At 39.4% G+C, this 144,179-nt stretch overlaps 1 protein-coding gene and 3 pseudogenes across 10 annotated transcripts; 3 read left to right on the top strand and 1 right to left on the bottom strand.

The window, feature by feature from the left end:
- Positions 1 to 17,050: 17,050 nt before the first annotated feature.
- LOC140628519 (polypeptide N-acetylgalactosaminyltransferase 12 pseudogene) lies at positions 17,051 to 17,828 on the top strand (annotated as a pseudogene).
- Positions 17,829 to 17,868: 40 nt separating this feature from the next.
- On the top strand, positions 17,869 to 21,430 carry LOC140628518 (pleckstrin homology domain-containing family A member 1-like; annotated as a pseudogene).
- Positions 21,431 to 56,508: 35,078 nt separating this feature from the next.
- Positions 56,509 to 57,281, bottom strand: LOC140627408 (small integral membrane protein 14 pseudogene; annotated as a pseudogene).
- Positions 57,282 to 64,378: 7,097 nt separating this feature from the next.
- On the top strand, positions 64,379 to 127,859 carry MAGED1 (MAGE family member D1). Of its 10 annotated transcripts, none has more exons than XM_072816726.1 (15): positions 64,388 to 64,448; positions 77,448 to 77,514; positions 89,147 to 89,234; positions 121,515 to 121,588; positions 122,339 to 123,055; positions 123,701 to 124,369; positions 124,494 to 124,557; positions 124,794 to 124,873; positions 125,046 to 125,137; positions 125,366 to 125,445; positions 125,539 to 125,581; positions 125,845 to 125,907; positions 126,697 to 126,811; positions 127,059 to 127,444; positions 127,650 to 127,859. In XM_072816726.1, the coding sequence occupies exons 3-14, from the start codon at positions 89,171 to 89,173 to the stop codon at positions 127,434 to 127,436; spliced, it is 2,439 nt and encodes an 812-aa protein (XP_072672827.1). In that variant the 5' UTR covers positions 64,388 to 64,448; positions 77,448 to 77,514; positions 89,147 to 89,170; the 3' UTR covers positions 127,437 to 127,444; positions 127,650 to 127,859. The 10 variants fall into 10 exon arrangements, with proteins under 10 accessions (XP_072672826.1, XP_072672824.1, XP_072672827.1 ...); XM_072816724.1 differs by having other exon boundaries at positions 89,147 to 89,261; XM_072816729.1 differs by lacking the exon at positions 77,448 to 77,514 and adding an exon at positions 110,872 to 110,914 and having other exon boundaries at positions 64,397 to 64,448.
- Positions 127,860 to 144,179: the final 16,320 nt, after the last annotated feature.

Below are 144,179 nucleotides of genomic sequence, written 5' to 3'. Positions count from 1 at the left end.
AACAGAAAATCTTAAAACTCTATTAAGGGCAGCAGAGTTGTACAACAGAAGCATGCTGGGCCCATAAAACTCTATTAAAAGCTCTTGAATAAAAAGGAATATACAAACCAAAGTTTCAGCATTGAAAAAAATGGTAATGGAAACCCTACATATTATGAGGGACATACTTAAACAGTTATAGAGGAAATTTAATATTTGTATCAATAAAATTTTAAAATGAAATTAATTAATTGAATTTTCAACTCCTGAAGTTAGGCAAAAAAACAAAGTAAACCAAAAGAAAACACAAGACTAGTTAATGTAATAAATAAATGGGTAGAAAACACAGATACACAAAATAAGAAATTAATAGAGGAAAAAACCATTAAGACAGAAAAATTTAAAAATAATAACAAAATAATTCTTTGCACAATAAATTGAAAACCTAAATGATAAGTATGATTTCCTAGGAAAAAATAATTTGTCAAAAATAACTCCAATTGAGATGGAGATCTTAAATAAACCAATTTCCATAGAAGAAATAAGGAGACTTATTAAAGAACTACCTCACAGAAATGCATCAGGTCTTAAAATTTTCACAAAAGAATTTTACTAAAATCTTAATCACCAAATAACCACAATGCTACATAAGTCATTAATCCTAATGCTACACAATATATTCTAAACATAGAAAAGTAATAGAAATTCAAATTATTTTTATGAAATGAAAATAGCATTGATACCAAAATCTGATACAGTACAGTAAGTTATAGAACAATTTCGATTATGAATATTGATGCAAATCTCTTATATGTAATCAGTAGACAGATTCTAACACCACATTGAAAAAATAATGTACCAAAGGGCCACCTGGGTGGCTGTTGGTTGGATGTCTGACTCTTGATTAGGACTCAGGTCATGATCTCAGGGTCGTCTGATCTAGCCCCAGGTGGGCTATGCGCTCAGTGGGGAGTCTGCTTTTCTCTCTCTCCCTCAGCCCCTCCCCCTGCTTGTGTGCTTTCCCTCTCAAATAAATACATTTTTTTAAAAAAGAAAAGAATATACTATTGAGCAAATGGGTTTTACTGTAGTCAACCAGGGTTATTCAAAATGTAGGAAATATGTTAATATAATTCACCTTATGATAGCCTAAGGAGAAAAATCATATAAAAATCTCAGAAATTCTGAAAAATAATCCAATACAATCCAACACTTATTCCAAAAAAGTCAAAACAAAACAAAATAAAATTTTTATTTATTTATTTAATTTATTTTTTAAGATTTTATTTATTCATGAGAGAGAGACAGAGACATAGGAAGAGAGAGAAGCAGGATCCATGCAGGGAGCCCGATGTGGGACTCCATCCCAGGTCTCCAGGATCACGCCCTGGGCCAAAGGCAGGCACCCAACCACTCAGCCACCCAGGGGTCCCCCAAAATAAAAATTTTAAAACTCAACAAAATAGGAAATTACAGGTACTTTCTATGTATAAATATATATACATATATATTATAGAGTATATATTTGTGTGTGTACCTAGAGATCTAGATCCACAAACACACACACAAAGGAAATGTCTATTTTATATCAATACTACGTAAATACTAAAATTCATCATGGGAAACAGAAGAGAACTTCCTGCCAACGTCAAGAACAAGGAAAAAGTTATGTTTTTTTTTTATTTACTCATGAGAGACACACACAGAGAGAGAGAGAGAGAGAGAGAGAGAGGCAGAGACACAGGCAGAGGGAGAAGCAGGCTCCATGCCGGGAGCCTGATGTGGGACTCGATCCTGGGTCTCTAGGATCAGGCCCTGGGCTAAAGGCGGCGCTAAACCGCTGAGCCACCGGGGCTGCCCAGTTATCATGTTTTTAAAAAATATTTCAGCTTTCACTATTCAAACTTGCAGTGGAGGTATTACCCAACACAATTTAGAACGAACTAAAAAAATTAAAATAGGAAAACCAATTATAGGCATATGAATTACAAAAGGAATTGAAACTCCAGATTATGATATTGGGACAAGTCAAAAAATGTAGTGATAAAATTACACAAATAATAAAAGATTTGGTAAATTTAGAGGGATATAAATTAATATACAAAAATCAATGACTTTTTATGCATATAAACAATAACCAGAAACAAAATATAATGGAAGACAAAAACCTCAATTATAATAGCAACAAAGAACATTCATAGGAATAAACTTGACAAGAAATGTGGAAAAGCCATATGAGGAAAAGTTTAGACTCCTGAAAGCTATAAAAAGTAGAAAAAATATATTTTGCTTTTGAATGGGAAGGCTCAACATCACTAAAATATAATTAGTGTCAAAATTTAATGCATTCTCAATATAAATATACCAAGAAGCTGTTGCTGTTTCCTAGAGAAAGACGAGTTTTTTCTAAAGTTTCTCTGGAGAAAAAAAATAAACAAGCAAGAATAGCTACAACACACAATGAACAAAAGTAACAATGAAGGGAGACTAAAAAAAAGACAAGCAAAGAGAAATTGAATGATCAACTGAGAGAAAATATTTTCCCCCAAATATATAAAAAGATAAAGAACTAATATTGCAAATAAATGTAATTTTTAAAGTCAAGTAAAAAAGACCATAATCCATTACAAAAATGACCCAAAAACCCAACCCAGACCAAATAGTTTAGAAAAAGAAATACAAATGGCCCTTAAATATATGAAAAGATGTCAAATCCACTGATAGTAACAGGAATGTAAATTAAAACTATTTTGAAAAACCATTTCTCACCTACCAGGTTGTCTGTTCTCTGTTCCTATCTGTTATGATTCATGCACAATTATCTCATGCATATATTATTTTGGGTTTATTATACATTGAATACCAAGCTGGTGCTAATCAAGCTACCTTTAGAAGATAAGGAGTAGAGCTTGGTAGATAGCAAATGCTCAATAAGCACTAGTTAATTTTATTTCAATTCATTAAAATCATGAATAATATATTAAATGAATGCTCCTCCATCACTTCAGAAAGCAATTGCTGTGTTTTATCCAGTATTTCACATTGCACAAATGATTTATATATGCACATACCTGCTTACAATACTAAAAATTACAGAAGCAATCATGTCCAATTATGGCCCCAAATTACTTATACAGTAGTGAATGTCATTGGAAAAATAATTCTGTTGACTCTTTTCTCACTCCATACTGACAAAGGAGATGGTGCTGGAGGCTGAGGAAAATCTGCCTTTGGTGTGTCATGTCTGAACAAGACTGGGTCAAGTGCATGGTTACCATGGCAACAACACAATCAGGATGCATCATCTCCCATAGCAACAGCATTGAGGGGGCCTAATGTCTGAGTAAAAGCTTTCTTTCCTCCTCAGGCCCGGTTTGAATCCACATCTATAGCTATACTCTGGGGTGCTAGTTACAAGAGATACAGAGAGGCCAAAAAGAGCCACAGAAGCAAGAGTTATAAGGCATTTCAGCAGCTTCATCCTTTTTCAGAAAAAAACTGCCCAATACTATTAGATTAAGGTAAAAGAGATTACTTTCAGTCATAGGTGAAACGCCTAACAGCCAAACATGGGAGTGGAAAAAGGCAAAATTTTAGGTTAAACAGAAAAAAAAAATTATCTCCAGTCTGAGGGAGCCCCCATTACCTAAAACTTCCAAAACACACTCAGAAGTTGTTTATCAAATTTTTCCAAAATTAAGGAAGGATAGAACTACAAAACAGAAGTTTACTGTAATATTCTTAATGTCAAATTTGCACACAAATTCCAAAATCTAGGATAAATGAACCCACACTCAATCATTTTCTATCAGTATCCAAATGCTACTAAAAAAATAGGTGAAGCAACCTCAACTAGAACAGAATTGCCGAATAGCCAACTGCTGGAGTAGCCCTCCCAGGAGGTAGTCAAATCTGGGGGTTAAAAGGAGAAAAAAGGATCCTTATATGCTAACACGATGGCCAACTGAATCCTGGCTATAATCCAGTGATTCATGTGTAAGTATTACTGCCGTCTCTAAGAGTACTGGGATAGGTTGAAGGTGTTGTCTAATTCCCCCACATTTAATCCAACACTTCTTATATGCAGCCTGTATTCAAGCAATTGTGGGTACCAAAAATTCACACAACCAGACGTTGTATGATTTATAATGTTCTAGCAATCTTCTGTGGAACTCATTTCACACAGACACAGGAGAGCAAGCTAGCTCTTAGCCCCATGTTAGAAATTGGAAAGTTGAAGTTTGAGGAAACGGAGGCTTGTCACCAAAGGGCCTTTGACGTGACCAAGGTCAAACACTCAGCCTTCAACATGCACAGCCATAACTGGAAAAGCCACTGGATGAAGAAGCAGAATAAAGACATTTGTTGATTTGCTGACAAACTACTTCCATAGGAGTGCTGGGACGGTAATAAGGAGGAGCTGTGTTAGGGAAAGAAGAAATCTGGGCTCTGCAGGGTTCTGGGAATTACAGCAATAGCAGATGATGGCACAGGTGAGCACGGAGAAAACAGTGTGAGTGAGGCTTAATGGCCATGTGAGGAAATGAATTTTGGAAGCCAAAAGATAATCAGATCCATGAGTTGAGGTCACTTGTCCCTGACCACGCCCCCGTCAAAGTAGAAATTTCCAATGAAGAAGAGTGAGTGATCAATTTTCTGATCCTAGGGTAGCACTACTCGAAAAACACCAAAGAGAGCAAAGGGGTCATGTCAGCCTCAAACATCTGCTGGAGGTGGCGGGCACAGTACTGTAATGTTATGACAAAACAATCAAGTATGCTATCAATACACCTCACTCAGTTGTTTGACATACTTTCAGCACACATTTACTAAGCACCTGCTGTGTGCTTGCCCCTGTGTAGGCAGATTCAGATGGAGTCTGCATCACTTAGGGACAAACTGAGTGTCAGCAAGAATAATAACTAAGATGGACCTAAACACATCAACATTGAGTCCATAGTGATTCTAAAGAAACAAAGACCTCATAGTCACCATTATTAAATGCTGGGACGTAAATTCATTATTTTGAAATTGGGTGAGCAGAGGCAAATAATGAAACAATCATCCCATGTTTGGCATATGAAGTGTAACGCTGGTTCCCAAAGAGTGGATGAGGGAAGTTGCTCATCAGAGAAGAATTCCATGTAATACATAAAGAAGAGAAGGGTACATAGAATTAAAATATCTCAATTTTAAGCCTCAAAGGGCGCCAGCGCCCCATGCTGGCATTATAAAAAGAGAGAGAGCCAACCAATCTGTGCCTCCCGAGAGAAACCTGCAACACTGCCTCTGCCTCACACTTGCCAAAATATGCAGACTAGATCAGAAGAAGGCTCTAGCTCTAAATCCCTGTCACAAATGGCAGGATTTCCTTCTTTCTGATGACTGAATTAACATCCCACTGCACATATGTCCTTCTTCTCAAGAAACAGAATCTTCCACAGAAGACACCTACATATGGCCCATCGAGTTCCGTGGGCAGAGCTGGGTCACATGGCCACCACCATTAGGTGTAGAGGAGGCTGGACGTACCATCACCCGGCAAAGGGGAATGGGATAGCCATGACTGCACTGGGATCGGGCAGGATGCATTTTTAAACAAAACCAGTTTTTCTTACAATAGGACATTGGTAGGAAAGACTGTTGGGCCAGAGATCAACAAATCCAGTGAGAAGGAGAGGCAGAGCTCCTAGGATCAAAAACACGCTCCATGGTAAGGATTGAATATGCACGGAAGGGGATAAATTCACGAAGATTAGCCACAAACTGTTTCCAGGCACTTTCATAACTGTCCTTTCATGTTCTGTCCTTCCAATAATCCTATGACACAGGTAACCAGCATCAATCTCCTTGTTATGCATGAGGGACCACAAACTCCTAGAGAAGAGGTGGAGTGGCTTGTTTGGGGTTCTGATTATTGCCTCTATGGCACATTACTTTCCCTCTATCCTGGATCATCGTTCGACCTCTGACTTACTACATTAACTAAGGGAAACATAAACAGGGGAAGGGACACACTTTTAATTCTGGCCACTTCTCTGATGATGGAAGATGGTGGCACAAATGGGGCTGACAGGGTGTCTCAGCACTGATCCTGCCTGTTTTGGGCTAAGTTGTGTGCCCTCCGAATTCCTATATTAAAACGTTTACCCCCAGGACCTCAGAATATGACTGTACTTGAAGATTGGGCTTTTGTTTTTGTTTTCTAAAGATTTTTATTTATTTATTCATGAGAGACACACAGAGAGAGAGGCAGAGACACAGGCAGAGGGAGAAGCAGGCTCCCCATAGGGAGCCCGATGCGGGACTCGATCCCGGGACATGGGACATGGGATCATGCCCTGAGCCGAAGGCAGACACTCAACCTCTGAGCCACCCAGGCATCCCAAAGATTGGGCTTTTGAATACGGGATTGGGTTAAAATGAAGCTGTTAGGGTGGCCCCTACTCCAATCTGACTGGCGTCCTTCTGAGAAGAGGAGATTAGGGCACACGCAAAAAAACAAAAAAAAAAACAAAAAAAAACAGCGGTGTGTGAACACAGAAGGACGACATGTGAAGAGGCATCTAAGAGGGTGTCCATGTGCAAGGCAAGGAGCGAGGCTTCAGGGGAACGTGAGCCATATGGGTACCTTGATCTTGGAACCTCCTAACTCTGGAACTGTGAGAAAATAAACTTATGTTCCTAAAGCCACCCAGCAGGTGACATTTTGTTGTGGCAGCTCTTGTAAACTAATACACTACCCCACACTATCCCTGCTGCCCATTCTGCACAGCCTGATCAAAGGTGATATGTGGGGTCATGTGAACTCAACCATGCACTGACACAGGAAGAGTTCGAGGCCTGCCACGCTACTAGGGAAACTGTCTTAGAGTCTTAGCAATCCTACCATACTCAGAGGTAGCTGCCACACTGGTCGTGTTGCCAGCACATCCCACCATAATTACAAAGAATGCATCTGATGTGCATTTGGTTCCACGTGCCTCTGTCATGACGTCAGAGGCCTGCCGGTGTCCTGCCGGAACATGAAAGAAAGTTCCTGGAAGGCCTTTCTCTTACACCCCACACTCCACTTCATGCCAATAATAGGTTGCCATTCACAAAAGCAAAGAATTGTTCTTTTTTTATGTCAGCTTTGCTCCCCCTACCGAGTTTTACCCCATGCCAGAGGGTTGTGACTCAGTTCTCCTCTGTCCTTAATGCCCATCCTTTCAGACTTGTGTTTCCTGAGATGAGGATCCTGCCAACCGAACACTATTCTCTAGTTAGGTAGATGCATGTGGCTCAATGCTATTTGTAGACTGACGAGTTCTTGTTGTGTGAGTCTGTTCTGAAGAGTACTGGGGAGAGGAAAATTCCCCTTATTTTTTTTAAAGATTTATTTATTTATTTATTATTCATGATAGACACACACACACACACACGGAGAGAGAGAGAGAGAGAGAGAGAGGCAGAGACACAGGAGGAGGGAGAAGCAGGCTCCATGCCGGGAGCCCGATGCGGGACTCCATCCCGGGACTCCAGGATCGTGCCCTGGGCCAAAGGCAGGCACCAAACCACTGAGCCACCCAGGGATCCCCAGAAATTCCCCTTATTAAAGCAACTCAGGACTTAGTCTTTGGATGTTTTAAAAATATTCCATTAAATTTCTACCAATGTTTTCATATGCCATGAGAAACTCGACTGAGACATCATAATCCTGCAGACTCACCTGTTGACATGTGACGTTTCCTCTTTTCTCTGAAAGCGTATTGTAGACTTACTCGACCCTTCCTAGAAAATCAAGGCACTGAAGGTAAGAAACATACCTGCTCATAGTAGATCCTTGTAGGCGAGTAAGAGCAAGGGCACAGGAGGATGCCTTACCATTATTAATTCTATTATTATCCTCTTGATGGTTCCATGCCTGCCTATTGGTTATAAAATCTGTCTTGCAATAGATGAAGCAAACCCCGTCAGATACCCAAATGAGAAAGGAGGAATAGTGTGGTGGCTGGGTGCTGTCTCTGTCAATTATATTGGGTGCATATCAGAAAAGAGTCACCTGGTGTGAGAGAGACAGTGAACAGGTTGTGTCCCAAACCCCGAACCTGGGAAAAAACAATGTTTGTTTGTTTGTTTGTTTGTTTTCTTTCCCATAGGAGATGGCTGAGTTCCTTTGATGAAGAGTTAGAAAAGAGCGTACAATTTCTCTGCTCTGATCTTGAAGTAATTCATCCACTAAGAAAAGAAACCTGACCATCAGATGTCTCAGAAACCAGTCTCGATAATTCCTTATTTCATCTTGAATAGAGAATGAGGGTTCTGTGATGAAAACCCCTTTTAGTTCTTTTCTGTCTCACAGAATTGAGAACATCTCACTCACTCACTTATTCCAACAATACATCTTTGACTGGCAGAGTTGTCAGGGAAGGGGACTCTTACTCGATCTTTGCCTAAACTCACCCCTAAATTATCGGAGGTGTGCCTGAAAAGGTGTGCAGTGACTTATGCACATGCCTACAGTGGGATACCAAAGGTCAGTTCCAAATCTTTCTTGCCAACCCAAAAGCAGATGGAAATCTTGTTATTTCTAACCTTTAAAGTGTCTTTAGGATACATGCTACAAGATGGTCAACCTTGAAAACATTATACTAGGTGAAATAACCCAGACACAAGCAGACACATATCTTAGGCTTTTTACACAGATTTGGAATGTGTAAAAGAGGCAAAATGATAGAAGTTGAAAGTAGGGTAGAGGATACCACGGACTAGGTGGGAAGAGTAGAGAGGGGGTTATTGATCAATGTGCACCCAGTGTCTGTTTCAGTAGTAACAAGTTTGACAAGAGTGGTGACAGTTGCACAAGACTGTGAACCTAACTAATGCCACTAAGTTGTACATTTAAAATGATGAAAGTGACCATTTCACACTCTACATATGTTTGTATAACAACAAAAAACTTTTATTTTTTTATTTTTTATTTTGTTAATAAAATAATTTTTATTGGTGTTCAATTTACCAACATACAGAATAACACCCAGTGCTCATCCCGTCAAGTGTCCCCCTCAGTGCCCGTCACACACTCACCCCCGCCCTCCTCCCCTTCCACCACCCCCAGTTCGTTTCCCAGAGTTAGGAGGCTTTATGTTCTGTCTCCCTCTCTGATATTTCCCACACATTTCTTCTCCCTTCCCCTATATTGCCTTTCACTATTATTTATATTCCCCAAATGAATGAGAACATACACTGTTTGTCCTTCTCCGATTGACTCACTTCACTCAGCATAATACCCTCCAGTTCCATCCACGTTGAAGCAAATGGCGGGTATTTGTTGTTTCTAATGGCTGAGTAATATTCCATTGTATACATAAACCACATCTTCTTTATCCATTCATCTTTCGATGGACACCGAGGCTCCTTCCACAGTTTGGCTATTGTGGCCATTGCTGCTAGAAACATCGGGGTGCAGGTGTCCCGGCGTTTCATTGCATCTGAATCTTTGGGGTAAATCCCCAACAGTGCAATTGCTGGGTCGTAGGGCAGGTCTATTTTTAACTCTTTGAGGAACCTCCACACAGTTTTCCAGAGTGGCTGCGCCAGTTCACATTCCCACCAACAGGGTAAGAGGGTTCCCTTTTCTCCGCATCCTCTCCAACATTTGTGGTTTCCTGCCTTGTTAATTTGCCCCACTCTCACCGGTGTGAGGTGGTATCCCATTGTGGTTTTGATTTGTATTCCCCTGATGGCAAGTGATGCAGAGCATTTTCTCATGTGCATGTTGGCCATGTCTACGTCTTCCTCTGTGAGATTTCTGTTCATGTCTTTTGCCCATTTCATGATTGGATTGTTTGTTTCTTTGCTGTTGAGTTGAATACGTTCTGTATAGATCTTGGAAACTAGCCCTTTATCTGATATGTCATTTGCAAATATCTTCTCCCATTCTGTCCGTTGTCTTTTAGTTTTGTTGACTGTATCCTTTGCTGTGCAAAAGCTTCTTATCTTGATGAAGTCCCAATAGTTCATTTTTGCTTCTGTTTCTTTTGCCTTCGTGGATGTATCTTGCAAGAAGTTACTGTGGCCAAGTTCAAAAAGGGTGTTGCCTGTGTTCTCCTCTAGGATTTTGATGGACTCTTGTCTCACACTTAGATCTTTCATCCATTTTGAGTTTATCTTTGTGTATGGTGAAAGAGAGTGGTCTGGTTTCATTCTTCTGCATGCGGATGTCCAATTTTCCCAGCACCATTTATTGAAGAGACTGTCTTTCTTCCAATGGATAGTCTTTCCTCCTTTATCGAATATTAGTTGGCCATAAAGTTCAGGGTCCACTTCTGGGTTCTCTATTCTGTTCCATTGATCTATGTGTCTGTTTTTGTGCCAGTACCACACCGTCTTGATGACCACAGCTTTGTAGTACAACCTGAAATCTGGCATTGTGATGCCCCCAGATATGGTTTTCTTTTTTAAAATTCCCCTGGCTATTCGGGGTCTTTTCTGATTCCACACAAATCTTAAAATAATTTGTTCTAACTCTCTGAAGAAAGTCCATGGTATTTTGATAGGGATTGCATTAAACATGTAAATTGCCCTGGGTAACATTGACATTTTCACAATATTAATTCTGCCAATCCATGAGCATGGAATATTTTTGCATCTCTTTGTGTCTTTCTCAATTTCTTTCAGAAGTGTTCTATAGTTTTTAGGGTATAGATCCTTTACTTCTTTGGTGAGGTTTATTCCTAGGTATCTTATGCTTTTGGGTGCAATTGTAAATGGGATTGACTCCTGAATTTCTCTTTCCTCAGTCTCATTGTTAGTGTATAGAAATGCCATTGATTTCTGGGCATTGATTTTGTATCCTGCCACGCTACCAAATTGCTGTATGAGTTCTATCAATCTTGGGGTGGAGGCTTTTGGGTTTTCTATGTAGAGTATCATGTCATCAGCAAAGAGGGAGAGTTTGACTTCTTCTTTGCCAATTTGAATGCCTTTAATGTCTTTTTGTTGTCTGATTGCTGAGGCTAGGACTTCCAATACTATGTTGAGTAGCAGTGGTGAGAGTGGACATCCCTGTCTTGTTCCTGATCTTAGGGGAAAGGCTCCCAGTGCTTCCCCATTGAGAATGATATTTGCTGTGGGCTTTTCGTAGATGGCTTTTAAGATGTCGAGGAAAGTTAACAAAAAACTTTTAGGGCTTTGGATCAGGAGGCAGAAGTGTCTCTTGAGGGCCAGAGGCAGCCCTCTAGAAGGGATACCTAAGTCTGTCTCTGGATAATGATTGCAGAGCCCAGACAGAGTGTCCAGTATCCAGCAAGGGCGCCATAGGTAAAAGCTGCTGCTTAAACCATCGCCTGTCCTTTTCCTTCTATGCACGAGTTGTGTCTCTGAGGTCCCACGGACAAACCTATGCACCTGTCGGCCTTCTGCTTGCCCTTTCCCTGAACTTTTCTCTCTCCTCTCCCTCCATTCTGCTGGTTCCGATATGCTGTTACACTCAACTGTAGAATTCGTAATGTCAGCAATTGTATTTTCTAGCTTTCCATTTTTCAGTGTATCCATTTGATTGATTTTGAAATTCTAGCGTTCCGATGAAATCTCAAGTTTGCAATCCATAGTCTTGAACATATTAATCATAATGATTTCACAGCCCGCATCTAATAAGTATGCCATTGGGGGTATTCTGGGGATGTTTTTCTCTTCCTCTTTCTCTTCATCTGGTTCTTGATATGTCTGGTGGTTTAATGAAGTGTCAGGCATTCTTTATGGAAAAGTTGATGCTTGTCCCTCCATAGAAGTTTCACCTTCTCCCTGGCAAGCATCCAGTGTAGAGGCAATGACATCAATCCAGACAGTGGCTGAGCTGACTCACAGGTGCTCAGGGCTTTATATGATTTAGACTACCTCAGGTATTCCCCCCTCCCAGATGGCAGCACTTGAGGGGTCCCAGGAACTGGGGTGTTCCTGAGGGCGCTGGTAAGTTCTGCACTCATCTTTTTTACTTCCCTAAACCCTGGGACTGCTGAGAAATCTGTTGAGACTTTTAACAGCTGTCTGCTCAGCTTCAGAGTCGCATGCCCTATGCAGCTTTGGTACAGACAAATGCCTCCAGGGAGAAAACCACCCAATGCAGGCATCACATCTGGCTGCCTTTCTTCTTCTTAAGGTCTTGACTTCTCAAATATTGACTGCTTTGTAAGTTGAACTCCAAGTTTTGTCTCCCTAGCCCCATGAGTTTTCTGAGGAGCTGCTGTCTTCTCTCACTTAGTGGCTGCTTTGTCTATAGAATGATGCCCTGTCACTCAGGGTAGTGCGGCCTTCAGGCCTTCTCCCCGAGGGAGAAAAGGAGCACAAGATTGTTGCATTCCCCTGCACAGCTTCCCTACTCTCCAGATTCCTGTACCCTGATGTGCTGGGCAGAGAAGACGTTCTCTGATGCCTTCAAGCAAGGTCTGGTTCCCCCTCTCCCTGCCTTTACCCAGATTTTGGTTTTTCTCTGTGAGGTAATAGGACTGCAACAAGCTCTTTCTTCAGGACCATAGGTGGAAGCGGAAATGATCCAAAGATGATTTTTAAGTTTATTTCCAGTCGTTTTTTAAAGTCTAAAATAAATATGCAAATCCAGCTCTAAACTACATTCCAAAAGGATATTAATATCAGAGGCTTGTCCCACCAGGTATCAGTAGAATGCTGGGGTTTGAAAGATACATTTTGGCAAAGCAAAACTACAAAATCATCAAGGAAAAAAGTGTGACCTAACAATTTTTTCTACAATCAATCTGTCATTGAAGTTTAAAAACAATAGGCAGAAGATTGTAAGCATGTGCTAGTGCTAATTCAGGGATGTTTATTCTAAGTTTATTCTCTGCCTTCAGGAATTTGGTATGGTATGAACTCAGTCAATAATAAAATAGAAAACCTGAGGCAAATTGGGGCTGTTATTGATAAGTAAATCTTCATAGAACTAACAAATCAAGTGAAATTGATGTGAATAAAACTAACATTTTTAAGGCAAACATGGAGGGATGGAAAGAGGGGGGAAGGATTTTCTGTTTCTTTGATCATAGCCAGGCATTAATAAAGAACGTCTAAAGGACAGGAGATTAGGAGCATTGCAGAGAATCCTACTTATAAAAATACCAAAAGAACTTTTGGTTTGTGGGGATGATAGAATAGACTCACTTCTTCCTGCTCCTACCCTCCAAATTAAAATGATTTCCTTGGAAATATTTCAACAAATCATTACAAAAAGGCTGTAACCGGTGGAAAGGAAAAGGTGGTCTAGCTAGGAACCTAAGGATTTGAATATCTACGCTGTGGTGGATTCCCTGACCTTTGTTTTTACCGCTGTCTAGTCTTGACTCAAGTTCCAGTGATGTGCAACAAAGAAATGCCAATTCTCATGGAAAAGCAGAGGAAGACAGTAGAAACAATTAAAGTACATAGACACACACACAAAAGCAGAGCCTGCTTTCAATGGGTGAACATCAGGAAAAATGGGAGCTCGACTGTGACATAAAGGAGAGATGGACACACAATAGAAGCACCAAGAGGAACTATCTACAGCATTTGCAAGAGCTAGTCCTCGCCTTGGGGGTGGGGCACGTCAACCCACTCTGCCCCCCAAAATGAAGGGGACAGCAGGATCCACCTTCCCAAAGCAGCACCTATAGCTGCTTCTCAGAGGCCTTATCCGTCCCCCTCCCCCCCACACACACACTTCTCAAGATTACTGCAGGTGTGCCTCAGCACCTGCACAGGGGACTCCAGTAGGCTCCATGTCTCCTAGGTGTCTATTCAATGGTGGAAGGTGATCCAAGGCCAGCATCTCCCTATACTCCAGTCAACAGAAAGTTTCCAACTAGTTATGGTGGCTCATGGCATTCTGCCCTGCTAAACAACACCAGGTCAGGCACTTGCAGTTCCTCCACTCATTGGCAGAAAGCAACTGGGTCTGGTATTTGCACCAGAGGTGAACTAGTTTGGGGGTGCCTCCACACTCCACCCAGCAGCAGATGACCTGGCAGATGCCTCCCTCCCCAGGGTATACTGGCAGATACAGAGTAGGAAAGCCAGTGGTACTGGGTGACTGAAAAACAGGCAAGGGGGAAATGCTCTACATCCCTTAGATCCTGAATCCCATATCCCCCTCTAATGACACCCTATGGCCCACGGAAGCATTTTCTGCTACCACGGGCATCTCTGGCAATCACCCATCAGAAAAGCAGGTGGACTCAGATCAGTGTGGTTCCGAATGCATTGCAAGAGCTCATGAAACTAAGTGACTATGGAATTACAGCCCACCAAAGTAGGCCAGAACAGACAGGCCAAACCTTAAAACAGGGCAACTTACTATGAAAGGATCAAGAGTCTTTTTGTGGCATATCCAATATGTGCAGGTCAATGATAAAAAAAATCATTCTCCCTGTGTAGAACCAGTGAAGTCAAGACTTAAATGAGAAAAGACAATCCCCGACAACCATAGAGATGAATCAGATGTGGGGACTAGTTTGCAACGATTTTAAAGTAGCCAATATAAAATTTCTTGAAGGAGTAATTATGGATTACTGTGAAATTAAAAAAAAAAAGATAGCAAACCTTTGCCAAGTCACAGAAATGTTATAAAATGTACCAAATGGGAATTAAATATTTAAAAAATAGAATAAGGAAAATAAAAAACTTGCTGGTTGGAATCCATTGTGGAATGTAGATATGACAGAAGATGAAATCAGTGAACTTGAGGACAGATCAACAGAACATAGTATTCAGGAAAACGGTACAACAAGCAAACAAACATGAACAGAGAGTTTGGGAGCTATGGGACTAAAGCTGAAGGGCCAACATTTGAATCATCTGAGTTCCAGAAAGAACAAACAGTCAAAGCAATATAGATCCAATTCAGATATGACATAGCAGCTGGAATGATCAGACAGGGAAGATAAGCAACTAAGATAAATATGTTAAGATTTCTAATGGGAAAAGTAGACAACATGCAATAATAGATAGGTAATGGAGGTAGATAGATGGAAACTGTAAAAGTGAACAAATAAGGAATGCCAGGATTCATACTACTGCAATAGCTGTGAAAAATGTCTTTGATGGGATCCTCAGTAGTTGTGACCTGCCCAAGTAAAGAATCCGTGACCTTGAAGAATGGCCAACAAGGACCTCCCAAAGTGAAACGCAAATAGAAAAAAAGATGAAAAAATGCAGAGTAGAAGAACATCCAATATCTGTGGAACAATTTCAAAATATATGACATACACATAATTCGAGTACCAGAAGTGGAAGCAAGAGAAAAAGAGAACAGGAAAAAAATTGAAAAATGATGACTGTGCAATTTCCAAATTACTGATAGGCACTGAATCAGATCCCCAGAAAGCTCACAGGACAGCAAGTTATTAAAACCAGAAAGGCTACCTCATGGACTATAAATTTGAATTAAAGAAAAGGCAAAGAAGGAATCTTGAAGAAAAGAAGACCAAGACACACACACACACACACACTCTCTCCCTCTCTCTCTCTCTCTCTCTCTCTCTCTCCCTCTCTGTCTCTCTCTCTCTCTCTCTCTCTCTCTCAAGAACAACAGGAACAACAACTAGGAAACTTCATTACCCCTAGAGGAACAAGAAAATTACAATGAAGTCCTGTGAGTGATCATGCAAGCAAGAAGAGAGTATAAGGGGACAGTTTAATGTGCCAAAAGAAAAATAATTCACCATCCTAGGATCATTATATATATAGTAAAATATATTCTGTAAAAACGGCAGAGTAAAGAAAAACTTTTTCTCTCAGACAGAAAAATAGAGGAAATTGTCACCATTTATACTGCAAAAAAAAAAAAATGGAAAAGATTTTATTCAGGAAGAAGAAAAATGGTAAAGGTAAAAAAATTGGATTTTAAAAAAATTTACATTAAAAAGGAAGTGCACCAGAGAAGAAACACAGAAAGGCAAATAAAGTTAATTTTTCATGTTCTTAATAGATTGAAAAGTAACTCGTTTAAATAATAAAATTTATTTTATTCTTGATAAATGGCAAAAAAAAAAAAAAGTTTAAATAATGAGACTTAAGCATAGCCGGTGAGTATTGCAAGGAGTAAGTGAAAAGAATGACAGTCATGTAAAAAAAGGGCAGAAGTATTGTTAAGTTACCTGCTCAGTTTGTCAATAGTGTCATCTGAAGCTGGCCTTACATTAGTTTGCAATGTATATGTAACCTCTAAGGGAAGTTCTAAAATGTTTTTAAACACCTATAATCTATACACTAAGAGGTGCAAAAAAACCTGGCTTTATATAAAACATGCTCAATTAAAACCAGAGAAGGCAGGAAAGTGAGCCTCTTGTAATGAATAGAAAACAGCTACAAACATGGTTGATATCGATGCAAGTATATCAGTATCCACTTTAAATAGGAATGGCGTATAGGGATCCCTGGGTGGCGCAGCGGTTTAGCGCCTGCCTTTGGCCCAGGGCGCGATCCTGGAGACGCGGGATCGAATCCCACGTCGGGCTCCCGGTGCATGGAGCCTGCTTCTCCCTCTGCCTGTGTCTCTGCCTCTCTCTCTCTCTCTGTGTGTGTGACTATCATAAATAAATAAAAATTAAAAAAAAAAAAAGGAATGGCGTATAAATAGCAATCCAAAGTCAGAGTGGATTTTAGAAATTCACCAGTGTATATTGTCTGCAAGCACCTATTTTTAAGAGAGTGATTCCGAGAGGCTAAATAAAGTAAAGGGATGAAGAAAGACATACCATGCTAACAGTAAGCTAAAGACCTGTGGAGTATTTCTATTAATTTCAAACTGTCAGGGGCATGAAACTCAACAGAAATGACAGAACTGTCACAACTGCGGAAGCCTAAGAAGGTATAAGTACTAAATAGGAGTTAGTATCCTGGATGGGATCTTGGAACTTGAAAAGGCCATTCGAGAAAAGCTGAGACAGTCTGAATAAAGTGTAGTCTTTGGTTAATGATAACACATCAATATCAGTTCATTAATGTTACAGTTGTGCCACATCAACATTAAATGATCGTAATAGGGAATGTGATTGTCGGGTATATGGGAACTGTCTTTACTCTCTTCATAGTAATTCTCTAAGCCTGAAACTGCTTTAAAAAGTAAGATTTCCTTTCAAGAAGCACATTGCTACCATGTTGCAGGAGTTGCAGTCATCTTGAGGCTGTCTGGACAGATGTTTTTAGACATAAAGTGTCAGTGTTTTACAAAGTATACTCAACCCTACTACCACAACAAGGCTGTGGCCAGCAGCAGCCGAATAACTCAAGTGTGGATGGATGAACTTAAAGAGCTTAACGACCATCACAACCCCCACACCCGCGTGGAACCCTTTGGGGATGTGACAGAGAGGAGGCAGCTCCATGCAAAGCTCCAGCGGAAGGATTTCAGGTGTTCTTGGAGAACGTGTACCCAGAATTGCACGTGCCTGATGACAGGCCTGCCTTCTTTGGGATGCTCTGGAACAGAGGACTGAAAGATTACTGCTTTGACTCTAACCCTCCCAGTGAAAACCAAATCGTGGGACGCCAGGTCCTTCTAACCTCTATCATGGAATAGGTCAGAACCAGTTTTTGAATACACGTCCCAGAATGAAATACACTGTGACACCCACCAGCCAGAGGTCTGCATAGCTGTGGACGCAGGAACGGATCTTCTCATCATGCATCTCTGCCAGGAAACTGCCACAGGGAATCAGAAGTTCATCTTGCAGGAGGATGGTTCTTTATTTCACATACAGTCCAATGAATTCGTTCAGGCTGAGAGGAAGGCATTCAGTGACAGTTTCATACCATCCTTATGGGACTGCACGGATTTGGAACATTAGAAATGGCTCTTCAGGGAACACATGTAATAAAGCGTCACTGTACCAACGAGCTCATGGAGGGAGCGGGATGCCCCTGGACTCTGTGTCCAACACAGACTTAGCTGAGTACAGTGAGAGACCTCACCCCAGTGAGAGAGCCCATCCTGGCTGCTCCACTTTTATAAGGAAGTCATTTTGCAGTCTGTGAAAGTGATGTTGGATTTGACAAGCTTTGTACGGATTTTGAAAACTTCAAAATTGCTCCCAAGTACTCTATTCTCAAAGGGTAATCATAAAATGTTAACTCTTGGAACTCCTGGATGGCTCAGCTGTTAAGCCTCTGCCTTTGGCCTGGGGCGTTATCCTAGAGTCCTGGGATCTAGTCCCACATCAGGCTCCCTGCACGGAGCCTGCTTCTCCCTCTGTCTATGTCCCTGCCTTTGTCTCTCTCTCTCTCTCTCTCTCTCCCTCCAATAAATAAATAAAATCTTTAAAATAAATAAATAAAATATTAACTCTTGCTTTTCAGAGAATTAAACCTTTAAGTATTTTTGTATTGTACAAAGAAGGTCAATCTGGTCCAGTATGCCATTCTTAGACATTGTGTTCTTGTTGATGCTGTGTTATGATGATCTATCCTTTGATGTAAGTGGAATGCTAATGTCCCTACTGTCATAACAGTATTTTATCCACTCGTTCCTTTGTGTTTGTCATTAATTGTTTTATATATTTGGCTGTTCCTATGTTGGGTGCGTAAATATTTACAGTTTTTACATCTTCTTTTTTGTCTCCTTTATTATGACATAGTAGCCTTCTTCATCCGTTTTTACAGTCTCTGGTTTGAAATTTAGTTTGTCTGATATAAGAATGGCTATTCCAGCTTTCTTTTGATATCCATTAATATGATAGATGTTTCCTCATCCCCTCACTTTCAATCTGCACGTGTCTTTAGATCTAAAATGCATCTCTTGTAGGCAGCATATAGATAGGTTTTGTTTTTTATCCATTCTGATATCCTATATCTTTTTATTAGAGCATTTAGTCCATTTTCTTTCAAAGTAATTATTAATAGATATGTATTTAGTGACATTTTATTACTGGTTCTGTTAAAGTTTCTAGTGATCTCTCTGATCCTTTCTTGTCTTTGTCACTTCTGATCTGTTCTTCCCACCCAGAGAGTCCCCTTTAATATTTCTTGCAGGGCTGCTTTAGCGGTCATGAACTCCTTTAGTTTTTGTTTGTCTGGAAACTCTATCTCTCCTTCTGTTCTTAATAATTGCCCTGCTGGATAGAGTGTTCTTGTCTGAAGATTTTTCCCATTCAGCACTTTAAATATATTTAAATATATTATGCCACTCTTTTCTGTCTTGCCAAGTTTCTGTGGAGAGATCTGAGGCTAACCTTATGGGTCTTCCTTTATAAGGTAAGTACTTCTTTTTATGTTGCTGGTTTTAAGATTTTTTTCTTTATCACTATTTTTGCAAATTTAATTACAATGTGTCTTGGTGTTGGCCTGTTTTTATTGATTTTTATAGGGGTTCCTGTGCTGCCTTGGTCTGGATATCAGTTTCCTTCAAGATTAGGGAAGTTTTCAGCTATTATTTCCTCAAATAAATTTTCTGCTCCCCTTTTCTCTTTTCTTCCTCATTTCACACTTCAGGGAATGTCTCTGGTGTGTGCAGTGTGTTCTCTATTGTTGTGTTGTGACTGTTCTATCCTTCATGCTAGTCATCTGAGGAGGCTGTCCTTGCCTATTGTAGACAGTGTTTGGTCCTTGGCCAGAGTGTGGTGACTTTTAACATGTGCTACGGGTCTACTTGTGAAATGAGACCTGCCACTATCTCCACCAGAATAGAGGCCCTGTAGAACTCTCTGTTTGGTGATGTGGTATGGGCAGTGGTTTGTGCTTGTCTTCTGGGGAGGAGACTCACCGTGCTGAGACTGAGGCATGCATGACTGAGAAGGGTAGTACTACCAGATCATAGGGTGGTAGGGCTTGATGTAATCAAGTTGGGCATCCAGTGTTGGTGTCTCCATGAATGCTACCTTTCAGGGATACACTGTGAGGGGAGCAAATAATCTCATTGTGTGCCTCAGACATTCTTCAGACTACTGTTTCCATGCTGTCTGATCCTGTGTAGTTTTCCTGCCTTCTCTCCGGGAGCAGCACTGTGCCCGCAGCCTCTATCCCAGCCAAACTCAATGACCTTTGAAATTCCAGGATTTAAGCCCTGCTGGTTTAAGAGCTCATGAAATTCAGCCCTTCTCATTCTCCAAGGCAATGACTTTGGGGAAATGTTCTCTTTGTGCCTTCTCTCATGTGCTTATTTCTCCCCTTCTTTCCCTTCTCCACTAGGGCTGCCTCCCCCTGTAGCACCCACAGTATATTTCTCTCCTAAATCAGATCTCCATACTTCCTACCTTCTTTGATGTGAACTCTTTTCTGTTTAGTTGTAGAGTTTTTTCTGTCAGTTTTCTGGTTGATTTCTGGGATATTTAGGATGATTTGATAGCTATCTAGTTGTGTTCATGTGATGAGGTAAACTTCTACTCTACCACCATCTTCCTGTGTCCAGAGAAGATTCTTTTGTATGGTACATGGGTAATCCACATAACCTATCTTCTGGATCATAATACATTGGAGCCATTAATCTTATCTACATTAGCAATGCAAGTAACTTAAGGCCAAAGGCTGAGTTCTTCTTTTGTCATGAGTGCAGGGATGCGGAAGTATTTCCTTACAAATTAATGATCAGCAAGATATAGTAGAATAAGTAAATGTGTTGAGCTAAGCTCTAAAACCTACAGTACCAAAGCAGTCAGATTCACAGTGTCACTCTGATAACCTAAGTTATGGGAAGAAGCAAGCATGTTAGAAAACTGGCATTGGTGGTATATCCATCATCACTCCAACTCATAAGAAGTAAATGAACGTGGTGAAAGTATTGACAAATAATTTGAAATTATCATGAAGCCATCTTCTTTACCCCCTAAACCTCTTTCAGATAGTGCAGTTATCAAATCTGGATATTGTGTTAAGCAATGGATGGTGATGAAGTAACTGGAAGAGAAGATATTTTTTCAATTGGATAAAAATACAATAGGCTACTTCACATCTGAACTGGAAAAGGAACTTCTCCAGATAATACCACTTAAAGAAGATCATGGAGTACAGGAGTGTAGACAGAGCAATGTAATGATAAGGGACATTCTCTTTGAAATTGTAACATTGTTTTGAACTTTCTATGTGCAGGCTGATAGCCCTGAAGCAATGCACAACTGGACTAAAGAAATCTGTGGAGTTTACTAAAAGAAACCAAGTCCCAGGACTTACTCAATACTTACAACTGATGATAGAAAGTTGAGTTAACCAAACTGCCTTTTACAATTACAGTATCTGACTTTGTCAACACTAATGCAAACTATTTCTCTATAGTCATCAGGGTGTGTAAGTATATTTTTAAATGATAAATTATGAAAAAAGGAACTTTACTAATTGAAAAAAATCACATTAAACTATCTTCTAAAAGTTAATTTACTGAATTGGCTCTAGAGTTCCAATTTCTATGTTTTATGTATTTAAAAAATTTTGACCACACCACTTGAAATGCATAATTGTTTTAAGAGTATGTGCAAATTCATACATGTGTATGCACTGGATAAACTCTACATTACCATAGATTACATAGAATTTTAAATCTCAGATGAAATTTAGTCACCTTATAGGAATCTATAGTGTTTTGTTAATTTGTACCACTTTGTTTTAAAAAAAAATTTGTACCACTTTGTTTTCAAAGTGACTAGTGTCATAAATAAACACAATATACTAGGAACTATATGGCAGCTCATTTGCAATGGTCACATTTAAGGATATATTTACATTTGACTTAGTTGGAAGCAAATTGAAATCAATATTTACTACTGGTAATTCTTTCACTACAGTTTTTTATTACAGTGAAATTCAGGGAAGAAAACTGAATTTGTCAGACTGCCAGACAAAATAAAAGGCTTGAAAAATGTTGAGTTCTGCTAATTAAAGAAATATAAAGAAACATGACCTTTTATTTTTCTTTTCTGCATTTTCATTTTTTGTCCCAAAATATGTGAGATAATTCCTACTGCTGATTAGGAAAATACACTGAAAAAAAAAGTTAAAACTAGTAGGCTCCCTTTTATTTTTTTTAAGATTTTATTTATTTATTCATGATAGAGAGGTGGGGGGGAAGGCAGGCTCCACGCAGGGAGCCCAACACAGGACTCGATCTTGCCTGGGACTCCAGGATCACACTCGGGGCCGAAGGCAGGTGCTAAACCACTGAGCCACCCAGGGATCCCTGGTAGGCTCCCTTTTAAACAAGTTAGTTGCGACCAGAATGCTGCATTCTAGTTTAGGCTGACTGAATCTTCAGGTGGCAAAGCTGCCAAATTTGGCTTTGGTGACAGAACTGGTTTCTGATTAGAAATGACTGTTGAGTGTCATTGCTTTAAACTCACTCCTAAAAATGCATTGCCTTGGATTGAGAAAGACAAATATGGGATGCGTGGATGGCTCAGCGGTTTAAGTGTCTGCCTTCAGCTCAGGGCGTGATCCTGGAGTCCTGGGATTGAGTCCCACATTGGGCTTTCTGCATGAGCCGGCTTCTCCCTCTGCCTATGTCTCTGCCTCTCTCTGTGTGTGTCTCTCATGAATAAATAAATAACATCTTAAAAAAAAGAGAAAGACAAGTACCATATGATTTCACTCATATGAGGAATCTAAAAAGGGCAAATGAGTAAAGAAACAAAAAGCAGAATCAGACTATAAATACAGAGAGCAAAGTAATGGTTGCCAGGGTAGAGAGGGGTGAGGGGAATGGGCAAAATGGGTGAAGGGGAGTGGAGGATAAATATTTCCACTTATTGAATGAATAAGTCATGGCAATAAGAGGCACAGCCTAAGGAATATAGTTAATGATATTGTAATGGCATTGTATGGTGAGACGGTAGCTACACTTGTGGTGAACATAGCATAATATATAAACTTTTCAAATCACTATGTTCTGCACCTGAAACTAATGTAATGGTATGTGTCAACTATACTCAAAAAACTTAAAAAGAAATGAATTTAAAATGCATTCTCTTAGGAAGGAACTTGTACATGTATGCTGCATGGCTCATGCTTCTGTGTTTTGTTGTTTTTTTAGAGAATAAAGTCTCACACTGAGCTACTAAAAAAATTGTGGAATCATAATAACGATTCAAAGAACACAAAACTGTAGCCTAAGTGTTGTTTAATTTATTAGGCTGGATGGTGGGTGCATGGACTACATTGTACAACTCTGTATATATTTTTTAAAATTAAATTTATTTTAATGAAGTTGAATGAAGGCTTCCTTTTCTGTTAGTATAAATATTCAAGCATCAGCATCTTTATTTCTGTTGCACAGTTCAGGTAACAAAGAAATTATTATGAGCAATGGGCTAGACATTGTGCTAGGTGCTTGGGGTACAAAAGTGAAGACAAACACAGTCCCAACCTTTTCTAACAATCTAGTGAAACAACTGAAATAGTTCACATTGACTGTATGCTTATGTAGTATTTATGAGTGATAGAAGTATTTTAAATGTATCTTATTTAATTTTCACAATAGTGCTATGAAGTAGGTATTAATTTTATACTGTTTCTGAGACTTACATAAATTAAAAAGCCCAAGATCACCCAGCTATTAAATAGCAGAGCTGGAATTTAAAAGGATGTCAGCCTGGTTCAGTATGATGTTAGTTAACCTCCCAAAACATATCATTTCCATATAAGCAAGGAATTCCCATATAATGTAGGAAGTGATACTACCTAGCAAGCTGCATAGATGCTGTGGGTGCCAGAGGACAGGCACTGTGCCCAAGCATCCAGGTATGATGTCAGGAGACACTGCTAAGGAGACATGTGATGAACAAAATATCCCTATACTTCCTTTAAAAGATCAAAACCTGGTGAGGTAGTTCTGACTTACAGATTTACAGCAATAATTTCAAAAAATACCAAGAATTCTCACAGAGAAGATCCTAAAGAAGGAGACTTCATGCCTGTTCAACACAGACTCAGGAATCTCAACAGTGTATCTTCAAGTGCCATGGCAGCAGTATGGAAAGTACAATGTCTTCATCTTGAGCCTAGCTGGACTTGCACCTGATTTTTTCTCCCTCCTCAAAACTGAAGAACTTTATTGAAAACAATGACTGATAGAAACTCCAGATTTTTGCTTTAAAGTCAACTGACAACATCTTTCAGATTTTCCTAGTACTGCACATTCTTGTCACTATTTAAAAAACTCTGAGTTCCGGGCAGCCCGGGTGACTCAGCGGTTTAGCGCCGCCTTCAGCCCAGGGTGTGATCCTGGAGACCAGGATCGGGATCAAGTCCCACGTCGGGCTCCCTGCATGGAGCCTGCTTCTCCCTTTGCCTGTGTCTCTGCCTCTGTGTGTGTGTGTGTGCGTTTGTGTATCTCATGAATAAATAAAAATAAAATAAAAACTCTGAGTTCCAAAATCAAATTAACAAAAACTTTGCTGGCAAAGATTCTGCTCAAATATCTAGCCCTCACGCTACTTATTTTTCTAGATTGCACATATGTACCTTTGTTTGTTACTATATTCCCTATGCTGTACATTATATCATTGTGTGTTATTTATTTTGTAACTGGAAAACTGTACCTTACCGCTTAATCCCCTTCACCTATTTCATCTATCCCTCCACCTCCTCCACTCCGGCATCCATTAGATTGTTTTCTGTAGCTATCTATGTTCCCTGTACTATGAACAAAGCTCATAAATAGTTGGTAAATTTGTTAGATTGTTAGTTTGTCTTGTATTTTAGATTCTTCATATAAGTGAAGTCATACAGTATTTGTCTTTCTCTGTCTGGTTTATTTCACTCAGCATAATACCCTCTAGGTCCATCCATGTTGTCACAAATAGGAAGATTTCATTCCTTTTTATGACTAATATTCCATTGTATGTATATATGATCTTTCTCATCCACCCATTTATCAGTGGACACTTAGGTGGCTCTCATATTTTAGCTATTGTAAATAATGTTGTAACGAACATAAGGGTACATATGTCTTTTCAAATTAATGTTTTCATTTTCTTTGGGTAAATACCTAGAAGTGGAATTGCTGGATCATAATGTAGTTCTACTTTAAATCTTTTGAGGAACCATCATACTGTTTTCCATAGTGACTGCACCAATTTACATTCCCACCAACACTATATGAAGGTTCTCTTTTCTCTGCATCCTCCTAAACACTCGTTATTTCTTGTCTTTTTTTTTTTTAAAGATTTTATTTATTTATTCATGATAGTTACACAGAGAGAGACAGAGAGGCAGAGACACAGGTAGAGGGAGAAGCAGGCTCCATGCAGGGAGCCCGACGTGGGATTCGATCCTGGGTCTCCAGGATCGTGCCTCAGGCCAAAGGCAGGCGCCAAACCGCTGCGCCACCCAGGGATCCCTTTCTTGTCTTTTTTATAATAGCCATGTTGACAGGTGTGAGGTAAAATATCAAACTGTTGTTTTGATTTGCATTTCCCTGATAGTGATGTTGAGTATCTCTTCATGTGCCTGTTGACCATCTGTATATTTTCTTCGGAAAAATATCTATTCAGGTCCTCTGTCCATTTTTTAACCAGTTTATTTTTGATACCGAGTTTTATGAGTTCTTTATAAATTTTGGATGTTAACCCCTTATCAGCTATATCATTTGCAAATATCCTTTCCCATTCAGTATGTTGCTTTGTTTTATTGCTGATTTTCTACACTGTGCAAAAGCTTTTTAGTTTGATATAGTTCCATTTGCTTATTTTTGCTCTTGTTGACCTTGCCCAGTGGTAAAAACGCAAGATGGTTTCTAGCCATTGAGAGATCATTGAAGCTGGGAAGTTGGCAGAGATGGTGCAGCACACACCATAGATGATATTGGTTCACAGTGAAGGTACAGTTCCACAGGGTTTGGAAGCTTCTGAAGAAGGTTTTCCAGAAAGTTCAGATATCATGGTTGAACATACCCCATCAGGTACACTACAGCACTACATCTTGTCAAAATTGGTCCATTTCTCAGTGCTAGTGGAGCCAGTGCTCCAGATGCAGGTGACACTGGATACCAAGCCCTCTGTATACATTTTTATGTATTTAACATGTTATAATATTTAAATTACTGATCATAAGAACTTATATAATTTAGTCATCTTTCTAAATTTATAAAGTCATTTTATAATGCCCTTAACATATGTTAAGTTCGCTTTAACAATTTTATTATGTATTATTCAGATATAAGGTGCTCTTACATAGCATACCATGATTTATCATGCATACTATATTTATATTCGTGTTTCCAAATTAGTATCTGAGGTAATTTAGCAATACATAGGTCTATATAAATGACAACAGTGAAATATTAAAAGAGTAGAATAGAATCCAAGAAATTTGAAACCCAAAACTATATTGGGCACAGACTGTAGAAAAATTAATAAGCAGAGGGGGAATGAGCTGTCAGTATGGAATCCAGAAAGTGGTGCATTAAGAAGAAAATTTGAACATTTAATGCCTTTTTGTAGGAGTGATGAATATGTTAAGGTCATTCACACAACCATGAAAATCATAACTCATAAGAGCTATGACTTACTGTGCACCAAGGAATCTTATCATTAGGATTTTATCCAGTGTAGATAGGAAAAGAACATGCAGACACAAAGATACAAATCATTGGTCTACTTGCAAACTAAAATTCTTATTAAAAATCACCTGTTGGAAAAAAAAATCACCTGTTGGTTTATGGTTCTGGTACAAGATAAATTCTTCCCACCAAGTACAACTAAAAACTTTACACATGATACATAAAAATGGATTTAAAAAGACCCTGGAAGGTGGAGAGAATGTCTTACGACTCTCCCCTCCAACTCAACAAAATAAAGCAACCCAGGTCTGACAATTTCCAAAGCCCAAACTATCAGTAGCAGACAACCCAGATAGGTTCATTTCTCCCTTGAATTGAAGTATTATCACCAATATCAATGAGCCAGGTGGCAATGGCCAGGAAGATCTATCAGGAGACCTGCAGATAAGCAGCCAGGGGAAGTGCTTTTCTTCCCTGCTAGGCTACCTTCCCTTGTCAGAGACAAGGGGCAAAAGTAGCTCCACCCAGGAAGCTTCTTCATCCCCAGGGTCTGAGACATCATCCATACTAAAAGTTTTAAAGCAACCATTATAAAAATACTTCAACAAACAATTTAGAATTCTCTTAAATGAAGAAAAATAGAAATCTTCAGTAAAAAATAATACAACTGAAATAAGAAAACTTTGCTTAAGTAGGCTCAATAGTAGAATGGAGAAGACAAAGCATAGAGTCAATGAACTGAGGATATATCCATAGCATTTATTCAATGTGGACATAGAAACAGAGTAGAAGCAAACAAAACAGAGCCTGAAGAACCTGTGACAAAATAACAACAACAACAAAATCTAACTGCATTCGGCTGTTTACAAGAAACTTCAAATTCAATGACATAGATTATAGTGAAAACTGGAAAAAAATATACAATGCAAGTACTAACAAAAGGAAATTTTTTGAGGAAAAGATCGATAACATTGATAAACCTTTTGCTAGAAGAGCAAAAATAGAATGAGAGAATACACAAATCATGATACCAAGAATGAAATTGGGGATCTCATTATAGATCCTACATAATTAAAAACATAACAGGGAATATTACAAACAACTTTATACTCATAAATTTGACAATTTTTTCTTTTTTTTTTAATTTGACTATTTAAAAGAAAAAGAAATATTCCTCAAAAATTACAACTTACCAAAACTCAACCAAGATAATATACATAATCTGATCATCTGATTAGTCCTATAACCATGAAAGATTTTGAATTGGTAATAAAAAAGTTCCAGAAAGAGGAATCTCTATGCCAAGATGGTTTCACTGGACAAGTCTATCAAACACTTAAAGAAAAATTAACACTAATTTACACAATCTCTTCTAGAAGATAAAAGGGAGGGGAACACTTCCTATAATCATTTTATGATTTAACTATTAATCCAATTCCAAAATAAGATAAAAGCAGTACAAAAAAAGAAAACTACAGAGCATTATTTCTCATGAGCATAAATGAAATAAAACAGTAAACTATCAAACTATTAAAACTAAAATCCAAAAATGCAAAAAAGAATTATTTTGACTTATTAATGTACATATGCCTATTCCCACTCTGCACAATGACTGGAACATACCCAATAATACTACAAATAATATTTACCGAAAAGGTAAATGCACCAATTAAAGACAAGCTACCACCATCCAACCACCTAAGCCCCAAATCAAAGGCTGTACAAAATGGTAAATGGCATACATTTTGGACTCAAATAAAATTGCATTCAAATTAAGGTTTGATATTTACCAAATGTGTGAACAGAAACAATTTTTTTAACTCCTCTGAGCTTCCAAAGAACTTTTTCTCACCATTTACTCTCTGACTGCTAAGTCAATGCCATATATTTTAGGGTTTCATGGGTTTTGTTTCTGTAACATTCCACTTCCAGTACCAGTAGCTATTTCAGTCAGGCTAAGCAAGATTAAGTTGTTGTAATAAAATACACCAAACTCTCAGTGATTTGACACTTATTTTTTGCTCACTGTACATGTTTTTCATGGATCAGCTGGGGTATTTTCTCTATATTATCCTTTCTTGGGAACATAGGGTAATGGAGGCTACAACCTCTGAATCTTCACCAGTTACAGCAGCAAGAAGAAGAAAGCATGGAGAAACATTCATCAATTCTTAACTGCTCCCAAAATAAGTGACACTTTTTACTTCCTTTTTAAAAAATATTTTATTTATTTATTTATTCATGAGAGACAGAGAGAGAGGCAGAGACATAGGCAGAGGGAGAAGCAGGCTCCTCACAGGGAGCCTGATGCGGGACTCAATTCTGGAACCCCGGGATCATGCCCTGAGCCAAAGACCAGTGTTCAACCGCTGAGCCACTCAGGTGTCCCTTTTACTTCCTTTTATATTTCATTTATCAGAGAAAGGAACATAGCTATGCCTAACTTCAAGAGAGCAAGGAAATGTGACACTTATCATTGCACAGCATTTCCCAGATTTAAAATTGGTAAGGAATAGTAATATTTACTGCATATTTAATTAAAATAAATATTAATAAGTATTTGCCTCACATGGCATATATGACCCATCGGCAAACCCTGTCAACTCTACCGTCAAAAATGTATCCTGAATATGTCCATTTCTCATCTCCTGCGATATAAACCTCTATCACAGATTGAGATTTTCAGAAAACAGATGCTGACGTGAAGTTGAGTGCAAAAATTATATTGCAGATTATAGTATATTTGTAAGTGTTCAAGCAACAGAACCAGAGATTGCTTAAAAGGAATTGGCTTACAGACACTGGCTGCCTAACTTGCTTATACCAAGCCCCATACTCCTGTGCTCTGTCCCAACTGCCCTTTTTGGCCACACTTACCTCAGTCCAGTGAGGCAGGCCCCTCCCCTCGAAGACGAGCACAAGGACTTGTCCACACCACATCCCTAAAGCCTAGAGTTTTAAACGTTAACAGGCTTGGCTGGGATAGAGCCTAGAGGGCACTGTGTTGCTCCTGGAGAAAAGGCAGGCAAACAACCTGAAGGCAGACAGTGTACAAGCAGTGATCTGAGAAACAATTGAGACACACAGGGGGAGAATATTCCATCTTCTAAGATTGCTTCCCTGAGAGGCAGCATTCATAGAGATGCCTCTCTGGAGACAAAAAGAGCTGTCTGGCATCATTTTCCTCTCCTGCCCTTTAGTATAAACACAGAGCCACCTGCAGTAAACAGCACAGCTCCAACACTGGCTGCCTAACTTGTTTACACCAAGTTCCACAACCTTGTGCTCTGACAGGACTGTCCTTTTCAGCCAAGCTTGCCTCAGTCTTAGAGAGGTGGGCCCCTGCCACAGAAGACCAGTATAAACTCCTGCACATACCATGTCTCTTCACCAGAGAATTCTGCAGGGCTTCAATTCTAGTGGAGGTAGTACCAGATTTCATTTAATAAGCATACCAGAGCACACCTAGTTAACAATCACCATCCTCTGGCCAAGGACCAAACATTGCCCACAGCAGGCAAGTAGAGGCTCTGCAGATAATGGCCCTGAAGGACAGAGCAGCCAAAACACAACAGCAGAGAGCATGCAGCATGCACTAGAGACACTCCCTGAGCAGCAGGTCCTGAACACACATGGCTTCTTCTTTATAAAGCCATTTCTTTCAAGAGCAGGATACACAAATGGCTTTTTTAAACATATTCAGAAAGGCAGGGACTTAGACAAAATACTAAAATGGAAGAATTCATCCCAAATGAAAGACCAAGATAAGACTAGGCCAAAGATCTAAGAGAAACAGACAAAAGTAAAATACCTGATGGAGAATTTAAAGGGAAAATCACTCAGCATAATACCCTCCAGTTCCATCCACGTCGAAGCAAATGGTGGGTATTTGTCATTTCTAATAGCTGAGTAATATAAAAAAATAAAAAATAAAGGGAAAATCATAAGGATACTCACTGGGCTTGAAAAAGAATGGAAGACATCAATGAGAACCTTACCACAGAGATAAATGAGTTAAAAAATTAGTCAGAAATGAAGAACATTATAACTGAGGTTGAAAACAGGCTTGATGTAATGAACAGCAGGCTGGAAGAAGCAGAGGAACAAGTAAGTGATATAGAAGACAAGACAATAAACCTGGACAAAAGAGAGAAAGAGGAATTATGGAACATAAGAATAGACATAATGAACTCAGTGACTCCATCAAACTTAATAACATTTGTATTAAGAAGTCCCAGAAGGAGAAGAGAGAAAAAGAGGGCAGAAAACTTATTTGAGGAAATAATAGCTGAAACTTCCTTAATCTTGAATGAAACTGATATCCAGACAAGGAGGCACAGAGAACCCCCATCAAAATCAATAAAAGCAGGCCAACATCAAGACACATTGTAATTAAATTTGCAAAAATAGTGATAAAGAAAAAAAATCTTAAAACCAGCAACATAAAAAGAAGTCCTTAACTTATAAGGGAAGACCCATAAGGTTAGCTTCAGATCTCTCCACAGAAACTTGGCAAGACAGAAAAGAGTGGCATAATATATTTGAAGTGCTGAATGGAAAAAATCTTCAGACAAGAACACTCTATCCAGCAGGGCTATCATTAAGAACAGAAGGATAGATAGAGTTTCCAGACAAACAAAAACTAAAGGAGTTCATGACCACTAAAGCAGCCCTGCAAGAAATATTAAAGGGGACTCTCTGGGTGGGAAGAACAGATCAGAAGTGACAAAGACAAGAAAGGATCAGAGAAATCACTAGAAACTTTAACAGAACCAGTAATAAAATGTCACTAAATACATATCTATTAATAATTACTTTGAAAGAAAATGGACTAAATGCTCTAATAAAAAGATATAGGATATCAGGATGGATAAAAAAAAAGACAAAACCTATCTATATGCTGCCTACAAGAGACTCATTTTAGATCTAAAGACTTGCAGATTGAAAGTAAGGGGATTGGGAAACACTTATCAAACAAATGGATGTCAAAAGAAAGCCAGAGTAGCAAAACTTTTTTCAGAAAAAGTAGACTTTAAAACAAAGCCTAACAGGAGATAAAGAAGGATATATATAATCATAAAGGGGACAATGCAACAAGAAGATAAAATAATTGTAAATATTTATGCATCCAACATGCAAATATATAAAACAATTAAATGCAAACATAAAGAAACTAATTGATAATAATACAATAATAGTAAGGGACTTTACACCCCACTTACATCAATTGACAGATTATCGTAACACAACATCAACAAGGAAACAATGGCTTTGAATGACACACTGGACCAGATTGACTTAGTTATATTCAGAACATTCCATCCTAAAGCAGCAGAACACACATTTTTTTTGAGTGCACATGAGATATTCTCCAGAATAGATCACATACTAGGTCATAGAATAAGTGTCAACAGATACAAAGAGATTGACATCACACCATTCACCATTTTGGACCATAACATTAAGAAACTAGAAATCAACCCAAAGAAAGATTTTGGAAAGACCACAAATACATGGAAGTTAAACAACATGCCACCAAACAATGAATAGACCAATGAGGAACTAAAGAAGAAATAAAAAATACATGGAAACAAATGAAATTAAAACACAATGGTCCAAAACCTTTGGGAGGCAGCAAAAGTGGTCCTAACAGGGAAGTATATAGAAATAGAGGCCTACCTGAAGAAGCAAGTAAAATCTCAACTAAACAACTTAAGCTTACATCTGAAGGAGCTAAAAAAAGAACAACAAAGCCTAAATCCAGCAGAAGGAAGGAAGTATTAAAGATCAAAGCAGAAATAAATGATATAGAAACTAAAAACCAATATAGCAGATCAATGAAACTAGGAGCTGAGTCTTTGAAAAAACTTAATAATATTGATAAACCTCTAGCTAGACTTATCAAAAAGAAAAGAGAAAGGACCCAAATAAATAAAATCACAAATGAGAGAGGAGAGATCACAATCAATATCACAGACATACAAAGAATTTTAACAGAATATTATGAAAAACTATATGCCAACAAATTGGGCCACCTGGAAGAAAGGAACAAATTCCTAGACACATGTAAACTACCAAATCTGAAGCAGGAAGAAAAGAAAACTTGAACAGACTGATAACCAGCAAATAAATTGAATAAGTTATGAAAATTTTCCAACCAACAAAGGTCCAGGGCCAGATGGCTTCACAGGCAAATTCTACCAAAAACTTAAGGAAGAGTTAATATCTCTTCTTATGAAACTATTCCAAAAAATAGAAGAGGAAGGAAAACTTCCAAATACGTTCTATGAGACCAGCATTACCCTGATACCAAAATCATATAAAAGCTCCACTAAAAAAAAAGAGAACCCTAGGCAAACATCTCTGATGAATATGGATGCAAAAATTCTCAATAAAATACTAGCAAATTGAATGCAACAACACATGACAAGAATCACACACCACAATCAAGTGGCATTTATTCCTGGGTTTCAAGGGTGTTTCAATATTTGCAAATCAATCAATGTGATATACCACAATAATAAAAGAAAAGATAAGAACTCTGATCCTCTGGGACACCTGGGTGGCTCAGTGGTTGAGCATCTGCCTTCGGCTCAGGGCGTGATCCCAGGATTGGGAATCAAGTCCCACATCGGACTCCCTGCGAGGAGCCTGCATCTCCCTCTGCCGGTGTCTCTGCCTCTCTTTCTGTATATCTCATGAATAAATAAATAAAACCTTAAAAAAAGAACTATATGATCCTCTCAATAGATGCAGAAAAATCATTTCACAAAGTGCAACATCTATTCATGATAAAAAAAAACCCTCAACAAAGTGTAGTTAGAGGGAACACACCTCAACATAATAAAGAATGTATCTAAAAAACCCACGGCAAATATCATATATGGAGAAAAACTGAGAACTTTTCCTCTATGGTCAGGAACATGACAGGGATGCCACTCTCACTACTATTATTTAACATAGTACTGGAAGTCCTAGCCAGAAAAGTAGACAAGAAAAAGAAATAAAAGCCATCCAAATTGGCAAGGAAGAAGTAAAATTGTCATGATTTGTAGATAATATGATATTCTATATGGAAAACCCTAAAGACCACCAAAAAAAAAACTGCTAGAACTGGTACATGAATTCAGTAAAGTTGCAGGGTACAAGATCAAGGTACAAAAATGTGTTGCATTTCTATACACCAATAATGAAGCAGTAGAAAGAGAAATCAAGGAGTCAACCTCATTTATAATTATACCCAAAACCATAAGATACCTATGAATAAACCTAATCTAAGAAGTGAAAGACCTGTATTCTGAGAACTATAAAACATAGATGAGAGACATTGAAGAGGACACAAAGAAATGGGAAGACATTCCATGCTCATGGATTGGAAAAACAAATATTGTTAAAATGTCTGTATTGCCTAAGGCAATCTACACATTCAATGAATTCCCTATCAAAATACCAGCAGTATTTTTCACAGAGCTAGAACAAAAATCCTAAAATTTGTACGGAACCACAGAAGACTCCAAATAGCCAAAGCAACTTTGAAGAAGAGAAGCAAAGCTGAAGTCATCAAAACAGTATGTGTTGGCACAAAAATAGACACTTTGATCAATAGGACAGAATAGAAAACCTAGAAATAAACCCACAACTATATGGTCAATTAATCTTCAACAAAGCAGGAAACATTGTTCAAAGGGAAAAGGGACGATCATGAAATGTCCCTTTCCACATGAAAGGGAAAAGGACGATCTCTTGAACAAATGATGTTTGGAAAACTGGACAGCACCATGCAAAAGAGTGAAAATGGACCACCTTCTTACACCATGCACAGAAATAAATTCAAAATGGACTGAGACCTAAATATGAGACCTGAAACCATGAAAATTTTAGAAAAGAACATAGGCAGTGACCTTTTGGCATTGGCTATAGCTACTTCTTTCTAGATATATCTCCTGAGGCACGGGAAACAAAAGCAAAAATAAACTATTGGGACTTTGTAAAAATAAAAAGCTTCTGCACAGTGAGAGAAATAACCAAGAAAACTCAAAGGTAACTTAGAGAATTGGTGAAGATACTTGCAATCCAATAAAGGATTTGTATCCAAAATATATAAGGAAATTATAAAACACAACTCCCAAAAACCAAATAATCCAATTAAAAAATGGGCAGAAAACATGAAGAGACATTTTTCCAAAGAAGACATATAGATGACCAACAGACACATGAAGAAATACTCATCACTGACCATCAGGGAAATACAAATAAAAACTATAATAAGATATCATCTCTGGGGATCCCTGGGTGGCTCAGCAGTTTGGCTCCTGCCTTTGGCCCAGGGCATGATCCTGGAGTCCCGGGATCAAGTCCCACGTCGGGCTCCCTGCACGGAGCCTGCTTCTCCCTCTGCCTGTGTCTCTCCCTCTCTCTGTGTGTGTGTTTCTCTCATGAATAAATAAATAAAATAAAAAAAGAGGTATCATTTCACACCTGTCAGAATGGCTAAAATCAACAACACAATAAACAACAGGTGTTGGTGAGGATGTGGAGAAAGGGGAACTCTCTTGCACTATTGGTGAGAATGCAAACTGGTGCCCCCACTGTGGAAAACAGTATGGAGATTTCTCAGAAAGTTAAAAATAGAAGTATCCCAAGATTCAGCAATTGCACTGCTGGGTAGTTAACCAATGAAAACAAAGATACTAATTCAAATGAATATATGCACTTCTATGTTCATAGCAGTATTACTTTTAATAGTCCAATTATGGAAACAGCCCAAGTGTCCACTGGATGGTGAATGGATACAGAACATGTGGTACATACCCACTATATTAGCCATAATAATGAATGAAATCTTACTATATGCAATGACATGAGTGGAGATAGAGTATTATGTTAAGTGAAATAAGTCAGAGAAAGACAAATACCATATGATCTCACTCATGTGCAGGATTGAAGAAACAAAAGAAATGAGCAAAAGCAAAAGAGAGAGAGAAAGAGAGAGAGAGAGAGAGAGAAGCAAACCAAGAGACAGACTCTTAACTATAGTGAACAAACTGATGGTTACCAGAGGGGAGGTGGGTCGGGGGTGGGTTAAAAAGATGATGGGGATTAAGGAGTGCACTTGTGATGAGCACAGGGTGTTGTATGGAACTGTTGAATTACTATATTGGACACCCAAAACAATTACACTGTATGTTAATTAACCAGAATTTTAATAAAAACTTAAAAAATAACTATCTTCTCTGGTATCCAGTGTGAAGTACCTTCAAAGAAGTTTCCCACTGTTTTCATTTTCCTCAAAGTCATAAAATCACAAATCCAACTGTGGCATTTCCCACAGGTATTCCTGAGCCTGAACATTACACTGAGTGCCCTTGGGTAAGTCACTTTCAACCCTGGCACCAGTTAACTACACCCTCAAAGTGTGAACATAAAGCATGATTCTATGGCACAGAGCAGAATCCACTTCTGACTCCGGGAATCCAGTGCTCACCAGCCCCTCGGCAGACTGGCATGTCAGGTGATGCCTTTCAATGAGAGATGAAATGATTACTCAGAGTCCAATATCTTGGAACAAAGAGAGGCCTGAAGGGGCTACACCATCAGGCACCATCAAGAAGTGCAGGTGCCGAGATGAAGCCCGGAGTTTAGGTTGGCTCTCAGTGTTATTATTGTAGAATGTAAAGTATGTGGAAACAAGGAAGGGAAAAAAACTCATGAAACCAATCATGTGAGGGGCAGCAGGAAACTGCGGAGGTGACTGAACTGTACAGGTCTCAGAGGAGCATTAACTAGGGGGCTGTGGGGGATGGGAGAACTGACCTCAGCAGAACTGGTTATCTATCCACCATCATTGCTGTTTTCAGCATGTACTGTTTTCAGTACAGACTGATGGCAGGAATAATTGGCTTTTGCTATATGCATAAAGCTGTTGCCATTTATGCATATATTTTTTTCTTATTGTTTCTTTCACCCACTGCGGTCTTGCTCTCCCACACCAGCAGATGCCTCACACCTTGCCAAGCTGCTCTTCAAACCATACTGCACTGCAATACTCCACCCATCTATGGCCTTCCACCCATGCAGCCCCCATGCCATTGTGGTTTGGTTTTCACAGGCATGAACTGTTGGCACTATACACGTATTCCTGCACTGTCTCAGCCTCCACATGGTTGGTTGGTGGTGGAGATTCCAGAGCCCACACTCCCAGTCCATGGAGACTCATGGTCCTGGAAATTTTGAGTACAGCATAACAATCATGGGTATTGATGTCAGGCCTAGGTTCTAGTCCAAGTTTTAACTGAACCAGACAAGTCATATAACCTCTTTGAGACTCTGTTTCCTCATCTGTAATACTGTGATAAGGATACCACCCATTGCACAAGGTAGTTGTGATACTTAAGTGAGATCATTTTGTTGATTAAGATACTTTATCACAATGCCTGGCACCCAGTAAATGTAGTTTCCATTGTCATTTTTGTGTCATCCCAAGCAGTCTAAGGGAAACAGAAATGAGTAAGCCATGGTTCTTGTTTCCAAGGAGCTTGTCAAAAAATAAGGATAAAGTATACATAGCTACTGTAAGAACTATAATAAAATAAATGTCATAAGGGTAGGGTTACCAAAATGCTGTGAGGTCCAACGAAAGATGAATGGATAAAGAAGATGTGGTTTATGTATACAATGGAATATTACTCAGCCATTAGAAATGACAAATACCCACCATTTGCTTCAACGTGGATGGAACTGGAGGGTATTATGCTGAGGGAAGTAAGTCAGTCGGAGAAGGACAAACATTATATGTTCTCATTCATTTGGGGAATATAAATAATAGTGAAAGGGAATATAAGGGAAGGGAGAAGAAATGTGTGGGAAATATCAGAAAGGGAGACAGAACGTAAAGACTGCTAACTCTGGGAAACGAACTAGGGGTGGTAGAAGGGGAGGAGGGCGGGGGGTGGGAGTGAATGGGTGACGGGCACTGGGGGTTATTCTGTATGTTAGTAAATTGAACACCAATAAAAAAAAAAAAGGAAAAAGGAATTTACAAGGGTTTTAGGAGCTCTGCTCCAGACACTGGAGGTTGAGACTAATATATGTTTGTTCTATTATGTTACAACTGTGGGATGCCTGGGTGGCTCAGTGGTTAAGCATCTGCCTTCTGCTCAGGTGTGATCCTGGAGTCCTGGGATCAAGTCCCATCTAGGGCTCCCTGCATGGAGCCTGCTTCTCCCTCTGCCTATGTCTCTGCCTCTCTCTGTGAATAAATAAATAAAATCTAAAAAAAAACAAATAAATTAATTTTTATTAATTTAAATACCATTGTAAGTAAAAGTTGAGAACTGAGATACTTCATTTCTTACAGAAAATTACTATAAATTAATTCTAGCTATAATGTTGAATTTTTGTGTAATTAGATAATTTAATACACTTGCATCTTGTTTTGTCTAGTCTCAATCCCATAGCTCTCAATCTTGGCAGCATAAATTACCTGGGGAGCTTTTATTATTTATTCGTTTGTTTATAAATTTAAATTCAATTAATTAACATATAGTGTATTATAAGTTTAGTGATTCATCAGTTGCAAGTAACACCAGTGCTCATCACCTCAAGTGCCCTGACCCGGGGAGCTCTTATATATATGAAAGACTAGGTATACCTGACTGGCTCAGTCAGTAGACTGTGCCACTCTTGATCTCAGGGTTATATATTCAAGCCCCTCGTTGGGTATAGAGATTACTTAGAAATATAAACCTTGAAAAAAGTTTAAGAAATATTGAAGACTATATCACGCTTCCAGAGATTCTAATTTGATTTGTCTGAGAGGCCCTGGGGTAATTGGATTTTTTCAGAAGTATGCAGGTGTTTCTCACTTGTAGACAAAGCAACTTTGGCATAGACCGAGATAGGAATGATTGCTTAGTAGGGCAAATTACCTATTGAATACAGAGGAAATGGATGATATGATTTGCTCAATGGATACTCAATTTTTCTTACTTCTCTAGTCCCAATCTAATCTCTTTTAGGGTGGTTTTTCAACTTCATCTCATATAAGTTGTCTACATTCACGTGCTCAATGATCACCAAACGTTCCTTCATTCATTCGTTTATTCATTCAATACTTTGTATGCTGCATTCAAATCTTGGGATTCAAAGAAAATAAGGCATAATTCCTTGGCTTTTACATGCCACAATCTAGTTAAGGGAGTGAACATGTTAACAAATCTTCCTTGTTATAATCCACTGTGTTCTAAGTGATTGTTCTTCATCATGCAGTCAGTTCTTGTTTTCCACACAATTTCTACCATCATCATGGGGCAACTTCAAGATTTCTTTAGATTGTCCATCAAATTTAGCTTCAAATCTCCTGCCCACAATTCAACAACCATTAATTCTATCCACTTCAAGCTCAAACTATGACTTTTACTATGAATCATACATTACAACTTAATATAATTTATCTCTCAACATTTACCAGTAATAATTTTCTTCAAAATTGATACCTTTCTATCTCTTTTACCCCTACTATTAGGTACTGTTAGCTTATGCCCCTTTCTTCTTGATGTCCTCCCAGGAATATCATACTTTAGGTGCCATACTCTATTTCAAGGACAAATTCAATTAATCAGTATTGATGCCTGAAGCAGTATATCAAAAATTTTAAGGCCATATCTCAGATCGAGTAGTAGTGTCTGCCAATAGATATAGGAAACGGGGTGTCAGCATACTTGCCCTCCTACCTTTAACATTGTATTCCCAGACATCAGCATTAACAAAATCACACATGTAACTATTAGATACAAAATTCTTTTTTTTTAAATAATAAATTTATTTTTTATTGGTGTTCAATTTGCAAACATACAGAATAACACCCAGTGCTCATCCCATCAAGTGCCCCCCTCAGTGCCTGTCGCCCATTCACGCCCACCCCCCGTCCTCCTCCCCTTCCACCACCCCTAGTTCGTTTCTCAGAGTTAGGAGTCTTTATGTTCTGTCTCCCTTTCTGATATTTCCCACACATTTCTTCTCCCTTCCCTTCTATTCCCTTTCACTATTATTTATATTCCCCAAATGAATGAGAACATATAATGTTTCTCCTTCTCCGATTGACTCACTTCACTCAGCATAATACCCTCCAGTTCCATCCACGTTGAAGCAAATGGCGGGTATTTGTTGTTTCTAATGGCTGAGTAATATTCCATTGTATACATAAACCACATCTTCTTTATCCATTCATCTTTTGATGGACACCGAGGCTCCTTCCACAGTTCGGCTATTGTGGACATTGCTGCTAGAAATATCGGGGTGCAGGTGTCCCGGCGTTTCATTGCATCTGAATCTTTGGGGTAAATCCCCAACAGTGCAATTGCTGGGTCGTAGGGCAGATCTATTTTTAACTCTTTGAGGAACCTCCACACAGTTTTCCAGAGTGGCTGCACCAGTTCACATTCCCACCAACAGGGTAAGAGGGTTCCCTTTTCTCCGCATCCTCTCCAACATTTGTGGTTTCCTGCCTTGTTAATTTTCCCCATTCTCACTGGCTTGAGGTGGTATCACATCGTGGTTTTGATTTGTATTTCCCTGATGGCAAGTGATGCAGAGCATTTTCCCATGTGCATGTTGGCCATGTCTAGGTCTTCCTCTGTGAGATTTCTCTTCATGTCTTTTGCCCATTTCATGATTGGATTGTTTGTTTCTTTGCTGTTGAGTTCAAGAAGTACTTTATAGATCTTGGAAACTTAGCCCTTTATCTGATACGTCATTTGCAAATATCTTCTCCCATTCTGTAGGTTGTCTTTTAGTTCTGTTGACTGTATCCTTTGCTGTACAAAAGCTTCTCATCTTGATGAAGTCCCAATAGTTCATTTTTGCTTTTGTTTCTTTTGCCTTCCTGGATGTATCTTGCAAGAAGTTACTCTGGCCGAGTTCAAAAAGGGTGTTGCCTGTGTTCTTCTCTAGGATTTTGATGGACTCTTGTCTCACACTAAGATCTTTCTTCCATTTTGAGTTTATCTTTGTGTATGGTGAAAGAGAGTGGTCTGGTTTCATTCTTCTGCATGTGGATGTCCAATTTTCCCAGCACCATTTATTGAAGAGACTGTCTTTCTTCCAGTGGATAGTCTTTCCTCCTTTATCGAATATTAGTTGCCCATAAAGTTCAGGGTCCACTTCTGGATTCTCTATTCTGTTCCACTGATCTATGTGTCTGTTTTTGTGCCAGTACCACACTGTCTTCATGACCACAGCTTTGTAGTACAACCTGAAATCTGGCATTGTGATGCCCCCAGATATGGTTTTCTTTTTTAAAATTCCCCTGGCTATTCGGGGTCTTTTCTGATTCCACACAAATCTTAAAATAATTTGTTCTAACTCTCTGAAGAAAGTCCATGGTATTTTGATAGGGATTGCATTAAACGTGTATATTGCCCTGGGTAACGTTGACATTTTCACAATATTAATTCTGCCAATCCATGAGCATGGAATATTTTTCCATCTCTTTGTGTCTTCCTCAATTTCTTTCAGAAGTGTTCTATAGTTTTGAGGGTATAGATCCTTTACCTCTTTGGTTAGGTTTATTCCTAGGTATCTTATGCTTTTGGGTGCAATTGTAAATGGGATTGGCTCCTTAATTTCTCTTTCTTCAGTCTCATTGTTAGTGTATAGAAATGCCACTGACTACTGGGCATTGATTTTGTATCCTGCCACGCTGCCAAATTGCTGTATGAGTTCTAGCAATCTTGGGGTGGAGACTTTTGGGTTTTCTATGTAGAGTATCATGTCATCGGCGAAGAGGGAGAGTTTGACTTCTTTGATAATTTGAATGCCTTTAATGTCTTTTTGTTGTCTGATTGCTGAGGCTAGGACTTCCAATACTATGTTGAATAGCAGTGGTGAGAGTGGACATCCCTGTCTTGTTCCTGATCTTAGGGGAAAGGCTCCCAGTGCTTCCCCATTGAGAATGATATTTGCTGTGGGCTTTAAGTAGATGGCTTTTAAGATGTCGAAGAATGTTCCCTCTATCCCTACGCTCTGAAGAGTTTTGATCAGGAATGGATGCTGTATTTTGTCAAATGCTTTCTCTGCATCTAATGAGAGGATCATATGGTTCTTGGTTTTTCTCTTGCTGATATGATGAATCACATTGATTGTTTTACGGGTGTTTAACCAGCCTTGTGTCCCGGGGATAAATCCTACTTGGTCATGGTGAATAATTTTCTTAATGTACTGTTGGATCCTATTGTTCAGTATCTTGTTGAGAATTTTTGCATCCATGTTCATCAGGGATATTGGTCTGTAATTCTCCATTTGGGTGGGGTCTTTGTCTGGTTTTGGAATTAAGGTGATGCTGGCCTCATAGAACGAATTTGGAAGTACTCCATCTCTTTCTATCTTTCCTAACAACTTTACGAGAATAGGTATGGTTTTTTCTTTAAACGTTTAATAGAATTCCCCTGGGAAGCCATCTGGCCCTAGACTCTTGTGTTTTGGGAGGTTTTTGATGACTGCTTCAATTTCCTCCCTGGTTATTGGCCTGTTCAGGTTTTCTATTTCTTCCTGTTCCAGTTTTGGTAGTTTGTGGCTTTCCAGGAATGCGTCCATTTCTTCTAGATTGCCTAATTTCTTGGCGTATAGCTGTTCATAATATGTTTTTAAAATCGTTTGTATTTCCTTGGTGTTGGTAGTGATCTCTCCTTTCTCATTCATGATTTTATTGATTTGAGTCTTCTCTCTCTTCTTTTTAATAAGGCTGGCTAATGGTTTATCTATCTTATTAATTCTTTCAAAGAACCAACTCCTGGTTCTGTTGATCTGTTCCACAGTTCTTCTGGTCTCGATTTCATTGAGTTGTGCTCGAATCTTTATTAACTCTCTTCTTCTCCTGGGTGTAGGATCTATTTGCTGTTTTTTCTCTAGCTCCTTTATGTGTAAGGTTAGCTTTTGTATTTGAGTTTTTTCCAGTTTTTGAATGGATGCTTGTATTGCGATGTATTTCCCCCTTAGCACTGCTTTTGCTGTGTCCCAAAGATTTTGAACGGTTGTATCTTCATTCTCATTAGTTTCCATGAATCTTTTTAATTCTTCCTTAATTTCCTGGTTGACCCTTTCATCTTTTAGCAGGATGGTCCTTAACCTCCACGTGTTTGAGGTCCTTCCAAACTTCTTGTTGTGATTTAGTTCTAATTTCAAGGCATTATGGTCTGAGAATATGCAGGGGACGATCCCAATCTTTTGGTATCGATTCAGACCCGATTTGTTGACCCAGTATGTGGTCTATTCTGGAGAAAGTTCCATGTGCCCTTGAGAAGAATGTGTATTCAGTTGAGTTTGGATGTAAAGTTCTGTAGATATCTGTGAAATCCATCTGGTCCAGTGTATCATTTAAAGTTCTCGTTTCTTTGGAGATGTTGTGCTTAGAAGACCTATCGAGGGTAGAAAGAGCTAGATTGAAGTCACCAAGTATAAGTGTATTATTATCTAAGTATTTCTTCACTTTGGTTAATAATTGATTGATATATTTGGCAGCTCCCACCTTCGGGGCATATATATTGAGGATTGTTAAGTCCTCTTGTTGGATAGATCCTTTAAGTATGAGATAGTGTCCCTCTTCATCTCTTACTACAGTCTTCGGGGTAAATTTTAGTTTATCTGATATAAGGATGGCTACCCCTGCTTTCTTTTGAGGACCATTCGAATGGTAAATGGTTCTCCAACCTTTTATTTTCAGGCTGTAGGTGTCCTTCTATCTAAAATGAGTCTCTTGTAGACAGCAAATAGATGGGTCCTGCTTTTTTATCCAGTCTGAAACCCTGCGCCTTTTGATGGGGTCATTAAGCCCTTTCACGTTCAGAGTTACTATTGAGAGATATGAGTTTAGTGTCATTATGATATGTATTCAGTCCTTGTTTTTGTGGATTGTTCCACTGAACTTCTTCTTAAAGGGGAATTTTATGAGTCACCCTTAAAATTTCTTGCAGAGCTGGTTTGGAGGTCACATATTCTTTCAGTTGCTGCCTGTCTTGGAAGCTCTTTATCTCTCCTTCCATTTTGAATGAGAGCCTTGCTGGATAAAGTATTCTTGGTTGCATGTTCTTCTCATTTAGGACCCTGAATACATCCTGCCAGCCCTTTCTGGCCTGCCTGGTCTCTGTGGAGAGGTCTGCTGTTACCCTAATACTCCTCCCCATAAAAGTCAGGGATTTCTTGTCTCTTGCTGCTTTCAGGATCTTCTCTTTATCTTTGGAATTTGCAAGCTTCACTATTAAATGTCGAGGTGTTGAACGGTTTTTATTGATTTTAGGGGGGGAGCTCTCTATTTCCTGGATCTGAATGCCTGTTTCCCTTCCCAGATTAGGAAAGTTTTCAGCTAGAATTTGTTCAAATACATATTCTGGCCCTCTGTCCCTTTCGGCACCCTCGGGAACCCCAATTAAACGTAAGTTTTTCTTCCTCAGGCTGTTGTTTATTTCCCTTAATCTATCTTCATGGTCTTTTAATTGTTTGTCTCTTTTTTTCCTCAGTTTCCCTCTTTGCTATCAACTTGTCTTCTATGTCACTCACTCGTTCTTCCACCTCGTTAACCCTCGTTGTTAGGACGTCTAGTTTGGATTGCATCTCATTCAATTGATTTTTAATTTCTGCCTGATTAGCTCTAAATTCTGCAGTCATGAAGTCTCTTGAGTCCTTTATGCTTTTTTCTAGAGCCACCAGTAGCTGTATAATAGTGCTTCTGAATTGGCTTTCTGACATTGAATTGTAATCCAGATTTTGTAACTGTGTGGGAGAGAGGACTGTTTCTGATTCTTTCTTTTGAGGTGAGGTTTTCCTTCTAGTCATTTTGCTCAGTGCAGAGTGGCCAAAAGCAAGTTGTATTGGGAAAAGGAGAAAAAGAGAGGAGAGAAAGAAGGAAAGAAAAGAGAAAGAGGGAAAAAAAAGGAAGAAAAAAACGAAAAAAAAGAAGAAAAAGAGAAAGAAAAAGAAAGAAAGGAAAAAAGGGGGGTGCGGGAAGGAAACAAATCAAAAAGCAAAACAAAACAAAACAAAACAACAACAAAAAAAATAAGAAAAAAAGAACCACGGGGGAGTATCTTCTGATTCTGTGTACTTTAAGTCCCTTGGCTTCCCCTGGAAATTGTCCGTCTAGCTGGTCTTCTGGGGGAGGGGCCTGTTGTGCTGATTTTCAGGTGTTAGCAGTTGGGGGAGCTGCTGTGCCCCTGCCTGGTGCAGGGCTCAATGGGGGTTTTTTACCCCGTGAGGCCCCAGGAGCAACAGCCCCAGTTGCGGGGCCACGTCTGGAGCCCTGGAGTCAGCTCCGGCAGTAGCTCCGGAGCTCTCCGTCTGCAAGGCCTGGAGGCTCCGGGGCGGGGCCGCTGATCTGCTCAGCTCGGGGCAGGAGCGTCCTTGCTGTTCTCGGCCCTCCAGGCCTCTGTCTGTCCCGGGGGAGGCCGGATCCTGGGCTGTGTCCGGGCGCCCTGTGCTCCAGGGCCTGCGCTGTTGGATTCGCGCTCCCGCCCGCAGTCCCCTCCGCGGAGCCCCCGCCCGAGCCCCTACGAGCTGCTCCGGGTCCCGCCGTGCGCGCTGCAGCCCTTAGGGAGCTCGGCGCACTCTCCTGGGCGCGCAGTTGCTCTGTTACTGTCCTAGGGAGCCCGAGGGCATCCCCGCCCTCCTGGGGTCCTGCTCCAACTCCCTGCGAGCCCCTTTCCGCCCGGGAAGGTTGGTGCAGCTCCTGCTTCTCCGGGACGGGGCTCTCCTGTCCTGGGGACACTCGCCCCGGCCTCAGCCTGGCTCCTCGCGGGGCCCCTCCCCCTTGGAGGCCTTTTGTTTCTTTATTTCTTTTTTCCCCGTCTTCCTACCTTGATAGAAGCGCGAACTCTTCTCACTGTAGCATTCCAGGTGTTCTCTCTTTAATTCTCAGGCCGAATTCGTAGATTTTCAGGATAATTTGAAGGTTTTCTAGGTAATTTGGTGGGGACAGGTGATTTGGAGACCCTACTCTTCCGGCATCTTGCCCCTCCTCCCCTTGTAAATTCCTAAGTGATAAAAAGCACCAGGAGCATCTTCTGTTACAATATTTGCTCTTTGACCCAGATTCCAGACCCAGGGCTCCTGAAACTTATGCAAAATCCCAAGTGATAAAAGGACTAGTGATGTGGGAAACAAAGGCAAAAATGTAGATTAAATTAAAATATCCTGGGATACCTGGGTGCCTCAGTGGTTGAGCATCAGCCTTCAGCTCAGGGCATGACCCCAGGATCCGGGATCAAGTCCCACATTGGGCACCTTGCAGGAGGCCTGCTTCTCCCTCTGCCTGTGTCTCTGCCTCTCTCTCTATCTCTCATGAATAAATAAATAAAATCTTTTTAAAAAAATCTCCTTACAGCTTGCAGACTTCTGAGAAACACCTGAAACATGCAGAGTGTGACGTTCCTCAAGGAACTCTTGGCTGCCTTTGTGACTTACTGTTTAAAAGGGACTTTATCCTGGCAACAGCTGGCCTCTCAAGGTCCTGATAGCCTTGCTTCCAGATTTCTGAGAGACTTGCACTATCCCCAATCCCCACTAATTAAAATGTATACACTCCTCACAATCCCAGTGTAGCTCTTTCTGTCCACAGGTCCTGTCTTATGTATAGGGAAGGAGTTAAGGTATAGGTAGGAGAGATAGGAGGCCCCTGACTCCCCTGACTAGGCTCTGAAACTATTCCTGGCAGATGTAGATGCTGTGACAGAGCTGAACAAGAGATAAGGGAACAAACTAAGATGGCACAAGAATCTCAAGGCCATGAGCTTCCTAGTCGGATATCAATAAAAGATTGCCACTAAAATCCCTCAGTGGGAACCCTTTGAGGACCCCTCTGATTTTGGAGAGCTTTTTTCTTTCCTTTCTGCTCTCATCTTCACTTAATAAACTTTCACTTCACTTCACCCTTTTGTATCCACAAGATTCATTCCTCAACTCTGTGAGACAAGAACCCTGCAATCCTGCAACACTAGAAGCATTTTTTGTTCCAGTGAGGTGACTCTAGGTGGGATCTTGGATGGTGATTGGTCACTAGAAAGTCCAAGCCAAGATTAGATGCTTGAAGTTTTCAGCCTTATCAACCCTATCCCCATCCTCCAGAAATGGGACAAGGGCTGGAAATGGAGTTAATAATTGACCATACCTATGTGAGGAAGTCTCCATAAAATCCCAATAGTGTGGAATTCAAAGAGCTTCTAGGTTGGTGAAAACATCCACATACCAAGAGAGTGATGTACCCCAAAAGCATGGAGCTAGAAGTTCTGGTGCTCAGAACTATCCTAGACCTCATCCTATGTATCTCTTCAACTGACTATTCCTTTGTATCTTTAATCATATCCTTTAATAAACTGGTAAAAATAAGTGTTTCCCTGAGTCCTGTGAGTCACTGTAACAAATTAATCAAATATAAAGAGGGAGTTATGGGAGGCTCAGATTGTAATCCATCAGTCAAAAGCACAGGTCTTGTGGGCCTGAGTTCTTAACCTGTGGACCTGATGCTATCATCAGGCAGATAGTGCCAGAACTGAATTGAACTGAGTTAAATCATAGGACACCCAGCTGGTGCAGCAGATTATTACTTGGTGGGGGAAAAACCCACACACATCTGGTGTCAGAAGTGTTGTGAGTGTGGCAATACTGTGAAAATAAAGGAGAAACACATGAGGAGGACTGGGTTTTACCCTAACACAGCAGTTCTATAAGGTTTTCCTCCGTGTATTTTGATGCTCTTTTATTAGGTACATAAACATAATTGTTATGTTCTCTTACCTAATTGACTAATTTATCTTTATTAAATATCCTTATTTTAATGTGGTAATAGTCTTTGCCCTAAAATCTACTTTGTCTTTTCCTTACACTAGAGTTAACATGATATTTTTTTTATCAAACATTTTATTTTTATTCTTTTTGTCTTTAAAAGAAAAATGATCTTCTTATAGGCAGCAGATAGTTATTTCATTTTTATCCAACCTGCCAATCTAAGACATTAAACTGGAATGTTCAGACCAGTTATGTTTCATCATTATTGATACAGTTTGGTTTTGAGTAAATACTTTTCTATCTTTTATTTGTCCTATTTGTTCCTTTTTCTCTCATTTTCTGCCTTCTTTTCCATTAGTCAAGTATTTTTCTGAATCCATTTTATCCCTGTTTTAAGCTTATTACCTATAATTTTTAATTTTTTTTTATTTTCATGGTCTGTCTTGGATTTATGGCATACATTTTTAACTTACTGTAGTCTACCTTCATGTCATATTATACCAGTTTGGGGATCCCTGGATGGCTCAGTGGTTTAGTGCCTCCCTTCGGCCCAGGGTATGATCCTGGAGTCCCGGAATCGAGTTCCACGTAGGGCTCCCTGCATGGAGCCTGCTTCCCTCTGCCTGTGTCTCTGCCTCTCTCTCTCTCTCTCTCTCTCTCTCTCTCTGTGTCTCTCATGAATAAATAAAATCTTTAAAAATATATTATACCAGCTTGTGTACAATCTATGATCCTTAAAATAGCTTACTCATTTTTGCCTCTTGACCTTTATTCCATTGTTGTATACATTTTACTTTTACATATGTTATAAAACTTACAATATATATTATTATTTAGTTTTCTTTTAAAAAGTTTTAAATAATAAAAACATTTTATTATCCACTTTATTACCATTTCTAGATGAAAAATACACTTTTGTGTGTCTTCTCCACTCTCAGTACTTTACTATAAATACTATTTCACTTCTAACACCAGATGTGTGTGGATATGTGTGTGTGTTGGGGGATATAACCCCATACCAAACAATTATGCACTAGTTGAGTTTCCTACAATTTAATTCCACAGGTTAAAGTGTCAGTCCCACAAAATTGCTCCCCACAACTTCAGACACCAATAGCAAGTCGAAGTTGTTTCCTTTGATTCTGACCTACTTGATAGGGGAACAGGATTAGGTGAGGACAAAGCACAAGCCTGAGGCAGCACATTGACAAATCCTTGAAACAGGCAGAGGGACATTCCTCTACAGATTCAACTGCCTTGATGTTAATAATCTTGCTAAGAGCAAATGGCAATCTTAGCCCGACCCCCAGGATCCTGTAAGTCTACTTTAACATATAAAAATTTCTTTAGGGGCAGCCCGGGTGGCTCAGTGCTTTAGTACTGCCTTCAGCCCAGGGAGTGATCCTAGAGACCTGGGATCCAGTCCCACCTCAGCCTCCCTGCATGGAGCCTGCTTCTCCCTCTGCCTATGTCTCTGCCTCTCTCTCTCTCTCTCTCTCTCTCTGTCTCTCTCATAAATAAGTAAGTAAGTAAATAAATAAATAAATAAATAAATAAATAAATAAGTAATTTTTAAAAAAAATTCCTTTAGAAATTTCCCTTTATCTCTAAACCACCAAGATACGTGCTGGCAATCATCCTCCAAGCACATGGCCCACTGATATACATCTGAAGGGCCTCATGACTCAGGTTATATTAGATGGTAATAAATGACCTTTTCCCAACAATGGCTAGCCCCGTCAAGGTTCTGGAAACCTTGCTTCCAAAATTCCTTAGAGAGTACGCCATCCTCAAACCCCTCCCAACTCCCAGGTATATAATCAGCCACCCCTCATAGGCCCAGGGCAGCAGCTCTTCCTGCCCATGGGTCCTGTCCCTGTGCTTAATAAAACCACCATTAGCACCAAAGACGTCTCAAGAATTCTTTCTTGGTCATCGGCTCTGGACCTGACCCCACCAAACTTCATCTATATTCCAAAACTTCATCATACTATGAATCAGAGTTTCATATTATCCCTCTTCAAGTTTGATTAATTTGCTAAAGCAGCTCTTATAAGGTAGAAAAATATTTACTTACTAGATTACTGATTTATTATAAAAGAATATAAATCAGGAACAGGCAGATGGAGGAGATACATTGGGCAGAGTTTCCATGCTCTCTTCGGGCACACAATTCTCCTTACATCTCCAAATATTCACTAACCTGGAAGTTCTCTGAACCCATTCATTTGAGTTTTTCATCGAGGCTTTATTACATAGGCATGATGGATTAAATCTTTGGCTATTAGTGATTGAACTCAATCTCCAGCCCCTCTCCCTTTCCTTCAGTTTGGGGCAGGGCAGGAGCAGGGGTGTGGGTGTAGATAGAACTAAAAATTCCAACCCCGTTATCAAGGTTGGTTCCCCTGGCAACCAGCCCGCATCCATAGAGGCTTTCCAAAAGTCGCTCATTAGCATAACCTCAGGTACGGTTGAAAGGGGTTTGTTATGAATAAAAAGAGACATCCACTTCACCTTTATGCTCTGAAGCTATTTCAGGAACTGAGGACAAAAGACCAAATACTATAACAAAAGATGTCCCTACAGCTCTTGAGAAATTACAAGGATTTTATGGGACGCCTGGGTGGCTCAGCAGTTAAGAGTCTGCCTTCAGCTCAGTGCGTGATCCTGGAGTCCCTGAATTGAGTCCCTGGATAGAGTCCCTGGATAAAGTCCCTGGATCAAGTCCCTGGATGGAGTCCCCGGATCGAGTCCCACATCAGGCTCCCTGAATGGAGCCTGCTTCTCCCTCTGCCTGTGTCTCTGCCTCTCTTTGTGTGTGTCTCTCATGAATAAATAAATAAAATATTTTTTAAAAAGGAAATTACAAGAATTTTATAAAACATGTGCCAGGAATAGTGAACAAAGACCAAATATGTATTTATTATAAGCAGCAATATCACACCATTTCTGGCCATCTTCATTCCTTTCTATAGGTGCATATTTTTATCTATCATTTTCCTTCTGCATAAAACACTTTCTTTAACATTTCTTATAGTAAAGGTCTGCCAGTGGTAAATTATTTCAGCTTTTTGTGGAGGCCGAGAAAAATTAAGGCCATCCCACCTAAAGTTTAGCATTAGCACAAGTACAGCCATCTTAGGCCCCTGTGAATAAGAGCTGAACCTTATGGGAAAAACTGCAGAATGTCCTCAATGTCCTCGGCAGGGAATCCCATATCAGAAAGACAACAGAGCTCAGAATTGCCCTCGGCAGAGAATCCCATATCAGAAAGACAACAGAGCCCACGCCCATGGTAGAAAGTCCCATATTAGAATGAGAACAGAGCTCAATGCCCTTGAAAGCCCCACATCAGAATGTAAACAGAACTTGGAGAAATTCTTCCACCCCTTCTGAAAATCCCCTAGACCAGCCTATAAAAAACCCAGCTGTAACCCACTTCGGGGTCCAAGTCCCTGCTTCGCTGTGTCCGGCACACTTGGATCCAAGCTCTAGCTTGCAAATAAACCCTCATGCGCTTGCATCGGTGTGGGCTCCTTGGTGGTTTCTCGTATTCACAATCTTGGGGACAACATTTTGTAAGTCTGAAAAAAGTCTTTATTTTACCTTCACTTTCGAAAGATATTCTTGTCAGATATGGAATTTTACCTTTACTTTTTTTTCTCTCAGTATGTTAAAAATGTTTCCTCACTGTATTGCATGCATTGTTTCCAAGGAGAAATAAGATGTCATCGTTATTTTTGTTACTCCAGACATAACATGCCTTTTATCTCTGGATGTTTTAAAGATTTTCTTTTTCACTGGTTTTAATAAATTTGGTCATAATATACACAGGATGTAGATTTCTTCATTTTTCTTGTGCTTGGAATTTATCTTCCTGGTTCTGTATGGTTCTGTATGTTTATAGTTTTCATCAATTTAGAAATTTTCAGCTGTTATTTCTTCAAATTTTCTCTATCTCCTTCCCCTCTCCTCTTTCAGACCCTCCAATTACCCGTCCATTTGTCACTTGGTAAATTGTCTCACAACTTACTGATCTCACTGATACTCTGTTCAGTTTGTAAGGATTCATTTTTTTCCTCTGTGTTTTATTTTGGACAGCTTATACTATCAACTACATTAATCTTTTTTTTTCTGCAGCCTAATCTGCCATTAATTCTATCCATCATATTTACATTGAACAAAGTTTAGTTTTCATCTCCATTATGTCTATTTGGGTCTTTTTATAAATATTCCATCTCTACTTAATTTTCTGAATAGATGGAATATAGCTATAATGTCTATTTAAATGTCTATGACTCCTAATTCTTTTTTAAAAAAGATTTTATTTATTTGAGAGGGAGACAGAGAAAGTGAGAGAGAGCACAAGAGCAAGGGGAGGGAGAAGCAGACTCTCCACTGAGCAGGAAAGCAAGGTAGGGCTCAGTCCCCGGATGCTAGGTTTAAGATCTGGGCAAAAGGCAGACACTTGACTGAGCCGCCCACTGCCCTTATGCTCCTAATTCTAACATCTTTATCAGCCTTGGATCAGTTTCAATTGTTTTAATTTTCTCTTCGATGTAATTTATATTTTTATGCATTCTTTTCATTCTTTGTGATGTTTAGTTGTATATTAGCCAGACATTGTAGATTTTACCTTGTTCAATGCTGAATACGTCTATATTCCTTTAAATATTCTTGACATAGTTCTGTGACATGTTAAGGTACCAGGACATACTTGGATCCTTTTGAGTCATGCTTTTTAAGTTTTGTTACAGGATTGGAACAGTGTTCAACCTAGGCCTAATTATTTCCCTACCAAAGCCACCCTTCCGCATACTTGATCCAGTGCCCAATGATTTTTGAGGTTTTTTAGTATGGCTGGTGGGAACAGGCATTGTTTCTGGTCCTGAATTCACCCCACAGTTAGCTCTAATTCTTTTGGATGATTCTCTACCTGGCCTGGAGGGTACTTTCCTCAAATGCGTGTTCTGATCAGTCCTTAGCTACATGCTGAAGGGGAATCTTTGTAGATATCTGGAGTTTTACCTCTATGCAGTTTCTTTTCTTTAGTACTCTTTCTTGAAAATTCTAGCCATCTAGATCTCTCTGGACACTTAGCTCTATCTTCTCAATGTAGGGAGTCCATCAATCTTTTTTCAATTCTCCCTCCTTGAACCATAGCCCAGAAAAATCTCTCACAGCAATAGACAGGGAAAATCTTTGAGCTCACCTCATTTGTCTCCAAACTTGAATCTCTGGATCTCCAGTATCTTGAAAACTGATGTATCGTATGATTTGAAACATTTACTTGTTGTCTCAGCTATGAGAGTATTTCTGATCTTTTTTACTCTATATTGCTCATAAGCAAAAGCGTCTATTCTTTTTTCTTAATATCTTCTAGATGTAGGTATTTTACAGACAGTAATATGCACTACTCATATATGTACAGCTCAATTATTTATATATCTGTGCAATCACCACGAAGATCAAGATATTAAACTTTTCAAGCACTTCTAGAAGGCTCCCTCATCCCCCACCATTGCTCTGTTTTATTGAAAACTACCTTGTTCAGGGACGCCTGGTGGCTCAGTGGTTGAGCGTCTGCCTTCAGCTCAGGGCGTGATCCTGGAGTCCTAGGATCAAGTCCCACATCAGGCTCCCTGCATGGAGCCTGCTTCTCCCTCTGCCTATGTTTCTGCTTCTCTCTCTGTCTCTCATGAACAAATGAATAAAATCTTAAAAAAAAAGAAAGAAAACTACCTTGCTCTTCATTTTGACCTTGAAGAAACTTACGCTACTGTCAGAATAAAGCCATATAATTTTATTGCTGCCACACTTCAACTATAAATCCCTGTCTTCTATAAGTAGTCTCATTTTATATATTCTGTATTTTTTTTGCAGTTGGCAATTTCAAAATACAGTAAACTTTTTGCTTTTTTTGTTGAGGTATAATTGACATATAACATTATATTAATTTCAGCTGTATAACATAGTGATTCAGTACACATATATATTGTGAAATGATCACCACAAGTCTAGTTAATATCTATCATTATACATAGTTATACAAAAGAATTTTTTTCTTGTGATGAGAACTTTTAAGGTTTACTCTCTTAGCAACTTTCAATGCAATGCAGTATAGTTAATATAACTATAGTCAACACGCTTATATTACACCCCAAAATATATTTATTTTATAATTGGAGGTTTATGTCTTTTGACCCCCTTCACCCATTTTGCTGACCCCCTACCCTCCGCCTTTGGCAACCAGGTGTTGTCTGTGTCTGAGCTTGGTTTTTGTTTTGTTTTAAATTCCACTGTAAGCAGGATCATATGGTACTTGTCTTACTCTGACTTATTTCACTTAGCATAATGCCCTCAAGGCCCATCCATGATGTTGCAAATAGCAAGATTTCCTTCTTTTTTGGATGAATAGTATTCCACTGTGGAGTGTGTGTGTGTATAACACATCTTCTTTATCCATTTTTCCACTGATAGACACTAAATTGCTTACATATATTGGCTATTGTAAATAGTGCTGCAATGAACATGGGGGTCCATAGATTCTTTTCAAATTAGTGATCTTATTTTCTTTGGATAAATATCCAGAAGTGGAATTCCTGGATCATATGGTAGTTCTATTTTTAATATTCAAATAAGCTTCATACTATTTTCCATAGTTGTGACACCAATTTACACTACCATTAGCAGTGCAAGAGTGTTTCCTTTTCTCCACATTCTTGCCAACAATTTTCCCCAAAATACTGGGCCTAAATGTACAGTAATGGTCATAATATACACAGGACAGTTTGACACTAAAACCAGTTTGACACTAAAACCCACCCCAATCTCACTGTTATCTGTTGTTTATCATTCACATAGTAGAATATTGGTAGATGGTAGCAAAAATGAGTGATGCTAATGGAATTATGATCATGATTTTAATCGGGAAAAATAATGACTTACTCTTTTTCATTTTTTGTCTATGCAATAAGTCAAAGTTTTTGTTTTTAAATGATATTCTTTTCTGAGTTTACGATTTTTTTTTTACCGTATCATTATTTTTAATGTCCAATGTTTATAATATGAAGGCCGGGGCTTTCTCCTCAACTCAAGTTTATAAATTTTCAATTGGCTTGTGAGGCCAATAGGGATACTTCTTCTTGTCTAATTTGGTTTCTGGGAAGACTTCATTCAGGTCCTCAATGGTCATCTGATCAAATGGAATTATGTTCTTCATCTTCTCCAGCTCTTTTTCATATTCTTCAATCCTGGCCTTTGAGAGGGACAAAAATTCAGCACAGCTTTTCACATCTTCTTTTTCCTCAGCATCCACCTGAACAGTGTATTTATCCTCTGGCACAGGAAACTTCAGGGCATTAAACTTCTTCTCAAAGTCATCTACCAAGCCAGCCTTTGCCACATTGGCCTTGTAGTAAGCCCAGTCAATAGCAGGTGGTTTCTCAGGAAGAGTAGCCAACCTGGAGGTAAGCATCTCATTCCAGGATTTCAGGGAGTTGGCAATGGCCTTCTGGTTTCGGGGTATGATCTCCCCAAAAGCTACCCAGTCAATGGTTTTTAGAGCAAGTTTTCGCCCAGCCATCTTGAGATCCTTCACCAACCCCGGCAGCCCACGGTCCACAGCCGAGTTTACAGATTTTTTTGTCTGCCAATTACCAATATTTCATGTTTCCCATACCTCAGCAACCAATAAATAAAATAATACTTTAAAAGGAACATTTCTTTTTTAAAAAAACAGTACAATGATATAGAGAAGTTTATTAATTCATACAAGTAATTTCTCAGATCGATACAGTGAAAGGCTAGACTGATCTGGGGGGGGAAATCCTTACATGATAGCAAAATATCTTCTAGTCTCCATAAACCATCTGTAATCACTTGCTAAGAAAAAAATTCCATAACCACATAGGTCATGCAGACTTGTTTTTATGCCATGTGTATTTGTTTTCTTTCAAAGTGAGCAAAACAATGTAACCTTTTACTTTTTATACATTTCAAAATCTTACTTTTATTAATGGAGCTCCCCACCCCAATTCATCTTATTAATTTTTTTTAAGATTTTATTTATTTGTTCATGGGAGACAAAGAGACAGAGAGAGGCAGAGACACAGGCAGAGGGAGAAGCAGGCCCCATGCAGGGGGCCTCACGTGGGACTCCATCTTGGGTCTCCAGGATCATACCCTGGGCTGAAGGCAGTGCTAAACCGCTGAGCCACCAGGGCTGCCCAATCCATCTTATTACTAAATAAGAATGAGATAAGGGGTGAGAAAAAGATCCTTGATTGTTTTTTCATTTTCTTCCTTTTCCCTCAGAGTAAACCAAGAATTCATCAAATATTTTCTAAAGTCAGAAGGATAACAAAAGACTCGATTTTTTCTTCACAGAAAAAAAAATAGACTAAATAAGTAAATAGCATTCAAATCTCAGTAACGAAATAGGCCCCCAATACAGCTTTAAGATAGTTCCATTTAACAGGGAAGTGTTAGAATGGAAAAGAAGGTTCCTGAGAGGCACTCATTTAACAAATAAATTATAGCTTAAATTATTACTGTATAGAATATACCTGGCAAAGGCAGAAAGAATGAACTTTTTTCCTCCTTTCGTGAACTTTGTGAGCTATGATGGGCTGTAAATCATCCACCATATTTAAGTCATGTTTATTTAAAGTTCTCCTAATATTAGACATTTTTGTGGGAATAAAAAACTTAGTAAACAACTATTTCTTTCCCCCTCCTTTTCTAGCCACATAAGCCAGCTGTAGTGGATGACACAGATTTGTAAAATATTCCAAAGGCTGCCACCGTGGAGGCTGAGAAAAATTAAGGCCATCCCACCTAAAGTTTAGCATTAGCACAAGTACAGCCATCTTAGGCCCCTGTGAATAAGAGCTGAACCTTATGGGAAAAACTGCAGAATGTCCCCAATGTCCTCGGCAGGGAATCCCATATCAGAAAGACAACAGAGCCCACGTCCATGGTGGAAAGTCCCATATTAGAATGGGAACAGAGCTCAATGCCCTTGAAGGTCCCATATCAGAATGTAAACAGAATTTGAGAAATTTTTCCACCCCTTCTGAAAATCCCCTAGACCAGCCTATAAAAAACCCAGCTGTAACCCACTTCGGGGTCCAAGTCCTTGCTCTGCTGTGTCGGGTATACTTGGACCCAAGCTCTAGCTTGCAAATAAACCCTCATGCGCTTGCATCAGTGTGGGCTCCTTGGTGGTTTCTCGGATTCGCAATCTTGGGCACAACAGCCACAGTCCCAAGAACTAGAAAAAACGCCACCCACTAAAAAGCATCAAGGTAAATGTAAATACAGTGTGGTTCTAATTTTTTTCATACAATCTCAGACAACCCCAAGTAACTTTATAAATATCTTATGAAAAAAAGCAATTTTAAAACCCATCAAAACTATTTAAAATATTTAAGGGCAGAGATCTCAAATTTCCTTCAATCAGGCCAGAAATCATCACCAAAAATTATGATCACAGTTACAAATAGAATGGGTAGAATGTTTAAGTTTAGGATAACCAAAAAAGCCCATGTAACTTTTTAAATATAATTATTTACTCAAATATACTGTAAAAAGGAATGGTGACAACTCAGGAAGCAAAAATAAGCTTGCAAGTGAAATTTCTAGAAGCTCATGGAAACAATACCATCCCATATTGCAGATGCCAAAGGAAAAACAGTCAAATGGGATTAAGAGTACTCTGGTCATCTTCGTTTATTTGGTCGTGCAAGGTGTTAACTATTTTCACTGCCTGTATCACAGTTAGTCCACAGGAGGGGCTGTTGGATCTTGTCCATTATGAGGACTGGTTGGCTTGCCAGTTAGGTTGGATCCTCTTAAATTAGGAGGTCTCAGTAGAAACAAGATCACTGCAATAACCATCCAGGTCATCAAGATCATGGTAATACTGATGCCATTATCACCAGAGGGCCCTGGTAATTCCTGAAGACATGCTGTCTGTGCAGTAGGACTGAGACTGCCTCAAGAAATTGATCAGCCTTCTCATTGCATGCTGCTCATGAGAGCAAACACATTCACGAGGATCGAATCCACCTTCTGCCATGATTGCCCAGCTTGATTTAACTTGACTGTTTAAATCTGCCCAGACAACAACCGATGGGTCGGGGAAGATGGGGGCTGGGACCAAGGCTCCGCAGAAAGACCGCCTGAAGGTTCCGGAACTGGCTGCTCGGGCGCCCGAAGCCGCTGCTGCTCCTGGCCGCTGGCTTCCTCCCCTCCTCTGTTTTCGGAATATTTCTTTAATTCTGTTCTCACTTAGTCTTCAGAAACTTCAGTTCTTGCCAAATTCTACCTAAATGGCTTTGAATAAACCTAGGGAGGTTTAATATGCCTCCAGGTTTCCTCACCTTGATCATTATCAAAATTATCTCAGATTCCATCCTCAGGGAATTGTTATGGTTCCTTTTATTTTTGCATCCTGCTTTTATTACCATAATCTTTCTCAAAAACTCAATCTTGGGCAGCCCGGGTGGCTCAGCATTTTAGCGCCGCCTTCAGCACCTGGGATCAAGTCCCACGTTGGGCTCCCTGCACGGAGCCTGCTTCTCTCTCTGCCTGTGTCTCTGCCTCTGTGTGTGCGTGTGTGTCTCTCATGAATAAATATAATATTTTTTTAAAAACCCTCAATCTTTGGGTCCCTGAGACAGGGCTGGTTGACGGTCTGAATAACTGACAAGGTTATATTTATAATTCCTCTCTTCGTGGCTTTGATATACATTTTCCTGATGGCTAATGATGTTGAGTATCTTTTCATGTACTCACTCGCCATTTGAGGAATGTCCATTTCTATCTATCGCCCATATTTTAAGTTGAGTTATTTGTCTTTGTTTTTGAGTTGTACAAATTCTTTATATATAATATATACAAGTCCTTTATCAGATATATGATTGACAAACATTTTCTCCCATTTTGAGGGTTTTCGCTTTCTTGATGGTATCCACTGAAGCATGAAAGATTTTAATTTTGTAAGTCCAAGTTCACCTATTAGTTTTTTATTTTGTTATTTGGACATTTGTATCCTATCTAAAAGGACTTTGTCTAACTAGTAGTCAGAAAGATTTACTTCTATATTTTCTTCTTAGATTTGCATAGCTTCAGCACTTATATTTAGTCCTATGATCCACGTTTTGCTAATTTGTGTATATAGTATGAGGTAGGGTTGAGGAAGCTTCATTCTATTCCTAGTTTGATGTTTTGTTTATTTATTTATTTATTTATTTATTTATTTATTTATTTAATTTATTTATTTTCATGAAAAGGTGTTGGATTTTGTAAAATGCTTTTTCTGTTTGTCCAAATGATTATTTGGGTTTTGTCCTTTATTTTATTGATATGATATCATCTTACTTTAATAGATTTTCAGATGTTATACCAACTTTGCATTTCTAGAATATATTCCACTTGATCATGAAGTATAATTCTTTAATTCTATAATTCTTGTCAGTGAGTTTGGTTTGACAGTATTTAAAAAAATTTTTTTTTATTCATGAAAGACACACAGAGAGGCAGAGACATAGGCAGAGGGAGAAGCAGACTTCCTGCAGGGAGCCCAATGTAGGACTCAAGGCAGACACTCAACCACTGAGCCACCCAGGCGTCCTGATTTGTTAGCATTTTATTGAGGATTTTGGCATAAATGCTTGTGGTTTTCTTTTCTGCTCATGCTTTTGTCTACTTTTATTTGTAGGAAAATACCAGCCTTACAGAATTTGGAAAATGTTTCTCTTCTATTTTCTGTAACAATTTGTAAAGAATTTGTATTGATTATAATTAGTTATTTAAAAGAATTTGGATATGGGCTTTTTCTTGTGAGAAGTTTTTTAAATTACAAATTCAATCTCTAGTTGTTATAGGTCTACTCTGATTTTCTACTTCTTGAATTTGTTTCAGTAGTTTGTTTCTTTCTAGGAATATGTCCATTTCACCTAGGTTATCTAATTTATTGGCAAACAGTTATTCATAGTATTCTCTTACATTCTTTCTCTTTCTTTAATGTCAGTAGTAACAACTGCTGTCTCATTACTTCTTTTAGTAATTTGAGTCTTCTCTTTTTTTTCTTGTTCTGTTTAGCTAAAGATTTATGAATTTGTTAGTCTTTTCAGAGAAACATTTTTTGTTTATTTTGTTGATTTTCAATTTATTGAAGCTTATTTTATGGCCTAACATATTGTTTATCCTGGGTAAGGTTCCATGTGTACTTGAGAAGAATATGTATTCTACCTTGTTAAAGGGGAGTTTATTATTAAGTCTCGTTTCTTTATATTGTTGTTCAAGTCTTCTGTTTCCTTGTTGATCTTCTGCTTTGTTGTCCTATACATTCCTGAAAGTGGAGCGTTAAAGTTTCCAACTATTGTTGAATTCTCCTTAACATTCTTCAATTCTATGACTTTGTTTCTCTTCTTTGGGGCTCCAGTTTTAGGTGCATATGCATCTGTGTTTGTATTTTTAATATCTTACAGATGGATATACTCTGTTATCATTATAAAATGTTTTTATTTACTTGTAATAAATTTTTCTGTTTTCAAGTCTATTTTTTTCTAATATTATAGCCATTCCTGCTTTACTTAATGCTGAAAAATAGAATGTTTTCCCTTTAATTTCTGGAACAAAGCAAAAAGATTCTTCTCATCACTCCTAGTCAACATCGTAGCGGAAGTCCAAAATGGTACAACTACTCATGAAGAAACAACATAATACTAATTGGAAAGGGGAAAACATTTTGCAGTTTCTTAAAAAGTTAAGTTAAAACAACTTAAAAAGTTAAGAAACAACATAATACTAATTGGAAAGGGAAAAACATTTTGCAGTTTCTTAAAAAGTTAAACTTCCACGTACCGTAACCATTCATGACCAATCCTACTCCTAGGTATTTCTTTCGAGATATTAAAACTATATTCATACAAAAAACTGCATATGAATATTATAGTCTTTTAATTCATCATCTCCAGAAGTGAAAACTACCCAAATGTTTCAATTGGTGAATGGATAAAAAATTTGTGATAATCTATACAATGAAGTACTATTCAAAAATAAAAAAACTAATGAACAAATGATACATATAACAACTTGGATGAATCTCAAAGGTGTTATCCTAAGCAAAAAAAGCCTGTCTCAATAGGTTACTTGTTCTATGCTTCCATGTATGACATTTTAGAAAAGCAGAAACTAGATTGAAAGAAAACAGGAGGGCAGCCCTGGTGGCCCAGCGGTTTAGCACCGCCTTCAGCCCGGGGTGTGATCCTGGAGACCCGGGATTGAGTCCCACATCGGGCTCCCTGCATGGCGTCTGCTTCTCCCTCTGCCTGTGTCTCTGCCTCTCTCTCTCTCTCTCTCTCTGTGTGTGTCTGTCATGAATAAATAAATAAATAAAGTCTTTAAAAAAATTTTTTTTTAAGAAGAAAGAGAACAGGAGTCTTTGTTAGGATTTGTGGGTAAGGAAGACTGTGTGACTAAAACAGGATATCATAGAGACTTTGGGGGGTTATGGGATTGTTATGTATCCTGATTGTGGTGTGGTAACATGAATCTATGCATGTGTTAATGTTCATGGTACTGTTCATACCAAAAAAGTAATCTATTATGTGTAATTTTAAGAAAAGACAGATCTCTTTATATGTAACAAGGTGAAACACATGCCTGCATATATAGTTAAGTAAAAAAAAATATTGATGCAAAATGGTTTGTATTATATGCTATTGTTTGGCAAAAATGTTAAAAAATATGTGTGTGTTTACTTTATGTATAAAATATCTTTGAAAGAATAACTAAGAAACTCACCAGATGACTAGGGGCCAGGTATAAGGTAGAAAGTTTTTACTGCATATGATTTTGTGTCAGTTTTGGGTACCTGTTTAAAATTATTCTTTTTAAAAAAGATTATTTATTTATTTACATGAGAGAGAGAGAGCAGAGTAAGTGGAAGAGAACATGAGTAGGGGGAGAGTAGAGGAAGAGGGAGAAGTAGGCTTCCTGCTGAGCAGGGGCTTGATCCCTGGACCCTGGATCATGAACTGAGCTGAAAGCCAGATGCTTATCTGACTGAGCCACCCAGGCACCTCTAAAATTATTCTTTATATCTTTATTATAATATATGATATATAGAAAATAATGCATGTGGTTATAATGGGCACCCAGAGGCAAGAACTACAGCTTTATAAATTCGTATTTATTATGTTATTTTGCTTATTGCTTGTCTTCCTCACTAAAATGTAAGTTTCAAATGTGTGAGGATTTTTTTCCACTCCTTTAATTAAACATGTATCTGTATTGCCTTGAACAGTGACAAGCACACAGTAGTTGACTAACAAATGTTTGTCGAGTGAATAAAATAAAGTGATAAGAACAAGGTACATGGTGGAAGCAGAAAAGAGGAACAGTTGTCTGGTTTTGATTAAGGAGTGGAAGGAAGAGTCAGCAAGGCTTAATGATAGAGATAAAATATGAGCTGATCTATGAAAGGTGATACTAGATAGCAGGGTGTGAAAGCATGTAGATTTGAGGTCTCAGTGCGCTTTCCAAATTGTAAGCACTTGTATGAGACTTTGACTTAGGGTGGGAAAAGGAAAAGCTGAGTAGTTAGAGAGGAGCCTGGAGAGAGAGAGAGACAAAGTTAGACTACCAAGGTTTTTGTATACCATGCTAAGGAGTTGGGATTTGGGGAGAAACATGGAGGGTTTGAACTAAGTGATCCTGATGACTGAGAGAAATGGATGAAATCTGTAACTATTCATATATCATCCTTTCAGTGAGTTTTTCCATAATAGCATTCGTCTCCTCTTCCCCTGTGTACATTGCTATCCTACTTACTTGCTTTGTTTCTTCATAATACTTGTCACCTTCTGGTATGTTTTTTCTTAAATATTTTATTATCCGACACAAAAATGTAGTTCCTGTGAGGGCAGAAATTTTTATCCATTTTGGTCATGGCTCTATCCTCAGAGCCTGGTGCATATTAACTGTTCGATAAATATTTGTTGCATGGATTTGTCAAAATTTTGAATGTGGAGGAAGTCGAGGAAAAATTATCAGATTTCGATGCCTCTGGATTTCTGATAATCCACTGGCTAACTTTTCCACCTCAATTCCCAAATACAATTAATTATTAATAGCATAAGCCCCTAATTTTCTGTATTTATTCTTTGATTACACCAATATCCTCTGAATCAACCTCTCTGCCTCCAGATTGCACCAGTACAACCCATTTTCTGTATTCTGGTTTTAAATATTACTAAATACTTTCTTGCTTAAAATTTTTCTTTGGCTTTCTGTTTTCCTCATAATTAAGCTCAAACTCCATGATCCTTCCTTCTCTGGCCTCTTCTAACATTCAGATTCATGACCCATTACTACTCCTTTCACAGTATACTTCAAGTCCACTGCCATTCTTCCCTTTCATTCGTCCATTCAATAATCTATTCAACATTAAACAAATCTTTATTGAGCACTCTCTAGTAGATAAGGTGTATTTTAGGTTTTTAGTATTCACCAATCAATGGGATAGTCATAGTTCCTACAAGGTCTCCTTTACCTATTATTTTGTCGCATTATAGCGTTGCTACTTGTTTATGTATTCATTTCCCCCACTGTTTGGAGGGTCTTGAAATCCAGGACTGAGTCTTATTCTTCTTTATATGGGCAATATCAGGAACGGAACCTTACGCTGAGTGGTTGTTCAGAATCTGCTGTTTGAATGACAAAATATGAGTTAAAATGTTGAAATGAACTATAAAAATACCATCAAAAGTAAGAACCTGGTGCTGGCCCCTGTCATTTCCCTGATCACATTTTGGTTATTTATTCATCTGACAAACATCAATAATCACCTATTTTATGCCAGGCTCTTATGTGTTTAAAATGTCACGTTTAGCTCCTAAGCTGTGGGTTCCTACTGCAATGCCCATGAGTGTAGCGCAGTATTTGGGACATGGTAGATGCTCACTGTATAGTAGTAGATTGACTGAAAATAACCACAAAAAAGGAAAACAGGTACAGATTTTGGACCCAGTGTTTTCTGGAGGTAGTGGCAATAGGTGATTCAATATTGAACTTTTAACCAGAGTAAGGATTATTCTTATTATTGAAAATTTTGGGAATCCCTGGGTGGCTCAGCGGTTTAGCACCTGCCTTCAGCCCAGGGCATGACCCTGGGGACCCCGGATCGAGTCCCACGTCGAGCTTCCTGCATGGAGCTTGCTTCTCCCTCTGCCTGTGTCTCTCATAATAAATAAATAAATAAATAAAATCTTAAAAAAAGAAAATTTTGTCAGTTGTCATTTTCTTGGGGGGGGGTATATACATATACAAGAATGCTTTCTAGATGAATTTACCTTTATTTGTTAATTTGAGTATAGCATGTAACTCTTTGGATACTATTCCGAGACAAAAATGATTCAGATCTAAGATTTTTTAAAATCTCGAAATCGAAGTATGCCACTTATAAAAATGAACTTTTTACTCAACATGGTATGTTAGAAAATGGTAAACCAGTATGGCAAATACATAACTGTTGGCATCCAAGAGTCAAGGCACTAAGGGTTAGGAAGGTATTTTAAGGGCTAAATCAATAAGGCGAGGTGACAAATTTGGATATGTGGGGTTTGGCTGAAATAATGCAGTTCTTCGGATGACTAGAGTTAAAATTTCTTTTTTTTAAAGATTTTAGGGCAGCCCCGGTGGCTCGGCGGTTTAGCGCCGCCTTCAGCCCGGGGTGTGATCCTGGAGACCTGGGATCGAGTCCCACATGGGGCTCCCTGCGTGGAGCCTGCTTCTCCCTCTGCCTGTGTCTCTGCCTGCCTCTCTCTGTGTGTCTCTCATGAATAAATAAATAAAATCTTTAAAAAAATAAAGATTTTATTTATCCATAAGAGACACAGAAAGAGAGAGGCAGAGGGAGAGGGAGCCCGATATGGGACTCAATCCCGGGACTCCAGGATCACGCCCCGGGCCAAAGGCAGGCTCTAAACCGCTGAACTACCCAGGCGACCCTAGAGCTTTAATTAGTAAAAAGTTACTGTCTCTGAGCCGGTTCACATCACTAACCAGCTTCTGATACGCTGAAAGCCAGAGCAATAAAGTATTGTAAAAGCTTGCTAGAGAGGCACAGGAAGTTGCCTGTAAAGGGGGCGTGGCGTCGGAAAATAAGTTTCCGCCAAACGAAGGAAAATAGCGCTTCCGGTTACGCCATCGTTGTGTCGGGGCTTTCTTCACTGAGGTGAGTGGAAAGAAAGAGGCTCATAATTTTCACAAGTGAGTCTCCAAACCCTCCCGGGAAGCTTTCCTCCTTGCTTCAACATGGGGTGGAAAGATTTCATCCCCAGAGCACATTGTGTGAAGGATGTTTCTGACGCTTATGGTTCCGGTCGCCTGTCTACCTATTCTGAAGATGGCAGGCTGTCCTCCCTCTCTATTTTTGTCCTTTTATCCCTGGTCATTCTTCACCTCTCCTCGTTACCCCAGATCCTCTTCCTGATATTTCTGAGCCTGGGCCATTTCCTCTACCACAGATTTTTTTCCTACCTCTTAACTTCCACCTTCTTCCCCGGCCCCTTTTAGCCTCAAAACTTTTGCAACCCCCTTCTCCCGTTAGGAATCTACGCCCTTCCTTTTTCTTCAGCTCCAGTACTTTACTTTCCACCCCCCCCCGCCCCTCCTGCCCGCCTCTTTCAGAGTCCTTTGAATTAAAAACTTGCCAAAACCAGGTGTGACTTCAGTTTCAAGGTCAACTCTTTTATTTCCTTAAAATAAGCAGTGGCAGAAATTTTAGTCCTAAGACACAGGAGCTTGTTCAGATTATTATATTATTGCTGAGTTTATTTTTACTCTTAACCAAAATGATACATCAGAAACTGCACTGATTTTAACCCTCCTGACATAAAAAAAAAAAAAAAATTGGCACAGAACTCAATCCCCACTTTTTAGAGGAGCAGTCATAGGGGTTTTGCCTGTAAAACTTGTGTCAATTCTTGATGGTCGAAGCTTTCCCATCTCCTTTAGAACTTGTCATAGGACAGAAATGGTTGACGGATATGACATCCAATCACAAATTTATTTTTTCATATGAGTTATGCCTATTCAAATCTTTTTCTGGTCTTTGGTGGCAACATTGAACAGCAAGCTGACAGATTTTCAAAGTTTTCCTGGGAACTTCGCAAGTATTCTCTATTTCGTGCAAGGTGAAATATATTTTTCTGTTCCATTCATCATGTTTACTTTGTCTCGTGAGAACGTTAGTTAATCACAATTTATTATTCAATTTTTTACCCAAGAGAGGGGATATGATCATTAAACTTAAAATGAGTGTCAGGATTATTCAGGCTCTAAAGAGGAATTTATTCACCAAGAATTCCCTTGAACAAGCAATTTATTCCTTTCCTCCTGTAACTAGTGTGTTATACTTGCCAAAATAAGACGTAAATCTTTTTCTGGGCTAGGTGTAATTTTCAGTTCGTTTAGAAAAAAGTCAGGCTCGACTTCATGATACTAAAACACTTAAAAACTTTTTTGAAGGGTATTGCTGATGTCTCTGTATTCTCTAGTCAAGTTATAGTAACACAGCATTTAAATATCCCACGGCTTCAACCCAGTGTGCAACCATCATTTATTCATCTAAGAATTTTTTTATTGAATAACTTTATGTGTCAGACAGTGTTAAGCACTGAGGATACAACAGTGGAAAATAAAAAGCTTATTAAACTTTAGTTGAGAGACAGTAAATGAATATATAGTAAATATGAGTAAGTTGTAATGGAGAGGAGATGTAGTATTTTAAATAGGGATGGTGAGGAAGGCTTCCCTGGTAAGGCAACATTTGAGCAGAAACCTAAAGGAAGTGAGGGCACGAACTATGTACAGCTATTAATGGGAAAAACAGGATATATCTTATGTTGGTGTCTCTGTATTTGTTCACTCTGCTTCCACACCCCCCTTGCCCATTGTCACTTTTTTGCATGGCTTTAATGTAGCACTCTACATACTGAAATAACCTAATCCAGGCACATACATTTCCCATATTCTTTTGTTTTTTAATCTTGGCGAGCTTCTTGCTATCAATTAGGTATGTTGTTAGTTACCAGCCCTCTAGGAAGACATGTCTTTACATACATTTAGGTATGTTGTTAGTTACATACCTAATACGTCTAGAAGACGTATCTTTACATCCATCCTCACGTCTTCTTCAATCTTTTATCCGCAGTGCATTGTGTGCTATCCTACAGCATATTTGCTTACCTCTCTCACTGCTCTTATCACTGTGTGCTCATGATATGTTGCCCATAAATGTTTGGTATGTTAAATTGGAGGAATTGAGTACTTGTCTGTCTGTACAGGCAATCTTTTAAATATAGTTGGCCCTGGGATGCCTGGGTGACTAGGTAGTTGAGCATCTGCCTTTGGCTCAGGTCGTGATCCTTGGGTTTTGGGATTGAGTCCCGCATCAGGCTTCCTACAGGGAGCCTGCTTAACCTATGTGGTGGTATTGTTTGATCTTTCATTTGTATTCACAATTTATTTGTAATTGATTTCTTTGTATGTTTTCAGTATGAGTTATTGGTATGCGTAAAGGCCCCCCTTTTGTACATTTTTTGAAATGGACATTCAAGGGTGCCTGAGTGGCTCAGTCGGTTAAATGTCTGCCTTTGGCTCATTTCATGATCCCAGGGTCCTGGGATCAAGCCCTGTATTCGACTCTTTATTCAGCGGAGAGTCTACTTCTGCCTCTCCCTCTGTGCCCCCACTTCACCTCATGCTCCCACTCTTTAAAAAAGCAGATATTTAATCAACCTAATATCACTATTGAAAAGATAGCTATTTCCCTCCTATAGAGTCATGTTTTTCATAAATCAAATGACTAAGTTATTTATGTGGGTTTATTTCTTCTGAATTTTGTTCTGTTTGGTTAATTTTTCTATCCTTATATAAGTACCACTGTTATAATGGATGTCCTTTTATAATATATATCATATGTATATAGTCATTTAGTCTTACAGTTTTGTTCTTTTTTTTTCAATAATGCCTAGTGATTCTTGGTCTTTTGAATTTTCATATGCATTTTTAAAAAATATTTTATTTATTTACTCATGAGAGACAGAGAGAGGGAGAGGCAGAGACAGAGGCAGAGGGAGAAGCAGGCCCCGTGCAGGAAGCCGGATGTGGGACTTGATCCTGGGTCTCCTGGATCATGCCCTGAGCCAAATCAGACGCTCAACTGCTGAGCCACCCAGGCGTCCCTCATATGCATTTTAGACTCAGCTCATCAATTTCCACAAAAATTCTTCTTGACATTTTGATTGAAATACCACTTAATACATCCATTTGAGAAACATACATCATGGCACTTTACCCTTAAATATCTCAGTGTTTATCTCCTAATATTAGGGACATTTTATAGATAATTTAATTACCATTATGTCACCAATAAAAATTAAGAATAATTTCCTAATATCATCTAATACCTATACATTTTCTTTTTTTAATTAAAAGTTTTTTTAAAGATTTTATTTATGACAGAGAGACAGAGCATGAGTGGGGATAGAGGGAGAGGGAGAAGCAGACTCCTTGCTGAGCAGGGAGCCCAATGTGGGGTTCCATCCTAGGACCTGGGATCATGACCTGAGCCGAAGGCAGACGCTGAACCGACTGAACCACCCAGGTGCCCCACTTAATCCGTTTTCAAATTTCTTTCTTTTTCCCAATGTGCCTTTCATAGCTGATATTTCTGTTTTAAAAAAGACAAGTGGTGCTTACTAAGGTTCTATTTATCATCAGGCAATGTATAACATTTTATTTAATTAAAACAAAAAAAAGAATTATGATGTACAAATTCTTCCATTTAATAGGAAAGGAAAGGAATCAAATTGGTTAAGAAACTTGTTCAATTACAAAGCTTCAAAAGCTGGGACGCCTGGGTGGCTTAGTGGTTGAGTGTCTATTTTCGGCTCAGGGCATGTCCCGCATCGGGCTCCCTGCGAGGAACCTGCTTCTCCCTCTGCCTATGTCTCTGCCTCTCTCTGTGTGTCTCTCATGAATAAATAAATAAAATATTTTTTAAAAAGCCTCAAAAGCTCTTCACATTCAAATGCATAGTTCTATAATATCCCATGCTCTTATCACTGTATATCATATACAAAAGAATAAAGGTAAAAATCAAATAATAAAGAGGTAGGGAGAGGAAGAAATCCTGCTGAGGGACCTGTTATTTATAAAATGCAAAATATAAGTCTTAAAGCTGGTATTTAAAACCATCACCCATAAGGTATATTTATATTTTTTGAGATGTTTTTGTTGTCCTTTTCTCTATTTGTTCAACTTGTGCATATTTATATATTTAGTACTTTTCAATCCATTGCAGTCATCATTTCTTCTGTTGATCAAACTATCCAGTTTGGAAGAAGCTAGTTGGAACCCTTGACGTTGGCTCCTTTTTTCATTTATTACTAAAATTTTCAAATACATTTAAAGTTAGTAAAATAGACAAACATGTATCCATTCCACAGCTTCAACAATTAATACCATTTGTACAAATTCCTTTGATCTTTTCTCCTCACCCACTTTTTTCCCTGGGGTATTTTAAAGCAATCCCAAACATTATGTCATTACACAGGTAAATAACTCACTATACATCTCTAACTCTTAAATGCATTATACTAAGTAACCACAGGGCCATTATACTTAATAGGATTAACAGTAATTCCTTATATTATCTAATACCCAGGCTATATTCAAATTTCCATGATTGTCTCAAAGATGTCTTTTTAGGGGCACCTGGGTGGCTCAGTTGGTTAAGCATCCGACTTTTGATTTTGGCTCAGGTCATAATCTCAGGGTCATGATATCAAGCCCTGCATTGGGCTCAGGATTCTTTTTCCCTTGCCCTCTGCCCTTCCCCCCGCTTGTGCATGCACACACTCTCAAATAAATAAATCTTTTAAAAATCTATTATTTTTTTTAAAGATTTTATTCGTGAGAGACACAGAGAGAGGGGCAGGCTCCATGCAGGGAGCCTGATGTGGGACTCGATCCCGAGACCCCAGGATCTTGCCCTGGGCTGAAGGCAGGTGTTCAACTGCTGAGCCACCCAGGTGTCCCATTAAAAAGATATTAATAAAAATGTCATTTTATATTTGCTTTGTTTTGTTTTTTAAAGATTATTTATTTATTCAGGAGAGACAGAGAGGTGGAGACATAGGCAGAGGGAGAAGCAGGCTCCATGTAGGGAGCTTGATGTGGGACTTGATCCCAGGATCATGGGATCATGACTTGAGCCAAAGGCAGATTATGCTTTGTTAAATCTGTATCTAAACAAGGGCCACTGTTTATTACCACTGGATATTTTTCTTTTAAGTCTTTTCCTAACCATCTGTAGTCACCCCCCCATTTTAAAGACCACTGGTTTATTAGAGAAACTAAGTCACTTATCCTATCAACAAATGGATTTAGATGATTGCTTCCTTGAGGTGGTATTCAGTTTTTCCACTGCATGTTTCTGTTCACTGGCATTTAGAACTAGAGGATTTATTAGATTCAGTTTCAATGATTTTTTAAGGGAAGAAATCATTTCAGGTAGTGATATGCACTTTCTATGGCATTTCATCATATCTGGTTTAACTTTTTAACTGGTTCTGGGGTTGATTTTTGTTTTCAGGTTTTGTCAGCCTGATCTCTCCATTGTAGCACCTCCTCTCAACCTTTCTCCTATTGATTTTAGCCATTGAAGATAATTGTCTAAATTCACTATTTCAGTAGTAGTTGAAAAAGAGTGGTCTAATTTTATCAATCCTTCTGCATTTATTAGCTGAAATTATTTTGTAAAAAATACCTTTTCTTTATTAGCTTTTTTTTTGTCCCAAAATATTTTAGTAAAAGTCAGGATAAATGTTTTTTTTCATCTATCAGAGTAATGGGTTGGTTTCCTAGAGACTTTCGTTGTTTTCTTCAGTATCCTTGGGAATTCATGGATTTTTATGTATTTTATTGTATATATCTACTGTGATTTATTTTTGATGCCCAGACTGTGTCATCTTAGAAATTAGGAGACTTTTCTGTTTGGCTCCTGTATCCTTTACATGATTTCATTAGATCTTGGCCTCCTTGGTTTCTTTTTTTTTTAATTTAAATTTTAGTTAGTTAATCTGCAGTGCAGTATTGGTTTCTAGAGTAGAATTCAGTGGTTCATCACTTATATGCAGTGCTCATCACAAGTGCTCTCTTTAATACCCATCGCCCAGGGGCACCTGGGTGGCTCAGTCGGTTAAGCATCTGCCTTTCGGCTCCGGTTGTGATCTTGGGGTGCTGGGATCGAGCCCTACATCGGGCTCCCCACTCAGCAAGGAGTCTGTTTCTCCTTCTCTCTCTCCCTGTCCTCACCATTTGTGCTCTTTCTCATGCTCTCTCTCTGTTAAATAAATAAGTAAAATCTTTAAAAAAAAACCCCACCCATCTAGCCTTTTCTTGCTTTCTGACACAAGATATTTTAGGCTCATTAATAATGAGTACATTTTCTGCGCCAGTCCTGGAATCAGCCATTTTGCAAGGAGGCATATATTCCTTCAGTAGTGATTGGTACTAAGAAAGCAAGATGTGAGTGCTCAGGGGATTATTCCTATTTTCAGTCACACTATGTGACCTTCTGTTTTGCCCTTTTCCTCACCTTTTTGAATACAAGTGAATGACTCCAGCAGCATTCCATTGAAAATTAGCTAAGTGTGGCTTTCATTTGTTTATGTAGTCATTCATTCAGTGAAAATTTATAGACCACACTACCTTGTATCTGGTCTCATGCTGGATACAGGCGATGTAAAGGTAAACCTGACTGGTTTCCTGTTCTTGATGAAGATTCATTATAGTGGGGGTATGAGTAAATGAACAGACAGTGTCTAAAGAGTATGATGAGTACTATGGTGGGTATCGGCAAGTGAGGGCAAATGATAGGCCGTGAGGAGGCCCAGAAGGAGCATTTGCAAATGATTTGGAAGGGAAGATAATGTTTGATATTGGATAAATAGAGGAAATATGAAGGTAGAAGAGCTATGAGGTGTGTTCTAGTCAGATGAACCTAGAAGAAGTGGGGGTGGGAATCTAGATATATTTAAAGAAAGGCACTTGTGTTGTTGGTTTTAACTGGAACATAAGTTTTATGTAGAGGAAGAGAAATGAAACTGAGATATAGATAAGGGCCAGGATATTGAGAGCCCCTAAAGTCAGGTCAGAAAAGTAGGATTTCACTCTGAAACCTATGAGGAAGAAATAATGGAATTGTCCTAAGTGGATGAGATATACAGTTCTCTTTGGGATGTACTGATGATGTGCGGGGTGGGCAGATGGGAGTGGGACAGTAGGAGACTCATGAGGAGGATAGAGGTGTAGCGGTCCAGGAGAGAGACAATGTCATGTTACACTGCACCTTATATTTGTGTGTGGTATATGGGAGAGTTGTGTGTGTGTAGTAGTACATCTGTTATAATCTAGTGTAATACATAATATATACATACACAAACATAGAGTACAGTGTAGCATGACATTTTATATATAATATATGTGATAAATATTACAGGTATATAAGATCTGTGCATACACATGGACATAGTGTTGCATGTCTATAATTCTATATGTGCATATATATCCTGGGGCCATCTCATTGCAACAGGTCTAAAATAGAGAATATTTCAGTGAAGAAACATTGCCCAAGGACAGGACAGCTGAAGAGTGGAAAAGGGCTAACAAATACTCCCTCCTTGACCAAATGGGAGTCATGCTCCTTGGAGCCCTCATTTCAACTAGATCTTATCTTTGGGCATGGTCTTTGACCTGCCTAGTCCAGTTTTAGAAAGAATCCTGCTGAATCAATTTAATGCGACTTTCCCCTACCCCTGATATATGTGATCATCCTGGTCTGCCTTCAACAAGAATTCTAAGTCTGTTTAGCAAGATTTCCCTGTTCTTAATGTTTCCTCTTAATTTTCTACCCATTGAGCCCCCCTCCCTGCATTCCCATCCAGATCTACTGCTTAGCTATAGATTCCCAGGTGTCTTTACCCTATTCAGATTGCAGTCCATTTTCTCTTCCCTATTGCAATAGTCTTGACACTATCACAATAGTCCTTTTAATCTTATCATTTTAACAAGTGTCAGGATAATTTTTTCTTTAACAGGCCCCACCAGAACTTTTGCTGATTGTGTTTCCTCCTTCAAAGCTCCACCAATTGGCACTGAGGCCCAGTTGTGTATCCTTAAGTAATCTGAGAATTCCTCTTCCTCTTCTTCATGGGATTCAAGAGTATGAGGAGGAATGAGATGATTGCTCAGCATTCCCCAGAGGTTGGACTGTAGCCTTAACAGTTATCTCTGGGAGAGTGGAATGATAATCAAAGATACTGAATCTCCTTTTATGAGTTTCTGTGTGTCAGGCACGGTTGTATACTAATGAACATGTATTGTGTTTGTCTTTTAAGACTACTATCTTAAACTTTTTAAAATATAAAATGTGAAATTTCTGTACATAATTAGATAGGATGTAGACTGAGAGGGTTCTATTTAATCTAATAGATTTAGGGGAAACCAGGGCAGCGAGTATGTATGGATCAGTGTTAGTGAAGGCTCATGTGCTGAGGACTAATATAATTGGTGAAAGTGTTGATGAAATGAGTGTAGACTTTGATGTCAAAGATCTTATCTGAAAAGTAGAATAGATAATAGGTGGTACATGTATATTTTTAAGATGAGAGATTTGAAAATGTTTAGGTGTTCTGCAGGGGAGGAACTGATAAAAACAGTTTAAATAATAGGAGCGAAAGGGGATAACTAGTGAAACAAAATGTAGAAAAGATTTGTAGAGACATATGAAGTACAGGCCATGAACAAGAGAAGGGGCATTACTTTTGACATTGGAGTTAAGGAGAGTCAGAAAGGGATGTTTTTAAGGTTTTGGAGAAGCAAGAAATAGGGGGAGTTTCTTGGTGCCCCTTTATTCTCTGTGAATAAGGTAGTAAGGGCATTTTGGAGTGTGAGAGGGGATGGCCAGGGGCCAGAGCAAAGAGGAGGAAGCTTGCAACTTTCTTTAGAGAATGAAAGAAGATTTATAGGCAGTATTGAACACCTATCTAGGTTGGAAATAAAATGTTTTTAGTTTTGTCTTTTTATCCAGGTATGTTAAGCTGCCTAGAAGTAGGAGCAAAGAAGGCAAACATTGGGTTTGATTTTAGACTGAATGGGGTGGTGATGATTGTGGGTGGTAGAAGGTTTGAGGGGCGAATAAGTTGTTGAGGTTACTGATGAGATTTGTTCAGGTTATAGGCCATGGGATCTAGTCTCGTCAGGGAAGAGTATATTCTCAGAAAGATTATTCTGTGGATCCAGAGAAAGAGAAGCTGTGTGAATATGTGCATGGGCGTGGGAGAAGTTACATAGAAATTTCAAAGCTCAAAGAGTAGAAGTAATAAGGTGATATGGCAGACAAGAAATTGTGGTCAGAGTAGGTTATTGGAACTTAGGATTTCAGAGGAAAAGTAGTTCTGGATGATGAGTAAGTTGAAGTAGAGGAGGTCAAGGAGCTGTGAAGCTGGGGTGATGGACAAGTTAGCTATGGGATCATCAAAGATATTTCAGAAGATAAAAGGTGATAAAAAGAGTAGAGAGGAAGACAAGGAAGATGCTATATTTTGTGGAGGGAGTGAGTATAGCTCTGAGATAGATGGCATGAAAATCAAAGGAGCAGAGATTTTCTTTTTTTTTTTTTTTTTTTGAGGCAGCCAGTTTATTCACATCTTCATTTAAGTTCTTCAAGTCTCTCAAATGTAAAAGGCAAAGTCCCTGCACTCTCACCTAAGATACAAATTAAGGTGATATTCAAAATATTTATCGGCTAGTACAAAGTGGACACCAGGTCCTCGTGCTCTTACCCCGGCCTCCCCTTCAGCCTGTGCTTGGTTGCTTTCACGTAACCACTTTGTGCTTCAACAACGTAGATTCCATCTTACTTTGGCCCCTGAAAGATTCAGAGCTTCAGAGCTCATCTTATGTCCCAACTTTAGTAACAATATGGCCTACCAAAGCATGCATTTCAAAGCACAAACGTTCTTTGTAATCATGCTACTTCTGCCCATTTGTCCTTAGCCAAAATAGTAGTCCTAAATTATACGTATGCATACATTTCTATTTTGTATATCTACATATTTTATGATATATGCATGATATAAATATGCTTAGGATATAAACGTAGAGAGTGGTGCGTGTGTATGATGTTAAGTGTCCCAGAGAGGAGCAGAGATTTTCATAGCAGAAAGAAGAAGTAGGGAATGGAAGCAGCAGTGGCTAGCATGAGTTGTTGCCCTTAACCAGCTTAGCAGTATATTCCTTGGCCTTGGCTTTGTTTGTTTCAGTTCTGTCTTTGTCTCTGTCTTTGCCTTTTGGCGGTGCATAACCAGGATTAGGGCCAAGAAAGAACTGGTGGTAAAATCTTGAATGTAAGAGCTAAGATAGCATTCTATATTGATCTCTATTCTTGGAGAGACTTGAACAACTGCCTTTAGCAACTTTAAGGTAAATGGTATGGCTGGTAGGACCCTGGCTTGCCCAGGTGTGTGTTTCCAAAAATCCTATTGCAAATGGATATGATAGCCAGTCCCTGCAGCTTTTATAGAAGTAGATGCTTTTTTTTATAATAATATTAATCACCTCAGAAAGGTTGAGAACACATGCTTTAAGGAACTTCCATAGGAAGGCCCTGGATTATTCCTTTTTTTAAAAAAAAAATTTTAAATGTGCAATGTAACAAAAATACAGAAAGTTGCATAAAATGTAAATGTACACTAAAGTGAATAATTATAAAGTAAGGACCCATAAAAGAACCTTCCAGAACCAAAAAACAGAACATTGGAAGTTATTCAGAAGCCTCCATTTGTAATCCTCTCTCTCTCTCCCAGAGGTAACCATATTTCCTGACTTGACTTTGTCTATGTGTATAGACACATGTGTACATATACACCTATTTATACATTTTACTGTTTGTAGACACTTGGTTTGCCTCCCATTTTTGCTGGTAAGAACATTCTTGTACACATCTGTTGCATCTGTGCATGAGTTTCTCTAGGATACATTTATGGCAAAGGGATTATGTGGTAATAGTATGTGCATCCTTTCAACTTTATTAGACAATGGAAAAATTGATCTTCACAAGAATTGTACCAGTTTTGACTATGAAATGTATGTGGATTTATACCTTGTTTTTTTTCCTCCCCCACAGTTTTGAGGCCAGAAAACTATGGCTTGGAGATGATCAGGGTCAGCCAGGACCTGTAATTGGCTGTGGATATGGGGGACTTGGTTACTATTTCACATTTCTCCTGGAACAGTTACATTTAGCTGCTTCAGGGGTATTCTACAGGAGAACCTTGGTTTGGTTTTATCTTTTCCAGAATCTTAAGGCCCAAGAATTGGGCACCACAATTGAATGTGGTTGCCCAGCTTCTGAGGCCATTTGAGAATGAGGGAGGCTGCTTTATTATTCTGTGATACACATAGTTGATTTTAGCAATTATTTTTTTATTTTATTTTATTTTATTTTTTAAATTTTTTTAAATTTATTTTTTATTGGTGTTCAATTTACCAACATACAGAATAACCCCCAGTGCCCGTCACCCATTCACTCCCACCCCCCACCCTTCTCCCCTTCTACCACCCCTAGTTCGTTTCCCAGAGTTAGGAGTCTTTATGTTCTGTCTCCCTTTCTGATATTTCCCACACATTTCTTCTCCCTTCCCTTATATTCCCTTTCACTATTATTTATATTCCCCAAATGAATGAGAACATACAATGTTTGTCCTTCTCCAATTGATTAGCCAAGGGTTCTGTAGGGGGGCTTTGAGCCCGTTGTCTCTTCTTCAGACTCAAGGGTCAAGAATCAGAACCAGGAAGTTAATAACCAGCATCTGTGGATGGCAGAGTATAAAGACTAGTGTAGTGGCTTAGATGACCCTGTGTCTTTGGAGGGTCCTTGAACAACTGTCTTTAGCCCACTCTCTCCTTATTCTTTTCTTTCCCAGAATCTGTCCTTTAGGGAGCCCTTGCATAGGGCCAGGAGGGCCCTGGCTTTTTTCTTTCCTTGCCAGAGTTCAAGGTTTTATAGAAGTAAATTGTAGTGATTAAAAATTAGGAGTTTATTAACTTTCAGAAAGTTGACAAAATGTTCTATATGAAGATGTGAAATATCATACATATATATTATTGATTTTTAATTTAATTTAATTTTTTGAAAGATTTTATTTATTAATTCATGAGAGACACACACAGAGAGAGAGGCAGAGACACAGGCAGACGGAGAAGCAGGCACCACACAGGGAGCCCGACGCCGGACTCCAGGATCACTCCCAGGGCCAAAGGCAGCGCCAAACCACTGAGCCACCGGGGCTGCCCTTGATTTTTAATTTTAAAACAGATAATGGAATAATAATTCCAAATTTTAATTACAATTAGTATTTAATGTACCTTTTGGACCTGACTATATTTTTTAGATATTTCACAAATATGAATGCATTAGCATATTTACACTTAGGAGATGCTTATTTCATGTTTTAGTTCATTATTTCTTTACTTTTTACTACTGTTACTACTTTTGCTTTCTCTATACATGTTGAGAATTTGAATTTTCAAGATAAATCATTGAAAACAGTGGCATGTTGTAGCTCTTCACTTGATTTCCTTTCATCCTTTGGCTGCTACTTGTGTAAAGTTGTTTTAATGCCTTGACTACAACCTCTCACATATTTGCAAGGCAAAGATATTCTAGAAAACATGTCATCTTTCTTTATTATCAGTTGGACACTAAACTAACCCTGTTATCTTTTACATGTTGTGCTTTGCTTTATATTACATGCAAACCCAGCTGAGGATGCCCATCTCACAGACACTGCTTGAATAGTGTGTTATTCATAGGTTTGGCATACCAGGGTACTGGGGTTTACTAGTTGGGAATGTTGGAACCGAGTGGGGGTGGGGAGAATCAGCATGCTTATGAGAAAACTATCTCATCTATGGCAAGGTGAAGGGTCGTTCTAAAAATACTGAAGGGTTTAGGTAAGCTTATTTTTTAAGGAGGGGGGATTCTAGAGGCCACTAAGGAAGGATTTCAAATGGGAAGGAGCACAGTGAACTGATAGTTTGAAGGGGAAATGGGCATAGCTTACTACTTTTCACTCCCTCTATTTATCTTCTTGGTTTTCAGGAAAATGTTTTCCCCAGGGCCCTGAAAGACAAGAAGTATGAGTGAACAAAAGGGGAAGTCATAGAAGGTGAGAAGGGAAATATACATAGTCTAAGAATATCGGAAGTGCTGGGATACTACTGGGAAAGATAGAGTGGAAGCCTTAGAAAAGTTAGATATACCATTAACTATCAATCAATTAAGTAAGCAAATATATAGTGATCTAGACTCTGCTGGATAATGAGGACATAGCTAAATTAGATGTATTTTCTACTGAGTCTGGTGGATGAGATAGACACAGACAATTGCAACAGGGAGTGCTATGATGGAAGGGAGACTGTACTGTCAGTAGAAACATGGAAGAGGGTCCTCCAACCCATTCTAGAACTCAGTGAAGGCCTCCTGGAAGGCATCAGGTTGAGAACTTAATTTTGCATAGAAGTAGCCATTAATCTGGCAGATAAGAATCCCTGAGTGTGGGGCCTAGCGAGCTACTGGTCATTAGACCATGTAGCTACCTGAGTATGCCATATAGCTTTTGAGTTTGGAAAGTACCTGAAGAAATGGGAAGTTCAGAAGCCATTCTGGTTTAGTAGAGCTAGGGAACAGGAGTCAAGCAGAAGTGAATAGTTTCAAAATGGTTACAATGATTGATTGATTGATTGTATATATTTTTATTGGAGTTCAATTTGCCAACATATAGCATAACACCCAGTGCTCATCTCGTCAATTGTCCCCCTTAGTGCCCATCACCCGTCACCCCAACCCCACGCCCACCTCCCTTTCGATTACCCCTTGTTCGTTTCCCAGAGGTAGGTATCTCTTGTGTTCTGTCACCCTCATTGATATTTCCCACTCATTTTTTCTCCTTTCCCCTTTACTCCCTTTCACTATTTTTTATATTCCCCAAATGAATGAGACCATAAATGTTTGTCCTTCTCCAATTGACTTACTTCATTCAGCATAATACCCTCCAGTTCCATCCACTTTGAAGCAAATGGGGGGTATTTGTTGTTTCTAATGGCTGAGTAATACTCCATTCTATATATAGACCACATCTTTATCCATTCATCATTCAGTGGACATCAAGGCTCCTTCCACAGTTAGGCTATTGTGGACATGGCTGCTATGAACATCGGGGTGCAGGTGTCCCAGCGTTTCACTGGATCTGTATCTTTGGGGTAAATCCCCAGCAGTGCAATTGCTGGGTCATAGAGCAGATCTATTTTTAACACTTTGAGGAACCTCCACGCAGTTTTCCAGAGTGGCTGCAGCGGTTCACATTCCCACCAACAGTGCAGGAGGGTTTCCCTTTCTCCACATCCTCTCCAACATTTGTGGTTTCCTGCCTTGTTAATTTCCCCCATCCTCACTAGTGTGAGGTGGTATCTCATTGTGGTTTTGATTTGTATCTCCCTGATGGCCAGTGATGTGTAGCATTTTCTCATGTGTTTGTTGGCCATGTCTATGTCTTCCTCTGTGAAATTTCTGTTCATGTCTTCTGCCCATTTCATGATTGGATTGTTTGTTTCTTTGCTGTTGAGTTTAATAAGTTCTTTATAGATCTTGGAAACTAGCCCTTTATCTGATAGGTCATTTGCAAATATCTTATCCCATTCTGTAGGTTGTCTTTTAGTTCTGTTGACAGTTTCTTTTGCTGTGCGGAAGCTTTTTATCTCGAAGAAGTTCCAATATTTCATTTTTGCTTTTGTTTCCCTTGCCTTCATGGATGTATTTTGCAAGAAGTTGCTGTGGCCAAGTTCAAAAAGGGTGTTGCCTTTGTTTTCCTCTACAATTTTGATGGATTCTTGTCTCACATTTAGATCTTTCATCCATTTTGAGTTACCTTTGTGTATGGTGTAAGACAGTGGTCTAGTTTCATTCTTCTGCACGTGGCTGTCGAATTTTCCCAGCACCATTTATTGAAAAGACTGTCCTTAATCCAGTGGATATTTTTTCCTGCTTTGTTGAATATTAGTTGACCATAGATTTCAGGGCCCATTTGTGGGTTCTCTATTCCATTCAGATGATCTGTGTGTCTGTTTTTGTGCCAGTGCTACACTGTCTTGATGATCGGAGCTTTGTAGTCCAACTTAAAATCTGGCATTGTGGTGGCCCCGGCTCTGGTTTTCTTTTTTAATATATCCCTGGCTATTCGGGGTCTTTTCTGATTGCACACAAATCTTAAGATGATTTGTTCCAACTCTCTAGAAGAAAGTCCATGGTATTTTGATAGGGATTGCTTTGAATGTGTAAATTGCCCTGGGAGCATTGACATTTTCACAATATTAATTCTTCCAATCCATGAGTATGGAATATTTTTCCATCTCTTTGTATCTTCCTCAATTTTTTCAGAAGTGTTCTGTAGTTTTTAGGGTATAGATCCTTTCCCTCTTTGGTTAGGTTTATTCCTAGGTATCTTATGCTTTTGGGTGCAATTGTAAATGGGATTGATTCCTTAATTTCTCTTTCTTCAGTCTCATTGCTAGTGTACAGAAATGCCACTGATTTCTGGGCATTGATTTTGTATCCTGCCGCACTGCCGAATTGCTGTATGAGTTCTAGCAATCTTGGGGTGGAGTCTTTTGGGTTTTCTATGTACAGTATCATGTCATCTGCGAAGAGGGAGAGTTTGACTTCTTCTTTGCCAATTTGAATGCCTTTTATTTCTTTTTGTTGCCTGATTAGTGAGGCAGGACTTCCAGTACTATGTTGAATAGCAGTGGTGAGAGTGGACATCCCTGTCTTGTTCCTGATCTTAGGGGAAAGGCTCCCAGTGTTTCCACATTGAGAATGATATTTGCTGTGGGTTTTCATAGATAGCTTTTAAGATGCTAAGGAATGTTGCCTCTATCCCTACACTCTGAAGAGTTTTGATCAGGAATGGATGCTGTATTTTGCCAAATGCTTTCTCTGCATCCATTGAGAGGATCTTATGGTTCTTGTTTTTTCTCTTGCTGATATGATCTATCACATTGATTGGCTTTAGGAATGTTGAACCAGCCTTGCATCCGGGGATAATTCCCAGTTGGTCAGGGTGAATAATTTTCTTAATGTTGGCTATTGGCTAGGATCTTTTTGAGAATGTTAGCATCTGTGTTCATCAGGGATATTGGTCTATAATTCTTTTTTGGTGGGGTCTTTGGTTTTGGAATTAAGGTGATGCTGGCCTCATCGATCGAGTTTGAAGGTATTCCATCACTTTCTATCTTTCCCAACAGCTTTAGTAGAATAGGTATTGTTTCTTCTTTAAATGTTTGATAGAATTCCCCTGGGAAGCCATCTGGCCCTGGAGTTTTGTGTCTTGGGAGTTTTTTGATGACTGCTTTAATTTCCTCCCTGGTTATTAGCCTGTTTAGGTTTTCTATTTCTTTCTGTTCCAGTTTTGGTAGTTTGTAGTTTTCCAGAAATGCGTCCATTTCTTCTAGGTTGCCTAATTTATTGGCGTATAGCTGCTCATAATAAGTTTTTAAAATCATTTGTATTTCCTTGGTATTGGTGGTGATCTCTCCTTTTTCATTTGTGATTTTATTAATTTGAGTCTTTTCTCTTGTGTTTTTAATAAGGCTGGCTAATGGTTTATCTATCTTATGAATTCTTTCAAAGAACCAACTCTGATTTTGTTGATCTGTTCTACAGTTCTTCTGGTCTCTGTTTAATTGATTTCTGCTTGAATCTTTATTATCTCTCTTCTGCTTGGTATAGGTTTTATTTGCTGTTCTTTTTCCAGTTCCTTTAGGTGTAAGGTTAGCTTGTGTATTTGAGTTTTTTTCCAGTTTTTTGAGGGAGGCTTGTATTGCAATGTTCCCTCTGTTATTTCTGATGTTCCCTAGTTCCGTCTCAGGACTGCTTTTGCTGTATCCCAAAGATTTTGATTGGTTGTATCTTCATTCTCATTAGTTTCCAATCTAATCTCATTAGTTTCCAAAGAATCTTTTTAATTCTTCCTTAATTTCCTGGTTGACCCTTTCATCTTTTAGCAGGATGCTCTTTAACCTCCACGTGTTTGGGTTTCTTCCAAATTTCTTCTTGTGATTTAGTTCAAGTTTCAAAGCATTATGGTCTGAAAATATGCAGGGGACAATTCCAGTCTTTTGGTATGAGTTGAGAACCTGATTTGTGACCCAGTATGTGGTCTATTCTGGAGAAAGTTCCATGTGCACCTGAGAAGAATATGTATTCAGTTGCTTTTGGATGTAAAGTTCTGTAAATATCTGTGAAATCCATCTGGTCCAGTGTATCATTTAAAGCTCTTGTTTTTTTGGAGATGTTGTCCTTAGAAGATCTGTCGATTGTAAAAAGCGGTGTGTTCAAGTCTCCCAGTATCAGTGTATTATTATCTAAGTATGTCTTTACTTTGTTTATTAATTGATTGATATACTGCAGCTCCCACATTCGGGGCATAAATGTTCATGACTGTTAGGTCCTCTTGTTGCAAAGATTCTTTAAGTATGATATAGTGTCCCTCTTCATCTCTTGACTACAGTCTTTGGATAAACTTTAATTTATCTGATATATGAATGGCTACCCCTGCTTTCTTTTGAGGACCATTTGAATGGTAAATGGTTCTCCCACCTTTCATTTTCAGGCTGTAGGTGTCCTTAGGTCTAAAATGAGTCTCTTGTAGACAGCAAATAGATTAGTTTTTCTTTTTTATCCAGTCTGAAACCCTCCGCCTTTTGATGGGATCATTAAGCCCATTGATGTTCAGAGTCACTATGGAAAGATATGAATTTAGTGTGATCATAATACCTATTCAGTCCCTGTTTTTTGTGGATTGTTTCCTTGGACTTCCTCTTTCTTTTAGAGTCCCCCTTAATATTTCTTGCAGAGCTCCTTGGTGGTCACAGATTCTTTCAGTTTCTGCCTATCTTGGAAGCTCTTTATCTCTCCTTCTAATCTGAATGAGAGCCTTGCTGGATAAAGTATTCTTGGCTGCAGGTTCTTCTCCTTTAGGACTCTGAATATATCCTGCCAGCCTTATCTGGCCTGCCAGATCTCTGTGGAGAGGTCTGCTATTAACTAATACTTCTCCCCATAAAGGTTAGGGATCTCTTGTCTCTTGCTGCTTTAAGGATCTTCTCTTTATCTTTGGGATTTGCAAGTTTCACTATTAAATGTTGAGGTGTGAGTGGTTTTCATTGATTTTTTTTGGGGGCGTGGGAATCTCTCTACCTCCTGGATCTGAATGCCGGTTTCACTTCCCAAGTTAGGGAAGTTCTCAGCTATGATTTGTTCAAATACAGTTTCTGGTCCTCTGTCCCTTTCGGCGCCCTCAAGAACCCCAATTAAAGGAAGATTTTTCCTTCTGAGGCTGTCGTATCCTCCAGTTCCATCCACTTCGAAGCTAATGGTGGGTATTTGTCGTTTCTAATGGCTGAGTAATATTCCATTGTATACATAAACCACATCTTCTTTTTCCATTCATCTTTCGATGGATGCTGAGGCTCCTCCCACACTTTGGCTATTGTGGACATTGCCGCTATAAACATCGGGGTGCAGGTGTCCTGGCGTTTCACTGCATCTGTATCTTTGGGGTAAATCCCCAACAGTGCAATTGCTGGGTGGTAGGGCAGTTCTATTTTTAACTCTGAAGAACCTCCACACAGTTTTCCAGAGTGGCTGCACCAGTTCACATTCCCACCAACAGTGCAGGAGGGTTTCCCTTTCTCCACATCCTCTCCAACATTTGTGGTTTCCTGCCTTGTTAATTTCCCCCATCCTCACTAGTGTGAGGTGGTATCTCATTGTGGTTTGGATTTGTATTTCCCTGATGGCAAGTGATGCGGAGCATTTTCTCATGTGCGTGTTGGCCATGTCTATGTCTTCCTCTGTGAGATTTCTCTTCATGTCTTTTGCCCATTTCAGGTTGGATTGTTTGTATCTTTTCTGTTGAGTTTAATAAGTTCTTTATAGATAATGGATACTAGGCCTTTATCTGATACGTCATTTGCAAATATCTTCTCCCATTCTGTAGGTTGTCTTTGAGTTTTGTTCACTGTTTCTTTTGCTGTGCAAAAGCTTCTTATCTTGATGAAATCCCAATAGTTTATTTTTACTTTTGTTTCTCTGGCCTTTATGGATGTATCTTGCAAGAAGTTACTGTGGCCAAGTTCTAAAAGGGTGTTGCTTGTGTTCTTCTCTAGGATTTTGATGGAATCTTGTCTCACATTTAGATCTTTCATCCATTTTGAGTTTATCTTTGTTTATGGTGTAAGAGAATGGTCTAGTTTCATTCTTGTGCATGTGGGTGTGCAATTTTCCCAACACCATTTATTGAAGAGACTGGTTTTTTTCCAGTGGATAGTCTTTCCTGCTTTGTCGAATATGAGTTGACCATAAAGTTGAGGGTCCACTTCTGGATTCTCTCTTCTGTTCCATTAATCTATGTGTCTATTTTTGTGCCAGTACCACACTGTCTTGATGACCACATCTTTGTAGTACAACCTGAAAATGAAATAAAAGGCATTCAAATTGGAAAAGAAGAAGTCAAACTCTCCCTCTTTGCAGATGACATGATAATGTACATAGAAAACCCAAAAGACTCCACCCCAAGATTGCTAGAACTCATACAGCAATTCAGCAGTGTGGCAAGATACAAAATCAATGCCCAGAAATCAGTACACTAGCAATGAGACTGAAGAAAGCGAAATTAAGGAGTCAGTCCCATTGACAATAGCACCCACATGCCTAAGATACCTAGGAATAATCCTAACCAAAGAGTGAAAGGATCTATACCCTAAAAACTACGGAACACTTCTGCAAGAAATTGAGGAAGACACAAAGAGATGGAAAAATATTCCACGATCCTGGATTGGAAGAATTAATATTGTGCAAATGTCAATGCTACCCAGGGCAATTTACACATTTAATACTATCCCTATCAAAATACCATGGACTTTCTTCAGAAAGTTGGAACAAATTATCTTAAGATTTGTGTGGAATCTGAAAAGCCCCTGAATAGCCAGGGTAATATTAAAAAAGAAAACCACAGCTGGGGGCATTACAATGCCAGATTTCAGGTTGTACTACAAAGCTGTGGTCATCAAGACAGTGTGGTACTGGCACAAAAACAGACACATAGATCAATGGAACAGAATAGAGAATCCAGAATTGGACCCTCAACTTTATGGTCAGCTCATATTCGACAAAGCAGGACAGACTATCCACTGGAAAAAAGACCATCTCTTCAATAAATGGTGCTGGGAAAATTGGACATCCACATGCAGAAGAATGAAACTAGACCATTCTCTTACACCATACACAAAGATCAACTCAAAATGGATGAAAGATCTAAATGTGAGACAATATTCCTTTTATCTCGTTAAGCCTCGTCGTTATGACCTCCAGTTTGGATTGCATCTCATTTAATTGATTTTTATTTTCGGCCTGATTAGTTCTAAATTCTGCAGTCATGAAGTCTCTTGAATCCTTTATGCTTTTTTCTAGAGCCACTAGTAGCTTTATAATTGTGCTTCTGAATTGGCTTTCAGACATTGAATTGTAATCCAAATTTTGTAACTCTGTGGTAGAGAGTACTGTTTCTGATTCTTTCTTTTGTGGTGAGTTTTTCCTTTGCTCAGTGCAGAATGGCTAAAAATAAGTTGTACTGGAAAAAGGAGAAAAAGAGAGAAAAATAGGAGTGTAGGGGAACAAAGAGAAAACAAAAAACGAGGGTATCCTCTGATTCTATATACTGTAAATCCCTCGACTTCCCCTGGAACTTTCTAGTGCTGCTTGGTCAATAACTTGCTTTTCCCCTTCTTCCAGGTGGTCTTCTGGGGGAGGGGCCTGCTTTGCTGATTTGAGGTTGTGCACCTGGGGGAGCTGCCCAGCCCCCTGCCAGGTGTATGGCTCAGTGGGAGCTGTTTATCTTGTGAGGCCCCTGCTCCCTGGTGGCCCTGCTCAGTTCCAGGCACTAGGTGACACCAGGAGGAACAACAGTGGCGGTGGCCAGCTTTCCAGTTCTGGAGTCAGCTTCCACAGGAACTACCGCAGCTCCCAGTCTATGGGTTCCTGGATGCTCCAGGGTGAGGGTGCTGATCTGCACAGCTCGGGGCCACCCAGAGGCAGGAGCTTCCTTGCTGCCCTACATCCTCCCGGCCTCCGCTGAGTGCCGGATATTGGGCTGTGTCCCCCAGCGCCCTCGGCTCTGGGGCCTGCACTGCTGGAATCCCGTTCCCGGGGCCACATGGAGCCGCTGCCTGAGTTGCTCCCAGGCTCGCCAGGCGTGAATTCCAGCCCTTTCGGGAGCTTGCCCCGTGGTGTGTGGTGCACTCTCCTCCGGGGAACAGTTCCTCTGTTAGTGCTCCTGGTAGCATGATGGTATCCCTGCCCCTCCTGGGATCCTGCCCGAGTTCCCCGGGAGCGCCTTTCCATCTGGGAAGATTTGTACAGTTTCAGCTTCTCCCGGACTGGCCTTTCCTGTCCTGGGGGCATTCGCCATCCCGCCCTAGCTCGGCTCCTGACGAGGGATCCTCCCCCCTAGGATGCTTTTCTATTTCATTTTTTCCTCGTCTTCCTACCTTGATAGAAGCACGAACTCTTCTCACTGTAGAATTCCAGCTGTTCTCTCTGTAAATCTCAGGCCGAATTCATAGGTTTTCAGGATGATTTGAAAGTTATCTAGGTAAGTTGGTGGGGACAGGTGACTTGGGGACCCTATTCTTCTGCCATCTTGCCCTGCCTCCCTCTCTGTATAAGTTTTATAGTTTTCTTTTCACAATTAGTTTCTAGTTGGAATTTATTTTTGTGTATTGTATGATGTAGAGAATTTATTATTTTTTTCTCAATGATATATCATTGGTTCCGGGACTATTTACTGCATAGTCTCTTCTTTCACCACAGATTTATAATGCTGTGCCTATCATATACCAAGTTGTAATAGATGTATATGTCTGCCCTTAGACTTTCTTTCTGTTCTATTGGTCTATTTTACTGTATCTATACTAATACTATATTGTTAATTACAATAGCTTTGTAATGCATGTTAATATTTGGTAGGGAAAGGCCTCTTATTCCTCTTCCTCAAAAGTACATTTTTTACCCTTCACTTTTCCATACAGATTTTAAGGTAAGCTTAATATGATCTATATGAAACATTGAGATTTTGACTTGAACTTCTTCGTATTTATTGGTTTATAGATTCTGTTACATCTTTTCAACAATGCAAGTGGTTCATCCCTCCTTTTGTCTAGATATCTTTAATACCTTTGAAAAAATGTTTTATAGTTTTCTCCATAAGGGTGTCATGCATATTCTTTTAGAGGTATTTCTATGACCTGTAAGTTTTTGTTGCTGTCATGAGTATTTTTAAATTACATTTTTTAACTGATTGTGACTGGTGTATGGGAGTGTTTGATTCTGGTGCACTGTTTTTAGATCCATTCACTTTGCTTACCTGCTTCTCTAGGTCCAATTGTTGTTTATAGGTTTTGTTGAATTTTTATATAAACTTTATATAAAACATACTTAGAAGTATGTAAATCTTAACTATACAGCTCACTGAATTATCACAAAGTGTTTTGGGCTTGTTAGTGTAATTTGTGAATAATTGTAATTTTTCCGCTTTCAGCCCTATGCCTCCAAATATTGATATCATTTTGTATAAAATAAAATAGAATTTCTTTTCTAAAGCAATTTCACTGAAGTGTTTCCGAGGCTTTGTGCTCTAAATAGTGGTGTTTGATATGTAAATACTTTTGAAGTTATCAAAGAAAGGAAATTATCTTTATTTGGAAATTCCAACAGTATTTAATAAAAGAGCCTTGATCACTTCTGCAAAGTCCCATTTGCTGTGTAAAGTCACATATTCACAGGATCAGGACATCTTGGGAAGGTTATTATTCTGTCTAGTATACCAGGTTAATGAGTTAATAAACAAGATATCTAGTTAGAATTACACATTCCTTTTGTAGGTTATTTTCATAGTTTGTCAATTTCTAAAGTTGTGGGAGTCCTTACAAAATGTCTTTCTTTAAATAGTACTTCTAAGGAAAGATTTGTATTAACAAAGAATAGAACTAGTTGGTAAGTTATTATTGATAAGTCTCCGTATTGTAAAAGAGAACTAGATTGACATTCTTGTTAAAATGTTTCAATTTAACATCTTTTAAATTTAGATTATTTGAAATAAGTGTGAAGTACTATGGTTTCTATCCCTCCACAGCTGGAGGGAAGAGAGTACAGAACCTTTATGTCTCTGTAAGTTTCCTTTTTGTTGATTGTGAAGATTTGTATTTGTAAAGTTAGGCTCTGGATTCCATAAGTTAATTTTAAATAAAAGGGAATCTGGAGCCTAATTTTGCTTGTAGAAATGGAGAAAGGGCTGAAAAGAATTTTATTATCAATGAAACACTATATTTTGTGCCTTGTATAAGATTCAGTGTGATCACTTCACAAGGCCCTGACGCCTGTTAAGTGAAAGAGAGAAGTTTGAGCAGTTCAGAGTTTTAAAGAATCCTCTCTCTGTACTTTCCACCTTTTTGTCTCTTTGTACTGTACTCTAATAATTTTTTTTACAAATTATTAATCTCTTGATTAATGCAATCTCTTGGGTTTTTCATGTGAGATGCTATATTTTTCTTCCAAAAGTTTGATTAGGTTTGTGATATATTATGTATTATGGTTTCCTGATGCTTGGAAATATCTTCAAGTTTGTTTACTTCTTTATCTGTAGTAAAGTTGTTGTCTTACAGTTTGTTATTTGCTAACCCCAGTGTTACGTCTTTTCTTTTATCAGCTGATCCTGCTGTTTTGCCTCTTTATCTAATTCGTCTCAAGGATCCCCAGGGCTAGTCATGTAATTTAGCCTGAACTGCAAAATGACCTGCTTGCATTCATTCAACCCCCTGAGAGGGTAGCCTTTTGGCATCCCTACTTATTGTAGGGAGAGTCTCCTATTAGTTTTCCTACTCTGTGTAGATCTGACTTTAATCTGTCTCTTTTGCCTACAAAACAACCAAAATGAAAGTTAAAATTTTATTGGGAATGGATAGATATCCTCAGGGCAGAAATTGCCTCCCTGCATACCTGTTTCTCTACTCTAGATTCCCCTTTTCTCCTGCTGTGCCCTGTTGTTTCCATATTTTAATTGCCCTCTATTTTTACTGTTTTTAAGTAGATGTTGTTTCTCTTTTGTCAAAAATTTGTTTTGTTTTCAGCATGAGGGTTTGTCCAAAAAGCCTTGTGGGCAATTACCAGAAATATGAAAATTTCCTGTAACTCTTTCCTACATTTTCTTTGAGATTAAGTTTAGGCTCAGAACTTTTCGTTACCTTGTAGGTTTTCTTTACTTTATGGATGAAACATCCAGGGCTCAGAAAAATAAAGATACTTGCCCAAGATCATATAGCAAGTAAGTAGTAATACCGGTTTTGAGCCCAGCTCTGTCCAGCCCTGAAGCCTGTGTGCATAACCAGTTCAGTGCACAGCATCCTTTAGATTCCATTGTTTTTTGTGCCTGGAATATGGGACATGTAGGAGAGTAAATGTCATATTGTTTTCTCCTATCAGGTTTTTCTCCCTCAAAGTCAGCACTCTCTCTTGTTCCTGGGGCACCATGCATTTCTATGCCTCTTTCAGAAGATCCATGCCTGTTTACGAGACATCCTATTAAATAACAGACCCTCTTCTACCACCTACACTGTACCTTTCAGAACTGAATTTAGGGGCAGTTTCCCAGCTTTAACTACAAAGTTTTATGTTCTTTTTAACTGCAGGATTTTCCACCTCGAAAGACCAAAATGCATTCCCAGCTCAATTTGGAAAGATCTAAGGACAAAGGGATCGAGGAAGAAATTCTCTTAGGTGAGCAAAGAAGGGAGAATGAAACAGGTAGGAGCTTGAGAACTTGTTTTGTTAGTGTTAGGATGGTTTTGGATTTTGGTTGGTGAATGCCCATGGCACCTTGACTTGGTGGAAAACACAGGAGCTTTGGAGCTGGACATACTTGAATTGACACTCGGTTCCCTTACTTACTCACTCTAAAATATTCGGTAAGCCAGTTCTCTTTTCTGACATCAGTTTCTTCAGCTAGACGATTTGAATAATACCTATTTCTCAAGGTTTCCATCTGAAATATAATTAATATATTTTGGTGAAGTGTTGTGTTTGGTACATGCTTACTAAGTATTTGTAGTATTATTATCATTATTGTTACAACTATAGGGGCAGAAAAATGTTCCTTTTTTTTCTAGGTGTATTTAATTTTCTGTTTGCATTTCTTTTTTGTGAATGGTTTACTCATGTTCTTTGCCCATTTCTGTATGTGGGTCTATCATTTAGTTGATAAAATTTTGACTAGGAATAGTGTCTACTTCAAAGAGGGAAATTTCAGAAAAAAATCAAAATTCTAAAGAATGTTATGGATCTAGAATCCAAGGCTGCTTCATCATAATCTCTACTGTAGAGAAGACTTGGCATGTGATGACAAAGGCTGAAGGAAAGCTTGGCAGAGAAGTATCTAATATACTCCTTTTTCTGTGGAAATCTGCTGTGGGCACAATACCGCCACTTAGAAAAAATAATCCTACCGAAGAAGACTGTAAGTACCTTGACTGAGGAAAGACTGAGCTAGATGTTTTTATATGAGGAAAACCTGTAGGAGAAAAAGCAGAGAGGTATGGTTTATTTATTTATTTTAAAATTTTTATTTAAATTCAATTAATCAACTAATCAACATAGAGTATATTATTAGTTTCAGAGGTAGAGTTCAATGATTCATCAGTCTTGTATACCCAGTGCTCAATACATCATGCCCTCCTTAATGTCCATCACCCAGAGATGGGGTAACTGGGTAGGTAACAGAGGTATAGTTTATAGGACTAAAACTCTGCAAAGGTTTTAGAATTTGTGAGATGCTGGAAAATTTCCAATGGGTAGAAGCGCTACATGTATGATTAATGTCTAAAAGCCTTTTGTCGATGTTGAAGGCTGATGCCTCAGAGTACTCATAGTAGAGAGAAACCCTATGAAGGTAATAAATATAGAAATTTCTTGTCATGATGCCCAGCTTATATGACATCTGAGAATCCCCACCTGAGAATTTATTAATTCATATGGCTATGAAAACAAGGGAAGGCCTTCAGGCAGAATTTAATTCTCTTTTCAACACCAGAGATTTTATAGGGTAGGAAAACTTTCCCAGTGTGAGAGAAATTACAGTGAGTAATCAAGCTTTTCCAACATACGAAAATGCACAGTGGAGAAACTCTATGAATGTGTTGACTATGGGAAAGACTTCAGGACAAACTCATACTTTTTTTTTAATGTAAGAGAGTTCATAGAGAAGAACTCTATGTTTGCAATGCTTGTGGGAAGACTTGCAGATCCCGCTCAGACCTTACTCAGTATGAAAGAATTGGTAGTGCAAAGAAACCTTATGGTGTGTAATGAGTGTGGGAAAGGGATTTTGGTGATATCAGTCCTTATAGAACATCAAAAAATGTATAATGGAGATGGAAGGAGGAGATCCTTGTTTAGCATCTGTAAATTCATAGTGGAGGGAAACTGTACCCATAATAATAAGCCTTCATTTAGAGGCTAAGTCTTAACTATCATCAAATGATTCATAGAGGCAGGATCTTCTATGTATGTAAAAAATGTGAATCTGCTTTCAGTAGGATTTAGTCTTATTTGACGTCAGTGGGTCCATAGTGGAAAAGAATCTTTCAGATGCAGTGAATGTGGAAAAGCCTTCCATTTGAAGTATAATCTTACTCAGCATTAGACAGTACAGGCATCTTACTAACGTAATGCTATGGAAAGGTCTTTGTGAGAAAATCAGATTGTAGTAAAAATGAAAATAAAGATTCATAATAAAAGTTGATTAAAATACATTTTTCCCATATAATTATACACCTACCATGTGCCAAGCAGTATAAGAACTTTATGTAGTCTGTTTAATCATTTAACTGTTGCAACAATCATGTAATATAGGAACTCTCATCCTTGTTTTACATGTGAAGAAACTAATGAAATGAGATGGAAGAATTTTCCCAAGGTCACATAGCTATCACTGGAAGAGCCAGGATTTGAATGCTACATCATTTAATTGTTATGGTTTTATAATGACAATGTGTAAATATTCAGAGATGTGTTAGCCTTTATTTGTCACTAAGAAATGCATTCCAGAAATTGGAATTCACTCGTCAGTGCAATGAGTTTTGGAAGCCTTATGTCAATTTTGGGATCTGGTAGATACTCCCAGAAACTCCACATCGGGCTTCATAAAATGAAGTAAGGGTTATAAAGAGTTAATCCTGTAACTCTCTTTGAATGGGGATTACCTCTGGAAAGATTTCATTAATAGCAAAATTCTGTTCTCAAATGTCCATCCTAACCACTTCTCATGGCTTAGACAATTTGGTGTACTATAGAGAACACAGACTTGGGGATTAGCTTGGACAGCTTCATCATCAGGAAATAAGGGAGAGCAGCAGTCCAATTCTGAGTAGAAATGGAAGACAGATGTGCTGGGAGCTTTAGGAACAGAGCCAGGTCATTTTAGGAATTATAACTAGACAAGCCAAAATAAACAGAATCTAGCCCATAAGATGTAGAGAAACTAGATTATATACTATGATTTTCCTCCTTGGATGGGTATAGATACAGGTTGCTTGTCTGTCACCCAGTATTCAGAGGAACTGCTACTTGAAATTGCACAGGAATATTAATTGTTCTAGCAGTGAAAGATCAGTGTGACTTCCAGAAACCCAAAGTATAAGAAATAATAATAAATTGATTTTTATACCCTCTCATTCTAAGGAGGCAACATGGTATAGCAGAAAGTATCTGGGTTCTAGAACTGGATATACCTAGATTTATTTCCCAGCTTAACCACCTTCTAGCTATGTGACTTAATTACATTAACAAATCTCTCTGAGCTTCACATTGTTCATTTTTAGGTCAGAATATTAATACCATGCCCAGTTGTGAATATTCGAAGGATTATAAGGGATATAAAGTGTCTAGTATAATGCCCGCCACGTAGTACGCACTTAATGAATGTTTGTTATTATTTTTGTTGCCAGGGCCTCAAGCCTCTATAATACAGAATTCTTCCACCCTTGTGGTTTTACAGCTGTGTTGAGATATTGATCCCTTTAGACCATGGGGCTTCTGCTAACTCATATGGTACCTTTGTGTAAATTGGAAAATGGTACCTCTTTATCAAAATACTTTATTACTACTTGTTAGAAAAATGTCATAATCAATATAAGTATCTATGATGTAATGTGAATGATATTCTACAGAATCACATGATGCACAGTTTGTGCCACCTGCATTTGGTAGGCTAAATAATGGACCTCCAAAAATGCCCTTTTTTTTGAGAGAGAGTGAGAGAGCATGCACAAGTGATGGGGAAGAAGAGGGGCCGAGAGAAAGGGGGAGAGTGAATCCCAAGCAGGCTTCACACCCAGCACATAGCCTGATGCGGGGGCTCGATCTCACGACCCTGAGATCATGACCTGAGCCAAAATCAGGAGTTGGATGCTTAAGTGACTGAGTCACCTGGGAGCCCCACAAAATGTTTGCCTCTTAATCCCCAGAACCTGAATGTAAACTTGATATGTTACCTGAAATGGTCGAAGGGACTTTGCAGGTATGATTAAGATTTTGAGATGGCAGAGATTATTCTGGACTGTTAAGGTGGGCCCAATGTAGTCACAAGGGTCCTTATAGGAAAGAAGATCAGAGTTCTAGATAGATGATGCAATGAGGACAGAAGCAGAGGTCAGAGAGGAAAGAAGATGTTAAGCTGCTGGCTTTCATGATTAAGAACCAAGAAGTGTAGGCACTTGCTAAAAACTAGAAAAAGCAAGGAAATGGATTCTTCCTTAGAGCTACCAGAAGGAATGTAGCCTTGCGAACCCATTGTAGATTTGTGACTGCCAGAATTGTAAGAAAATAAACTTATACTGCTTTAAGACACTAAGTTTGTGATAGTTTGTTGTGGCAGTAAGAAATGAATTCCCTGCACAGGCGGCCCAGTTTGCCTGGAGTCTCCAGGCCAGTTACTTGTGGTCATGAACAGTCTTATACCTCCATGAGCTGTACATAAATCATCATTTTATTTATGCGTTAATGGATTTTGGTATTTGGGAAAAATGCTCCAAAAGATTGTTTTTCCTTTGAGAAAGAGGTTTTTAGTCTCCATTGTACTTTTCCAGGGGGTCTAGATATAGAAGGAATGAATAAGATAAATTGATCCATTGTTTCTCTAAGTATGATAGGCCTGTTACCTGGTTTCTCAGGTGTAGTACTTTGCTTGTTATCAGATTTTTGATCCTCAGAGATGAATATTTTTCTGAATGAATTGATAAAGCTGGAGTATAAATCAGAACAACAGTATATGGGGTTTTGTCTTTGATGACAAGATGTCTCTTCAGTGGGTGATGTTGGATGCACATGGACAGAACTTACCTCTCAACACCCAATTTTTGCTACAACATTCCTTTGTTATATGGGCCATTGCTGTATTCATACTGTTGCAAAGATGGTTTAGGAGATACTCTGCCTAATCCCATATTAATTTGCTTAGACGAACTCTGATAATTATTGAGGCACATCATTGTGGTGCCCTGCACTCCAAGAAGAGAATTGTATATCTCATGCCAATTCCAACTGATTGAAGTAGATTTTCATGGTATGCTGTCTTGAGAATGACTCTGAGGTCCAGGGCACTATATTGGGGTTGATTACTGATGTCTGCCATGGATGTGAGATTGGTGTCAGACTGGCCTCATATATTACATCCTCATGATGACTCTTACTTATTCAGAAACATTTGTTAAGCATCTTCTCTGTGCCAAGCACTGTGATAGATGCTTTGAGTAGAGATGTTAATAATATCCTTCTGCTCCCAGAGGAGCTGATATTAGTAGAAGAGACAGGTAAACAAATATACACAGTAGAATATTACACATGTTTGATAAAAAATACATATGGAATACATTAGAGACATAAAGGAGGAAATAGTTAATTCCAGTGGGTGGGAGAGGGTTCCAGAAAGAAATTAATGCTTAAGTATTGAAAGGTATGTAGATGCTATCAGTGTTAACTGCTGGGGCTGAGGAATAGAAGAGTTAGTCCAAGCAGTGGTGGTATGAGCAGAGATTTATATGAAATATCTCTGTTTATAGTATGTTTATGGTCCCTTTAAGAAGCTAAGTGTAGTTGGAACATAGAGAATGAGAGAGGATGTAATGAAAAGGAGACAGTGGGTTAGATCAGGGAGAACCTTGAATGCTATACTAAGAACAGTGGAGAGATATTTGGAAATTTTAATCAATAGATTAACAGAATCAGATTTGTATTTTAGAACTATCCAGTGGATGAGAATAAAATGGGTAAACTGGAAAAGATAGAACTGGGTATAGGAAGACTAATTCAGAGGCTATTACAGAAGAGAAGAGATGTTGAAGCCTGAGTTAAAGCAATGGGAATGAAATGAGAATACAAATGTGAGAAACTATGATCACTGGGATGCCTGGGTGGCTCAGTGGATGAGTCTGCCTTCAGCTCAGGGCATGGTCCTGGGGTCCTGGGATCGAGTCCCGCATCGGGTTCCCCATGGGCTGCATACTTCTCCCTCTGCCTATGTCTCTGCCTCTCTTTCTGTATCGCTCATGAATAAATAAAATCTTAAAAAAAAAAAGAACTCAGTCACTGACTGGATATGGGAGCGGGGCAATGGAGAAGAAGGAATCTAGGATGATCTTCCATTTTCTTTCTGCCTTAGGTGGTTGAGAAGACATAAAAGCCATACTATGAGGGCTGCCTGGGTGGCTGAATTGATTAAGCATCTGCCTTTGGCTCAGGTCCATGATCCTAGGGTCCTGGGATTGAGCCCCACATCTGGCTCCCTGCTCTCAGCTTCTCCCTCCCTCTCTGCCCCCCTCCCCTTGCTTGTGTGCACATGCTCTCTCTTGCTCAAATAAGTAAAATCTTAAAAAAAAAAAAAAGTAGGGAACCCTGGGTGGCGCAGTGGGTTTAGCGCCTGCCTTTGGCCCAGGGCGCGATCCTGGAGACCCGGGATCGAATCCCACGTTGGGCTCCCGGTGCATGGAGCCTGCTTCTTCCTCTGCCTATGTCTCTGCCTCTCTCTCTCTGTGACTATCATAAATAATAAATAAATAAAAAAATAAAGTTTTAAAAAAAAAAAAGTGCCATTCCATGAGCTGGAGAATTTAGAACGAGGAACAGATTTGAGTTGGGGGGCTAGAAATGATGAGTTTCAATTTTGAGCATGCAAAATCTCAGGTACCTTCAGAGTGTCCAAGAGGAATTATCCAGTAGGCAGGCAGGAATTTATTCTGCTGCCATGAAGTAAGATTATGGATAGATTTGGAAGTCATCAGGGATAGAGGTGGTGGTTTTAAGGTATGAATGAGATTTCTCCAGGGGAGTGTGTGGAGTGAGGGAGAAAAAGGCAGGGCCAGAGAGCATAGCAGAATCCCAGAAACACAGGCATTGTAATGGAGGGAGGGCAAAGCAAGCTGAAAAAGAGCTGCAGGGAAGGTAGGAGGGGAACCAGAGGAACTTGTGCATTCAAGTTGTGCCCTCTTGTGGTGGTCTGAGTTTCTTTCCCAGAATAAATCTCTTTCCTGTGTTCAGTCTCCCGTCTCTCCTGTCCCTAACTGATTTGGACCTATAATTCTCAGCCCCACTCTTCATGTAAGACTGGGACTACTGGGTCCTTTGGCAGTTACTTCTCAAGTGTAAAACTCCTCTTTGCACAATTTAAGAGCGATTTGGAACATCCCCACCCCTCAAAGAGTTGTAAAAGAATTAAGAAGCAAACATTGGAGGCCCTTCAGTTTCTCTCTTTATATCTTCCCCACCTCTTTTGATCTGTACTGTTGGCCACATTAATTTCAGTAAATCCCAGTTCTCATCACATCCCTTTCCTTTATAATTAAATGGCTCCCTTTACAACGAAAATATATTTTTGTTTTTATTATATGTATAATAGTATAATATATATTCTGTATTAATGTAAGACCTATATATGGCTTAAAAACCAAATAGTAACAAAAATAGTAGTATTTACCTTCATCTTTTCCCACTCACCAGGCTTAAATACCCGAAGTAGCCAGCTTTGAAATCTATTGGCTATTTGTTTTGGTTTTTATCTCAGTTCATGCTAAACAATATGGCTATACCAGCATAGCTTGGAGGTGCTGCAGGTTCAGTTCCAGACATAGAATAAAATGAGTAAAATATTTATGGTTTCTCAATGCATGTAAAAGTTATGTTTATACTATACTGTAGTCCATTAGGTATTCAATAACATTAGGTCTACAAAAACAATTTACAGACCTTAATTGGAAAATACTTTATGGCTAAAAAATGCTGACCATCCTATCATCTCAGCTTTTGGTGAGTTGTAATCAGTGATCACAGATCACCATAGTAAATATAATAATACTAAAAAAAACTTGAAATCTTGCAAGAATTACCAAAACGTTGCACAGAGACACAAAGTGAGCAAATCCTGTTGGAAAATTGGTACCAATTGACTTGCTTGATGCAGAGTTGCCACAAATCTTCAGTTTGTAAAAAAAAAAAAAAAAAAAAAAAATGCAACTATCCATGAAGCTCAATAAAATGAAGTGCAATTAAAATATGCCTATATAATGGGATGAGTACTGGGTGTTGTATGTTAGCAAATTGAACACCAATAAAAAATAAATTTATAAAAAATGCCTATAATATTTCTTGCATTATTTCAGATATTAACTGTTGATTGCCTGTTATAGTAGACGAAGATTAAACTCTTTTTCTCTTCCACTTTTCTTCTCCACCTCTTTAACATCGTTGTAGCATATATTTTGGTTAATGATAATGTTTATGTCATAATTGTGCAAACACTGTACACTAAAGATACAAGTGATTAATTGTGATTACATTTCTCTTGTATACATTTTTGTCATTTCTAGAGTTAATAATTGCTTTTCATCTTCATATTTTTAATATATTCCTATCTTTTCCATCAGATCTATCATGTCTTTTTTATTTCAACACAAGTCAGATTATCCAAACAAATTTTTTTCTGGAAATCCCCTTTCTAGGGCCTTCTGTTCTGCTTCAGTCTGGACTATTTCCATTCCTGATTCCTGGAAGCTTTTAGAATTTCCATTTTATAACTGATATTTAGAAATTTCATGATCATATGTAGATATTGCATCTATTGTGCTGGACACTTGGTAGACCCCTTCAGTTTGTATGTTCTTGTACTTAGGCTCTAGAAATTTTTATTATTTATTTTTATAATTTGTGAGCTCCATAAAGACAGTGATTTTTATTTGTCTTATTTCTGTGTCCCCAGTGCCTGAATAATAATAATAATTCCTGATATATGATAGGCACTTATTTGTTGAACGAATTGCTATTTACATTTAAAATAATATAAATAAAGTGACGCCAGTAAACCCACTAGCCAGGACAAGTAATAGAACATTAGTAGTACCTTAGTGTCCACCCTCCCCACGTGTCCTTTTCTGGTCTCAGTCCTGTCTACTTCCACCTAGAGATAGCAGTAGTCTATGTATTAATAATCACCTTGGTCTTCTCCTTCTTTTTTTTTAAAGATTTTATTTATTTATTCATGAGAATACACAGAGAGGAGAGAGAGAGAGGCAGAGACACAGGCAGAGGCAGAAGCAGGCTCCATGCAGGGAGCCTGATGGGGGACTTGATCTCGGGTCTTCAGGATCGCGCCCCGGGCCGAAGGTGGCGCTAAACCGCTGAGCCACCCGGGGTGCCCTCACCTTGGTCTTCTTACAGTTTTATCACCTATATGTATTACTGGGTGATACTATATACAGCATGTTATTTAGTTTAAAAAAAATTGAAAAGCAAGTGGAAATCTAGTTGAATGAGGAATGGGTACTATTGCCCTTGTTAAGGTCTTCCAGGAAAACAGGTTCTGGGTCAGACTGACTTCACCTTCCCTGAGAATTTAATAAAGCCATTTCTGGGAAAATTAGTGAATGATATCATGAAGTTTGGTGTTACTGATGAGAATCCTGTGTGTGTGTAGTGTACTTTTTCCAATTTAGGCAATTTTTCCTTTCTATCTGTAAGCTTATAGGATGTTTTCTTTATTTTTTGAGTTCAGGAATTTGATCAGGGTATGCCTAAAGTGTGTCTTAGAATGTAAGCTCCATGAAAGCAGGGATTTTTTTTTTGTCTCTTTTGCTCACTGATATATCTCAAGTGTCTAGAAGAGTGCCAGACACATAATAGATCCTTATTAAATGTATTGATAAGATGACTGTATGAAGTATAAATTAATAAATGGATGGGTGAATGGATAAATAAATCAATCTTGTCTGGAACTCTGAGGGCCCTTTCTATAGCTGAGAGAAATTTTCTTCTGTCATTTATTTAATATGGCCTTTCTTCTCCATGTCTCTTTTCTCCTTTATATCTACCCACCCATAGTCACCTGGTAGGTCCCTAAGTATCTTGTCCCTCACTGACTCTATTACTTTATAATAATAGTAATTCTTATTATTATTTCAGTGCTTTGATATAAATCTTGCATTTCATTTTCTAGTCCAGTAACTCAGAGCTCATTAGTGACCCATCATTTTCATTTTATTATTTAATTGGAATGTTTTAAAGCTTTGAGTTTCCAGAAAATTTTTGATATGTGTGTGCTGTACTTGACTTTTCTTAGGTGTTGTTATTACTTTTTAGTCAGGTTTTCACATATCTTATCCAACAGTTTTTATTTCATTTTGTTGAGACATACTTTTGTTTATATGTTTGTTTTTATGAATGATCACTTTTTAAGCCCTGATGTAAATAGGAAAAGGTGTATTTGGGTCAGTACCTCTAGAACACCAACTATGTGTGAGTATGAAAAGTGTTCCTTTGCAAAAGAGGTCACATATGAATTCTAATCCTTACTCTGCTGTATTTCTAGAGAACAGTTGGCATTTCTTCACAACACTGATTGTCCCAGGGTAGAACTGAAAATTCCAATATTTGGGCCTAGTAACCTTGGACACAAATTGTACTCTGAAATGGTGTTCTTTCATGGACAGCAGACAAACACAGTATTTAAATTTGTATGCAAAGGTTCAAAAACTAGCATGAAGCTAACTAGCAAAAAGAATGAAAACTAAAATGACTGTTAGATCTAAATTTTCAGAGAATTTGTTGTTAACAAGCACATCCTATGAGACTAAATTCTAGTTTTGTATTAAAAGGTTTCTTACTTTTTAAGAAATGATTCTTATTGATCTTTCTTTAAAAAAAAAGATTTTATTTATTTATTTGAGAGACGGTGAGCAAAAACACAGAGGGAGAGGGAGAAGCAGACTCCCTCTGAGCAGAAAGCCTGATGCCAAGGCTCAATTCCAAGACCCCGAGATCGTGACCTGAGCCAAAGGCAGACGCTCAACCCATTGAGCCACCCAGGTGCCCCTTGTTTTTTTTTTTTTTTTTTTTTTTTTTAGGATTTATTTATTTTGAGAAGAGAACAAGGCTTCCATACATCTGGATGAATGGCTAAGCCCCTTTCTGATACTCCATATAAGGTTTGCCACCCCATCCCATGACAGAGCTCTTTGGTTTTGCCCTCCTAGGACTTAACAGTATGGCCAGGGAAGATAGATCTGGTTGGTGCCTGCTCCCCACCATTCTGATTAAGTAGTACCTACTGTACAATGGTAACTCTACTCCTTCAGATTTTGGACTCCCCAAGCCAGAGGAACTGAGAGTCTAGGGATGGTGGACATTCACTTTTCTTGTTTAGACCTAATCTTAGTTGTTGCCAAATGTTTGTCTTAAGTGCTAATCAAAAACAGACTTCACTTAGAGACTTCTCTGTGTTAAAACATGGATAAAGCCAATAAAGAATTTCCATGATTTCAGTGGTGTGGGAATTGTAAGCAACCAACCAATAAATAACACTTGTCTTCCCTGCCTAGGTTCAGAACCAAGGAATCAGAAAGATGGAGATCAAAATATCTTCATTAATAATAAGGATGGTTGGAGAAGGTGGTTTTGGTGTGAACTTCCTCATGCTGGGCCCCAGAATTAGGTAGACGTATCTAGGCAGTTACACACAATGCTGAAAGCCAAGAGACTCCAGGCCAAAAGTAGGCCCCTATTGCATGGCAAAGAGATAGTCAGAATGCATGTTTTCTATAAGCATACAGACCCCTGGGAGAAAAGCAGAGAGCAAGGGCGTGAGCCAAGCACACTCAGGTATGTCTCTCAAACATACTAGTCTTATAACTCATTCATCCTCCAGTGGGCAGAAAAGCAGGAGTGCTAGTCTACTTGAAGTTCTTCTGCATGGAAACATGAGAAGTAAAGATTAAGTGTTCCCTCTAACATCTCAGTGATATATTCAGTATTGCCATTTGCTTGAAGCTCTCTGTCTCTTCAGGACCAAAAATATCACAATTTTGCTGTAGTGAAACAAGCTATTAGGATATTTTAGGAAGACTTAAGTATAGTGCAAATAGCTTAACTGCATAGATCATAATTAAAGACACATTAGTGAAATGTTTAAAAACCTCATCTAAATACTGTAACAAAACATGAAGAAATGCTTCTTGAAGGCAAATATATCAAAAGGAATCCATTCACAACTATTTACCAAGTGGGAACATTAAATATTGTACCTTTTGAGTGTGATATGTACCTCTACTTACTAGAGCTTTGAAATGAGGCTTTGGGTGAGAAGTTTCTCTGTATTATCTGGGTTCATGTAGTATCCGCATGTAGGGAAAGTGTGTACATATAGGTAGGGAGAAGAAAAGGAAGGGAGAAAAGGAAATGGGACTTCAGGGGATGGGCACCATGTGTAAAATTGTGGATGATTTGGGCCATGTGTTTGCAGAGATGGGGAGAGTATTGAGTGACAGTGGGATAGTGGGAGTGATATGGGCAAGCAAGATATATGTGATAATCATGACATTGGGATCAATGTGAATGATGGGGGAGAATGGTCTGAAATCACTGAAAATGAAGGGGGGCAATGTGAATGATAGTGACAGGACAACATCAGAATGTATGTGATAATGGTAGTTAAGGACGGGAAGTATGTCATACTGTGGAAGATGAGAACTGTGCGTGTGCATGTGTATGGTTGTGTGAGAGAGTAAGAAAGGAGAGAGTAGTGTTAAAGGACACAATGAGAAAGTGGGATTGTTGTGTGTAAAAATGTGGAGGGATATTTCAAGTGGTCATAGGAGGACGTAAATGGTGTAATGGGGAAAGTTTAAGTAATGATAGAAGATAGATTCATAGTGGAAGTGATAGGGTTAGTGTTTGTATATGTGTCATGCTGGGGGAAATGAGAAGTATATTTACTTTCGGGAGCAGACAGATGCAGTGAGTATGTGTGATAAGGGGGAATGGAAAAGTTTTATGATAATTTGGAGTGTGGATATCATGAATGCCTGAGGGGGGTTGTTGAATGAAGCATATGGGAAAATGCAGAGTATCAGGTGTCAGTGAGGAACAGGAAAATTATGTATGTGATAATAGAGGCGATGTAGGTATTGGTTGTGAGTGTATATAATAGGGAGATGGCATTAGCATGTGAGAAAGTTTTGGAAGATGATGAAGGTTTTATAGTGGGGTTGTGAACTATGTGATTGTGAATGTGTTAGACACTGATAGTCTAGGGATTGAGTGATTATAGGTGTGACGGGGTGGCAGTGGTATGTGTTGATTAGAACTAGTTGTATTTGACAGTGAGTCATGGTACTGTATGGACATTGTGTGTATAATAGTACAGGATAGAACAATGTATGTGCAGAAATGGGAGTAATAGAGTAGTGTGCATGCTAGTGGGATAGTTTGGAGAATTGGGACAGTGTGTAGAGATCATAAGTCATAAATCATAGACATTGTAAGTCATAGAGGGAATCATCTGTGAATGAGATAGTCTGTTAAAGACTGTGTACATGCAGGAGAAATTTTTCATGTTAACAAATCTGAAAATGAGTTGTTTAACATGATTAGGGAGTGTCTTTATCTTATCTAAAATCCAACGGATTGAGGTCCAGGACCTCCATGATTTTATCAATGTCTCAGGCCCCTCACATACACATACTTTTTTGATTCATGATCTTTAGCATGTGGTTCCCATCTTTCAGGTGCCTCGTGGTTGCAGGATGCCTTATACAACTTTATCCATCATGTCTGTCTCAGGTAGGAAGGTAGGGAAGAGGAGAGAACAAAATACCTTGTCAGTAGAAGTAGTCTCCTTTTTACAGAGCTTTCCCCAAGATCTTACCCAACAATTTCCACTTACATCCATTGAACAGAACTGACACATATGGCTACCACTGTCTGCAAGGGGGTCAGGGAAATGTAAGTTTACAGCTGAGAACGTTGTCACCTATAATAAAAGTTGAGGTTTATTTAATAAGAAAGAAGGGATGCTAGGTAGGATATAGCCAGGAAAGAGTGGTTGCAGATATGAGAGAGAGGGTATAATTAAAAGATCAAAATCCCAGAGGTAACAGATATAGGTAGGATTCAGCGTACAGGGGTACTATAAGACTGGCATAGTTCAAGATGCTGGAGATACCAGGGCAAACAAAAATAAACATGTTTTCTCTGCCCTCATGGAGCTACTGTCTTCTAATTTAAGACAGACGATCACAGACCCAAATATTTGTGAGATTGACATTGTAATAAGTGTTATAGTTTAAAGAGAGTTTGACCTACTCTGGAAGGCCAACGAAGGAGGAAGTGACAATTGAACTGAGACCAGAAGGTAGGTAGGTTCAGAATTTATATATATATTTTATTGGAGTTCGATTTGCCAACATGTAACACCCAGTGCTCATCCCGTCAAGTGCCCCCCTCAGTGCCTGTCACCCAGTCACCCCATCCCCCCTTCCACTTCCCCTTCCACTACCCCTTGTTCATTTCCCAGAGTTAGAAGTCTCTCATGTAGATTCAGAATTGATTGGTTGAAGGATGGATGGATGGTTGGGATGGGGGAAGAGTATTCCCAGAAGAGGAAATGGCATGAACAAAAAGCACTTAATGTGCTGTTTATTTTTGTATTTTAATTTTATTTCATTTAGAATATTTGCTGTTATGTCTTAAGTTCACTAATTTATTTACTAGTTAATTCCATCCAGTAAATTCATTTCAAATATTATGATTTTTATTACTAGACATGATTTGTACCTTACTAATAATGTCTCATTTCTCTACTTAATATGACAATTCTTCTAGGTTTTTGCACATAAGGAACACAGTTATAGTAACTTTTTAGGGAGAGCGACAGAAAGCACTTGTAGGGAGTAGAGGGAGGGGCAGGGGGAGAGAAAGATTAATTTAAGCAGGCCAGTGTGGTAGAGCCTGAGGCAAGGCTCAGTCTCACCACCCTGAGATTATGACCTGAACTGCTGAAATCAAGAGTGGATTCTTAACTGACTGAGCCATCCAGGCACCCCAGTTATAGTAACTTTTTAAATGAGCTTGTCTGCGAAATATAACACATATGAAAGTTGTGGGTCAGTTTGGATTGATCGATTTTTACCCCCTCACATTTTTCTGCTGCCTTGCATGCCTGGTTATTACTATTATTATCATTTTTGAATGCCAGGCATTACGAACTTTACCTTTTGAACTTTACATTTTGGTGAAATTTTGGTAAATTTTTTGCCTTTTGGTGCTAGATATCTTTGTATTATTATACATCTTCTTGACACTTACTATGAGATGCAGTTATTTGGAAGCAATTAAATCTTTTTTGAGTTTTGCTTTTAAGATTTTAGGCAGGACCACAGCAATGTTTTCCATAAAACTAATTATCCCAGACTACTGAGGCAAGTCCCATCTGAATAGCCCATGCCTCATGAATTAAAGAGTTTTTCTGCTGTGGATGGTAGGAACAGGCGGGAAGAGGCATGATCCCCCAGACCTGTTTGAGCTTTTGACACTTGTTCCCTCTAATCTTTTCAAGTGGTTCTTTCTCCAGCTTTGGGTAATTTACTTTTATGCATTAACTGATCAGTATTCTGCCAAATACTTTATGGCATCTTTCAAAATTTTTCAAAATTCTGCTTAAGTGCAGTTCTCTGCTTCTTGGTATTCTGTTCTCCGACCTCTAGCTGCTTTGGTCTTTCTGATGTCATCTGTCACCTCAACGAAGGAAAACCTCTGGGCTCTGACTGCATTCTCCTTCATTGCACTATGAGCTGGAAACATCCAAATTGTTAAAGCTCACCTCATTCCCCTGCCCCCTCCCAATCTCTCAGGGATCACGGTTTTTTACTGCCTAGTGTCTAATGTCTTAGAAACAATGATTTCATGTGTTTGTCCTTTTTTGTAGTGTTTTTCTTTTTTTCAGATTGGAGGGTAAATCCAGTCCCTGGCTTCCCTCTTAAGAAGCTATATAGTGGAGACTTGTTAGATAATCCTTTCCTTTTTAGTTTTCCTTTTTTCTCTTCCTTTTTTCTCCTTCTCCTCTCTTCTCCTTTGAGCTTGTTGGTTTCCTTAGTACTGCCAAGTATCAGATAATAAGTGACAGTTGTACTTCTAAAATTTTTGTTATCAAGATGAGAAGGAAGAGTCTGAACAAAATGAGAAACATATTCAACATCAGGGGTTTGAAGATTTTTGGATCACAGGGGACATGACCACATATATCAAGGGTAAATCTTTATACTTGAGTATAAAGTTAAAGAGACAGATTAACGTCCCTTCAAAGGATAGATGTTTAAGGCTTGGGATAGATACAGGATTGGCTCCCAACCAGGGAGCTTCCAAGACTATAGTAAATGTTGGAATAATCGTGCTCTAATCTCAGACACTGTCCTACATGAGGATGAACCCATACATAGGATAGGCAGCCTATGGTGTGGGTCACAGGATCTTAACTTTACCCAATTTCAGAGATTACAGGTCACCAAGAAGGTTATGATGGTGAGAAAACACATCTAAAGAGCATTAAAGAGCCTTTAGCCAGGCTTCTGATTTTGTTAACATCAGAAAATTCATCAGTAGAGATAAACCCTATAAATGTAATGATCATGGATCTTTCAGCCAGAGTTCAAATGTTAATTTGGTATAGTTGAATACAGAGTGAAGAGAAGCCATAGGAATGCAGTCTATGTTGAAAAGCCTTTAGGAGTGAGTCAAACTTGAGTAACCATCAGAAATTTCAATCTGGAGAGAAACTATTAAATATCCAAAATGTGTTAAAATACTTCCCTCTATTCTTATCCTATGCAGGCTTCCCCAAACTCTATAAGTGATTCTTTGGATCTCTCCTCTCATGGCCTTGACAAAGGAGGGAGACCACTCCTTATAAGACAAGGACTTATAACACTGTGAATTCTCTCATTTTTCCTGGTCTCTTAAGCACATTTGGTCAGAGAAGGGATAAAATATGTATCAGTAGGGTGACTAGTCTGCTATTCTGACTAAGTCTTGTAAGAATGTGTTGTTCAGAACTCCTTGGTGGCTCCCTTTAGGATAGGGAGATACTTGGTGTCTTTTTTTTTTTTTAAGCTATGTGGCTTTAACTAAAATTTTGAGGCAATATTAAAAGTCGCATTCAATATTCTGCTAAATTTGTATTGTGTTTTCTTCATGCTATAAAAGAAGTTTCTGTCATTGTTTAAACATCAGAATAATTTAGATATTTTGATTTCCAGCTAAGAACAAAGTTTCATAGGTAAATTACTGAGAAAGCATAGATTATTTTAGGCATAAGTATGCATTTCTGAATTACTTTCCATAAAAATGAATATTTACTTGGGTTTTGAATGGGTAAGGACACCCCTAGTGTTTTTCTAAAAAATGGAGGAAATGACAGTGGAAAAGAAAGTAATAGTTTGCAGGTTATCCTAGATCAAGAATTCACGAGCAAGATTGATTGCTATTATTTCTTTTCTTTTCTTTTCTTTTTAAGGTTTTATTTATTTATTTATTTATTTATATTTATTTATTTATTTATTTATTCAAGCCACAAACCAAAAAAAATGTATTTGCAATGAATATGATAGACATAAAGTTAATATCCTTAATGTTTAAAAAACTCTCACAGAAGTAGAAATGACTAAAAAACACTGAAAGTGTGTTCCCCTTCATTAATCACAAAATGAATACAATTTAAATCAATTAAATATTTTGTTTAACCAGACTAATATTTTTAAAGCAAATACTTAATATGATCAAGGGTACATGAGAACTCTTCTATATTACTAGTGTTGTAAAAACTTTCTGGAAAGCATTTTGGTATTGAATAACAGCCTTAAAATGGTTCATACCCCCTTGACCTAGTAATTCTATTTCTAATAATATATCATAAGGAAGTAATTGGAGATATGCACAGAGCTTTGTGGGGAAAAATCACCACAATGATAATCTGATGAACAAAAATAAATGGAAACTACACCTTTGTTAATTAGTTGAGTAGATAAATTTATATAATGGGATATTATATAATTATAAAGAAGTTTGCAAAGGCTTTTTAATATCTTGGAAAATGTTTTATCAGAATAATTATTATATAACATTATGTTCTAAAAATTTCAGATGCAGTGTATGTATCATTGTGCATGTGGGGGTGTATGTGCAATGTTGGAGTTGGTATGGACCATCTTTTCAGTGTTTTTCAGATGATTCTTGTGTCATTAAATGAAATCAGAAAATGCCTTAAGCTCAAGTATGTGATGACTTAAGTCCAGGTCTATATCCGTTATAGTTGTTAATGCTTCATGATTCTCAAATTAGGTGGTTTATAAGTTTTATATTGATGCTAAACATTGAGGACACCTGTGGAGCTAAATCATATCCCAGGTATCTAAGAACATTTACATTCAGATATACCTGTGAATTTTCCAGTGCAAATGACAGGTCTCCAAGTCATAAGATACCAAAAGCCCATGTGGTACAATTATCTGATGAGATATCAAACAAACACCCTCAAACTGCATAGAGGTTCTACTTGCAGGCTTCCTCCTCTTGTTTCTTCTGATAACCTTCTCCCTAAATGAAATGTTAATTGCTGTGGTGATGGGAGTGAGGAATCAATTGGAAGGGAATAAGAAATTGTTCAATGTGAAGGAAGATGTAACCTATTTAAGTTTATGCCAAGATCATTTGATATAATCTTGGGAGGTCACTTTGCCTTCTCTTATGGTGCAAATTGGCATCACAAACTCAATAAAAATATCTCAAAATTGTGCAGGTCTAACTGGACTAAGTTTTGTTCATATTTGACTGAAATCCAGTAGTCCTTGAAAACAGGTAATAAATGTGTTTTTTCTCATCATTGTTTCCCCAGGACTTACACAATGCATAGCATTTAGTAGGCATACTTTAAAATTTCTTTTAAAATACTTGCACATATATAAATCAAGTTAACTTCTACCCAAAAACACAGAAGAAGGATTTAAGAATTCTGTAGTGCGCATTTTGAGGCAACATAATGTTTTTATTAAATTTTTTAAGTTTTTAAATTCCAGTATAGTTAACATACAGTATAATATTAGTTTCAGGTGTACAATACAGTGATTCAGCAATTTCTAAAGTTTTTTATGATTTATGTATTCATGAGAGACACACAGAGAGGCAGAGACATAGGCAGAGGGAGAAGCAGGCTCCCTATGGACATCCTAATGTGGTACTTGATCCTAGGACCCTGGGATCACTACCTGAGCCAAAGGCAGATGCTCAACCACTGAGCCACCCAGATGCCCCTGATTCAGCAATTCTATACACAACTCAGTGCTCATCATGATTAAGTGTCACCTTTAATCCTTGTCACCTATTTCACACACACACCCACTTCCCCTCTGGTAGCCATCAATTGCTTTCTGTAGTCTGTTTCTTGGTTTCTCTCTCTCTTTCTCTTTTTCCTTTACTTGTTGGTTTTGTTTCTTAAATTGCACATATGAATGGATTCATATTGTATTGTCTTCCTCTGACTTATTTTGCTTAGCATTATACCCTCTAGCTCCATTCGTTCTTTGTTATGGCTTAATATTCCACTGTATATATACATCACATCTTTATCCATTCATCTGTCAGTGGATTGCTTGGGCTGCTTCCATAATTTGGCTATTGTAAATAGTGCTGCAATAAGCGTATATCCCTTTAAATTAGTGTTTTTATATTTTTTGGGTAGATACCCAGTAGGAAGCACCATAATGTTTTATGTTTGGGTCTCAATGTATAGAACCTATGTAGAAATTTCAAGAAGGACCCATTATTTTGCATGATTATTCTATCATTAACTCCTCTATGATTTTGGTTTTAGTATTTCTTCATGCATATCTGTTAAATTATGATTTGTGTATTATTTATATTATGCCGCGAACTTTTTCATCTAAAATGTTTTGCCTTAAAGTACTATGTCTGATATTAATACATCATTTGTTTATTGTATGCCATAATTTATTCCATTCTTTTATTTTTGATATATGTTTATGTTTGAAATGTTTCTCTTATGTGTTGCATGCAATAATGGAGAAATGTATCGCATAAATTTCCTTTGATTAAAGCACGCCAAATTATCTATAATTGCAGTTTTCTAAAAAATATTTTATTTATTCATGAGAGACACAGAGAGAGGGACAGAGACATAGGCAGAGGGAGAGGCAGGCTCCCTGCGAGGAGCCCAATGCAGGACTCGATCCCAGGACTCTGGGATCACGCCCTGAGTTGAAGGCAGATGCTCTACTGCTGAGCCACCCAGGCTCCCCTATCATTGCAGTTTTGATTTCCTCTTTGAAGGAAAGCTTCATTTGTCCCCTCTCCAATGCTCCTGTTTTTATGTAATTACAAGTTTCTGCTATATATTGTTTTCCTTCTGCTCCAAGAAAATCTTTTAACATTTCTTGTAGGATAGATCTAAAGGTGATGAATTCCTTGTTTTTGTTTGTCTGAGAAAGTATTTCTCTTCCACTTTTAAAGGATACTTTGCTAGATATAGAAATGTAGGTCAGTGGGTTTTTTTCTTTAATGTTTTAAATATTTCACTCCACTCTCTTCTTGCTTGCATGGTTTCTGATGAGAAGCTTTTAGTTCTTAACCATGTTCCATTATAAATGAGAAACTTTTTTCATCTAGCTTCTTTCAAGATTTTCTCTTTTTTTAAAAAAATATTTTATTTATTCATGAGAGACACAGAGGCAGAGACGAAGGCAGAGGGAGAAGCAGGTTCCCTGTGGGGAGCCTGATGTGGGACTCGATCCCAGGACCCCGGGATCATGACCTGAGCCAAAGGCAGACGCTCAAGCACTGAGCCGCCCAGGTGCCCCTCAAGATTTTTTCTTTGTCTTTGGTCTTATGCATTAATTCTCTTTGAGTATTAATGTGCCTCAGTGTAAATCTTTTAATATTTACCTGTTTGATGTTCTTTGAGCTTCCTGGATCTGTACTTTGTTGTCTTTGTTAATTCTGGAAAATTCTTAGCCACTATTATTTGCAATATTTCTTCCACTTCATTCTTCTCCCTCTGTGTTCCAGTTATGCATATGCTGCATATTTTGAAATTTTCCCACAGTTCTTAAATGTTCCTTTTTAAAAAATTATTTTTCCTGTTTACCTTTCAGTTTAGAAAGTCTCTCTTAATCTACCTTCCAGCTTTCTTCAGCTATGTCTAGTCTACTAATGAGTCACCAAAGGCATTCTTCATTTGTTAGGATTTTTTTCTAGCATTTCCTTTTGATTCTTAGAATTTCCATCACTCTGCTTATTTTACCCATATCTATTCTTGCGTGTTGTTTGCTTTTCTCATTAGGTCCTTTAACATATTAATTACAGTGTGTTGAATTCCCCATCTGATAAGTCCAACACTCTGTCATATTTGAGTTTTATGTTTCCTTTGTCTCTTCAGACTTTTTCTTCTTGCTTTTTGGTGTGCCTTCTAATTTTTTGTTGAAAGCTGGACATGATATACTAGGTAATAGATAGATTGGTCTCTAGTGTGAAGATTTATGTTAATATTGTTAGGACTGGGCTTTGTTTAAAGTTTCCATTAGCATTAGGTGCCAAAGGCTCCATATTCTTTCAGCATCCTTGATTTTGTTTCCTCTCTTGACTTTAGGCTTCCTTAAGTCTTCTTCCTTAGAGAGTCTTTGTTTTGAAGTTCATTCAGCTGTAACCCACTGTTAATATACTGGAGCCCCTGTTGGTGTGGTGGTATGGTATGGGAGAAAAGAGAGTGTTTTGTAAGATTCCAATTAAATCTCAGAGTTTTAGTGGGCCTGTGACCTTTACAGATATTTCTTCTTGTGTAGTCCCCCTCTCTGTGACCCTGTCTTAGACGAGATAGGAAAACTAGAGGGGTTTGGAATGAGAAGGATGTCCTTCTTCCATGGCTCGGGAACAAGGCCCTGGTAATCTTTTCTCCTAGAAATTAGGCCTTTGTTATGGAGAAGGCTCTGGGCATATTTCATAAAGATATTCACAAAGATTCTTCCCCTCTTCCTGCCAGGACTACAAGGGTGTCTTTTTTGGACCTGCACTGTGAGAACCTGGTGAGATTCCTGGAAGTAAAGCCCATGAAAGTGTGCCTCCCCCCAAGACTACCACTCCCAGGAGTTTCTCACTTTCACTCTAGTCCACACTCAGCCTCCAGCATCTTGTCAAAATTATCAGTTAAGTGTTCCTACAAGTTTATAGCTCTAGTGGCTTCTGTTTCAGGTAAGTATATCTCATTTGTGATTCTGGATTTGCCTGTTCCTCAAGACTTCAGGATGGTGGTTTATTTTAAAACTTCATTTCTCTGTCGAGTCCAAGAAAAGTCATTGATTTTTATTTGTTTAGCCTTTTGTTGTTTTTAGCACTTCTTTTCAAGGCTGTGCCTCCAGCTTCACATTGATTGTGTTAAGAAGAAAAGCAGACAGGAAGCAAAGAGTCAGTAGCTATTGTGGGTTCCTGAAAACTGAAAAAACCTAGGCCCTGTATTTCAGGGATAGGAAGAAACCCCAAGGTAGGTTTGTGAGCTCCTCTAGCAATGTGGCTTCTAGCTTCACTTCCTGGGTAAGACCAGCTCCTTGTTGATGAAGACTACAAAATAGATAGAAATGGTTGTATGGTGTCCGTAGGGATTTTGAGCTTTGGGTTTCCTCACATAGTTTCTCTCAGCTCAGGATGTCATGGGAATATAAGGATATGTTAGGCAAAGTCAGCCGCACAGAGTTGAACAGGCCCCATCGCAATAGATATGATAGGAGAAGCAGAATGTTTCTCATGTATAAGAGTGGTATATGACACCCTCAGAGAGACCCCAAGAGGGTTTTGTAGTAAAGAATGAGGCTCAACTCAACAGCTACCTGCTTAAATAGACACTGGTAAACCAGCTATCTATCACATGAATGTCAGAATGGATATAGGAGACTCCACGGAACCCATTCTGATGGTTTAACACTAAGGTCTCATAAATTAGATACAACCCCAAAGAAAGGGATGAGGAGAACTCCATACTGCTGGAGATTGAGTTTCAACCACTCAAAAGATTGGGAAACTGGCACAGAATTTATAAATTGAGTTGCAGAGAAAAAGAAAACTTATTATTTCCTGCATACCTGAAATGTCAGATAACATCCATACCTGATGAACAACCAGCAGCAGAAAGTATGTGGTAAATGATGAGTATTGCAAACAAATTTATCTATTCAAAATGTGGGGCACATGGCTCTTACTAGTTGAAAACCACAGTGGTCTTACCTTAAGAGTGACATAATGTGAGAAATGACCTTGGGCACTTTGGTGGGTACCAAATATAAAGGGAACTGGGTATTTAAGGAGAAAAAAGAGGAACTTCTTATAGTGGACATTCTCTCTGCAGAATGAAATCTGCCATTTGTGAGGTGTGACTCCACATCATTTCTTCTTGTCCCCGTCCCTCTTACTTCAAACACACTCTTTTCTCCCGTATTACTTCCTTTGCTCCCTTCTTCCCCATTTTCTTCCTTCTCCTTTTTTTATTTTCCTTTCTTTTCCATCTACTTATTAATCTCTCTCCTTCTGTCTCCCTTCATACTCTTCTACATCTTTTCTTCCTTCTGCATTCTGGTTCCTTATTCTCTTTCTTACTGCTTTTTCTGTTTCAACTTAATATCTATTCTTTCTCCACTCTTATTTTTCCTTATCTTAATTATTCCATTTATTTACAAGTATTTTCATTCATCCTTTCTTTGATCCTTGTTTTCTTCTTTTTTCTTTCCTTCTTCCATCTATTCCTCTTCTGCCTCATTCTTCAAATTTTCTTTCTCCATTTCCCTCTTTATTCATGCTCCCTTCTAACAATAGGATGATAGAATAGACGGTAGTTAAGGTGTACTTAAAATAGTAGAATCAACAGGAATAGGTGGTGGATTAGATTTGTGACTAAGACAGAGGAAGCATTATGAATAAGTAAAATAAGAAGAGAAACTACTATATATAAAAAAATATATAAAAAATAAAAAGAAGAGAAACTACTAAATATGATTTTTAAAACTACTTGTAAAAAAGCAACAAACATTCTAAATTGGGGAAATGGTAAAGTCATTTCAGGAAAAAGAAAAGTATGTTACTTACTGAAATTATTACCCCAAATTGTTCTTGATGTTTTAGCAAATCATCTAAGACAACAAGATAAGTGCTGTATATATTGTAAAATAAGAGATCAAATTATTTTTCTTATAGTATGATTGTACATTAGAAATGCCAGTTAGTTGTACTTTTTCTTTTTAAAGCATCAGAATTGAGGACTTCTGCTTCCAGCAGGAAGGGCAAATGGTGTAGATGTACTTTTTCCTATTGATCCTTGGGGATTATATATAAACCAAACATGAGAAGACCTTGAAAGTTAGAGATAAGATGGCATACCCTCTAGGGAATTTGGATCCCAAAGAATGACATGGTGGTGAGTTCCCTGGGATTTCTTTTGGCCTCATATATCCCAAACCAGATGCTGGGGAAGCTTGCAAACTAGAAACACGTAAGGACATAGATCAAAAAATAAAAAGCCCCAACATCTTTATATACCTAAAAGACAAAGATAGAATAGCAAGACAGAAAAAAATTTTTAGACAGTAACTTCCCTACTTTAGCTAAATGCCAGAGGGGAGACTCTGGCCCTACACTTACCAACAAAAGCCAACGAGAGACTGTATACTTCCATTCTTGCCCTACACTTACAACAAAAGCCAACGAGAGACTGTATACTTCCACTCTTGCCCATGAGGTCTTTAGTCTCCTGACAGAGTGTCAGGGTAGGGCAAATGGGGAGTGGGAATAGCCCAATCTCCACAATGTCAGAAACCATGTGGGGACCCTGGATCTCCATCCCTAAAGATGATAATGAGATGCATCTTTCCCTAACCAATGAAGTCATGTTAAAAGAAGCTAGTGGAGAATTGAGATTTTTATCACCACCCAGCACTAAAAATGATACACATTTACCATGTAATGAGGTACCCAGGTCCCTCCCAGTGAGGCTGATATCAGTAAAACCTTAATATGAAGCTGGAACTCTCACTTAGCCATCAATAAAAAGGAGATCTTCTCTCTCAGGTGTCAGTGGAGGCTGAGTGGGAATGTGGACTTACCCACATGTGATAAAACAGAAGATTTAAATAAGATTCAGATCCTCCTACTATGCAGAATATCTAGGATTCATTTGAAAATGACTTGTTATATCAAGAACTATGATAATTACGACTAGAATGAGAAAAGACAGTCAACACACATCAACACCAAGATGACACAGATATTAGAATCATCTAATAAGGATTTTTAAATAGCCATCATAAACATGTTTCTTTTTTCAAAAAGATTTTATTTATTCATGAGAGACAGAGAGAGAGAGAGAGAGAGAGGCAGAGACAGAGACATAGGCAGAGGGAGAAGCAGGCTCCATGCAGGGAGCCCAATGAGGGACTCAGTCCGGTACTCCAGGATCACACCCTGAGCTGATGGCAGATGCCCAACTGCTGAGCCACCCAGACGTCCCTCATAAACATGTTTCAGTGAGCAGTTGTGAGCATTCTTAGAACAAATGGAAAAAGAGAAAGTCTAAACAAAGAAACAGAACATCTTCCAAAGAAATAGAAAGTATAAAGACAAGTCAAAAAGAAACTTAAGAACTGAAAAATCTAATAAATGAACTTTAAGAAAAACCTCAATAGATGACTTCAACAGTAGAATAATATGACAGAATGAATCTGTGAACTCTAAGATGGAATAGAAATTATTCCATCAGACCAAGAGAAAAGAATAAAGTGAAAAACAAAAACAGCCTCAAGCCCATGTTGGACTATTACAAAAAATTTAACATACTTGTCATAGTCACAGAAGAAGAAAGAAGGGCTAGAAAGTAGCTGAAAATTCCCCAAATTTGGAAAAAAGCATAATCCTATAGACTTAAGAAGCTGAGTGAACTCCAGAAAGGATACAGCCAAATAAATTTACACCCAAGGCGCATCATTTTCAAACTTCTGAAAGCTAAAGACAAATTAAAAATATTGAAAGCCACCAGAGAGAGAAATGATACCTTACTTGTAAGAACACCAAGTCAATGACAACAGACATCTCATTAGAAACCATGAAGGCCCGGGGGCACCTGGGTGGCTCAGTGGTTTTTTATATATATAGATATCTCAAAACATAAATAAAATAGACTTTGTCGTAATCCATTTGGGTTGCTATAATAGAATACCACAGACTAGGTATAAACAACAAATTTATTCATCACAGTTCTGGAGACCGAGAAACCTAAGATCAAGGCACCAGCATGGTTGCATTTGGTGAGGGTCTTTTCATAGCTGGCCTTTTCTCACTATGTCCTCACATGGTGGAAGGGATTAAAAGTATCTCTGGAGCCTCTAAAGCACTAATCCCTTTCATGAGAACTCTATTTTCACAACCTAAGCACTTCCCAAAGGCCCACCTCCTAATACTATCATCTATGGTGAGGTTTGGATTTCAACATGAATTTTGGAGGGGTACAAATAGAATAGCCCAATTCTACAAAAAAGTTTAGCTCATCGGAAGGCAAGAAATAGAGAAATGAAAAAGAGAAAGAAGAAGAAAAATGAATTAGAAAATGGGCAAAAGACAAACAGTTTACCAAAGAGGATATATGGATGACTATAAATAAGTACATGTTAAAAATCTTCAACATCATTAGACATTAGGGAAATGGAAATTAGAACCACAATTAGTTATTAGTTCACATTTATGAGAGTGGCTAAAAAAATGCAACAGATGCTGGCAAGGATTTGGAGAAAATGGATCACTCACACGTTGCTGATGAGAATGAAAAATGATACAACCACTCTGGGAAAGTTTGGCAGTTTCTTATAAAACTAACATGTACTTACTGTAATACCCAGCAGTTGCACTGTTGAGCATTTGTCCCAGAGAAATGAGAACTTCTGTTCACAGAAAAAAAAATTGTAGACAAATGTTTATAGCAGCTTTATTCATAATAGCCCAAAATTAGAAACTACTCAGATATGATTCAGTGGGTGAATTGTTAAACCGACTGTGCCACATCTATATCATGGAATAGTACTCAGCAATAAAAAGGAACAAACCATTGATACATACATATAACAGTTTGGGTGTATCTCACAAGCATTATACTGAGTGAAAAAAAAGTCAGTGTGACAAATGGTGTGATTCCAGTTTTATAACCTTTTTAAGTGTCAAAATTATAAAAATGGAGAACACATTAATGGCTGCTAAGGGTTAGGGATAGTGGAGGGAAGGTTGATGAATGTGAGTGTAAAGGGGAGTACAGGGAAATCTGTGGAGGTGGAATAATTCTGGATATTGATTGCTGTGGTGATTACTACAGAAAACTCCACATGTGATAGAACTATGTATGTATACCAATGTCGTTTCTTGGTTTTTATATTGTATTATAATTTTATAACTGTGCCCATTGGAAGAAGTGGTTGAAGGGGTACATAGGACTTCTCTGTACTATCTTTGCAATTTCCTATGTATCTATAATTATTTCAAAATAAAAAGTTAAAACATTTCTAAAGTAGAATTAATAAAATAATTTGTTATTTCAAAAATCATGCCATAATTATTAGCTGGGTGGCTACCATTACTGCCACCAGTGAACACTGGATACTAGCTGCCCGTGGTCCTGCTACCAATACTGCTCCTAGAAACTGGATTTTCTTCTGGCTGCTGCTCCCACCACTACAGATATGGCATGAATTCCTTCATCGCATCTCTGAATCACTCCACTCAGACTAAGTGTTAGGTTGGAGTTGTGATTATTTATGCAGTAAAAGCATTGACTCCACAGGTGTGTGGGCTCTATAAACCCTGTGATTTCCAGAAAATATCTACACATTCTAAAGATAGGTCTGGCTCTTGACAAACTCCCAGGGGAAAATCTCCAAGCCCTTGGAATATCCTGCTTGATTAGAGTGCCTTTTGGTTCGCTTGGAACTTTGGGCCATACTAGATTGTTAACAGTGTGATTTATAGTGGGCCTGTGGCCTTGTGGTACCTCTGTAAAGCCTGGAGGTTGAGTAGCTAAGGTCAGCCACGCTGGTGTCCCGTGCCTACCTGACTGATCCCCAGTAAAATTCCAGCTTAGGCAAACTTCCCTGGTTGCCACATCTTGCTGGGAGATTGAAGCACGACCATACAACTCCACTGAGAGAAGACAACCAGAAGCATATGCCTGGTTTCTCCTGGAGTCTTACCTATGTACCTTTTAGTTTTGTTGATTTAAAATCAGTATGCTTTCACTGTAATAAACAATAGCTGTGAATATAACTATTTTTCGGAGTTCTGTGAGTCCTTCTAGTGAATCAAATGAATCATTGAATCCCAGAGTAGATTTCAAGACCTTGCCACATTGGTAAATCCTAGATCACATTCTCTTGGCTGCTAAGGGAATGTAAAAAAGTGAATATCTGGCCCTCAAGGCTTTTGCAGTTGAACTATTATGTAATATAGAGTATATTCCCTTACTAAAATGTGAAAAAAAATAATTGAAATGTAGGGTGGATCTAGTTTTCAATAAGTATCTGTAAGACTATATAAAGTAAAGCAGTCCTAAAAATAAGACAAAAACAGACAACACAAGATAAATAGATAAAAGACTTGCACAATTACTTTACAAAAGAAATCTAGAAGTTCCGTTATTAACATATGAATGTGTTTCACTACTTACATCAGAAATGTAAATTAGGGCAGCCTGGGTGGCTGGCTAAGCGGTTTAGTGCCGCCTTCAGCCCAGGGCCTGATCCTGGAGACCCAGGATCAAGTCCCATGTCAGGCTACCTGCATAGAGCCTGCTTCTCCCTCTGCCTGTCTCTGCCTCTCTCTCTGTGTGTGTCTCATGAATAAATAAATAGAATCTTTAAAAAAATGTAAATTAAAACCACAGGAGATAGCCAATAAAACCGACATCACATTGGCAAAATGTTGGAAAAAGTTTTTATATTGCCAAGCACTGTAGAGGATGTCAGTCTTAGTCCTGGGAATCTAGTGTCACAGGAATGAAAAACATGAAGCATAAAATACAAGGATATATGTACGAATATTTTATTTCAGTGTTGTTTGTATGTACGTGCTCCCCAAAACCTTGAAACTAAAATGGCCATGAGTGGTGAAATAATTGACTACATCATGGGACATCCCTATCATCGAATATTATGCAGCAATGTAAAAGAATTAATAGATTAGTGTTAAATAAATATGCATTAAAGTGTATATGATCTTAATTTTTGTAAAATGGTTAAAAATAACATGACTTTTTGAACATGGAAAGATACAAAAATGGTTGTTAAAATGCATGTTTGGCAGAGTAGGGTATAAGTGGAAGAAAGGAGTGGGAGGCAAGTAAGCAAAAGAATGCAATTTAAAATATGTATGGCATACATAGTCCCATTTATGTAAGCATATATATGCACCAAGTATTACATGAAAAGGTAGCATCAAATCTTAACAAATATCTCAGGTCGGTGCCATTTGGAGTGATGTTTACTTAATTTCTAAAATAATGCTTAAATTTTTATTTTTATTTTTATTTTTTTAAAGATTTATTTATTTAGAGAGTGTATGTGAGCGAGGGAGGGACAGAGGGAGAGGAAGAGAATCTCAAGCAGACTCCATACTGAGTGCGGAGCCCGACTGGGGTCTCGATCTCAAAACCCTGAGATCATGATCTGAGCTGAAATCAAGAGTCAGACACTCAACCGACTGAGCCACCCAGGTGCCCCAATGTTTAATTTTAATGACAAATATGCATTGTTTGTATAAGGAAAAGTAAGTGAATTCATCACAGGAAGGAAAAAAGAAAAAATACCTGTCAGTTTTCTTGCTTGAGCAATAGGGTGGATAGTGTGATTTATCCATTTATTAACAAACATTTATAAGCATATAAAATACACCAGGTATCATTGTAGGTACAGGGTATTTATACAGCAATGAATAAAACCAAAATCCATCTCCCTAAAAGGTTTTATTCTAAGTGGGAGAGAGTGACATAACTAAAGGAGAAACACAGCGTTGGTAAGGAAGAGGATATATACAAAGGAATCAGTTTGAGACCTGTTAGATTTGAACATATTAGGAATATCCAGTTGCAGAAGTGAGGCAGGCAGTTGAATTATGGATCTAGAATTCATAGGCCAAGTCAAGACTGGAGATACAGATACAGAAGCAGGTAGCATATAAAATGGTGTTTTCAGACCTCCTTTCCTGAGTCTGATCACGTCCCACTGCAGACATTTTACAGAGGAAGTGCTTAGGAAAAACAGGCAGCTGACAGGGGAGGTTGCTATGCAACAGATGAGGAAAGTCATCCAGCCAGGCAGAATTGATGTTGGCCCTTGGGGACCAAATGCTGCCATCCTTCCTAGTATTAGCTTTCTTTCATATGCAGACTCCCGGCAGGAGCTGTTGCCAGAACAAATGTGAAATGTACCAAGGTCTGCCTTGTATTTTTGGAAAGTATCCGTTCAATTTGAGTCATTTCACATCTGTATATGATTTTCTGTCTGAGTCTCCAGTCATCTGGAAGCACAGCAGCATGTGTGTCCTTCGGTTGGACTCCAGGCAGTGCTATTTGTGCTTCCCATTTTGTATTGAGAAGCTGGCTCAGAGAAGTGGAATGACCTGAGTCAGTTCACACAGCGAGGGATAGAACGGCCCAGCAATTTGTCCCAGGAATTGAGGCGCAAGGCCTGGAAGGAACCAGGGTAAACATTTACACAGAATCAGGGTTTGCCATGGTTCAGGCACACAACTGCCTGATTGTCCTGGCTGCTCAAGCAGGCACCAAGAAGGCCTCAGGGGTAGCGGTGTTCATGCCACTCAGGGGGGGAGACCCGACAATTTGAGCAGGGAATGGGCCCCAAGGAACAATTCCCACACTTGGATGTATCCATATAGAGGGGGTGGGGACTAGGAATCTCTATCTGGGTACACCTAAATGCAGAGCATGAGCTTAGGTCTTGGAGAACACAAACCTTGCTTGTTTGGGACAGGTGTTGACAGTGCAGGGGAGGTGTATGTGTGGGAACTGTCGCTCAAACTGGAGAGGAGAGGGTGCCTCAGTTCCCAGGCCAGCACTAGTGGAACATAGGTTTTGGAGTCAAGAAGACTCCAAGGCCCACATTTTGCATTTGCTCTTTACTGGCTCTGTGGCCTTGTCTGGTTCATGCAGTGTGTCTGTGCTTTGGCTTCCTGACCTGTAAAATGGGGATGCTGACATCCACCTCCCAGGGCTGCTGTGAGAGACAAGTCCCAGCACAGATTGCGCTGTGGTGGTCAAGCTGTTCCCTTCCCTCCCTTCCTCACCTGCGCAAAAAATATGCGCATGGCTGGAGCTGCACAAAGGGCACGAAAGAAGCTAATGTTTATGACCCTGGGATCTGTTGAGAGAGATCATACAGATTCATGTGGCAGGTGCACACTTTTTCTACCTCTTACAACGTATTCTCTCTGGCCATTCCTTCTCCTGGGTCCCAAAGTCGGAGAGCTTAGCGGGAGCCTAGCACTTGTTGCAGTTAGAGACCCCACACGGACACCTCCTTATTAATGACCTAAGTGTTGCTAAGCGGGGGGTGGAGATTCTTGCCGAACGAAAGGACAGGACTGGAGGGGCCGCTAGAGGGGAGGGATAGAACTGAGACGCATTGCGGAAAAGGTAGGGGGCCAGTGTGTGGGCAAGGGGTGGGACCTAAAGGCACAGCGCATCTGTTTGGGGGAGGGGATGTTGTGGAGGGGGGTGGGGCCGTGGTGTACTGTCGACCTGGTTGGTAGTGGGGTGGTGTGTTGGCAAAGGGGCGGGATTGCCTCCCACTGCACATGCGCACCATGGCGTTAAGGACGAAGCTTTTGTTGGGAAAGCGGGCGGGACTTTTATTTGGTCGGTCAGTTCTTGCGCATGCGCACAACTATCTGAGGCGGTGGGTGGTATATTAGGCGGAGAGGCGGGGTCGTCCTAGCTGCCGCGCTGGCATTTTCTCCTGGACAAGGAGAGGGTGCGGCTGCGGAGAGCCGAACACTGCAATCCCGATCCTCTGAGTCGTGAAGAAGGGAGGCAACGAGGGGGTTGGGGTTGGGGCCTGAGGCAAGGTGAGAATTAGCCCCCAGACAGGGCATCTGCCCCCTGGTGCGGGCCACCCATTTTTCATTTCAATCCCTTTACCCCGGATTCTGATTCCCCTTCCACTCCCCTAATCCCCATTCACACCCTTCACCCGATCCTCCCTTACTCAGAACCCCTGTTCATCCTCCGAACCCCTCCCATCGTTAAAAATCTCCACAGATTTCTCGAGCTTAATCTGTACTGTCATACGATTCCTCCTGATTGGAAACCTCCATTCAATTTACCATATGCGCGTCCCAACCCATTCCCCCTAGATTCAGAACTGTTGTTGGCTTTCCGAATCCCGATTTGAAGCTTCTCCCGGGTCAGTAGCTTCTCAGGATTCAGAGCCTCCATCCTGACATCCATTCACTTTTCCCACTCTGATCCAACCGGTTCCCCTCACATTCAGCGCCTCGTTCGCCCCCACAGTCAAATCCCAGACACCCCCCCCCCCATTCAGTCCTTCGCATTTGCCCTTTGGAGTATAACGCCCAGCTCCTCCTACCCCCACCCAGGCTCTGCTCTTGCCAGAGGGACTGGAGCCATGGCTCAGAAAATGGACTGTGGTGCGGGCCTCCTCGGCTTCCAGGTGAGATATTCACTCCCCACCCCACTATTTACCTAGCCGATAGTTCCCTGGGGCCCCTTTGGCCGCCCAAAACCCTCGATCTGATTTTGCCCTCTTCATGCCTAGACTCCATCGCTTTTCAAATTCCCATGGTTTATCGGGGGGGAGGGGCGTCCCCTTTCAGCCATCAATCCCTGCTTAGAGAAAGGGGAGACCCTGTTAATAGTGAGGGCAGTCTATCCAGAGAATGCGGGTTGGGTAAGGAACCATTTTTTTCCTCAGTCCTGACGCTTGTAGAGAGAGCAGTCTGCCACCCCCTCCCCCAACCTCCGGCCGCCACCCTCTCTTCTGCATTCCCCACCGCTGAGACCCCCCCCCCCCTTATTCTCCTCAACTCCTCGAGGCGGCACCCTTGCTCTGGCTCCCCTCGCGTCCGCCCTTAGCTTCTGCCGCACACCGCATTGCTCTGCTCTAACCTCCTCCATCAACCCCCACCGCTCCCTTCATTCTACTTCTTCCCCACTATTCATTCCGCCCCACCCCTCACTTAGTCCCTGCCCCACTCCAGCCCTACCACACGTTTTGTTACCACTCTGCCTCCCATCGCCCCTTGCTGGTGGTCTAGATCTGTGCCTCAGCCTTTTTGCACCATCCGCCTGCCTGTACCTTCCCAGCACTGCTCCCCCTACCCTCCTGCTTCTACTTCGGAGGCCCAGAAATTTCATTCCCACCCCCCATCCCCCCCCCCCCCCCCCCCCGCTGTATTTGCAGGCTGAGGCCTCCGTAGAAGACAGCACCTTGCTTATGCAGACCCTGATGGAGGCCATCCAGATCTCAGAGGCTCCACCTACCAACCAGGCCACAGCAGCTGGGCTGAATGCTAGTGCCCAGAGTTCACAGCCCCCAACATCCAGTGAGATGGCTGATATTCAGGTTTTGGCAGCTGCCACTAGGCCCAAAACAGCCTTTAAGGCTCAGAATGCCACCACAAAAGGCCCAAATGGTGCCTATGATTTCTCTCAGGCTCTTAATGCCAAGGAGATGCCCAATGTACCACCTAAGGCAGCCTTTAAGTCCCAGAATGCCACCCTAAAGGGCCCAAATGCTGCCTATGATTTTTCCCAGGCAGCAACCACCAGTGAATTAACTGCTAACAAGTCCGAGATGGCCTTTAAGGCCCAGAATGCCACTACTAAGGTGGGCCCAAATGCCACCTACAATTTCTCTCAGTCTCTCAGTGCCACTGAGATGGTTAATGCTCAACCTAAGACAGCCTTTAAGGCTTGGAATGACACCACTAAGGCCCCAACAGTTGATACCCAGACCCAGAATATTAACCAAGCCAAGATGGCCACTTCCCAGACTGAGGTAGAGACCAACCCAGGTATCCCTGAATCTGATGGTGCAGCTGCACAGACATCAGCAGATGGTTCCCCTGCTCAGAATCTGGAGTCCAGGACTATAATTCGGGGCAAGAGGACCCGCAAGGTGAGATCCCTGCTAGCTTCATTTTGCTTTGGGCTCTCTCCTTTCTTCTCTGAGTTTCATTTGTTCTCCACAAAACAAAGCATACATATGTAATGGCCTGTGTTGAGTTAGGTTGTAGGGGATAATAAGGTGAATGTCATAATTTCTGCCCTCTGAATATCCAGACTAATGGGGAGATGAGACATGGACAGGTAATATGTACACTATGTAATTCAGTTTACATTTTCATAATAGCCACCATGTGTTAGGTCTTGAGCTAGGCATATTCACACAGGTTACCTCATTAAATCTTCAAGGTATTACTAGCTAAGGATAATAGTCCCAGTTTTACAGAGAAGGAAACTCAGTCCCAGAGAGGTGAGTGACTTGAGTGATTTGTCCAGGGTGGTACAAGCAGAGCCAGTGTTGGACATAGGAAGAGGAGAAGCCTCAGGCCCCACCCTTGGGTTGCTCCTGGCCTGATTCAGAGATGAAACTCCTGCCTGGAAGACAGTGAAAGACAAGCCCAGGACTCAGGGTGACCATTGACTAGTGGGTCAGGCTGTCACTACAGGTGAGGGTTTTAGAGGGCCTTCCTGGAATAGATAGGGTGAGGACACAGAAACAACTGGTGACTCTGGACTTTCCTTCTCTCTGATGATGCAGATTAATAACTTGAATGTGGACGAGAACAGCAATGGGGATCAGAGGCGGGCCCCACTGGCTACAGGGACGTGGAGGTCTGCACCTGTTCCAGTTACCACTCAGAACCCACCTGGCGCACCCCCCAATGTGCTCTGGCAGACCCCATTGGCCTGGCAGAACCCATCAGGCTGGCAAAACCAGCCAGCCAGGCAGACCCCACCAGCACGTCAGAGTCCCCCAGCTAGGCAGACCCCACCAGCCTGGCAAAACCCGGTTGCTTGGCAGAACCCAGTGATCTGGCCGAACCCAGTGATCTGGCAAAATCCAGTGATCTGGCCAAACCCCATTGTCTGGCCCGGTCCAGTTGTCTGGCCAAACCCACTGGCCTGGCAGAATCCACCTGGATGGCAGACCCCACCTGGATGGCAGAACCCACCAGGCTGGCAGGGTCCTCCAGATTGGCAGGGCCCTCCTGACTGGCCACTACCACCTGACTGGCCTCTACCACCTGATTGGCCACTTCCCACTGACTGGCCACTCCCACCTGACTGGATCCCCACTGATTGGCCAGTTCCACCTGACTGGCAGAACCTGCGGCCCTCACCAAACCTGCGCCCCTCTCCCAATTCACGTGCCTCACAGAACCTGGGTGCCTCACAGCCCCGAGATGTGGCCCTTCTTCAGGAAAGAGTAAGAACTTATTCCCAGTCACTTTTTCCTCTCTTCCTTTTGTCTTTATTGGCCTTCTATCTATAATCCAATCAAGTTTTCTTGAAGTATCAATAAATTTAATGATTTCCTTTTCCCCTTCCAGGCAAATAAGTTGGTCAAGTACCTGATGCTTAAAGATTATACCAAGGTGCCCATTAAGCGCTCAGGTAGGCATCCAGTGCCCTCCCCCAAGCACACTCTCCTTCCCCTCACCCCATGCTCTGTGGACATCCCTTTGCTTATATGTCCCCTCGCCTTCCATGGTTTTAATCCCCTTTCCATGGCTGATTCTTCATTTTTCATCCTTGAGGGTCCTGACTGTGTTCCCTTTAGCAGGCCTGGCAAAGAGGATGTAGCTCTGTGGCCTCTGCTCAGCTCAGGTGCTCTCTTCTCTCTCCTACAGAAATGCTGAGGGATATCATCCGTGAATACACTGATGTTTATCCAGAAATCATTGAACGTGCATGCTTTGTCCTGGAGAAGGTGAGAAGGCAGCCCTGAGGAACACAGGAATGAGGGAAGATTTTGATATCAAAGATGTGTGGGATTCCTACTGGTAATTTAGAGCTGAAGACTCACAGGGTGGTAAGCAACTGAGCATGGGTAGTTGATGCTGGATTTTGTAATTTCACAGTCCATTTTCTTGTCCATGTAGAAATTTGGGATTCAACTGAAGGAGATCGACAAAGAAGAACACCTGTATATTCTCATCAGCACCCCCGAGTCCCTGGCTGGCATATTGGGAACGTAAGATGGGAAAAGAGGTGGAACATTGCCTTTCTCAGTGGTGCTTTTTTTCCCTGGGAGCATCAAGTAGTTCGGGGTCCAAGATTCAGGGTCGTATACCAGGTCATGGTCGGGACTGTGGCAGAAATAGCCCTTTGCTGAGGAATACTGGGGAAGCTAGATGAATAAGCTGCCTGAGCTGTTTCATACAAATGGCTGCTGAAAATATCTTTTTTTGTACACTTTTAGGACCAAAGACACACCCAAGCTGGGTCTCCTCTTAGTGATATTGGGCGTTATCTTCATGAATGGCAACCGTGCCAGTGAAGGTGAGTGGCTGGACCTGCAGCTGGGGATTGGCTACCACCTGATTTCCATGCTCATCTTCCATCCCTTGTCTCTCCCCTTGCCTCCCACTGCAGCTGTCCTCTGGGAGGCACTACGCAAGATGGGACTGCGTCCTGGGTATGATTGGGCTCTCTCATCTCTTGCCTGTTCATATCATCCTTTGGCAACAGAGGATGGTCCCAGGATTGCATCAGCCTGGTGGTATAGGGAATTGGTCTGGGGAGGTACCAGAGCCCAAGGATGTGACCTGGGTGGATGGGCAAATAGTTCTGAACTCTATGCCTCTCCTCTCATCTCTGATCTCCACTAGAAAGCTCTTTTCTTTTCTTTGGGCAATGTCATAGTCTTTGATTATGGGTTTCTTTTTTTTATACTATCAGTGTGAGACATCCTCTTCTTGGAGATCTGAGGAAACTTCTCACTTATGAGTTTGTAAAACAAAAGTAAGTGATGTCTAAGGGTTTTTTTCTGGTCTTCATGAGTTCTGTGTGCTAGTCAGCCTCAGACAGTCCTTACTATGCTCATTTCTTACACTATACCTATATATCCCCATAGAAAAACACATACATACTTGGAAGTGTTTATTGAGTATCCCTGCTTGTGGTTGGATTTTTCTGCAGTATTATAGTTATCTTGCAGGTGAAGTCTGTCCACTATACCCACAGTAGACATTTCCAAGGCTGAGGTTTACATTGCATAGTAATCATTGCAATGGGCCAACTGTGGCTCAATAACAAGATTACAAGAACATGGAGCTAGAGCTGTGACACAAGGGGAGAGATTAAGTGTTGCCCTTTCTATGACCCTATATAAGCCACCCTGCAGTTTTAGGTGACTGCTTAATGTAGAAGCACTGGTACAGGAATTTGAAGGCCTGACTATTAGAATATAATTAAGCTAGGTTTATGGGGCAGCTGGGTGACTCAGTTGGTTAAGTGTCTGATTCGATCTCAGCTCAGGTCTTGATCTCAGGGTCGTGAGTTCAAGCCTCAAGTATGGAGCCTACTTTAAAAAAATAAATTTAAAAAAGAATATAATTAAGCTAGGTTTAAGAATGAGTCTGGGTGGGATTGCTACCTGAAATTGGGGGTATCAAAATAGAGTATTATGCATTGTTGGACTACTATCTGGGTGGGATTGCTACCTGAAATTGGGGGTATCAAAATAGAGTATTATGTATTGTTGGACTACTGTTCTTTCTTGGGTAGAAACAAAGACCTTTCTGCTCTAAGGTACCTGGATTACAGACGAGTGCCCAACAGCAACCCTCCTGAGTATGAGTTCCTCTGGGGCCTCCGTTCCTACCATGAAACTAGCAAGATGAAAGTGCTGAGATTCATTGCAGAGGTAATAGAGGAACTGCTCCAGACTTGATAGGTCAAAAGATGAGGTGTGGCTGGCTGGAAAGGGTCCAGAGCAGGGATAAGACCTTAGATACTGCACGTGGTACTGCATTACTGGTGGTATTGATTGTTGCTGTTACGTAAATAGTAGCACAAAGTAGGGCACTAAATATATAGCAAGTGCTTCATAAATATTAACTCCCATTATTACGGGTTTTGTTTTATTTTCTATTTTCTGTTCTTCATCTCAGGTTCAGAAAAGAGATCCTCGTGACTGGACTGCACAGTTCATGGAGGCTGCAGATGAGGCCTTGGATGCTCTGGATGCTGCTGCAGCTGAGGCTGAGGCCCGGGCTGAGGCGAGAACCCGCATGGGGATTGGAGATGAGGCCGTATCTGGGCCCTGGAGCTGGGATGACATTGAATTTGAGCTGCTGACCTGGGATGAGGAAGGAGATTTTGGCGATCCCTGGTCTAGAATCCCATTTACCTTCTGGGCCAGATACCACCAGAATGCCCGCTCCCGATTTCCTCAGACCTTCACTGGCCCCATTATTGGCCCTGGTGGTACAGCCAGCACCAACTTTGCTGCCAACTTTGGTGCCATTGGTTTCTTCTGGGTTGAGTGAGATGTTGGGTAGGTATATCACTTTGGTTTGGGCAGTTAGGGTTATCGGGAGATACAGGGTCCATGGGAATGTGTTTATGTCACAACCTGGGAGTCCTAGAAAACCCATGGTGGGGAGGTGAGGGAAGTATAGGGAAGCATATACTTGGTATATTTCTTACTATTTGATATATATCACTGATTATTTGGGTTTTTTTCTTTCTTATGTTCACAGATATTGCTAATCAGTTGCAATAGTCTTTCCCCTGAGTGAGGCTGAAGCCTCAGATTCCTTCTAAACACAGCTATCTAGAGAGCCACATCCTGTTGACTGAAAGTGGCATGCAAGATAAATTTATTTGCTGTTCCTTGTCTGTTGCTTTTTTTCCCCTTGTGTGCTGTCAAGTTTTGGTATCAGAAATAAACGTTGAAACTGCAAAGTGAATTACGTGTGCTCTCTGTTTTTAACACATTGGGGAGAGATTGACTTGTTTATATGGGAAAGAGAGCGCCTCACTTCTAGCCTGAGGGGCAGATTAGCTTTCAATTGGTAAAAATATGGGTAGATTCCGTTAATGGATTGGAAAACAAAGGAGGAAGTAATGAACACAAGTGTTAATGAGGTCCAAGAACCAGTATAGTTTACCTTAGAAATATTACCTCAGGAACTCATGTGATAGGCTGCTAGGAGTCCTGGAGTGATGATGCTTAAAGAGATGAGAGACAGGGTGTAGGTGGTCAGACAGTTGAATTTAAGAAGGCAGAGGAGGTGGAACCCCAGTTAATGACAAAGTCCAGAGAGTGGGTGGTTGAAGGGGAGTGAAGATAACTGTTTCTGGTGATGCATCTCCTGAGATTCTAGGGTGTTGGTTGTATGTGGAAAGTGAAACAACTCCAGGATGGGGGCAAGAGGAGGAACAGAGAACACTGTGATCCAGGTGCTGGAGTCTCCTGTGTGAAAAGGAAGATCTCATACTCCTAGTCACATTGCCCATAAAGAGATGGGCTCATAGGGCCCCCTTCATCTCTGGAAATGCTACCCAGGAACTTGTCCCTCTAGAAAGCCCTCACAATCCCCCTGCCCTGCCCCCCACAACAGGACCAGGGCCTCATCACAGAGACAAGTTCTTATGGATAGTGAAGGAAACCTCACATTGGCCTCTTCTCTCCTCCTGCAGGGAGAAAGGAATCTTTATCGCTTAGAGAATAAGAATTGAGAAAGTAAGACGGGCAAGGTTTTATGGTTTTATGTAAAGCTAGACTGCCTTTCAGTGTTACTGTGAACAAGGACCTGGCTTGAGCTACTGAAGTCTTCACTAGAACTCTGAGGATGAAATTAGGCCTAGGCCATAAATTCCTCAGAGGCTTGGTGATACTTAAGCATGTGGGCAAGGGCAGAAACAGGAGCTCCCAGGGTAGAAAAAAGCAAGAGCAAAGGTAATTTAGCCTCCTGGGAAGGTCTCGAGAGTGGGAAGGGACAGTGTCCAGGGTTTCCTCAGATTCTGGAGTGATGTCCACATTCTAGGGGGATAGAGCCCAGGATTAAAAGGAAGGAGTCAGCACTGTGAAGCCCCAGCCCCTCACCTGCCTTTTGTCCTCACTGCCAGGCTCCTTTCCTTCAGCCAGGCCTGGATCCTGACCTTTTCTCAGGCAAGCTTCTGGGGAATCTCAACCTGAGGACTTTGGGGTAGGGGTTGCTATAGCCCTGCGTCTCTATGGCACCTCAGGCCTGAGCCACAGTTCCTGCATTTCTGGGTGCTGATTATTCTACCTGTTGGTATGAAACACCCAAGTGCTGAGGGATTGGGCCAGCCTTTCTCTGCAGGTGGGTGCTTTCACCATGTGCCAGCTCAGGCCACAGAATCCCTCACCTACTTCAAGTTTCTCCTGGTTTGTGTTTACGGCTCCCACATTCAGATAGATGGACTCCACTTTGCAGCCTCAAAAGAACAGCCTGCCTATCCATAAGATCCCTAAGTTGGGGTCTTTCTTTGAAGTGCCATTCGCTCCCACACCCCTACCCCCAGCTCTACCCTGTGTGGAGATTGTGACTGCTCTCTAAGGAAGGAAATGTAGACCAGCTGGGTGATGTATGGGGAAGACACCAGGTCTAAGAGAAGACAATGGGATGTTCTCCCAACTGCCCCTAATAGTCTCAGAGTTCTCTGAGCCTCAGTTGCTCAAATGGGAATGGAAAGATAAGAATAGATCACCTCTGGGGCCTCCCCCAACTCTTGTACTCTGTGAGACAGCAATCTAATCTATATAATAGTGATGGAACTCTCTGGGTATTCTAAGCTGTGCTAGGAGTTGAAGTGTTGGAAGAGTCTTGGGACAATCAGTCCCAGGTAAAGTTTATTTAGAGAAAAACGTGTTTAGGGCAACATCAGAGGTGTGGAAGGTCACAAAGGAATTCTGGAAGCCTGAAGAGAGGAGGGGTTGTATCATTGGAGCCTGGGGATAGCAGAAAGGCCCAATACCCATGGAAACATTCTTAACTCTGTGGGGATTGTACCCTACTCTGGGCTTTAGTACACTGTCTGCCCTGGTCACACCCCAGAAGAGATTTGATTCTGTCCCTTCCTTGCTCAGAAAATTCAAGTGCAATGTGGACAGTTGCCAAAATCTATTGAATCTATTGAATAAGTTCTTTAAATTAGATAAGAGTATTATATTGTTAGTGATGTGATTTTGATTATTGTACTGTCTTCCGTAAGAAAATGCCTTTGTAACTTACATTCAAACTATTTTAAAAAGTGTGTGTGTGTGTGTGTGTGTATGTGTGTGTGTGTGTGTGTGTGGAAAGAGAGAGATGATAAATACAATAAATGTTAACATTGGAGAATCTAGGTTAAGTGTATACAGGAACTTTTTACTATTCTTGGAACTTTTTTATCGGTCTTATCTTAGATCAGAATAACAAGTAAAAACTAAAAATTATTTTTATTTTAACAAATTTCACTAAAGTTTGCTTATCCACTTCTTGCCATTGCACCCTTTGGAAAAAGGACACTGTAACACAATGCAGTTATTCTTCATGCAAACAAAAGTGCCTTCGCTCCTCTCTAAAGAGAAAAAAACCCCTAAGTTTCATGAATTGTTGCATCTAGATCCAAATCCAGGGATAATGGTTTATCCTAATTAGCAGAGATTTTGAATGAAGACATTTGGGGAAATGGACAAAAAAAAACCTTTAGGGAAGTGGTATATTAACTTCTTGGGGGCAGATCAGGAGCATGAGACTAGTATGTTAGATGTGAATGCTCACCAAAAGGCTTTCTCAGTAATCAGGTGGGCAATATGACCTACTCAGTGGTGGTCAATAAGCCTCTTTACTTAGCTACTCCTGTGCTTGCTCAGTGGGCACCTGTACAAAATGGTCACAGAGCATGAACAGGGGCTGTATATGGCCTCAGCAACATGGTTTCCCCTCACAAGGGCTGATGTGACCACCCTCCTACCAATTGTTGAGTGCCCAACTTCTGAGTTAGGACTATACTGAGTTCCTGGTATGTACCAATCTCAAGGGGACCAGTCAGATACCTGAGAGTATGGTAATTACTTTGGATCCATTATATCATGGAGAAATTACTTGGCCTTATGATTTCTCTGGAATAAATATTTTAGATATGGATTTGCCCTTTCTGCCTGCAGTACTTCTCTCAGCTCCACCATCTGTGATCTTACAGAGATCCCAGTTGTGAAATTTCATGCAATGTTGCTTCTGATCAAGGGACTCACTTTAAGACCAAAAGTGTGGTGATTGTCTTTTACCCATGGAATTCACTGGTTTTATCATGCACTGCACCACTCAGAAAAAAAGTTGTCCTTATACAATGACCCTATTGAAGACAGTTATATCACCAGTTGAGAGATAATGTGTTAGAGGTACTGTCTTACAATATATAGTATACAGTATGTATTCTAATCTAGTCACCTCTAGATATAACACCATCTAGTCAAGAACCAGGATTCCTAGGTCTAAGAACTAAATGATGGAAATTAGAGTTGTTTCTAAAGACCTATTCATAAAATGTTTTGTTTATGGTCCCTGTGACTCTGGACTCTACCAGATTAGAATTTTTAGTACCTAGGCAAGACATATTTCTATCAGGTTCCTCAACAATGATTCCATTGATTTGGAAGTTGAGATGTCCACCTGGCAGTTTTGGAATCATCATGCCAATGGAGAAATAGGTAAAAATGGGCTTTTGTACTGGCTGAGGTAATTGATTTCAGTTTTCATGAGAAAGTAGGGTTGCTGCTACATAATGGGGACGGAAAGGAGTGTGCAGTCAGGAGATCTTCTGGGGTGCCTTTATCACATCCCAAAGTGGTTAAAATTATTAGGCTACTACAGCAACCCCATAATGTGCAAGGCTACCAATCCCTCAGACTACACATAAATAAATGTTTAAATCATTTCTCTAGGTAAGAAGCCTATCTGACTGAGATGGTGACTCGATGACAGAAAACATGATATATAGTAAAGAAAAAGTTTATACCAATTTTGACCAGGTAACCAGTTTTAGAAATGAAGACTACAATAGTTACTCATATTTTATTTTTTATAATAAGTATATATTTATATATTTTAATGTACCCCATTTTATTTATCTTTTACCTACTATTTTATATATGGTGAGCTGGTGGCAGTTGAGTTTTTTATTCATCCACATTATTCCAAAATATTGATATAGCATTCATTTGAACTAGAGGAAGAATGGATGTCATCTGAAGATCCTAAACATGAATGTAGATACTATGATTGGTAAGACTTTATGTTTATCTCCATTTGAGGATGAGTGAGTGCATTTTGCTCATATGAAGAATAGTTGCATGTTGTCATTTTTCCAAACTATGGGATGGCAAAAGTATGTGCAGATGTTGAACAAACATACTGTAGTGAATATCTCTCTTGTAGGTATCCATTTATCTTTCCTAGTGGCACTCAATTTCCTTTTAGGTAATACAGTTCCCTCATTTTTGTGGTAGATGAAACTGTGGTAGACAGGATTTAAGGATGGCACACAAGATCTCCATCCCTTGGCTACATAGACTTTTTAGTCATTATTCAAGAAAATACTAATCTAGTTGATGCTGTGAAGAGATTTTCCACATGTAATTAAGAGACCAAATCAGTTGAACTTAAAATATAGAAATCAGCTTGGGTGGGCCTGACCCAATCAGGTGATACCTTGGAGGGGACTGCTCTCTTACTGGCAAGAAATATTGGAAGAGTGAGAGAGATTTGATGCATGAAAATTCTATATTCCTGAATTTGAAGGTGAGGGCTATGTGGCAAAGAATATGGGTGGCCTCTGTGAACTAAGTGAGGCCTTTAGCAGATAGCCAACAAAGAAACAAGGACATCAGACCTACAGCTGCAAAGACAGGAGTTCTGACAACAATCTGAATAGCTTGGAAGTGGATACTTCCCCAGAGGCTCCAGAAAGGAATGTAGTCCTGCCAACCCCTTGATTTCAGGCTTGCCTAAACAGAGTCAAACCCTGCCCAGACTTCTGACTTACAATTACTATGAGATAATAAATGGATTTTGTTTTAGTCACTCGAGTTGTGGTCATTTGTTGGGCATTAATAGAAAACTAATATATAGTCTTTGTGAGATGACATGTCCAGATGTTTGCCTACCCCTATTGAAATAGGGTAAGCCAAGTTCTTCCTTTCCTTGTTCTAGTATTGCCAAGAGGCAGGCATACAATCTACTCTTACTCAATAACATGCCCCTTTGTTGCACTTTGAAACTTAAGTGATTGACACGGGTGAAAAAGAATGGTTTATGTGATTTTATCCCCAGAACAGAATCCTGATCAGACAACTCCCATCTTTGTGTTTCCGATCCAATTCTCAAGTTACTTTCTTCAGTCGCCCTTCAGTTCTGTGAGTCTGTGACATCTTTCTAGTAACATCCATTTATTTACATTGGCAAGAAAAACTTTTTTTGCTTATGACCAATAATGTGTTGGGGACAGCTTGTAACTGTGTGCACTTTATCCTGCATTTACATTCAGTGAAATTGGTAACCTGAAATTGGTTGTGGTGGGATTATTTACTCCATGAAAAGTGGCAATGGCTACCAATCAAGGCTTTTTTCTTTTTTTTGGCAAGTTGTTAAATGTTTGATAATTTTTTTATAAATTTATTTTTTATTGGTGTTCAATTTGCCAACATCTAGCATAACACCCAGTGCTCATCCCATCAAGTGCCCCCCTCAGCACCCATCACCTAGTCACTCCCACCCCCCACATCCCCTTCCCCCACCCCTAGTTCGTTTCCCAGAGTTAGGAGTCTCTCATGTTCTGTCTGTCAATCAAGGGTTTTTATATTTGTTTTGAGAACCAGTTGTTTACCATTTACCAACACACCATTTCTCACAATCAAAATCATAAATGATGGAACATGTGAGTGCATGGAAAAGGCTGGGATAGTATGAGCTCTAGGAGGCCAGAGGCAGCAGGGTGTTGTAGAAAGAACTTGGACTTTGCCATCAGAGAGCAATTCAGATTCTAATTCTGAATCCTCTAATGAGTGATTTGGGGCAGGTATTCTCTCCTCTCTGTGTCTTAGCTTACCCATTTATGAAAGTATATGAGGAAAATAAAATACTTGGGGGAAAAACAGCACTTTGTGTTTATGACATTTCTGTGCACTCTCCTACATTTCTCAGCTGCATTGCAGTTTTGTTGGGGTCTTATGACTATTTCTAGCTGATGAATGGTAGTGATATATGCACTTCCAGGACAACAGAACATACATCTTCAAAATATTGTATGCCCAGTGGAGTCCAAGTTGGGTGGTTCTCTGGGTGAGTAGTCAGATATCCTGGTGGAGGCAAAGCTGGTGGTAGTAGAAAGAGAACAGGGAAAGACCAGAATGGTCTTTAAATCTGGGTCCAGCTCTAATTTCTCTGCCAGTGTACCCAGCTATAAAAGGGCTCAAATGCAGGAGTTGATTTTAATATTTCTTTTGGAGTGGAGGGGGTAAGTGAAAGACATAGACTAGATTGGGAGACCTACTCCAAAGGTGACAAGTGGGACAAGTGTAGATTGGGGCCAGGTTGAAGAAAAGCTTCAAAGATCAGACTGAGGAATTTAGACTCTCTTCTGGGACATTAGCCATGCACATGATGTTCTTTTTTTACCCACTAGTGTTAGTGTCCATTGATGATTCTTACCTCATTCAATTATTACTATGCTTATTGTCCAGAGATGATTTTCTAGTTTCATCACTCTACTTTGTAAAGGCTGGATTTCTATGTTGATTATTTTTTTGCTGTAGAGAAATTTATCCTCCCATGTAAGAATGCATATAAGTATGTATGTACCAGTGTTGCCTCGTTGATATTATTCTATTCAATGTGTTATAATCCTTTACTAAGATTAATTGTTTAGATATGATAATAGTTACAGATTTAGTCAGTAGGAAACACTTCAAGTTGACTCCTGAGTCCATTTAAAATATCCCCATCATTTTAAGCATTTCTTACATCTGGCCCAACAAGATATTACAGATTCATCTTGAATGTTTCCTGCCCCAACCATCATACATTTCATCATGGAGCCCTGGCTTTCATCAGTGGGTAGTAATGCTTATAAACCAAGACCTGGGTGTTAAGTGCACTCACTGCTATTGTAGTATCATTGCTGATAGACTCTCTCAGAAGACACATCTTGGAGATATATATATATGTATATGTATGTGTGTGTGTCCATATTTTAATCTATTTTATATCCATATTAAAAACCATGTTCATATCATTATCCAAATTACAGTCCAATATAGGACTCATTTCAACTTTCTTCTTTCAATAATTGTAACCCACTTCTCGGACAGTAAGAAACATAGCTCCCATTATCCAACTATGTATATAATTTATTTATTTACTCAATGCCAGTTGTCACAGACATTAGTTTCAGAATTTCTAACCCATGATTCTTTTTTTTTTAAGGTTTTATTTATTTATTTATTTATTTATTTATTTATTTATTTATTTATTTATGCGAGATCCAGAGAGAAAGAGGCAGAGACACAGGCAGAGGGAGAAGCAGGCTCCATGCAGGGAGCCTGAAGTGGGACTCGATCCTGGGTCTCCAGGGTCATGCCCTGGGCCAAAGGCAAGCGCTAAACCACTGAGCAACCTAGGCTGCCCTAACCCATGATTCTTGAGGAAAAATAAAATCAACAGCAAAAGCAACAATAAAATTATTACTTAGAGTTCCACTTTTTGTGTATTTTTTATTTTAATTCTAGTATAGTTAACATACAGTGTTCAGATTACAATATAGTGAATCAACAATTCATTACATCACCTCTTGCTCATCATAAGTACATTCCTTAATCCCAGTCACATATTTCATAACCCCCCACCTACCTGCACTCTGGTAAACCACCAATTTGTTCTCTACAGATAAAAGCTGTTTCTTGATTTCTCTCTCTCTCTCCTTTTCCTTTCCTCATTTGTTTTGTTGCTTGAATTCCATGAGTGAAATCATATGGTATTTGTCTTTTCCTGACTTATTTCGCTTAGCATAATACTCTTAGATCTATCCATGTCATCGAAAATGGCAAGATTTCATTCTTTTTTAATGGCTATTTTGAATATTCTGTTATATATATATATAATATATATATATATAGCACTTTCTTTATCCATTCATCTGCTGATGGACATTTCAGCTGCTTCCATGATTTGGCTATTGTAAATAATGCTGCTATAAACATAAGGGTGCATATATCTTTTTGAATTAGTGTTTTCATTTTGCTTGGGTAAATACTTGAAAGTGGAGTTATTGAATCATATGGTAGCTCTATTTTTCACTTTTTGCAGGACTTTCATACTATTTTCTACAGTGGTCGCACCATTTTGCCATTTTGCATTCCCACCAACAACATAAGAAGGTTCCTTTTTCTCCATCATTACATCATTGTAAACACTTTTTAAAAGATTTTATTTATTTATTAATGAGAGACACACAGAGAGAGGCAGAGACACAGGCAGAGGGAGAAGCAGGCTACCCCCCGGGAGCCTGATGTGGGACTCGATCCCAGGATCCCAGGATCCCAGGGTCACAATCTGAGCTGAAGACAGATGTTCAACCACTGAGCCACCCACGCACCCCAACACTTGTTTTTTATTGCGTTTTTTTCAGTGATTCTGACAGGTGTGACGTGATATATCATAGTTTTGATTGGCATTTCCCTGATGATCAGTGATATTGAGCATCTTTTGCATCTTTTCATGTGTCTGTTGCCCATCTGAATGTCTTCTTTGGAGAAATGTCTATTCATGTCTTCCCATTTTTAATTAGAATACTTGGGTTTTGGGTGTTGAGTTGTAGAAGTTCTTTATATATTTTGGGTACTAAACATTTATTGGATATGTCATTGGAAATATCTTCTTCCATTCCATAGGTTACCTTTTAGTTATGTTGACTGTTTCCTTCCCTGTGCATAGCATTTTATTTTGATGTAGTGCTAATAGTTTATTTTTGCTTTTATTTCCCTTGCTTCAGGAGACAGATCTAGAAACACATTGTTATGGATGATGTCAGACAAATTACTGCCTGTGCTCTCCCTTAGGATTTTTACGGTTTCAGGTTTTACATTTAGGTCTTTAATCCCTTTTGAATTTATTATGGTGTATGGTGTAAGAAAGTGATCCAGTTTCATTCTTTTGCATGTAGCTGTCCAGTTTTTCCAACACCGTTTGTTGAAGAAAGTGTCTTTTTCCTATGGGCTATTTTTTCCTACATTGGGAAGATTAATTGACCATATAATTGTGGGTTTATTTCTGGGCTTTCTATTCTGTTCTATTGATTTATGTGTCTTTTTTGTGCCAGTAACATACTGCTGTGATTATAACAGCTTTGTAGTATGACATGAAGTCTGGAATTGTGATACTTCCAGTTTTGCTTTTTCTTTTTCAAGATTGATTTGGCTATTTGGGGTCTTTTGTGGTTTTGTACCAATTTTAGGATTGTTTCTTCCAGTTCCATGAAAAATGTTAATGGCATTTCAATAGAGAGTGCATTAAATGTGTAGATTGCTTTGGGTAGTATACACATTTTAACTACATGCGTTCTTCCCATCTATGAGCATGAAATGTCTTTTCATTTCCCTTTATCCTTTTCAATTTCTTTCATCAGTACAGTACTTTTTTGAGTACAGATCTTTCACCTGTTTGGTTAGGTTTTATCCTAGGTACTTTATTATTTGGGGTGTAATTGTAAATAGGGTTGTTTTCTTAATTTCTCTTTCTACTACTTCATTATTAGTGTATAGAAATGCAACAGGTTTCTGCACATTGATTTTGTATCCTGCAGCTTTACTGAATTCAGTTATAACTTGTAGTATTTTTTTTGGTGGAGTCTTTAGGGTTTTCCATATAGAGTATCATGTCATCTTCAAATTGTGAAAGTTTTACTTCTTCCTTCCTAATTTGGAGTTCTTTTCTTTCTTTTTGATGCTTAATTACTGTGGCTAGGACTTCCATAGACGTGAATAGAAGTGGTGAGAGTGGTATGTTCCCTCTAAACCTACTTTGTTGAGGTTTTTTTCTTTTTATCATGAATGGATGTTATATTTTGTCAAATTCTTTTTCGGCATCTACTAAGTTGATCATATAGTTCTTATTCTTTCTCTTGTTAATGTGATGTATCATGTTGATTGATTTGTGAATATTGAACCACACTTGCAACCAAGGAATAAATCCCACTTGATTGTGGTGAATGATTTTTTTAATGTATTGATGAATTCGCTTTGCTAATATTTTGTTGAGCATTTTTTGCATCTATGTTCACCAGATATAATGGCCTCTAGTTCTCTTTTTTAGTAGTGTCTTTATCTGGTTTTGGTATCAGGGTAGTGTTGGTGTTATAGAATGAACTTGGAAGCTTCCCTCCTCTCTTATTTTTTGGAATAATTTGAGAAGAATAGGAATTAGCTTTTCTTTAAATGTTTTGTAGAATTCGCCTGTGAAGCTATCTGGTGCACTTGAAAAGAATGTGTATTCTGCTGTTTTAGGATGGAATGTTCTGAATGTAACTGTTAAATCCATCTGGTCCATTGTGTCATTCAAAGCCACTATTTCCTTGTTGATTTTGTTTTCATGATCTGTCCATTAATGTAAGTGGGGGTATTAAAATCCCCTACATTATTATTGTATTACTATCAATTAGTCCCTTGATGTTTATTATGAATTGTTTTATGAATTTGGGTGCTCCCATGTTGGGTACATAAATACTTATAATTGTTTTTAGCATCTTGTTGGATTGTCCCCTTTATTATTATATAGTGTCTTCTTTGTCTCTTGTTACAGTCTTTGTTTTAAAGTCTATTTTGTCAGATATAAGTATTGCTACTCTGGCTTTCTTTTGACACCCATTTGTATGATAAATGTTTCTCCATCCCCTCACTTTCAGTCTGTAGGCATCTTTAGGTCTAAAATGAATCTCTTGTAAGCAGTATATAAATGTGTCTTATTTTTTTATCCACCATGTCACCTTTTTATTGAAACATTTAGTTCATTTCTATTCAAAGCAATTTGTTGATAGATATGTATTTATTGCCATTTTGTTACTTGTTTTGTGGTTGTTTCTATAGTTTTTCTCTGATCTTTCCTTCTCTTGCTCTTTTTCCTGGTTTGTTCGCTTTCCTCAGTGATATATTTGGATTCCTGTCTCTTTATTCTTTGCATGTCTGTTAATCGTTTTTGATTTGCGATTACCATTAGGTTTATATATAACAACTTATGCTTATAGCAGGATATATCGATGGTCACTTACGTTTGAACCCATTCTTTTTTTTTAAATACTTCATCTATTTATTTATGAGAGACACACACACAGAGAGAGAGGCAGAGACAGAGGCAGAGAGAGAAGCCGGCTCCATGCAGGGAGCCCAACGTGGGACTCCATCCCAGGACTCCAGGATCACACCCCGGCCAAAGGCAGGCACCAAACTTCTTAGTCACCCAGGGATCCCCTGAACCCATTTTTTACTCCTCTCTCCCCCACCCATATTTTAGGTATATGGCATCATATTTTACATAATTTTATTTTGTGAATTCCTTGATTGATTTTTGCAGATATACTTATTTTTTACGGTCTCATTTATTGTCTTTCCTTTCCATTCAAAGAGTCCCTTTTAATATTTCTTGTAAGACTAGTTTAGTGGTCATGAACTCCTTTTTATTTGTCTGATAAACTCTTTATCTCTCTTTTTACTCTGAATAAGATATAGTATTACTGACTATAGATTTTCCCCTTTCATCAACTTGAATATATCATGCCACTCCCTTCTGGCATACATAAGTTCTGCTGAGAACTCTGCTGATAGCCTTAGGGGTTTCCCTTGTATGTTACTGTCTTCTTTGGTGTTGCTGCTTTAAAATTCTTTTATCACTACGTTTTGCCATTTTCATCACTATGTGGCTTGGTGTGGACCTCCTTGGGTTGATTTTGTTGAGGGATCTCTTTGCACACAGGGGTGTCTCCTTTTTTTATTTTTTTTTTATTGGAGTTCAATTTGCCAACATATAGCATAACACCCAGTGCTCATCCCGCCAAGTGCCCCCATCAGTGCCCATCACCCTGTCACCCCAACCCCCCGCCCGCCTCCCCTTCCACTACTCCTTGTTCATTTCCCAGTGTTAGGTGTCTCTCATGTTTTGTCACCCTCACTGATATATTCACTCATTTTCTCTCCTTTCCCTTTATTCACAGGGGTGTCTCCTATATGTGATGCATGTGCCCTGTTGTTATGGTTGAGCCACTTTTTCTTTATGTCTAGTCATTGGCATTGACTTTCTGCCTTTGTGGGCAGGGATTGTTCTCTGTATTGTTAGTGGGCCAAGCTGCAGATGCTTTGAGCTTGAGTTGAGTCAGACCAGGCATTTGCCAGAGATGCAGTATCACCAATCTGTAGGATGTTTTCCCTGGATTGTACCCTAAGAAGCTGTCATTGGTGGATGAGGCTGGCAAACAGACCAGTTGTCTGCACCAGCCCACTGCTGGGGCCTCCATCATACTGTTGTATGAGGTTATCTTCCCCTTTCTCTGGGGCAGTATTCACTTTGGAGTGGTGGTGGCCACTGTAGGGGCTATTTGCACACTGCCACACCTGCAGCACTGCCCCGTGTGGGCTCTGGCCAAGAACACATTGGAGAGAGTGGATGGGCAGAAACACAGCATGTGGGAGTGGAATGGCACTGCTAGCAATTTAGGTAGCCATTCCCTCAGGTGCCATGTGTTCATGATGGGGAGCAGAGGAAGGAAATGGCACCTGCCCATTTCCTTGTTCCCCAGCAATTTCTGTCTCTCCAGGGCAGGCATTGATATAAGTAAATAACTTTCCCTATATGTGCAGGCACATTTTAACCTGCTGCTTATATGCTGTATCTCCAGAGGCTGTTTGTTGTGTTGTCTTTTAAGGTCAGGGACTCAGTTTCCTCTCACCCTTCTGGCTCTCCCAAAGATGAGTCTGCTGATTTTTTTTATAATAAATTTATTTTTTATTTGTGATCAACTTGCCAACAAACAGAATAACACCCAGTGCTCATCCCATCAAGTGCCCCCCTCAGTGCCCGTCACCCATTCACCCCCACCCCCGGCCCTCCTCCCCTTCCACCACGCCTAGTTCGTTTCCCAGAGTTAGGAGTCTTTATGTTCTGTCTCCCTTTCTGATATTTCCCACACATTTCTTCTCCCTTCCCTTCTATTCCCTTTCACTATTATTTATATTCCCCAAATAAATGAGAACATATAATGTTTGTCCTTCTCCGATTGACTTACTTCACTCAGCATAATACCCTCCAGTTCCATCCACGTTGAAGCAAATGGTGGGTATTTGTCATTTCTAATGACTGAGTAATATTTCATTGTATACACAGACCACATCTTCTTTATCCATTCATCTTTCGATGGACACCGAGGCTCCTTCCACAGTTTGGCTATTGTGGCCATTGCTGCTAGAAACATCGGGGTGCAGGTGTCCCGGCATTTCATTGCATCTGTATCTTTGGGGTAAATCCCCAACAGTGCAATTGCTGGGTCGTAGGGCACATCTATTTTTAACTCTTTGAGGAACCTCCACACAGTTTTCCAGAGTGGCTGCACCAGTTCACATTCCCACCAACAGTGTAAGAGGGTTCCCTTTTCTCCTCATCCTCTCCAACATTTCTGGTTTCCTGCATGGTTAATTTTCCCCATTCTCACTGGTGTGAGGTGGTATCTCATTGTGGTTTTGATTTGTATTCCCCTGATGGCAAGTGATGCAAGCATTTTCTCATGTGCATGTTGGCCATATCTATGTCTTCCTCTGTGAGATCTCTCTTCATGTCTTTTGCCCATTTCATAATTATTGGATTGTTTGTTTCTTTGCTGTTGAGTTTAATAAGTTCTTTTTTTTTAATTTTTATTTATTTATGATAGTCACAGAGAGAGAGAGAGAGAGGCAGAGACATAGGCAGAGGGAGAAGCAGGCTCCATGCACCGAGAGCCCGATGTGGGATTCGATCCCGGGTCTCCAGGATCGCGCCCTGGGCCAAAGGCAGGCGCTAAACCACTGCGCCACCCAGGGATCCCCAATAAGTTCTTTATAGATCTTGGAAACTAGCCCTTTATCTGATACGTCATTTGCAAATATCTTCTCCCATTCTGTAGGTTGTCTTTTAGATTTGTTGACTGTATCCTTTGCTGTGCAAAAGCTTCTTATCTTGATGAAGTCCCAATAGTTCATTTTTGCTTTTGTTTCTTTTGCCTTCCTGGATGTATCTTGCAAGAAGTTACTGTGGCCAAGTTCAAAAAGGGTGTTGCCTGTTTAGGATTTTGATGGAATCTTGTCTCACATTTAGATCTTTCATCCATTTTGAGTTTATCTTTGTGTATGGTGCAAGAGAGGGGTCTAGTTTCATTCTTCTGCATGTGGATGTCCAATTTTCCCAGCACCATTTATTGAAGAGACTGTCTTTCTTCCAGTGGATAGTCTTTCCTCCTTTATCGAATATTAGTTGACCATAAAGTTGAGGGTCCACTTCTGGGTTCTCTCTTCTGTTCCATTGATCTATGTGTCTGTTTTTGTGCCAGTACCACACTGTCTTGATGAACACAGCTTTGTAGTACAACCTGAAATCTGGCATTGTGATGCCCCCAGAAATGATTTTCTTTTTTAAAATTCCCCTGGCTATTTGGGGTGTTTTCTGATTCCACACAAATCTTAAAATAATTTGTTCTAACTCTCTGAAGAAAGTCCATGTTATTTTGATAGGGATTGCATTAAACGTGTAAATTGCCCTGGGTAACATTGACATTTTCACAATATTAATTCTGCCAATCCATGAGCATGGAATATTTTTCCATCTCTTTGTGTCTTCCTCAATTTCTTTCAGAAGTGTTCTATAGTTTTGAGGGTATAGATCCTTTACCTCTTTGGTTAGGTTTATTCCTAGGTATCTTATGCTTTTGGGTGCAATTGAAAATGGGATTGACTCCTTAATTTCTCTTTCTTCAGTCTCATTGTTAGTGTGTAGAAATGCCACTGATTTCTGGGCATTGATTTTGTATCCTGCCACGCTACCAAATTGTTGTATGAGTTCTATCAATCTTGGGGTGGAGGCTTTTGGGTTTTCTATGTAGAGTATCATGTCATCGGCGAAGAGGGAGAGTTTGACTTCTTCTTTGCCAATTTGAATGCCTTTAATGTCTTTTTGTTGTCTGATTGCTGAGGCTAGGACTTCCAGTACTATGTTGAACAGCAGTGGTGAGAGTGGACATCCCTGTCTTGTTCCTGATCTTAGGGGAAAGGCTCCCAGTGCTTCCCCATTGAAAATGATATTTGCTGTGGACTTTTCGTAGATGGCTTTTCAGATGTTGAGGAATCTTCCCTCTATCCCTACACTCTGAAGAGTTATGATCAGGAATGGATGCTGTATTTTGTCAAATGCTTTCTCTGCATCTAATGAGAGGATCATATGGTTCTTGGTTTTTCTCTTGCTGATATGATGAATCACATTGATTGTTTTACGAGTGTTGAACCACCCTTGTGTTCCGGGGATAAATCCTACTTGGTCATGGTGAATAATTTTCTTAATGTATTGTTGGATCCTATTGGCTAGTATCTTGTTGAGAATTTTTGCACCCATGTTCATCAGGGATATCGGTCTGTAATTCTCCTTTTTGGTGGGGTCTTTGTCTGGTTTTGGTGATTTTTTTTTTAATTCCAGGTTTTTAGTCCCACTCCTTATAAGAACTCATGAAATTCAGTCCCTCTTGGGCAGCCTGGGTGGCTCAGCGGTTTAGCGTCCCCTTCAGCCTAGGGCCTGATCCCGGAGACCCGGGATCAAGTCCCATGTCAGGTTCCCTGCATGGAGCCTGCTTCTCCCTCTGTCTGTGTCTCTGTCTCTGTCTCTCTCTCCTCTCCTCTCCTCTCTCTCTCTCTCTCTCTCTCTCTCTCTCTGTCTCTCATGTTAAATGAATAAATCTTAAAAAAAAAAAAAGAAATTCAGCCCCTCTGGTTTTCAAAGCTAAATGTTATGGAGATTCATCTTCCCCTTACAGGTGCCATAGTGTGGAGCTCTTGGTCTCTCCCCTTTCCATGCCGAAGGCATCGCCCCCCACCCCATGGACATTCCTGCAAATCTATTTAGCTCTCAAGTGCATCTCTGCCCTTCCTACCCTTTTTGAGGTGGCCTCTTCTACACATTTAGTTGTGTAATTTATTCTGCCAGTCTTTGGGTCATTTTCTGAGT

This window comes from Canis lupus, chromosome X, assembly GCF_048164855.1.
Source record: "Canis lupus baileyi chromosome X, mCanLup2.hap1, whole genome shotgun sequence".
Lineage (NCBI taxonomy): Eukaryota > Metazoa > Chordata > Mammalia > Carnivora > Canidae > Canis > Canis lupus.
The sequence above is the reverse complement of the archived record's forward strand: the minus strand, read 5'-3'. Positions and strand labels throughout refer to the sequence as shown.

What these genes read in the sequence shown, in the direction of transcription:
- MAGED1 (XM_072816719.1), top strand. Translation starts at nt 110,939, where the DNA reads ATGAAAGTGTGCCTCCCCCCAAGACTACCACTCCCAGGAGTTTCTCAC. An exon ending in GGTGCCCATTAAGCGCTCAG is followed by an intron (nt 124,558 to 124,793) that starts GTAGGCATCCAG and finishes TCTCTCCTACAG; the next exon opens with AAATGCTGAGGGATATCATC. An exon ending in CTGGCTGGCATATTGGGAAC is followed by an intron (nt 125,138 to 125,365) that starts GTAAGATGGGAA and finishes GTACACTTTTAG; the next exon opens with GACCAAAGACACACCCAAGC.